Raw genomic sequence first — 121,896 nt, forward strand, 5'->3', positions numbered from 1 at the left:
TGGTGAGGCATGATTTCCCTTTACAAAATCCACATTGACTCTTCCCCAACGTATTGTGTCCATTACCTGTCTGATAATTCTGTTCTTTAGTATAGTTTCAACCAATTTTCCTGGTACTGAAAGTCAGGCTTATTGGCCTGTAACTGCCAGGATCACCTCTGGAGCCTTTGTTAAAAATCGGCATCACATTAGCTACCCTCTAGTCATCTGGTGCAGAGGCTGAGTTAAGCAATAGGACACATACCACAGTTACTAGTTCTGCAGTTTCATCTTTGAGTTCCTTCAGAACCCTTGGGTGACACCATCTGGGCCTGGTGACGTGTTACTGTCTAATTTATCTGTTTGTCCCAAAACTTCCTTTAGTGACACCTCAGTCTGGGACAGTTCCTAAAAAGAATGTCTCAGGTGTGTGAATCTCCCTCGTGTCCTAGATGAGGCTCCTCCAGGCTCTCACAGTAAAGCAGGTTTTCTAATCCTTTATTCATTCTCATGGTTCTTCTCTGAACCCCCTCCAATTTACCAACATCCTTCTGAACACCAGAGCTGGACACCAGTGGCATCACGCCAGTGCCAAATACAGAGGTAATACAAGCTTGTTCATGTTTCCCAGGATCGCATTAGCCCTTTTGGCCACAGCGTCGCACTGGGAGCCCACGTTCAGCTGATTATTCACTATGACCTCTGAGTCTTTTCCAGAGTCCCTGCTTCCCAGGATACGGTCCCCTGTCCTGTAAGTGTGGCCTGTGTTCTTTTTTTCGGCGAGATTTACATCTAGCTATATTGAAATGCATGTTGCTGATCTCTCTCTCTGTGACCTGTCCTCTTCCTTATTTACCATTCCTCCAATCTTTGTGTGACCTGCAAACTCTATCAGTGAGGATTTTATCCTCTAGGACATTGATACAAATATTAAATAGTGTAGGGCCAAGAACGAATCCCTGTGACTATGCCCTGTTCAACTACATTTAGTGCAACCGCTGCTGGAAGACTGTTAGGACTGGATGTTTGACTAATTGGTCAGATAGTGTCAAAAATGGTCAAATATTTTAAAGCGCTAATTATTAGAACAGTAACAAAACAGAGTAAGAATTTATGGTCTCCAATAAGTGAGACTTAGGGCTGGTCTACACTGCTGCTTAAGTCGATGTAACTTACGTCACTCAGGGGTGTGACAACGACACCCCCCTGAGCGATGTAACTTACATCGACTTAAAGCAGCGTCCGCATGCTGGCGGGAGCCGCTCTCCCGCCCACGTAGCGTCCGCCTCTCACGGAGATGGAGTTTGCCGATGGGAGAGCGCGTCTTCACCAGGAGCGGCGCAGCTGCATCGGGGCAGGTGTGCCAGTGTAGTGCGGCCACATAGACTTGCCCTTTGATACTTGCACCTAATTACAAAAACCAAGACTTTTCACTCAGAAAAATGTGAAACAGTGAAATGAAGCTTTAAAAATGAAAATAATTATCAGCTGTAGTTACAACAGAGGAATGAAATTAAACAGAAATAGAACACCCAGAACAACTGTAAAAGACTCTTCAAGCTACTTAATGGCTGTGCATCTGTTCTCTTTCTGTTGGGGGAGGAGGGTTAGTGCCTGTCACCCCTCCCCCACTCCCGTGGGAGTTAAGTTCCACGGGTTTGTCTAGTCAGGTTGACTGTAGACTCTTTGAGGCAGGGACTGTGTCTTTTTCCATATTTAATGTGCTTTGTAAACCACCGTGTACACTGATGGCCCGGTGTACAAATAAAGATACACGTAGGGTGTCTGCTCTAGAAGATTCCAACCAATCAAGATGCTCAACTTTCAATTAGTTCAACTTTTTTCCCAAAAAGGAGGCATTAGTATGTATTGAAGTGGGTGGTCAGGACATGGAAGTAGGCTTGCCAACAGCCAGCACCATGATGCAATGAAAAAAGGTAGGTCATCACCTTCATCGGGACATCCTTGCTGTAATATTTGACAGTATTTGGTCATGGTTAATAATAGGCAGTCAACTGACATTTCCTGACTAATCAATTGACTGGCTTGTCGAGCCGATACCGTGTCCAATTCGGGTGTCAACAATTCCAGAAGGATGTTGATAAAACTGGAGAGGGTTCGGAGAAGAGCCATGAGAATGATTGAGGGATTTGAAAACATGCCTGGTAGTGATAGACTCAAGGAGCTCGACCTATTTTAACAAAGAGAAGGTTCAGGAGTGGCTTGGTCACAGCCTATAAGTACCTACTTGGGGAACAAATATTTGGTAACGGGTTCTTCAGTCTGGCAGACAAAGCTATGACAAGAGCCAATGGCTGGAAGCTGAAACTGGCCAAATTCAGACTGGAAGAAGATATACATTATTGACAGTGAAGGTAATTAACCACTGGAACAACTTGCTCAGGGTCGTGGTGGATTCTCCATCGATGGAGATTTTTAAACAAGACTGGCTGTTTTGTTGATTTGCTCTAGTAGTTCAAACAGGAATTAATTCAGCTAGTCTGATCTCCTGTATAACACAGGCCACCGTCGGATTGCGCTGATCACCATGGTCCCTTTCATAGGTGCTGACTCTGTGGGTGCTTTGGGGCTGGAGCACCCACGGGGAAAAATGTCCCCCCCCCACTCCAGCTCACTTCCGCTCTGCCTCCACCTCCTCCCCTGAGCGCACCGCCGCGTCCTGATTCTCCCCACTCCCTCCCAGGGCTTGTGTCGTGAAACAGCTGTTTCGCGCAGCAAGTCTGGGAGGGAGGGGGGAGGAGGGGGAACCTGGCGCACTTGGGGGAGGAGGCGGGGCTGGGGTGGGGATTTGGGTAGGGGTCCAATAGGGTCAGGGAGGGGCAGAGTTAGGGTGGGGACTTTGGGGCAGGGGTGGAGTCAGGGTGGGGCCAGGGGTGCGAGCACCCACCGGCACAGAAAAAAGTTGGCACCTGTGGTCCCTTCTGCCCTTGAGACCCATCGGTTTGTCAGTCTTTGATCCATGTGGGCCAGGTTCATTTTGTATCGTTCTAGTTTTATGATCAATAGTCTCAGATTTTGCTGCAGCCATCTGCTCTGCATATGAACCTTCACATACTAACATGTCACTTCCCCCCACCACTGTCCCCGGTCCCCAGAGCTGGGCCACACCCAGGAAGAGGATCAGATCTTCTCCTTCCTGCCTCAGCAGATCGAGCAGGGGCCCAGCTGGGAGCCACTGAAGGACCAAGTGGCAGTGGAAGGCAGCAGTACCTGCCTCCAGTGGCACATTGAAGGTAACTTCCTATGGAAGCCTGCGAGGCTGCCCGCCCGCTCAATGCCTGAAGTCCTTGGAATGACCTTGGCACATGGCTCCTGGCAGGGTGCTCGCCCTCAGGGGCAGGCTCTGCGGGGCCTAAATCGCTTTTGTGCAACAGGAGAAGCCTTGTGCACGAATGGGACTGCACATCTGTTAATACAGTACCTCCCTGCCGTCTGTAGCCTGACAGCTGTGTGCTTTGAACTCTCACAAGCTAAGCAGTGTCGGTGCTTGGATGAGACTTTCGTGGGATACCTTGGTACTCTAGGAAAGGGGGCGTTGATGCACTAGGTGGTTCTCTTGTGCCGGATTAACACCTGGCGCCATGTCGCTGAATGTGTCTGTCCCTGGTAGAGGACACAGCAGTGCGGCACTGGTTGCAGGGTGGTTAGGGACCTGAGAGGCTGTGATGTGACACCCAACTTGGGAGACCCAGTAGGGTCAGATAAAAGTCCCAGAATTCTGGGGGTGGCCCGGTGGACCTTTGATCCATCACTGTGGCCTTCTTCCCTGGCAGGTTTTCCCCACCCAGAGGTGACATGGCTCTGGAACGATGCCCCTGTCCAGGAAAGTCCTCGGCTTCCCATAAACTACGAGGAGAATGGAAGCTGCTCCCTCGCCCTCGCGAGGCTCTCGGTGGAGGACACGGGGCACTGCGTGTGCAGTGCGGGAGGGGAGGCGGAATGCAGTGCCAGGCTGATGGTACAGAGAGGCAGCAACACACAGACGCCGAACGCAGAAGAGGGCCCTGGAACTGACCAGCAGTGAGAGCAGCAGGCCATGGGCTCTGTGCCCGGCATTGGCGGCATGGCCTACAGGGGGCACTCTGCTTCCAGCCCGGCTCTTTCCCTCATCCGTCCTTACGTTTAACTCCATCGCTGGGCTCCGGGAGTGAACCTTGCTGCTTCCCACTGGGCCGGGACATGGCAGGCAGCCGCAGCGTGGACAAGCTGGGCCCAATCCCGCAGTCCCCAAACATGCAAATCCCCAGTCAATCCATTTCACTGTGCAGGGAGTCTGGCCTGGGAGGATCGAGCCCGAAGTGCCTGGACCAGCCTCTCTGCTTCCACCTCCCCTCTGCCAGGCCGGGCACTCGTGGCCCAGCTACAGGACAGCACGGGATTGGGGAGGGTGGATCTCCCTTAACTCTGCAACCCCTCTGAGCCAGGGGCAAGGCTGGGCCCGCTGCCCCACCGAACACGGGGCAAAGTACAAGCCAAGGGGCAGGTTGCTCCCGCCCCCCAGTGATGGTAACAAACTCAGCTGCAAATCTCATTAAATCCCAATATCCTGGCGTCAGCCAGTGTACGACGTGTGGCGTCACTCAAGTATCAAGTGTTTTTGTTAGAATGGATCCAGCCTCCATGCCCACCGCTCCAGCTGGCTGAGGGACAGGGTTCGCCAGGGCAATGCCCTAGGGACTGGAGCTGGCTCCGGCTGGCGCGGGAGCAAAGGGTTCGCCAGGCTGACGCCTTAAGGGCCGGAGCTGGCTCTGGCTGGCGCAGGAGCGAAGGGTTCACCTGGCTGACGCCTTAGGGGCTGGAGCTGGCTCCGGCCAGTGCGGGAGCGAAGGGTTTGTTTGGCCAATGCCCTAAGGACTGGATCCGGCTCCGGCTGACGCAGGAGTGAAGGGGTCACCTGGCTGATATCCTAGGGACTGGAGCTGGCTCCAGCCAGTGTGGGAGCAAAGGGTTTGCCTAGCCGATGCCCTAGGGACTGGAGCTGGCTCCGGCCGGCGCGGGAGCGAGGGGTTCGCCTGGCTGATGCCTTAGGGGCTGGAGCTGGCTCCGGCCGGCGCAGGAATGAGGGGTTCGCTTGGCCAATGCCCTAGGGACTGGATCCGGCTCCAGCTGATGCAGGAGCGAAGGGGTCACCTGGCTGATATCCTAGGGACTGGAGCTGGCTCCAGCCAGTGCGGGAGCAAAGGGTTTGCCTAGCCGATGCCCTAGGGACTGGAGCTGGCTCCGGCCGGTGCGGGAGCGAGGGGTTCGCCTGGCCGACGCCCTGGGGACTGGATCCGGCTCCAGCTGGCGTGGGAGCGAAGGGTTCACCTGGCCAACGCCCTAGGGACCGGAGCTGAGCAGACCGCTGGCTCCAGCCCAGCTCGAGAGGACTGATGGTGGTTTGTGCGGTAGTAGTGCCCAGGACTGCAGTGCCTTCCATGCTGTACCGAGTCCCTGCCTCGGGGAGCTGCTAGGCCTGCCCCCAAACCCCCAGCTGAAACAGCTGATGCTCTGACGCGCTAGCTGGGCTCCCAGGCTCTGGGGCTCCCAGCACCGTTAGGCTATATTCACCTGCCAGGGAGACGAGAGAGTTGGCCAGGACGGCAGTGAAAAGGGCCGAGCCCTGGGGGCAGGGAGGGGGAGCCGGTAAGAGCCGGTTTGTTGGCGGGAGAGGGGCCATGTCTGTGTGGCTGGTTGGAGGGCTCTGGTATGAGTCTGTCTCCTTGGGCGGGGGGCTCGCTCACTGCTGCCCTCAGCCCCACACGGTGCCCTGGGGAGCAGGAACGGGGGAGGCAGCGGTTGTGGGCTCATGCTGCCTGCCTATGGAGGGTTGTGTCTCCCTTTGCAGTCTCAGAGTCCCAGGGTGGGCTCCAGGCACCAGGATCACCACAGCTCCTGCAGGTGGGGGTTGGGGACGCGCTGGTGCAGCAGGTCACGTGCCTCTGCCAGGGCGAGTCCCTGCTGCGAGGGGCTCAGCCAGGAGCGAGGGGGCGACAGGAGAGAAGAATCGCTCCGTCCCCCGCTCTCCCTGCAGCGCGTCGCTCTTGGCCCCAGGGGACAGGGGGTGCTGCGGGATCACTGTCCCCTCTCACAGCGCACGGCTCTGGCTGGGGGTCTCAGTGGGAGGCGCCCCCCCCCCCCCCGTAGGGAACGCTCGCCCCTTCCCCCCGGTCCCTTATTGCCAGCTCTGGGGGGGGACGGGGTGTTTCCCCCTCTCGCTGTCTGTCCCACAAGGCTCTCCTTCCCTTTGAAGAGTAGAGCTCCCCCTCCTGGCCTTTTCTCAGCCTCCTCACACCCTTTGGGGTGCGCCTCAGGGGACGCTTCTCCCCCAGCTGTCTCGGGGCGGGGAGGGGCAGCTCTCTCCCTGGCTGGATCTCTCAGGCTTAGCTGCTGTTTAAAGGGCAGTGCCCCCCCCCCCATCGCAGTGACGGGCCAGCTCCTCAGCCAGCTCCGTGGAAATCCAGGCCCGCTGGCTCCACACCCTTTTGCCTGATTTCCCCTTCAGCCCTGAGTCAGTCCCCTGCCCTCTGCCCCTCTCTGATGCTTGTCTCTGCATTCAGCAGCCTGGCTCGGTGCTCAGTGCAGAAAACGCTACCGCTACCCTAAGGCGGGACCCACTCAGTGCTTCACATGCTTATAGGAGCCGGCAGTGCCGCTGGAATCAGCAGTTATGGGCCCCAACAGAGGACAAGCCCTCGTCACCCTGGCCCACATCATGTGCCAAGGACCAACACGTCAAGTCTGGCTTGTTCCCAGCACCCCGCCTGTCACACCATTCATACCGGGGGAAGGGGAGTGCCCACCCGCGGCCCACGAGCTCGTAACCAGCGAGCGAGGCCTGCACCAGCGATAACGCTCGGCACCAGCGAGAACAGTCGTTCTGGGCCAGGGCTCCTTCCAGACAGCCTTGCACCCAAGCAGCCTGGCGGCGTCTGAAGCAGGGAGCGACAGGCTGTTCTATGGGAGTCATTAACCACACGCCCTGCCGCTGCCCTGCACGGAGCCCCTCAGGGCTTGCCAGGTCAGGTTAAGGAAGAGACGGTTTGGGGGTAACTTGGGCCCGGTCTGTAAGTACCTGCATGGAGAACAGATATTTAATAACGGGCTCTCCAGGTCTAGGAGAAAAAGTCTAACCCGATCCAGGGGCTGGAAGCTTCAGCTTGAGAAATTCAGACTGGAAATAAGATGAACATTTGTAACAGTCATTAACCACTGGAGCAGTTTCCCAAGGGTCGTGGTGGATTTGCCATCACGGACCGTTTTTAAATCCAGACTGGATGTTTTTCCTACCAGATCTGTTCTAGGGGCTTGTCACGGAGTCCCCGGGTGATGCTCTGGAACTGCTCCCCACAAAGCCAGGCAGGACTTTGGGGAGCCTCCTCTCCCTCGGAGCAGACTGTCCCCAGGGCAAGAAGCTCACACGGCTTCACCTCCTGGGTCTCTCCTTGGAGCATTCAGCATCCTCTGCCCCTCCGAGCGCTTCCCACAGCGAGCGGGGTCCTGGGGAAGCCACAGGGTCCTGCCCCCCCACTTCGCAGTCAGACGTGACTCTCAGCCAGCCAGTAACACAGAGGTTTATTAGATGACAGGAACAGGGTCTAAAACAGAGCTTGTAGGTACAGCGAACCGGACCCCTCGGCCGGGTCCATTCTGGGGGGCAGTGAGCCAGACCCCCACGGCTGCACTTCACTCCTCATCCCCAGCCAGCCCCAAACTGAAACCCCGTCCAGCCCCTCCTCCTCTGCTCAGCTCCTTTCCCGGGCCAGGAGGTCACCTGATTTCTTTGTCTCCAACACCTTCATTTGGCACCTTGCCGGGGAGGGGTCCAGGCCATCAGTTGCTAGGAGACAGAGTGTCAGGCATTCAGGTGCACTGGCCCTTTGCTCTGCAGCAATCACACACCCTGATCCACCACCTAGATACTTTAGAACTGCCTAGGGGACACTGAGGCACCAACACAGTATTCAGAGAAAACATTAAGAACAGTCCCATTTCCTCACATCTCTCCCCCTTTTGAGACCGAACTGAGCGAGGTCACTTCAGCCAGTGACCAGGGGAAGTTCGAACCCACCAACATTCCCAGGGATGCCCCAGCATCTCTCCCATTCCTTGGTGGGGGTTACACCAGGACAGTCCAGTTTCAGGTCCTCCTGTGGGTCTGTTGTGCTTGATGGCACTCGCAGGCTGCATGTGGGAAGGTTTATGCAGCCTGTGCCCTTTTGCCACCCCAATACCCCGGAGTTTTGAACTGGGATTGGGTCTTTTCCCAGCGCTCCAGTTTGGAGGGCTGCAATTTGGGCTCTCTTGGTTAAGAGCCCCCATCTTGGCCTTGGCCAGCTCTGGGCTTGGGCAGCCGCTCCCCACCTTGTGGCCCAGATACAACACCTCTGCCACCCCCACCTTGCACTTTCCAGCTTTTACCGTCAGTCCCACCTCCTTGAGGCAGCCCAGCCCCCGCTTCACCTGGGACACCTGTTCCTCCCAGGGCTGGCTAAAGACACACACGTTATCAGTGTCTGCCAGGGCCACGTTCTCCATCCCCCTCAGCTTGTCTAGAATCTCCCCAGGCCTAGGCATGGGGTCGGCATCGGACACTGTGATGACTTTAAGCTTCCAATAGTCCCCACTAAACCAGATCATCCCATCTCCCTTGGGGACCAGCCCCATGGGTCTGGTTACAGGCAGGCAGGTATCCTGATCCCAGCAGCCCCTCTCCCCTGCCAGCCAGGTCATTTGCATTTTCACTGACCATTTCCATCCTGCCCAATTGGTTCTCTGGATTTGAATTCAAACCCTCGGCCGTTACAGGAGCAGGGCCTGGATCCTGTCCCAAAGAGACACAGTCACCCCCCAACAGGGCCTCCCAGCCGATGTCCTGGAGGACCCCAACGACCAGCCAGCATGACCCCTCCTGGGTCTGCACAGGGATCCGGCCCATAGGCAGGGCGAGGGGCTTCACCCCGGGGACCTTCACCCAGGTCCCACAGCCCCTCAGCATCTGCAGCTGCACCACCCAGGGCCTGACAACAGTTCTCTCTGTCCCAGGGTTTCGCCAACCCAGGCAGGTCTCCCCACTGACCCCCACCTTCCACTCCCACTGGGGGTCCGAGGGGCCTGAGCCCAGGAGACTCCACGCAGATATACAGGCCCGGACCAGGAGTGGGAGCCTGTCCACCACCCCACCCATCTGGCTGACAGCGTCTATGGCCTTGGGACCCAGCAAGGCAGCTGGATACCGGGGCGTTTCCGCAGGGTCCCCCTGGGTCAAATCACCCGCCTGCTTGAAGGCAGTATGGTCGGCATCCACATCCCCTCCCTCCTTAACCAGGGGCAGCAATTTAGTGTCTAGGTTCCCTGCGGAACTGGCAGCCTGGGGTCTATCCCCACTCACCCCTGGGCAGCCCCCTATGTCTCTCCGCTCCACCATCGCCAGTCCAGGCTGCTGCTGCTTCTCCTGCAGCTTTTCCTCGGGCTCTTGCTCTCTCTCACGGTCCTCTCGCTCTCTCGGGCTCTGCTCCCATCCCATCCGTCTCCGATCCCCTGATGGGGAACCTGATCGTGAAGACCCTCGTCTGGTTGGGGACCAGACTCTCGGGGATGCCTGGCTGCTGCTCCAGCTGCTCCCAGATCCTCTCGTAGCCCCATCTGGGTCAGGAATCTGCTCCTCAGAGCGGTCCTCCTCCTCCAGCTGCACGATTAACTGGGCCTTGGTGAACTTCCCCATGTGTAACCCTCTCTGTGTGCACAGGATCACAATGTCCTTCTCAAGGAGATGGTGACAGGCCATCACTGCACCGTTCCCAAGTGGCTCTGGACTCACAGGCCTGTGTGCTCTTGGCTCCCCCATGGTTTCCAGGAAGAACCCCTGGTGTGCCAGCCCTTCTCGTGGTCACCACCTCTTTGCCAGGGTCGAGCTGCAGCCCCTGGCAATCCCCAGGGGAATCCTGCTACTGCAAAAATCCTTCTTTCTCCCAGGGTTGAGCGGCAAGCTTCTCCGCCCCTGAGACTGCTCCCTGCCGTCCTCAGGGGGACCCCGTTACTCCAACAGTCCTTCTCGCTGGTCACACACTCCCAGAGGTTAACTGCCCCCTGAAGCCATCCCTCTCTGAGCCTTCAGCACGCCTGGTCCCCATTTGTTTTACTGCTCCCCAGTCACTTACTGCAAGAAGCACCATTCACGGGGTGCAGTACATCCCACCGCTGCCACCAGTTGTCATGGAGTCCCCGGGTGATGCTCTGGAACTGCTCCCCACAAAGCCAGGCAGGACTCTGGGGAGCCTCCTCTCCCTTGGAGCAGACTGTCTTCAGGGCGAGAAGCTCACACGGCTTCACCTCCTGGATCTCTCCTTGGAGTATTCAGCATCCTCTGCCCCTCCGTGCGCTTCCCCCAGCGAGCCTGCCCCAGCGGGGTCCTGGGGAAGCCAGAGGGTCCTGCACCCCCACTGTGCAGTCAGACGTGACTCTCAGCCAGCCAGTAACACAGAGGTTTATTCGATGACAGGAACAGGGTCTAAAACAGAGCTTGTAGGTACCGCGAACGGGACCCCTCAGCCGGGTCCATTCTGGGGGGCAGTGAGCCAGACCCCCTCGTCTGCCCTCACTCCTCGTCCCCAGCCAGCTCCAGACTGAAACCCCCTCCAGCCCCTCCTCTCTGCTCAGCTCCTTTCCCGGGCCAGGAGGTCACCTGACCTCTTTGTCTCCAACACCTTCAGCTGGCACCTTTGCAGAGGGGGGGCCCAGGCCATCAGTTGCTAGGAGACAGAGTGTCAGGCATTTAGGTGCACTGGCCCTTTGCTCTGCAGCAATCACACACCCTGATCCACCACCTAGATACTTAAGAACTGCCTAGGGGACACTGAGGCACCAACACCGTATTCAGAGAAAACATTAAGAACAGTCCCACTTCCTCACAGGGCTGTTTCGGGGCAGGTCTCCGGCCCAGTCAGACTGGATGGTCCTAGTGGTTCCTTCTGGCCTTGGGGTCTATAACGTTACACCTCAAGGGCTCCATGGGCTGTTCACATGGCCTGTTGGTTTTGGTTTTTCTTTTGTTTAACATTTCTCAGGAATGTCTCAGTGTTTATTACAATTTTTTTTAAAGGGTGAAATTTGATGTAAAAATTAACATCACAGTTTGTTGGGTAAATCTCGGGGTTAATACTGGGGGATGGGAAAAGAGAAAAAAAAAGAATAACAAATAGAAAAAAGTACAAGTCCTTCTGTCCTGGCTCCCTGCTCCAGCTAGAAAGGTGGCGGCTGTGACACAGGCTCCTTGGCAGACGCTCCCCTGTTCTTTGCAAACAACTAACTCATCTCAGACTTGCCAAACTCACTACAACACATACAGCTTGCAGGGCATTTACCCCTGAGAGGCCTCATGTAAAGTGTCAACAGCCAGGGGCGGCTCTAGGGATTTTACCGTCCCAAGCACGGCAGGCAGGCAGCCTCCAGCGGTTTGCCTGCGGAGGGTCTGCTGGTCCGAAACCGCAGGACCAGTGGACCCTCCGCAGCCACGCCTGTGGGAGGTCCACCGAAGCCGGCAGAGTGCCCCCCGCGCCTTGCCGCCCCAAGCACGCGCTTGGCGGGCTGGGGCCTGGAGCCGCCCCGTCAACAGAAGATGGGCAGGATCAGCAAGGAATACTCCCTCTTAGGTGTCAGAAAGTGCAGGGAAAAGTGAGAACTGCCAGAAGTCAAGCAGAGCTGGGCCTTGCAAAGGGAATTAAAACCAACAGTAAAATGCTCTTTAGCCGTATAAATAAAAAGAAATCAAGGAAAGAAAATGGGGGGAGGCTAAGCACTGAGGTCGGGGTGGAGATTAAAGATAATCTAGGCCTGGCCCAACACCTCCACAACTACTTTGCCTCAGTTTTTAAGAAGGGGAATGAGGAGCTGAGGATTAGTAGGCGGGTGGCTAATGGAAACGAGGACGTGGCAGTAGAAATGACCACATGGGAGGTGGAAGTCAAACTCAAACCGCTTCATGAGACTCACTTTGGGGGCCCCAGATAATCGCCAACCAAAAATATTAACGGGCCTGGCACATGAAATTGCAAGCGCAACAGCAAGTGATTTTTAATGAATCTGTAAACTTGGGGGTCGTACCCTATGGCTGGAGAATTGCTAACATAGCTCCTATTCTTAGGAAAGGGAAAGGAGAAAAAGTGATCCAGGAGGCTTGTTAGTTTGACCGGAATTGTACGCAAGGCCCTGGAACACATTTTGAAAGAGAAAGTTGTTAAGGCCATAGAGGTAAACGGTGAGTGGGATAAAATAAAACAGGGTTTTACAAAAGGTGGATCGTGCCAGGCCAACCAGCTCTACTTCTTCGAGACGATAACTGATTTTTTAGACTGGAAACGCAGTGGATCTAATCTACCTTCATTTCAGGAAGGCGTTTGATACAGTTCCACAGGGGAAATTATTAATTAAATCGGACACGATGGGGATTAATATAAGAACTGAAAGGTGGACAAGGAACTGATTAAAGGGGAGACTACAGTGGGTCGTACTGACAGGTGAACTGTCAGGCTGGAAGGAGGTTACTAGTGGAGTTCCTCAGAAATCAGTCTTGGGACCAATCTTATTTAATCTTTTTATTAATGACCTTGGCACAAAAAGTGAGATAAAATTTACAGATGACACAAAGTTGAGAGGTACCGGCCAATATGGAGGCAGACCAGAATAACACACAAGAAGATTTGGATGAAAACTGGAGTAATAGAAATAGGATGATATTTAATTGTGCAAAGTTCAAGGTCATGCATTTAGGGACTAACAAGAAGCATTTTTGCTATAAACTGGGGACTTCTCAGCTGGAAGCAACAGAGGAGGAGAAAAGTGCACTGACTGATCGCAGGATGACTATGAGCCGTCAGTGTGATGCCACTGTGAAAAAGACTAACGCAGTCCTAGGATGCATCAGGCGAGGTATTCCCAGTAGCGATAAGGAGGTGTTAGTACCGTTATACAAGGCACTGGTGAGACCTCATCTGGAATACTGTGTGCAGTTCTGGTCTCCCATGTTTAAGGATGAATTCAAACTGGGACAGGTTCAGAGACGGGCTACTAGGATGATCCGAGGAATGGAAAACCTGCCTTAGGAGAGGAGACTCAGAGTGCTTGGCTTGGTTAGCCTAACCAACCAAAGGCTGAGGGGAGATCTGATCGCTCTCTATAAATACATCAGAGGGACAAATACCAGGAAGGGAGAGGAGTTAAGTTAAGGGCCAATGCGGCCACAAGAAGACATGGCTATAAACTGGCCATCAGGAAGCTTAGGTTTGAAACTAGGCGAAGGTTTCTAACCATCAGAGGAGTGAAGTTCGGGAGCAGCCTCCCAAGGGGAGTAGTGGGGGCAAAAAACCTAACTGGCTTCAAGACCGAGCTTGACAAGTTTATGGAGGGGCTGGGATGATGAGGCTGCTGACAATGGCCTGTGGCCCATCGGCGACTGCCAGTAACAAATATCTCCACCAGCCAGTGATGGGACACTAGCTGGGGAGGGCTCTGAGTTACTGCAGCAAATTATTTCCCAGGTGTATGGCTGCTGGGTCTTGTCCACATGCTCGGGGTCTAATCGATCACCATATTTGGGGTCGGGAAGGAATTTCCCTGCAGGTCAGATTGGCAGAGACCCTGGGGGGGTTTCACCTTCCTCTGCAGCATGGGGCACTTGTAGCTTTAAAGAAGTGTAAATGGTGGATTTGATGTGTAACCCTTCTGCCAGGCCGAGTTAATAGCAGATTGGGCCAGGTTCAGTACGCAGGGGTCTCCTCCCAACAATGTAACACAAAACCAGCTTGAGCCCCCACCCACTGACCTGGGAAAATCTTACACACACCCCTGGGCGCCTCCAAGAGGCAATACTTCCCCTCTCGCAAGCACAGTCTCGGTGTAGCAGAAAATCTGTAATAACATGAGGTAAACGACATCAGCGTTAAATTGGGAAAACACCACACTTAGGGTTCATAGACCAAACCATGAGCAAAGACCCACCCCAGCAAACTGGGCCGTGTCCTTTCCCTTTGGCTCTTGAGTCCAGCAATCCAAGAATCACCCAAAGTCCCCAAAGTCCAACACCCCCAAACTCTCTGTCCCTGGTCAGTGCAGCCCCAGAGTTCAAAAGTTTATCTGCAGAGTTTTACTCTCCCCAGCCTGGGTGGAAATGGAGGGGGGGAGCAGGGTGTTAAGGGGCACCTTACGTGGTCCAAGGCCGACTGCCCCGACTCTCCGTGGGGTTCTGCTGCAGCCTTCACCGCAAGCAGCTCCACTCCACCAGCCGCTCTGCTCCTCCAGCCCTCCCGCGAACTGCTCTGCCCTGCCAGCCGCTCCACCAGCCGTCCCGTGAGCCGCTCCAGCCGTCCCGTGAACTGCTCAGCTCCGCTCCACTTGCCGTCCCGTGAGCTGCTCCAGCCGTCCCACGAACTGCTCTGCCCTGCCAGCCACTCCACCAGCCATCCCGTGAGCCGCTCCAGCCATCCCGCAAACTGCTCCGCTCTGCCAGCCGCTTAGCGATATATCTTCAGGTCCCCCCACTAGTTAACACAGCTCCTAGTGATTTCAGCTCTCAGTGATTTCAGCTTGTAGTAGGGGAGCCCCAGTGCTGGTGCACCATCAGCCCAAAGTGTAACATGAAGTATTTAAACCATGATTTGAGGACGTCGGTAACTCAGCCAGAGGCCAGGGGTCTATTTCAGAAGTGGGTGGGTGAGGTTCTGTGGCCTGCGCTGTGCAGGAGGTCAGAATAGATGATCGCGATGGTCTCTTCTGGCCTTAAAGTCTATGAGACAGAAAGTTAGTAACATGTCAAGATTCATGATTAAGGATAAGATTTTGCCACAGAGGCCATGGAAGGCGCGAATTCCATGACTTTCAGAGACCTCTGTGACGTTGTCCCTTCAGCTTCAGCACCATGCATGGGGCAGCGGGACGGAGCTGTCAGCCAGCGAGGGCCTTGGAGCTCCGAGCTGCCATGGGCGGCAGGCACCCTGGAGCTCTGTGCTTCTGTGGGTGGCAGAGGCCCCAGATCACCGAGCTGCTGGGGCAGCGGTGAGTGCTCTCAGCTGGAGCCATCAGCTGACATGGCGGTGGGTGCTGGAGCCCCCCTCCTCCTGCAGTGAGGCTCAGACTCTCATACTCCCCCTTTCCCCCCCGCCCCGCAGGGCTCAGGCTTCAGTCATCCCCCGTCAGCTCTTCCCCCCACACACACATTATTTTTAGTAAAAGTCACAGACGGGTCGTGGGCTTCCACTAATTTTTGTTTATTGTCCATTGCCTGTGACCCGTCTGTGACATTTACTAAAAATAACGGTGATAAAATCTTAACCTTAGTCATGAGCACTGTGAGCTGTGTGTACGGGCAATAGCTGAGGAATAATGTCCCTATACGGAACGTGCTTTATGGATTTGGAGTAAAAGTTAGTCCCCAGGGGATGATCAGTCCTGGCGATGGCCCTTTCATGCAGGAGGGAGTGGTCACCCCTCCTTAGTTAGCCGGTGATGTAATGCAAGGCTCAATTGTCTAGTCTTCTTCCATCCCAACGCTTTCAATGGAAACCCATCAGAGACAACAGCGAACAATTGACACCACTTGGAGATAAAAAAGGAGCAGTACAACAGACAGGGGATCACCCAGCCTACAAACAGAGACAAAAACCTGTTTCTGTATAACAGGGTGGGGAGAGGCACTCTGGATACATTCACTGAGGAGCCATCTGGAGGGACAGGGATGTTCTTATGAAAACTTGGATCCTGGTGCCTGTGAAGCCAGCCTGCTCTGCACCAGACTGAACTTGGGGGCGGGGGGAGGAACTACTTTATTCGCTAGGAAAGGGAAGTATTCATGAGTGTAGCTGAGGTTTGCATTTTGTTTTGTATCGTAACCCTTTGTTTCCACCACACCCTCTTGTTTCTAGTGAACTCTCCAGTCTTTCTTAAATAAATACACCCCCTTCTGTTTTCCTAGAAGTGCTGTGTGTGACCCAGGGGGGGTTAAAGGGAAGCTGGTAAACAGGGCCCACTGCTCCTTTGGGAGCTGGGATTTCTGCAAGTAGCCAGTGTCAGGGGCTGGATACCACGGGGAACGATTCGAAGGGACTGGGGTGCGTTTCTTCTTAGCCTGCAAGGGGAGGACAGGGCTGGCCTAGCCCAGAGGAGGGTGCCTGGGTGGCTGACGGGCTGGTGGTGTTAGGGTGCTAACACCCAGGCCAGGCTCCCTCCCACCGGAGGAGCAAGCGGCTCAGGAACCTGGAGGGCCCAGTTCATGGAGCTGCCATCTCTCCTCCTGGAGCAGAAGAGATGGAGAAAGCGAGGGCGCCATCTCCTCACATGCCTCCTCCACCTCTTCTGCTTCTGGCCCCGCTCTGGAAGGAGACCTGGCGGCTCAGTTACCTGGGCTGCCACCTCTCCTTCCAGCGCGAGGAGCTGGGTGTGGGGGGAGGGTCCACCTGTGGTCTGCTCAGGTTCCTGAGCCACCATCTCCCCTTCCAGGGAGACCCCCCCGGCCCCGGCGTCCAGACCCAGCTCCCGCCTCTGGAAGGAGAGATGGCAGCTCGGTAACCAGATCTGCCTGGGTTCCTGGGCCACCAATTCTCCATCTGGAGCAAGGAGCCGGGTCCTGGGAGCTCCACAGCCCTTATTTGATGCCTCAAATATTGATGTACAGATACATGCACAACTTCCACTGTCCGCCTTCCACCTCACAGTTACACTGACTTATGAACATACACACCTCCAGCGAATGGGATGCATTGGATTTCCTCAGCAGTCACTATTTCCTATTAAATAAGTGATGGTCACATTAACACCACCCTATACCGAAAACCCACCGACCGCTATGCCTACCTTCATGCCTCCAGCTTCCATCCCGGGCACACCACAAGATCCATTGTCTACAGCCAAGCACTGAGGTACAACCGCATCTGCTCCAACCCCGCAGACAGAGACCAACACCTACAAAATCCCACCAAGCAGTCTCAAAACTACAGTACCCACACGAGGAAATAAGGAAACAGATCAACAGAGCCAGACGTGTACCCAGAAGCCTCCTACTGCAAGACAAACCCAAGAAAGAAACCAACAGGACTCCACTGGCCATCACATACAGTCCCCAGCTAAAACCCCTCCAACGCATCATCAGGGATCTACAACCCATCCTGGACAATGATCCCACACTTTCACAGGCCTTGGGTGGCAGGCCAGTCCTCGCCCACAGACAACCTGCCAACCTGAAGCATATTCTCACCAGTAACTGCACACCGCACCATAGTAACTCTAGCTCAGGAACCAATCCATGCAACAAACCTCGATGCCAACTCTGCCCACATATCTACACCAGCGACACCATCACAGGACCTAACCAGATCAGCCACACCATCACCGGTTCATTCACCTGCACGTCCACCAATGTAATATACGCCATCATATGCCAGCAATGCCCCTCTGCTATGTACATCGGCCAAACTGGACAGTCTCTAAGGAAAAGGATAAATGGACACAAATCAGATATTAGGAATGGCAATATACAAAAACCTGTAGGAGAACACTTCAACCTCCCTGGCCACACAATAGCAGATCTTAAGGTGGCCATCCTGCAGCAAAAAAACTTCAGGACCAGGCTTCAAAGAGAAACTGCTGGGCTTCAGTTCATCTGCAAATTTGACACCATCAGCTCAGGATTAAACAAAGACTGTGAATAGCTTGCCAACTACAGAACCAGTTTCTCCTCCCTTGGTTTTCACACCTCAACTGCTAGAACAGGGCCTCATCCTCCCTGATTGATCTAACCTCGTTATCTCTAGCTTGCTTCTTGCTTGCTTATATATACCTGCCCCTGGAAATGTCCACTACTTGCATCCGAAGAAGTGGGTATTCACCCACGAAAGCTCATGCTGCAAAACGTCTGTTAGTCTATAAGGTGCCACAGGATTCTTTGCTGCTTTTACAGATCCAGACTAACACGGCCACCCCTGTGATACTATTTTCATGTACTTGAGGGGACTGCAATTTGGGTGAAAATCCCCCCCCCAATAGCTTTTGTAAAATCTGGGAAATTTTCAATTAACAAATAAATCAGCAAAACCTGAAGCCGAAGGTCCCTGCCTGTTTCTTACTTCCAAACTTTCCACATACAAACACAGGCAGAAGAATTACCAGGCAGATTGACGTGTCCAGGGCAAACCCCTCCCTTTGCCAGCAGGACAGAAACCGTCCTTCTCTCAAACAGAGCGGGCCCGGGCACTTTGAACACTGGTTCAGCTGTGCCAAAGCGCAAGCTGTTCGGATCTGAGGTTCTGCTCTGGGGCCCATCCCTGCCATGGCAAAGATGGGAAGGAGCAAAGGAAAATGAGTCTGGGCCAGTCTCTCAGCAAAGCCAGTCTCCACCACCTCCATCCCGGTGTCTTTATTAGAAGGGAGAAGAACAAGACAAGCACGTTCAGTGACGAGGAAGAAGTTAGCAGACTTGCCCCAGGTTACTGACCCCTCTCGTCCTACCCTCCCTGCAAGCTGGGGAAGAAAATACTCACCCCCCTCTTCAGCTCAGTGGGAACGCCCCTTGCTTCCTTGGGGCGCTTGGAGGGTTAGTGGACAATTTTTGCAATGATAAGTTAAGGATGAGCCAAAATTCAGCGAAGTCTCTGGCCAAACCAGGCAGCCACATGCCAGGAGGCCATGGCCCCAGCACGTTTTACCGGCCGTCAGGGATGCAGGCAGGGCTCAGGGCAGGGGAGAAGGGGTGATGCAGGGCCACAGTTTGAGTTCAGTAGCACCCCCCTTTAAGAAGCTTTTGCTGCTCCTGCCAGGAACCACAGGTCTTGAATCCTCGGCCACAGGGCACGTAAGTACCAGTCAGCTCCAACCTGTTAACAGCCACGAGGGCGGCAGCTGAACCCCACCAGAGCACCCCACTCCTGGACCCTGACGGGCAGGATGCTGGGGGGCCTGACTGGCTCGCTGTAAACCCAGCACAGCATCAGGAAGTTGTCCTTGCAACTGGGATCCCCCCTGCTCCTGCTCTGATCTCTGGGTCGCCTGACCTGGCTGCCTCCTGGCTGACTTGTGGTTCCAATCTCCAGTTTGCTCCTGCCTCTGCCCCCCTGGTATCCCAAGCCCCCCGCCTGCTTTGAGAGCTGCTCCACTGCGACCCACACATACTCCCACTGCCTTTGTACTGGACAGGAGCGACCCGCAGCCCCCCCATGCACACGCGACTGCGTGGAAGGACCACCACAGCTGCTACCCCTCCCTTCGGCCTCCTGCACACAACGGCCCCCAACACTGTACTGCCACTTGCCCTCCGTCAAACCCCCAGACCTCACGCCTCTCCCACCGCACTGCTGACAAGCCCCACGGCAGGAAAAGCCCTGTGCCCCCCCCACACACACACAGCGCAGCTCTGAACAGGGGCACGCTGGCTCTCCTGAGGCACATGCACCCCTCTTTCTTTTGCTCACACACACAAGGTCAGGGAGAGGGGCACCCCCCACCTGGGCATGGCCCTTCCACATTGCCTCAGTTCACAATCACCGTTCAGCACAGCTACACCCAACCCAGTGAGTGCCACGAGCGGAGGCTTCCCAGCAGCTAGTGCCAGCCCCGGGGGCCACAGCTAAGGGTTAGCTTCACTCGAGTTCCTGGTTTGAATGTTTGAGTTTTGCTGAACTTGCCGGTCTGGGGAGGGCCGGCACCGGGCACCCGTGACACTGCGTGAATGACGCGTGTGGCCAGGGAATGTGTCCTTGGAGCTGGTGTGTTGTGACTCCCCGGACGCCGCCCTTCAGAGCCACGCACGCTGCTGTGCCCTTTTCCCAGGGTTTCCCTGCCCACACGCTGCTAAAGGGGGTGACGCCCTCTGGAAAGGCTCTGCCACCGCCGTTCGGCTCGTGCAGCCAGCCCAGACCCGCTGAGCAGAGACCGGCCCTGTGTATTACAACCAGAGCTGCCTGGCGCCAGCCTTCGGGGCTTGCTGAGCTGTTCACTGTCCACGGGCCCAGCAGGGGGCAGCAAGTCCTCACCGCACTGTCCTCTTGCCAGGGCTCTGGCCTGCGCGGTGCCAGCACCGGAGTCAGCCCGGCTCTGCCCGGGGTGGGCAGGAAGGGGGCGTGGAAGGAGTTGGGGGACAGAGGGTTGCAGCGTGGGCAGTGTGGCTCTTTTCTCCCACCGCAGGGCGAATAGCGCCAGGCGCTGAGCGCATTTACACAGCGGTCAGTACAGAGTCACTCAGTGGAGAGACTCCAGATTAACACCGGGTAAGCGAGAGCAGAATCTGACCCTGCTGGTCCAAGCACTTTACAAGGGCATTGCCGGGCTGAGCAGGGGTCCAGTGTCCTGTCTCTGCGAGCTGCCAGCACCTGCTGCTTCAGAGGAAGGGGCAAGAACCCCACATCCAGCACTTATGGGGGAGCCTCCCCCCAGGAAAGTCGCTTCCTCACCCTGCTCCCTAGTGCTCAGCTTGAGCCCTGGAGCAGGGGGGTTTCTGTCCCTTCCAAAGCTTTATATTGCAGGGTGGCCAAACTTACTGACCCTCTGAGCTGCATACGACAGTCTTCAGAAGTTCGACAGCCAGGCGCGTTTGCTGGGCTTGGGGGCTTCAGCCCTGTGGGGCGCGTTTGCTGGGCTTGGGGGCTTCAGCCCTGTGGGGCCCATTTGCTGGGGCTCAGGGCTTCAGCTAGGGTGATCGAGGTCCCAATTTTATAGGGACAGTCCTGGTATTTGGGGCTTTTTCTTATATAGGCTCCTATTACCCCCCACCCCCGTCCCGATTTTTCACATTTGCTGTCTGGTCACCGTAGCTTCAGCCCTTGTCCTGCTGAAGCCCTAAGCCCCAGCAGGTGCCTCCCGCAGGGCTGAAGCCATAAGCTCCTGCCACCCCAATCTGGTAGGTGGATTGGGGCGGGGGGGGGACTCTGCAAGCTGCACTTTACCTGTGAAAGAGCCGCCCGACTCACGAGCCGCAGTTTGGCCACCCCTGTTATGTTGCCTTCACTACGCATGGAAATGAGCCTCTGAGTGGCTGCAATGTGCCCCATTAAGGTGCAAACTAGGCCTGGCACTTGGCCTCCTGGTGCATTGCCCTTAGTCTGGCAAAGTGCAAGCCCAAAAGAGGCCCCCCTCTGTACTCCTGCCTCAGCAGAGGAAATCCTGCCTTTATCGTGGAGAAAGCAGCATCCTCGTCCACTGAAAATCACACAGGGAAGTTAGTGATTCCCCTACCCAAATCTGGGGCCTGCCTCACCATTGCCCTGCACTCTGTGCCACCCTCTGCACCAGTGCAAGCGCTGCCCAGGCTGAGCTGGTAGCAGGAGACACCCACGTTGCACTGGTGAGAATGCTACCAGAACCAGGCTTGTGGTGTTTTGGGGCCAGTGGGAATGGGGCTCTCGCTGGACACCCCGAAGTCCTCACTAGCCCCTTGCCGGTCCTGAATTCTCCTTGGTCCCATGCACAAGAGTTTCCTGTATCACTGCATCAGCCACCAGCTGACTCTCTAGATCTCCTGCCCCAGGGGAATGGTGCCCTAGGAAAACGTGTGATTGGGGGCGGAATGACGCAGCGTAGGGCAGAGAGGGGAGGGGAATGCAGCGAGGGCTTTCAAAATGCCCCTTGGCCTGAATCCTGAATGGCAGGAGGGCGGCTCCTGCGAACGCTGGGGGGGGGGGGGGGGGCATGCACCATGCCGAGCTAGTGACCTGCAAAGGAGTTGAAGCACACTGGCCTTGTGCCTCTTCGGGCTTTTTGATGATGGATAAAAAGAGGCTGAAAGGGGGCTGGTTGGTTGTTAAAGGGGGTTTTGAGTTATGATGATGGTTAATGAGGATCTATCTCAGGGGTAGGCAACCTATGGCACGGGTGCCGAAGGCGGCACGCAAGCCGATTTTCAGTGGCACTCACACTGCCTGGGTCCTGGCCACCGGTCTGGGGGTTCTGCATTTTAATTTAATTTTAAATGAAGCTTCTTAAACTTTTTAAAAACCTTATTTACTCTACATACAACAATAGTTTAGTTCTATATTATAGACTTAGAGAAAGAGACCTTCTAAGAACCTTAAAATGTATGACTGGCCCGCGAAACCCTAAATCAGAGTGAATAAAAGAAGACTCGGCCCAGCACTTCTGACAGGTCGCCGACCCCTGGTCTATTGCTTGGTGCCTGGCTCCAGTTGTGGCCCCAGATGCCCTAGGGCCAAACGCTGCACAGACCCAGAGCCAAAGGATGGTCCCTTCCCCAAGGAGCCTGCAGTCCTGCTGATTCTCTGACTGTAGCAATGTCAAGTCTTAGCTCCCCTGGCGTGACAAACTGGCCCCCAGAAATGCTGGGCCGGAGGCCTTGAGTTCTGGGCTGACCCAGCTCATGGGGTCTCAAGCTCGGCAGCCAAAAACCAAGACTCCCAAAATCAACGGCAGCTGTTGACTTGCCAGCCCCGGCCCCTGGGGTTGATTGCCCAGAGTCGTTACACTCGTACCCTGCTTTTGTGCTGCCTCAGCTCCTCCAGGGGGCGCCAGTGCTGCAGCCCCCTCACTGACAGTAATTGCTTGTGTCTTCATTAATTAGACGGGAGTAAAATTACTTGTGTGCCGGGCTCCAAGGCCCCATAGGACCTGAACTGTGGGCTAGTGGCCAGTGCACAAGGCTGGGAGTGAGACCTGGGTTCTAGTCCTGGCCCATGTCTGCTGGGGAACCTTGGGTAAGTCACCGCCCCCTTGCTGGGTCTCAGCTGCCCCATCCGAGACCTGGGGCTCATGGCACCGAGCACCTTTGAGAGCTACTGAGGAAACAGCTTCCTCTTGAAGAGCTAGCGACCATCAGGGCGGGGTGAGGAGTTAGGGGCACGGTGCCTGCCAGCCTGGAGGAGCTTTTCCATCCCACCCTGGGATCTGGAGCCATTCCACAGTGGAGGAAGGGAAGTGTAGTTACAACCAGCGTCCCTCTAATTTTTCCCACCGCTGTGCAGAATGAATGTTGTTATGTGCACCAGTGTGGCGGTGATGTGTGACACGACCCTGTGTGGCACCTCACCTTCATACGGCTACACCTCTGACACGTGACACCACGCAAGGCACTGCATTTAGCCGGAGGGAGTGGAAATCCAGCAACCTCTACCTGCCTCTGGAAATTTCCACTACTTGCACCCGACGAAGTGGGGATTCACCCACGAAAGCTCATGCTCCAAAACGTCTGTTAGTCTACAAGGTGCCACAGGACTCTGCTGCTTTTACAGATCCAGACTAACACGGCTCCCCTCTGATACTTGACACCTTCATACCGGTGCACGTAACAAAATTCATGTGGTGGGGGTGGGACCGAGGGGTCCGGAGTGTGGGAGGGGGCTCAGGCCTGGGACAGAGGGTTGGGGTTGGGGGGGGTGGGCCCTGGAGTGGGGCTGGGGCTGAGGGGTTCAGGGTGCAGGGAGGCGTGGGCTCGGGGTGGGGCTGAGGGGTTCAGGGTGCAGGAGGGGGCTCCGGCCTGGGACAGAGGGTTGGGGTGCGGGGGTGGGCTCTGGGGTGGGGCCAGGGATGAAGGGTCTGGGGTGCAGGAGGGGCTCAGGCCTGGGACAGAGGGTTGGGGTGCGGGGGTGGGCTCTGGAGTGGGGCTGGGGCTGAGGGGTTCGGGGTGCAGGAGGGGGCTCAGGCCTGGGACAGAGGGTTGGGGTTCGGGGGTGTGGGCCCTGGGGAGGGGCTGGGGATGAGGGGTTAAGGATGCAGGAGGGCTCAGGCCTGGGACAGAGGGTTGGGGTGCGGGGGGGTGGGCTCTGGAGTGGGGCCAGGGATGAGGGGTTCCGGGTGCAGGGGGTGTGGGCTCTGGGGTGGGGCGGGGGCTGAGGGGTTCAGGGTGCAGGAGGAGGCTCAGGCCTGGGACAGAGGGTTGGGGTGCGGGGGGTGGGCCCTGGGGTGGGGCTGGGGATGAGGGGTTCGGGGTGCAGGAGGGGGCTCAGGCCTGGGACAGAGGGTTGGGGTGTGGGGGTGTGGGCCCTGGGGTGGGGCTGGGGATGAGGGGTTCAGGGTGCAGGCTGCCCCAGGGCTGCAGTGGGGAGAGAGGACTCCCCCACATCCCTCTCTGGCCACAGCAGCTTGGGGCCAGGTGAGAGGCGTCTCTCCCCAGCTGTAGCAGCTCCGGTGGGCCTGGGCCCGGCTGGTGGGAGGTGCTTCTCTCCCGGGAAACTCTGGGGGGGCTGGGCTGGAGGAGGGGTGCCTCTCCCCACCTGCCTGTGCGGCCGCGCAGCTTACAAGGAACATCGGTTTATTATTTATAGGTTGCAAGCCCCTGACACCTGTTTGTGCTCCTCTCAGGGGCTGTGACCCCTGCCAGGCCGGGTTAGCCTGTTCCTGTCCCCTGGCTGCTGCGCCCTGCACATTTGCAGCCTGCCACTATAAGAAGTTGTGTTTCTAGAAGTGACTTTCCGACGGGGTTCACGGAACTCTTTGCAAACACCCATTAACCCTCCCTGGGGCAGGGGGAGTCGCCATCAGCCTGCACTTACCAATGGAGACACCTCTGTGCACCCAGGGGAAATGACCTGCTCAGTCTGACAGCACAATGGTGGGGAAGCCAGGAATAGAACCCAGGAGTCCCAGTCCCCTGCTCGAACCACTAGCAGACAGACACTCCCTCCCAGCGCTGAGCGCTCCGTTTCCCCTGCTCCCCGGCCCCTCCTGCAGAGGTTCTGGGTGCTCCCAGGCGCCAGGCTGCACAGCACTGCCTGGAAATGGCAGGCAATGGAAGGCAGCTAATAGCCTGTAAATGTCGGGGGGATGAAATAAAACATTCACTGCTTCTCCACTTGGGATCGCGGCCAGGTTCAGAAACCATCTCCGGCCACATGGCGAGGGAGATGGGCCGCGTGCGGAGACGCTGCACGAGATGGAAAGCTGGGTCGGCCCATGAGCCCAGAGAGGATGCAAGAAATGGCCTTCTTGGCTTCTCGCCCTCTGGGCTTGGCGGGAGGGAACTTCCCTTAGCTCACACATCCCCTGACCTCTGCTCAGCAGCCTGTGGCTGGCACCCCAGGGAGACTGCACTGCGCAGCGGCCACGCCCTCTGAGGCCACGCCGCCTCTGGGGCCACGCCGCTAGCCTGGCTGGAGCACTGGGCTCCCTGCCCCCCGTGCTCCATCAGCCCTAGCTGGAGCTTCGGCTTCAAAGCAGAGGCCTCTAGCACTGGAGCGAAAGGAATTGCTCCATTAGCTAGCGCCTGCCCTAGGGTGTCGGGCACGAGACTGGGCTACAGGAGACCTAACTGTGCTGGGTGACCTTGGGCAAGTCCCTTCCCTTCCCACTCTTCATCTCGTCTGTTCAGCTCTTTGAGGCAGGGACTGTCTCTCTGTGGGTTTGTATCGCGCCTGGCACAACAGGAACCCGATCTCTACGGGTGCCTCCAAGTACGTCTGTAATTATACAGGCGCTGGGAGCCTAACATTTTCCACGAGAAGAGATTCCTGCAATCTTCACCTGCGACGCTCTCATACCTGTGCTCTTTGCAGCAAACCTTTGAAATCAAGGAGGGAGAAAGCCCGGGGGTCTGAAAAGTGCCTTTTCTTTCTCCCCTGAAATTCTGCTCTGGGTTTGCTGAGATACATCCTGTTGAAATCATCACCCCCCTTCCAGCACTTGCATTTTCAGCCCAATGTTGGCAGGAGCTCCCCCAAGTTGAGGGAGGGAAGGAGAGAGAAAAAGTGACGCTCGGTTACCCCCAGAGCTGGCCAATGGCCCCAGCAACCCATCCCCAAGGTAACAGCTATTTCCTGCTGGTAGCTTGAGCAGTGCTGAAGGTTCGGGTTCAAACCCTGCTGCTGTCTGATGCGGGGATTGCATGTAACCCCATTTGCTTTGACATTTGTCTTTTTTACAAGAAAACCTACAGGATTAATACAAAGATATTTAACTAAAGGAATGTTCTTTAAATGGCAGAGGCAAGCGCCCCAAAGTCAGGAATTGCCAGCACTTGGGGTGCCCCCACCCTACCCCTTAGGTACCTCTCTGCCCCCTGCCAGTCTAACATGTTCACCCTTTCAGCACCCCTGGGAGACGGTACTTCCCAAGCAGCACCGCCTTACAGGTGGGGAACGGAGAGGCAGGGACTTGCCCAAGGATCCCCCGGCAGAGCAGGGACCGGAACGCCCATCTCCTGAGCGCCAGGTTAGCACCATAACCACTGGACCAGCCGTGTGCTGCAATCTTTCTGTTTTGCACCGGATCCTCCCTCGAGTGACAGCGCTCAGGGGAGTGAATGAGACTCTTTTTACAGTTCAGGGCAATGCACCCATATTCCCCCTCACGGGCCAGCCATGGCACCCACTGTAAAATCCCAGCTCCTCAGCCATCAGCTCTCTCAGGCAAAGACCCGACTGGGGTATTTCCAGACTGCCTGGCTCCCTGCCTACGTGGCTGGGCCGCCCACGCCGGCTGCTTTTCCTTTTCTCCTCAGAGACCGTAAATGGTGGAGTTGCCCCAGTTAAACTACCACCAGCCTTTCTAGGGAAGCCCATTTATTCTTAAGGTCAGAGATCCCAGAGAAACCAGATTCAAAACGAGAAAAGAACCTGCCCGCATGCTAAGCAGCTCACCAGGATCACCACACCCACAGGCTCAGCAGGAGTCAGTCCCTCAGAGCCCACCGAGGGGGTTTCTGGGGTTACACGTTCATAACAGCCCCAGCTCAGAACAAGCACCCTGAGTCTTGTGGGGCCTCGTAGGCCAGAGTTGTTCCAGCCTGTGCAAGGAAGGACTGGGGGCCCTAGGACAGAGGGTCCTGTCCGTTTGCTGGCTCAGGAAAACGGCCATTTAGCCAACAGTCCTTTCTGTGCCGGCTGGTCTCCGGCAGGACCAGCATTACTCACTGAAGTCCAGGGGTGGAGACTAAGGAGCGGGCCCCCACCCCGCTAAAGTCTGAGCTGCCTGGTGTCACCGCTCGCCCCCTGGGTGTTTGGGAACTCGGCCGTAGTGTGATTTTTTCCCTCTTTTAGAGATGAAATGACTGTCGTACCCACATTACATTACCCCAGGGACTCTGCAGACACGGTGTAACTTAGCTTCAGGGGGCCCCCTCTGGCAAGGGGCCCCGGCCAGCTGCCCTGCTTGTTACCCCCTAACGCCGGCCCTGGTCTCTGGAGAATCCAGTCTGACCCAGTAGATGCGAGAGTCTCTCCAGGGTGTGACACCTCTCCTGAGTGACTGGGCCTACCCCTCCCCCTCCCCCGCGCCCACACACACACACACACATACACACTCTTAGTTCCTAGGGGGCTGCGGTCCCCCTTCCCCATGAAATGACCTACAATCCCCAGCCCACATGGATACAGACGGGTAATTCAAGGAGCTTTGTCCAGGAAAGCTCTTTGCAGGATCCCTGCCTCACCAGCTGGAGAAGTTGGAAGGCGGGTGGAGGACAAGGCAGGGCCTGCAGGCAGAGGCAGGATAATGGTTTGCTTAAGGCAGGTGGTGCCAGGCAAGTCACGTAAGCCGCAGGGCCAGCAGCTGGACACTAACTGTGGTGCTTCATTTGAGACACTGTCTGTGGTGCACTGAGAGCCGCACCCCTGGAGCCTGGCTACCCACCCTGGAAATGCCTCTCGTGCCAGCGACCTGCCTGCTTGTTTCCTTCCCCCTTTTCCTGGAGACCGTCAGGCGGCGAAGGAAAGTTTGCCCGTGGGAAGCGAAGGTGAAAACGAGCGAGGGTCCCAGGCCACCCTACGCCGGGAGCTGACAATTCGCCGAGCAGAAGCAGGGGCCTCGCACTCGGACCTGGCTGCAATTCCCAGCAACTTCCTGCTGCTTGTGATCAACTGGAGCCCCTGGAATTAGCCCCTCCTGCCCCCCAGGCCTGGTGCCCTGAACCCAGGGAGCAGCCCCCCGATCCAGCAGGCTCAACGGGGGGCTGCGGGGGGGCTGAGGTTGTTTGGTCTCAGCTCCCTGAGCAGGGGGCTGGCGGGCGCTCACTGAGCTGCTGAAAGTGGCCCCCCAGCCCAGTGCGGAACCAGGCCACGCTCCTCCCGGGACTCAGGCGAGCGGCTGAATCCGGATTCGCCTTCGCTCCTCGGCTGGAAGCTGTGGGCTTTGGGACCCTGAAGCCCCCTCACTCCCGGTCCTCCGCTGCTCTCCTCCGAGAGCCCCTTCCAGCAGGTGCCTGGGCCCTGCCTCCCCCGGCCATGGCCCGGGCAGCGCCGGGCGCTCGGCTGCCGCCCCCCCGCTCCCCCTAGTCCCCTTGGGCCGCGGGGGGGCCATCGGGGGCGGGGGGGCAGAGACACCCGAAGTTACAAATAGCCGCGATATAAAAACACCAGCCCCGGCTGCAGCTTCGCTTCCTGCACAGCGCGCACCGCGGAACCGCAGCCGCTGCAGCTGCTGCTGCACCCTGACTTCCTCCCCCAGCCCGGCCCAGCCCGCGCCTGCTGCAGTCGCCGAGGGACGCGCCGAGCCGAGCCGAGCCGAGCCGGGCCAGGGCTGCCCGGGCCGATGGGACGCCGCAGGTTCGCCCCTCGGAGCCGCGTGGAGATGGAGCCCCGCGGGGGAGCCGCCGCGCCCGGCGCCCGGTGCTGATTGCGGGGGGACGCTGGGCGTGCGGAGAGCTCCTGGGACAGCCCCCCCTTGGGTGCAGGCGGGGGGCTCTGAGCTGGCCCCGCTGCCGCCCGGCCCCTCGCACTTGGGGAGGAAAGTTTCCTCCTTTCGGACCCTTCCTCCTCTCCGATCTGGATCTGGGAGCCTGGAAGCAGCTTTCCGGGCTGGGCAGGAGCTGCAGGATGGGCAACGCGGCCGGCAGCATGGACCAGGCTCCGGCGAAGGAGACGAAGACTCAGGCACCAGCCACAGCTCTGCCCGCCAAGCAGCCCGCGCCCCCGAAGCAGCCCATGCCCAGCGCTGGGGAGCTGGAGGAACGATTCACCCATGTGCTGGTAAGTCACCGCGCCCCCAGGACCGCCCGCCCCCCTCCATTCCCAGCAGCCCCAGTGGGTCTCTGGGGGAGCAACGTGCAGTGACAGCATCTGTTATTGAACTGCCAGAGGATGTCTGGGGCTGCAGCGCACCCGGGGGGGCCTGTAACCTTCCCCCTCTGGCTGGCCTGTGAGACAACTTTCTGGAATTGCCCCTTGGAGCAGGGAGGGGCTCAAGGCGGCAGGCCCCAGGGTGTCCAAGTCACCGGGGTGGTGGGGCCTGGCCCCCATTTCTGTCCAAGCGTGATGGTCCTGCGCCCAGCGAGAAGGTCACCAAGACCTGCTCCCTCTCGGAAGCTGGTGGGTGATGCTTCTTGGCCTCTCGCCCTTGGGGAGGAAATATCTGGCCTCCCGGAGAAGTTGTGTGTGAGAGAGCAAGAGAAAACCCGTCTGATATCGAGGCGTCTCTGAGGGGACCCCACTGCACGCCCACCCAGCCACGTGCCCGCCCTGCGCTATGTCGGCACCGTAACTTTTCACTCCTGTGTTCTTGCAACACGACCGTTATCTCGGCTGCCTGGCTAGCTGGGCCTGTGCCTGGGCCTGCAAACGGAAGCAGATCTCTCTCTGCTTTCAAAAAAGAGAGACTGGATGGTTCACAATGTCAGTTTAAAATGGACGGGTGTTGGCCAGGGGAACCCCCGGGCAGCAGCAGTGAGGTTCGGACACGTCACTTCCCTCGACTTTTGATTTGTAATTTGATTCAGTGCCTTGACCTTCGGGATTGTTGGGAGACAGACCTGGGGGGAAGGGGTTAAATTCTAACCCAGATATTTAGTGCTTGGCCCGCTCCTGGCACCGCCTAGAATTTAGATGTTTTGGAAACTGTCGTTTGCCAGATTGCATCATTGGTCCAGCTAATGCGCGATCCTGCCTTTGGCAGCAGCCAGTTCCTGATAGTCCAGTGAAAGCATGTGTGGGTGTAATGCACTCAGCCCCTGTGCAGTGCACCCCAGAGGAGGTGAACCGTTCCTTGCCGACCTCTGCAGCCGTCCGTTTGTGTCCTTCAGTTGTATGGCTTGTGCGTCTTTGGTATTTGGGGTCCATCCTTGTTTTAAATCTAGGCTCGGATTTGACTCTCTGCCCTCCTGCAGCAAGGAATTCCGCAAGTTGTTTATATGCTGCTTCAATTTGTTGTTCAATTGAGTGGCTTCACCCCCCCCCCCCCCAATCCAGTTATGGGACAGGCACAAACAGAAGGGAACAATCCAGCTTTCACAGTCACTAGAGCTCTTTGAAATCTTCAACACCTCAGTCAAATCCTCTCTAATGCTACTGGTTTCCATGCTAAACAATATTTGATTTTGAAATTCCTTGTTTTAGAGAAAACCCCCCCCCCCCTTCCATCCTGGTCACCAGCTTTGTTCTCCTTTTCCTAGGCCTTTCTCAGCCTCTGCTCTAGCTCAGCAGGAGCTAATGACTCCTGGGCACAGAGCTGCAGGTTGGGATCCACTCCTGGCTTACGTGAAGAGTCCGTAATTACACTATATCGTGAATTGCATTTTCCCCCCTTTATCCCATTCGAGGAGCCTATTTGTTTGTTTTCACCTGCTGCTCCTGATTCCTTCCCTGCCTCACTCAGTCCTAACTCAGCTCTCAGGGGCTCTCCCAAGATCAGTGTCCATCAGTTTGCCACTGCACGTGGCGTTTGATCAAGTTATAACAAGATTTGGGGTAACATTTTCAGAAGTGCATAAGGGAGGCTAAGCTCCTGAGTGCCTACGTCCCTTTTGAAAATGGGATTTCATAAGAACGGCCATACTGGGTCGGACCAAAGGTCCATCTAGCCCAGTATCCTGTCCTCTGACAGTGGCCAATGGCAGGTGCCCCAAAGGGAATGAACAGACAGGTTATCATCGAGTGATCCATCCCCTGTCACCCAATCCCAGCTTCTGGCAAACAGAGGCTAGGGACACCATCCCTGCCCATCCTGGCTAATAGCCATCGATGGACCTATTCTCCATGAATTTATCTAGCTTCCTTTTGAACCCTGTTATAGTCTTGGCCTTCACAACACCCTCTGGCAAGGAGTTCCACAGGTTGACAGAGCGTTGCGTGAAAAAATACTTCCTTGTGTTTGTTTTAAACCTGCTGCCTATTCATTTCATTTGGTGACCCCTAGTTCTTGTGTTATGAGAAGGAGTAAATAACGCTTCCTTGTTTACTTTCTCGACACCTGTCATGATTTTATAGACCTCTATCATGTGTCCCCCCCTCCCCCTACGTCATCTCTTTTCCAAGCTCCTCAGACTCTTGGTCTTGCCTGTACCGTTGCTGGGACTAAGGCGTGTTCTAAACCTGTTAAAGCGATAGTGCTTCTACTATGTAATCCCTGCACTGCACCTACTGCCGACACCTGGTGACAGGTACTTTAAACATTCCCCTAAACTGGCCCTTTCGCCTGCTGTCTTTCTGCCAAGTCCTTCAGTACGTTCACGGCCACTCGGCATCTCTCTCAATCTCCTCCATCATGGGGTTGGGTGCATGGTCTTGTGGTGAGGTCACGGGGCTGGGAAGAGGTAAACTGGGCTCTATTCCTGCATCTGCCACTGGCTTGCTGCGTGGCCCTGGGCAAGTCCTTTTCCCTTCCTGAGCCCCAGTTTCCCTATCTGTAGCATGGGGATGAGCTTCCTCCCAGCAGGGCTATGCGACTTCATTCAGCGATTGTTGTACAGTGCTTTGAGCTCCGAGCGAAGACCAGCCCCACTAGCCCACATGACTTTGTATCATCCTCGGTGCCCTCCATATACACAGCAAATTGTATCGTCCTCGGTGCCCTCCATATACACAGCAAATTGGATGGTCCAGTCCTGAGCTCCTGGTCACTTCCCTTGTTCTGCGGAGCAGCCGTTCAGCATGACCCTTCGTGTCCTGTCCGTTAACCAGAGCCTGCGAACGGGAGCTTTCCTCTTTGCTCTGCGAGCGTTTCCCTTAATAGCCTCTTCACAGTGTCATGGATTTGGGGGCCAGGTGGGGCCATTATGATCATCTCATCTGACCCCCTGCGCAGGTCAGCCAGGGAATCTTGCCCCGGGAGCCTAGAACTCCCGCTTCAGCTACAGCCTAGGAAGGCCCCTGGCGGGGTCGTGTTTTGAGCCGACTTTTAAAGAAGCCATGTCCGTGCACCTCCCAGCGGCTGGGGGAGGGGTTAGCCACGCAGTTCAGTGGGACCAGTAAACGTGGGCAGCTGGAGTTTACTGCTCTCTGTAAGCCTGGAAAGAGCCACTGCCTTGCTGCCCCTGGCGAGAGAAGGGGGCTCGGCTCTCAGGTCCTGCAGCTTTCGCTGTAATACTACAAAGTTCCCGGGTGTTACAGACACACAGCAAAGATTCCACACGAGGCCCCGGTGCCACCCAGGCAGTGCCCCATGGGATGTTCTTAGGATTGAGCCTAGCACAGCTGACAAGACTCTGGTCAGTTTTCACTATCGCTGTTCAGCACTGAGCAGTCCTTAAACTGACAAGGATCATATTGGTTTCACTCTGCTGCTGGCTAGGAAAGCTCAGGTCAAGGCTGATACATTCTTCTCAAGACTTTGCTGTCTCTTACCCGAATTGCAGGACGGGGTGGCACTGAAATTCCTGCCTTGCCTGGAACACAGGCTCTAACATCAGCAGTGTCCCCCTGTATCTGCTACATGTGCTCTAGATACATGGGTTCTATGCAGTTGTGTAGGTGGGTGGGTGGCGGAGGGGGGGGCTGGCCTGGGTTCGTTGTTCAAACTTTGCCTTCCATTGCAGGGGTGGTTGAATTTCTGTGGTTCTGTGTTTCTAGGTTATATACCACTTGGGGTGAGGCAGGGGCATCATGAGGATAGGATGATTCACATCTACAGGGTGCTCCCAGGCTGAGCATGGTCTGCTGGTTACAGCAGGCGACTGGGAGTCAGGATTTCTGGGTTCTGTTACTCCCTGGCTGGGCGGCCATGGGCAAGTCTGCCTCTGTTTCCCCATACGGAAGGTGGGGACATTGTCAGGCTGACTGAATGCAGGCGAAGCGGTTTAAGACCCTGGGCTGAAAGGCGACGAGAAGAGCAAAGTAGCATTATTAGAACAGCGCGTCTTAGTCCCATCCCACCTCCAGGACCCTAAGCCTAGCTCTGCAAGGGGGAGTTCGCAGCAGGGTGCCTGCCTGCAGTAACATGGGAACCCTGCCTCTTGTGAAACATTGCTGATGTCCCAATCTCTCTTCCTCCTTCCCATGGACTCCCCCATGCCAGTTACTCTCACTGAGCATGCTCCGAGCATAGGGGTGTTTTTTGCTAGGCATGCAGGAATTGGGGCCTGGTCTAAATCTGCTTGTGAACTTTCACTGCCCTCTCTAAACACTTCTCTGTACTGGCGAGTTGGTGGGTAAAACGTAACCCTCAGCATTGCAGGGGCCTGCATGCTGGTTAGATCAAAGTTTATTCACGAGAGTGCAGTGCAGTGCAGTGTGGGTGCAATGCATGTGCATCCCATCCCATGGCTCTCCCCCAGCTCCCGAGAGCTGTAGCTGCATCAGCAAAGCGAAAACGTTGGGGCTTGGCTGGGCTGTGCTTTGCAGGCAGCTGGGATGGCCCTGCAGCCCCAGGCAAGTTCCCATGGACTAGAACCAGCCAGGCCTTTGGTTGGACAGAGAGAGATTTTGCGGGGTGGGTCAAGCCTGTGGCTGTTTCAGCCGAATGCATTAGCCTTTCACCCCCAGAGACTTGGACTGCAACCGGGCTGAGGTTACCAGCGGGTGAGTTTCTGAATCCTTCTCATGCCATTGGACATCACTGAGGACAAAGCTCTGCCATCCCTGTCTATACTGGGCATCCTCTGTGGTGTTAAGTCCCTTCCTGGGGACTGCCCCTTGGCTGTCGCCCTGTGAGCTGTGCAGCAGGAGTTGTCATTTCTCAGAGTTGCAATGCTGAGGGTTATGATTTACCCATTCAGAGGGCTACAGGTCGAACGGTAGGGACCTGCCAAAAAGCAAAGCTCTGGCCCTCCAGGGCAGGGGATGAGGAACCGCCTGTCCCCACAGAACAGTCGCATCACAGACACCCAGCAAGGGACGAGGTCACAGTCACACAATGCGGCATGAATGGAAACCTGTGCTCAGGAGACGCCAGGCCTGGCAGTGACGGGGGTCCTGCCGGAGATGGCTGAGGGGCAGGCTGAACTGTGGTGAGGGGCTGAGGACGGGGGTAGCAGAGGATGACTGTAAGGCCGGAAGGAGGTACTTTGGCAGAGCTGGGGATGGGATAGCAGGAGGCTGCGGGTTGGGATTGACGGGCACTGGCTGAGCTGTGGGACGGGGAGAGCCCCGGGCTGGCATTGCAGGGGGATTCCTGGCTCCAGTCAGTGCTTTTTATCCTTGATTATTAAAGCCTTTTCCTGCTGGAATCGCTCTAGCAGAATAGTTGTTCCTCTAGAACTCCCCTGTGTGAACGGAATCAAGCTGGTCTAATCTGGAATAAAATCTCTTTTCTTTTGGAGAAGTGTCCACACAGAGTTACTCTGCTGCAGCGTTACCCATCAGCTTCTCCACGTGGACGTGCCCTCGGTCCAGATTTGGGAGGGATTCCCACTGGTGCAGCTTTTCCAGTGGCAGTTTGCTAGAATTCCCCAGTGCCCACGAGCCTGCAAGCCCAGGTGCTTTTCCACAGGCCCCGAGAGAGGCGGGGAGAGGCTCAGGAATAGATGGAGCTGGGAATTGAGGCCAAAGCTGGAGGGAGGTGAATGTGAGCAAGGGCTGCAGGCAGGCCCATCCAAAAATAGCTGAATGAATTTTCAGCTGGGCTGGTGAGGTCACATGACCCCTCCCTCGCAACAGCTCCATTCAGAATTCGGCTGTGTGGCTTGTGCACAGGCTGGGAAGGCCGAGGGGGGAGCTTATCACTGGTCCACCTCGTCTGGCCTCCTATGCCCACCACACTGGTCCAACCAGTGGCCCAGCTGGGCTCAAGTTCTCAAGAGTCCAGGGCGAGGTTTCCAAGTGCTCAGCACCCACATCTGGGGCCAGATTCTCCACAGAGCTCCGAGCCCACTGTGCTCTGCTCTTCTGAAAAACTGGCTCTTATTCTAGTACATGAAATGGGAGCTGAGCACTTTGGAAAAGCTGGCCCTGGGGGAGCTCTCTGGAAGACTCTGGCCGCAGTCTAACTAAAAAATGAGCACGGTACAAAATCGGTGCAGCACATGTTGAACGGATTAAAAGCTGGCAACTGATAGCTCTCAAAAAGGAATCATTAATGGGGAATCGTCATCCAGCAGGGGGTTTCCAGTGGGCACCCACAGGGATCTGTGCTTGGCCCATTGCTATTCACTGTCTGTATGGATGATCTGGAACAAACTGTAACCATTGCTGGTAAAGTCTGCAGCTGAGACACGCTGAGGGAGTGGTAAGCAATGCTGGGGACAGGTCACTTGTATAGAGTGATCTGGACGGCCTCACGCACATGTGTCTTAATGCAGGTAGGTGGAAGGTCAGACCCCCAGGAACAAAGAACGTAAATCACACTCACAAGACAGGGCAAAAAGTCCTTCCCCCAGGGTGGCTTATTCTTTCAGGGATCAGCCTAAGCCGTGTCTCCACTAGGACAAGCCCTTCCAGGTGCAGGCCAGGTCTAAGGGAGTGAATGCCGCAGCGTGTGGCATTGGGGTGACTGTTCCTGGCTGCTGTGTCCAGGGCTGGTGTCTGCCCTACAAAAGGGACGTTGACAAATTGCCGAGAAGAGACCTGCAGCCCGGCTTTAGGGAGAGAAACCGAGGAAGCTCAGTGTATTTAGTTACGGTTAAGAGGTGACAGAATCATGGTCTACAAGTCCCTAGGTGTGGAGAAGATTTCTGATAGCAGAGGGCTCTTTACTCTAGCAGACAAAAGCATAACGAGATCCAGAGGCGGGGAGCTGAAACTAGAGAAAATCCGATTAGAAATAAGGCAGAATTTGTTAATATTGGCAGTAAATAACCATTAGAACAACTGATGGAGGATTCTGGGGCCTGGAGCCTTTACATCATTGGGTGTGTCTGTCTCACAGACCCGCTCTGGCTCAACCAGACCTTGTGGGCTGGTGCAGAAATCCCTGGGTGAGGTTCTCTGGCCTGTGTTATGTGGGAGGCCAGACTCAGTGAGTGTGACGATCCCTTCTGGCATCACACGCAACGATTCTCTTCTCTGGCCCAGGCCGTGGCCCGTTCCTGCCATTCTCTGCAGCTGAGCAGTGTGAGCCACGCTGGGGCTGAGCTCTGCGGATCCCCCTCCTACCAAGCCCACAAGTTGTCGAACAGGTTAAAACTACCTGCTCCTCTGTACAATCCTGCTCTGGAGGGGGTTGGGGTGGAAAGAGCTCCTGCTGCTCGGCAGCCTTTCCCTGACCATACTCCCCAGCACCGGAATCTGCCTGGCGATGTCACTGCCCCTGCCTCCTCTGGCCTCCCCGTGCCGTAGAGCCGTGCGCCGCCACGCCCTGGCCTGCGGGCCGCACGCGCTCTCTGCCGGCTGCCTGGGCGGGCTCTCCATGGCCGGTGACGCAGCGACAGAGAGCGAGGGCCTGGAGCCGCTGGGGATGTGGGGGGTGAGTGGGAGGGTGTTTGAGAGGCTGGGACGCGAGGGTGGCTGAGCAACCAGATTTACTCCATGTGCAGAGGGAAGCTGCTGCTTGCTCTTAAAATAGAGCTGGGAGCAGCAGGCGGCTGCTCAGTCACAGCAATATGTTAAGCAGCCTCAAGTGCCTTAGCAACTCCTTGTGGAGCGTGAGTGACGGGTGCTTTTCTGGTCACGTTCTGGCATCAGGAGCCCAGGAGACCCCATAGCTGGTGCTGCGTGTGGGAGGGGGGGATGTTCCAAGCCTGGGGACCTGCTCGCTTCCAGCCCCTGGAGTCTCACCTTGCAGGGGATGGAGACCTGATCCAAGGAGCAGAGTCAGTGGCCTTGGCTTTTGGAAGCCTACGCTGGTCGGCCCGGCCTGGGCCAGGGGCTGCCTGGCTCTGCGTGACGTTACCACACAGTGGGGGCAGCTCTGAGCTGAACAACTCACTGAGTTGGAGCCACCTGGCGCTGCACTGAGGAGCTGGTCCTGAGGCCGGGAGGCAGGCGGGGCTCTGCTGCCGGGTGAGGCTGGTATCAACCCTGAGCCAATAGCACTGCTGCCCTGGGGCAAGGCGACCGGCCCTGCTCCTCAGACGGGGTCGGGGCACAGAGGCTGCTCAGCTAAGGCCTGGCTTTCCTTGCGCCCAGCCCTGTGGGGTGCTGGGCCCCCCAACCCAGCTGAGTGCCGTGAGAGCATGTGGGCCTCAGGAGTGGCTTGGCCAGTTGCGGGGGAGGGTGGATGCACTTTATTCTTTCTTGGGGGGAAAATGTGCTGACCAAATTCCAAGTTTGGGCGGGGAACTGGAGTCTGCTTCTGCCTCCCCCATTCTCCTGGGCAGGTGGGCGTATCCTGCCCCTCCCCCAGCAGGGCTGCAGGGTGGGGGGGTTCTATCCCAGTAGCACTGGAGACCCCCAGTGAGATCAGGGCCCGTGGTGCTGGGTGCTGCGGACAGCCACATCCGAGGTGTGGACCCTCAGGCCCAGCGAGGGCAGGGACTTGCCCAAGGTCACCCAGCAGCTCAGTGTCCGAGTCTGGAATAGAACCTAGGTCTCCCGATGCCCAATCCAGGGCCCTACCCACTAGGCCGTGGTGCCACCGTAGCTTGCAGGGGAGGGAAGATCTGGCTCTTGTACCTGCCATGTATTCTGAGTGGTCTGGTCCAGGTGGGCTCCAGGGGTCTGTGTCTCCACCATGGCAGCCCCCAGGCTGGGGAGTGCAGCAGTCGCTCCCCAGTGGCTTGTCTCCGTGGGGCCATTGCAAGTACATCTGTTGGGTGGGCCTGGGTGCAGGATCCCCGAGAGCAGGGGCCCAGCAGGGTGGGGTGAACAGGACGGGTTCCTGCCTGATCCTGGAGGGGGTCGAGAGACAACTGGAGCCTTCAGCCTACTTCAGGGAGGAGTGGGAGCCATTGGGGAGCCATTGCTCCAGCCATACTGCACTGACCCTGGGGGCCAGGACTCCTGAGTTCTGTTCCTCTCTGCCAGGCCTCTGTGTGACCATGGGCCGGTCACTGCCCCTCTCTGGGCCTGGCTCTCCCCTCTGTGCCATGGGGACAATCTCCCTCCATCCGGGTGGCTGTGAGGGCTGATCATGGGCAGGGATCTGAGAGCTTTTGATGGTGCCGCTAGTAGTGAGGGACAACGTGGCGCCACAAGCTGGGCTGGTGCTTATTTCTGCACCAGATCTGGGTGCGGTTCATGCGTCTCTCGCTCAGAGTGATAAGCGTCTTTCCTGCTTGTGTTCTGACTGGCTCCAGCTGAACCGCTCCTCCCCCCGAAGCTGGGGAGATGGACTCTGCGGGGCTGCCCTGCCCCTCACTTCCCAGGGCAGAGCCCCCTCCCATGGCACATGTCAACCCCTGCACTGATCATCAGGCTCACCTCAGGACCAGCCCCTGAGTTTTGGTGGGTCCGCCCCACATGCTGGGGTGGAGTGATGCTATTCTAAAAGCTCGAGCTGGAGATGCCTGTTGGCACATGGAGCCAACCCCTCCCCCCACTCCCCAAGCAGGAGTGTCCCCTCTTGTAATGTGCTAGTTTTAAATGCCCCAAGCAATGGCGGCTCCACCAGACATAATCCTCAGCTCTCTTCCCCTGCAGGATCTCTCCCTCAGCCCCAGTTCCCGCTGCCTCCCAGCGTGAGGCTCCAATCCCCGGATCTCCTGGGTGATATTCCCTGGACCCATTTGGCAGCAGTGACCCTGGCTCCATGCACTCGTCACTCAGCCTAAACTGTCCCTTTTAAATTCCTCCCCCATCACTTCTACCTGCACTGTCCCCGGCCCCCGACTGATCCCCCTGCCTCCGTGGTGGAATTCGCAGTCACTCAGCTCTGAGCAGTGGGTGCTGTTCAGAGCTGTCCCACGGCACATCCTCCCAATGCTCCCGCGAAGCCATCCTGCCCCACGCTGGGGTGTTAAGCAGCTGCCATGCTCGGCCCTCAGCAGTGGCTGCATTTCAGTGCTAGGGGCTGTGCTCAGTTTGCAGGGAAAGGCATTGTACAAATGGAAGTGCTTCGACAGCCGTTCCCCCCCAGAGGCACCGTTCACTGCTGGCCCCAGAAAGAAGCCGTCGTGCCCTGGGTGGGGCATCAGGTCCGGGAGGGTTAATATGGCACAGATGGCAGACGCCAGCAGTGATCAGCCTAGATGGATGAATAACCCCCAGTGATTAGCCAGTTAGGCCTGTCTCCTTGCTGGTCCCTGCCGTGCTGGGCGCAGAGTCTCCAGAGTGGGGCTGGTTCGTTTGGTTGCGGGTCAATGTACTGAAGCCGTCAGTTTGTCAGGCAGGCCCGACCCTCAGCTCCCACTTCCCCAGCCCCGGGGGGAGGGGATGAAGGCAGCCAGCCACACAGGACACGCCTAGTGCTCAGCCGAGTCTGTCCAGGTGCCACGGGTCCAGCTCTGCTTCCTTCCCATAAGCATCCCCAGAGTGGGGGGATCTGGAGACTCCCCCATGAGGAGTCTACACTGGGGCCGCTCCTGTCGGTGGCCTCTCCATCAGCATGAGATGGACTCTGGACACAGTCCCCTCCACTCCCACGACTCCCGCCCACGACCAGCCCCTGGCACCCTAGGGTGCTCCTGCATTCTGCCCCCACCCCAAGGCAGGGCAAGGTTCCTGCCTTGGGAGCTCCCCCACTCCCCAAGATGCCAGGAGCGCACGTGTCTCTTGGCAGGAAACCACAGGGAGGGGCCCAGCATTTTCTCGCTCTGCTTCTCATGCCACAACCCGCTGAAGCCACCCGTGATGGTAGCCAGGGATGCAGCAGGGCGGCTGCTTCCTGCCCCTCGCTGCCTGGCCGGCCTGGGGGGCACTGGGAAGAGGGAGGGAGGGGGATCCCCCACAGCCACCGCCTAGCTGGTCCCAGACAGGCTGCGGGTGCTGCTGCCAGGCCAGGCTGTGCTGGCGGGAGGTGATGACAGGAAACAGCCCATGTCATTGCGGAGAAAAGCCTGGGCAGTGCGATGCTCCTCGGGCGGCGCGGCTGCCTCTGGGGAAGGGCTGGTGTTGAGCTGTGGCTGCGTCTGCCCCACCCCGTGTGCCTGCTGTGTGTCCGCCCATGGGCGGCTTCCATGTGATGGGGCCTCTGGGGGTGGCCCGGGCGTGTGCCTGTCTCTGGGTGCCTGTGGGCATGTCCCTGTCTCTGGGTGTCCCCATGGGTGTGTCCCGGGCATGTGCCTGGCTCTGGGTGTCCCCATGGGTGTGTCCCAGGCATGTGCCTGGCTCTGGGTGTCCCCGTGGGTGTGTTCCCAGGGCATGTCCCTGTCTCTGGGTGCCCCTGGGGTGTGCCCCGGGCATGTCCCTGTCTCTGGGTGCCCCTGGGGGGTGCCCCGGGCATGTGGGCAGCCCCTGGCTCATGTTATAGTTTGTTTCCCTCCCGCTCGTCTGTTCTCATCGCTGAGCAGTCGGGTGGGATTAGCGCACTTGCCAGCTGGCTTGACGGGGCCAGGGCAGCCCCTGGCTGCATCCCTTCCCCCCACCCCCAGGGCCTGCTGCTTTGTCTCTGCATCATCCCTCGATCTACCTGCACGTTTTGTGCTGGCGCGAGGGGCCTGGCTGACATCCCTGGAGCCTCACCGCCATCCCGCCGCCAGCGAGGGAGAGACGGTGCAGGCTAGTGACTGTGGCCCTGCCTTGGGACTCAGAGACTTGGGTTCGGCTCCCGGCTCCCAGCTCCGTCCTGACCTGCTGGGTGATGGTGGCTGACTCCCTTCCCCCTTTGCACCTCAGTTTCCCCTCCCAGCCCTTGTCTGTTCAGGCTGGGGAGACCAGACAGCAAGTGTGAAACATTGGGACGGGGGTGGGGGGGGGGGAGAAGGGAGATAATAGGAGTCTATATAAGAAAAAGACCCCAAAAGCGGGACTGTCCCTATAAAATCAGGACCTCTGGTCCCCCTAGTTCAGGCTGTGAGCTGCTTGGGGCAGGGCCTGTCCCTCTGGGTGCCTTTGCACAGCAGCCCCCGGGCCTGGCTTGACACACCTGGGCTCGTGCTGCCACCCTGAAAATTGCTGGGTGGACGGTGCGGCTCGGGCTCCAAAGCCTGGGGCGTGGGGCTCGAGAGCCCGAGCTCCAGCCCAAGTCGTGGCTTCCAGGCGCTGGCTGCGCAGCTGTTCTTAGCCCGTCAGCCAGAGCCTGGCTCAGCCTGCGCTCAGAGGCCCACTGTTGCGGACTCTTGCAGGCTGCGTAGCTGTACCCGTGTGTCTGTTCCACGCCTGGCACCATGGGGCCCTGATCTCCATGGGGCCCTGATCTCCATGGGGCCACTGGGTGCTGCCAGCATGTCCAAGGCTGCCCTTCCGGCTCCCACCCTGCCCTGCCTTCCCTTGGGACAGTTTCTCTGGGCTGGGTCAGTGACTTTTGCCCTTGGCCAGGCAGGACCCGCTCTTGGCTAAAGGCGCTGGCATAACCCGACTGGAGAGGGTCCTCTGCTCCCGCTCAGCTAAACGCGCCAGCCCAAGTCTTCAGCCACCCCCAGCGGTGCCCCATTTCCTGAGGTTTCAAAACGTGTCCAAACCACTCTCTGTAGGACACGCAGCATCCTGCTGCTGCTATGGTAGGCAGTGTGCTCTGATGGGCAGGGCCCTGCAATGGGCATGAGGACTCCTGGGTTCCCAGCTCTGCCACTCACTGTGTGACCTGGGGCAAGTCATGGCCTCTCTCTGGGCCTTGGTTTTCCCCATCTGTAAAATGGGCTAATGATGCTGGTGACCAGAGATCAGTGGATGAGAGTGCTAGAGCAGTGCAGAGTATTCTGATCCTTAACAGGAAAGCTTATTTATACGAGTCCATGGGTGTCTGGCACAGGGCAGAGAGTAGTAAGATGGCAGCTCCCTGCCTGATGCAGTGAGGTGTGTGTGTTGGGGTGGGGCTGCCAGGGAAGCCTGAGCTGAGATTGGAACCCAGCTCTGATCACAAATGGCCCCTCCCTCCTGACCGGAGCTGAATTGCCTGGGCAGCTGAGGGAACACAGCTGGGAAGGAGCCAGCTGGCTTAGGTCGGTGTCCCCAGGTGCTCTGTGGGACCTCAGGTGACTGCATGCCAGTCGGATCAGCACAGAGCTCCTCAGGCGCTGGAGCCTGGATTTGGGGCAGAGTTCCTGGTGGTGGGATCTGGGGCTTTGGTGGCACAGCCCACTGCAGGACCCCTGCCACCCCATCACCACCCAATGGCCCTGCCTGTCTCAGGAGTGGCAGCAGGGTTCAGAGTTAAGATCATTGGGGAAGTGTATGCTTTTTGGAGATGTTGTTTCAGGCTCTCTGCAGACTCAGGCAGTCACATTCAGGTCACATTTTTCAAGCTTTTTCTTTACATCTGCAAAAGCTGGAAATGTGACAGCTGAGATCCTGGGGCCTAGCCACGGGCCCATAAGCCCCATGACTTAGTCCAGTCCTGGCTGCAAACTGTATTGAGTGTGCATATGGGAAAGAGACGCAGAGGAGCTGCTGGCTCTTACTCCTCTGCTCAAGCCATTACACCAGCATCTCCCTGCTGAGTCACCAATGTCCCTCTAACCAGGAAAAGTGGTGCACAATGGCCCATTTGTGGAATTGGTATAGCTGGGAATTGCAGTGGCTAACTGGCAACAAGAAGTACTTTTTCACACAACATACAACTAACCTGTGGAACTCATTGCCAGGGGATGTTGTAAAGGCCAAAAGTATAACTGGGTTTAAAAAAGAACTAGACAAGTTCCTGGAGGATCAGTCCATCGATGGGTATTAGCCAGGATGGGCAGGGATGCAACCCCGTGCTCGGGATGACTCTAAACCTCCAGCTGCCAGATGCTGGGAGTGGAAGACAGGGGTGGATCACTCCAGAATTGCCTTGTTCTGTACGGTCCCCCTTGAAGCTCTGGCACTGGCCACTGTCAGGGACAGGATACTGGGCTAGATGGACCATTGGTCTGACCCCACGTGGCAACTCTTATGCTCTTATATTTCTATTGCAGTGGTGCCCAGAGCAACCAGCTGAGCTAAGGGTCCTACTGTGTTCACTGGTAACAGAGGGACCATGCGGCATAAAGACTCCAGGGGGACCTGGGAGTCTGGACCCCTAGGCTGGGGGAAGCCACAAAGGCTTGTGTCCCGGAGCTATTGAATGTCCAGACAGCGCGACATTAACGAACGCGTTAATTGGCAGTCAGTTCACTGGAGTTTAAAAACTCCTATGGAGGCAATTGCCTCCGTTGCAGCTCCTTGTTTGTAGTAATAATACGGACCTACGTTTATAGAGCCCCTTTTATCCCAACCCACTGTGCCAGCTGTGGGGAGGAATTGCTTCACCCAGCACTGAAATGCAGCCACCTCTGGGGTGGAATGGGCAGCTGCTTAATAGCGCACAATAATGCAACACATTAGTCTAGGACAGGAAGTGAAGAAGGATTCCTTATGCAACTGAAATTGCTGGGAAGAGCTAGGGGAGGCAGGAAGTAATCAGCCAGACTGGAGCTTGGCCCGGACACCAGGGTTCACTTGACCCTTCTTGCAGGGTGCCGTGCCGTGGGATTTTTAGTGATCACAAATGGTCAGAGCCTTGGGGCTATGTCCCATCCAGCAGCGCCAGCCCCACCTGGGGGACACCCTTCCGAGTACTGACTGGAGCGGAGCCCACACAGCTGTTGAGATCTGATGAGGGGGCTGGCAAGCTTGGAGGATTCAGTCTGTTCACTGAACTCTGCCTGAGGAAGCTTTCCCCTGGCCCTGTTGTCACTCCACGTGCCTGGGCAGGGACAGCCAGAGCATGGTGCTGGGCCCTGTTCCCAGGGGAGGATTGTAATGGTGTGCTGGCGTGGGCGGGGTGCACAGCTGGGGGCATGTAGATGTGCTGACTGCTCCCTGCAGGATGGAAACTCCAGACCAGGGAGGAATCCAGGACCTCAGGAGGTATCTAGTCCAACCCCCTGCTCAAAGCAGGACCAATCCCTAGCCAGATTTTTACCCCAGTTCCCTAAGTGGCTCCCTCAAGGATTGAACTCACACCCCTGGGTTTCGCAGGCCAATGCTCAAACCACTGAGCTATCCCTCCCCCCGCCGTGCTGAGGAGGCTCCTGAGGTGATGGGCTGGGGAATGTCAGGACAAGGCACCTCGTGGCGATGCCAGTGCGGCATCTCGTTCGCTGAGGGCTTTAAGTCCCTGCGTAGCCCAGGCAGCCGAGTCTGGGCCAGGGGCCAGCGAGAGCTGGGAGCTCTGGGAGCACAGACGGTTGTTTTCCCTGGGGCGAGCCAAGTGGGGGGGCAGGCTCCACTTTATTAACCGTGGCGCTTTGGAAGCGCGTGAGCTGCCCCCAGCAGTTGTGCTGAGCAAAGCCCTGGAGGATCTCTAGCCGATCCCTTCGAGGGAGGGCAGCTCTGTGCCTGGGCTGGGAGAACGCCGACCTGTGAGCCCAGCTGGGCTCTTACAGCCTTAATGGAGCCCCCAGATGAACTGGAAATGGGGAGGAGGCCAGAGGGGGCTCCCTGAATGGTTGGGAGTTAGGGATCCTGGCCCCAGCAGAGTGGGGTGGGGGGCTGGGCACGAAGCCAGGGCAGGAATTAGGACAATTGGGAAGATGGCTCTCTTGGGACAGGAACCAGGTGCCCAGGTTCAGAGCTGCCCCGTGTCCGTGAGGCCCTCACGTTGGTTTAAGGGCCTATTGACCTGCCTTCCCTGGTACTGGTGAAACGGCAGGGGTCTGCCCAGCTGCATTAGCCACCGCTGGGGGGTAGCACCCAGCATCTCTCCTTGGTCGGGATGTTAACGAGAGAGGGCACGATGGGCGGGTGGCATTGCTGTCTCTCTGCTGGAGCGAAAGCCCCACCCCTGCCAGCCCCTCCCATGCCAGACTCTCCCAGCCTGGGCTGTGATGTGTAAATCTCCCCCATCAGGGTATCTGCTGTACAGAGAGGGAGAGGAAGTGACTCGTTGGAGACAGGAGTTCTGGCCCCCAGCCCTGTGCTTTAGCCCCAAGATCGTCCTGCCAGGGCTGCTCCACGCTGGGAAACGGCCCGTTGTCCATGAGCGCCTGGGCCGTTCAACGCGGCGCGTAGGTGAGGGCGGTTGTGTGTGATGTCCGGGGGAGCCGAAGGCGGCCCTGCCGACCCGGAGAGCTCTGTGCTGTTAGTTAACAGACCATCTGACATGCTGCACTTCCCTTGTGCCCAGTGGTTCCTGGGCACCAGGTGGCACCGTGCCCCAGAACCCACATCACCTCTGGCAGTGGGTGCCGTGGCAACGGGGCCTGTTCCTGGGAGAACACCCAGCGCAGGTGCAGCTTGGCTCGCAGCCGGCTGCTCGCAATAGGAGCACGATCCTGCTCGGCGCCCAGGCACCGAGGCTGTTGATTGTCTCCGTGGCTATTTCTGTTTCTAGCCTCGCAGCCTAATTTTAGCCTCCCGCTCAGCTCAGCTCGGCTCTGCATGGCTGCGGGAGGGAGGAGGGCCCCCGCCACATGCTCACCCCAGTGTTTCCAAAGCGAAGGGACCGAATGAGCCCGCACAGATGGGAGTGAGCTGGATCCAGTGGGACCCGGCTGAACCCAGCTGTGCCTGGAGCAAGGTTCTCCCCAGGCCCTGGGATGCCTTTCTGCCGTGGGTTTCCCCGCTGCTGGAGAATCCCTGAGCCCTCTCCTGAGGTGGCTCCGTGTCCTTGGCAGAATCTCGTCTCCTCTCAATCGCCTCTGACAGCCTCATTCATCCCGAATGCACCACAAGGGCACTGAAGTGCAGTTAGCGGGTGGTGAGATTTCCGCTCCATGAGTGCATCTGGCTTGGCAGGTCTCCTCCTGGACGCGCTCCTCTCAAGTGAGCCAAGGCTCTTTCGCTTTATTCTCGAGCAGTTTTGGTTTTGAGCCCAAATCCCTCTGGGAACATGTTTCCTCTCTTGTTTCTCATTATCTGGGCTCCTAGGATGTTCTGCCCATGTTGCCCAGGCTTTGCAGCCTGGTAGCCTGATGGCTCAAGCTCATTTGTGTGAAATGCCATGAGTGTTGGCTGCCCTCCACTTTTAGCACTGTGAGAAATCTACAGGCACCTCACAGCTGTCACTGTCACCACTCAGAGTCATTGCATTGGTTGGGCTAGTACTCAGATCCTCCTGCTTGCAAAGCACAAGCCTTGAGCCTTTGGGCTAAAGGAGAATCCCTGTTAGCAGTGTAGGGTCTATGACCCTCAGTGGAGCAGTTCTCAGCCCATCCAGTAGAGGGCACTGGTTTACATAAACACCTGCCAGCTCATCACATGATGGAGGTGCATCCCATGAGCACCATTTGTCATTGTTCCTGCCTTCAATGGGCAATGGAGCTTTTCCTCCCAGCTGACAGCTGCCCCTCCCTGGGCCTTAGCTCCCGGCTCCTTGCTTTTTTTGGGGAAAAGTGACGATTTTCTTTAGAACCAGGAAAATAACCCACACTCTGCATTCAGTGTCTGTGGGGAACTGCTGGGCTTCATCTCTCGAGCAGGATCAGGCCCCTGTCCCCGTTTAGTGCCCCTCGGGGCTCCTTTCATGGCTGCAGCCCCATTGCCACCCCTGAGTCCTGGCAGGCTGCCCCGGGAGCTCCAGAAATCCCAGGGCAGGCAGGTCTGTGTGCTTGGGCTCCATCTTGGAGGCCAGGGTGGAGCATGGCCTGCTGGGAGCTGTAGGCTCAATGGGGCCCTGTGCTGGAAGGGAGAGGACTTTGGCCTGGTGGCTTCCTCGCTGGGTCCCGGCACCAGCACTCAGTGAGCGAGCTGCGACTCGTGTAACTGCGTCAGGCCCGAGCCCTCCCCCAGCACAGCCGAGCAGAAGGAGAAGTGAAGTCCCCTGTGCTACCTGTTTGGAAAGGGGAAGTGACGTCACGTCCTGTTGCTGCACACGCGACGCGAGGGCAGCCTCTGGAGAAGCCAACCGTTTGTGCCCACACGAGGGGCCCGATCCCTAGGGTGACCAGACAGCAAATGTGAAAAATCGGGACGGGGGGGGGGCTATATAAGAAAAAGACCCCAAAATCGGGACTGTGCCTATAAAATCGGGACATCTGGTCACCCTACCGATCCCGGGACAGGCTGAGCTGCCCAGGGCTCTCGCTGGCTCCCCATCTCTCCAGATCGGGCCCAAACCGACTGCCATGGGATGGGGAAGCAGGAAGGAGCTTGAGCAACATCAGTGCTGGGAACACCACAGCGCACAACATCCTGCCGCTGAGCTCATGCCTCTAAACAGACACTGATTTCATGGGCTGAGACCCATCACGCGGCTGCACACGGCTCCCACGTGGTCTCTCGGAGGGAGAGCGGTAACCGCATTTAATGCAGCTGGGGGCTGGGAGCCAGGACTCCTGGGTTCTACACCCCACTCAGTCGCTCCCTGTGTGGACTTGGGCAAATCACATCGCCCATCCGTGCCTCAGTTTCCCCGTTCCTAAAATGGGAGATAATTATACTGACCCACCAGGCAGGGCCAAGCTGTGAGGCGTGAGTAGCTGATTCTAAAGCATCCGGAGGCCCCCAGTTAAAACACGCCGTCAGAGGGAGTCTGGGCTTGTCAACTGGTGATGAGGAGCTTAAATCATTGCACTGAAACTCAACTTGGCTTTATTGATCCTTGTGTGCTGCACAGGCATCACCGCAGCACTGAGCAAGTTCCTGGGGTTCTGCCCTGTCGTCCCCCCCCAGCACCAAGTGCAGTGCAAATCCCGAGGTGGGGGGGGGGAAGCTCCTGGGTTGGTGGTGAGGAGCACTGGAGTGGGGAGTCCTCAGGACACTATAGGCTGAAGCCTCTCGTTCTGCAGCCAGACACTAGAGTGGATGTTGGAGGTCTCCACCTGTCCAGGACAGACTGTCTGTGTCTGTGCCAGGGTTGTGCTGAGCTGGGAGTCTGTCTCTCTGAGACCTGACCAGTCCTGGCAGCTCTGGTTGGTGACGGAGCAACCCGACCACTTCCTGACATGGAGCTGGAGCTCAGGGGCTCCGTCCTTGGAGGTGGAAGGGTGGGCTGGGGGGGCGGGGATGCAATGCTGGTAGGAGGGTGGAGACCTGAGCCCAGCCCCTTGGGTCCAGGGCACTGGAGGAAGATGGGGTGACATCACCCAGATACCTGGGGTGCAAGGGACCCTGCATTGTCCAGGTTGGGCCTAAACAGACGGATGGATAGGGCTCAGCCCTCCCGACCCGGGGGCTCTGCTTCCCTCATGGTCATGGCAGCTGGGATGTAACCCACTCCTGTCTCATCCCCGTCTGTCTCCCCTGCAGGATTCCATGAACTTGCCGCCCGACAAGATGAAGCTGCTTAGCCAGTACGACAGCGAGAAGAAGTGGGAGCTGATCTGTGACCAGGTGAGACTGAGGTGCCCAATCCAGGGAAGTCGCCAGGAGCTGCGGGCACCCAGGCGCCACCCCCCATGGCCACCCTAGCACCTGCTGCAAGAGATTCAGCGCCCTCCATTACCCATTGCTACACAACACTCATGGCAGGAAACTCACACCCAGACACTTCCCCCTGGCCCCTTCCTGTATTGCTCAGGTTGGTACCTGATCACAGGCTTTCAGTCTGATGCTTTGCAGCATGACTCACGGCAGCGGGGCCAGAGCGGGGAGAAGTCACGCTCATTGCTTCAGCCCACCGATGTTGCGAGTGGCCCGGCAGCCTCTGCTCCCAGCTGGGGTGGTCCGAGGGCCGGCTCCCTGCCAGCCCTTTGCTGTCACTGGAGGTGCCTGCAGAGGAATCTGATGGGCTGAATCCTCTGAAGCCAAGGAGGCTAATCCCAGCATTTCCTCCATGAGTCATTTCTCTCCCCTTCTGTCATCTCTGCACCCACACTCAGTCAGTTCCTTATCAACAGATTCACTTCACTGCAGGGATGGGCTTTCTGCCAGAGGCCTCTGCCCGGGCTCAAGTAGCCTTTTCCTGGTGAGCTGCAAAGAAAGCCTCTCGCTCGGCATTGGTGCTGGGAGGCCTTCAGGAGGGAGCAGGGACTGGGCATGTGGGTGCACTAGCACTTATCCAGCTCAGAGAGGGGTGGGGGGCCTGCCGGATCGGGCCCTTAATGCCTGCCAAGCGCTTTGAGGCTGCAGACGCCGTGGAAGTGCTGAGTATTATTAGAAACTGGTGAAAGATCAAATGCCTCAGAAAACCCTGTAATTGATGCATCTCACTGGAGCGACTGCCTCCCTGGGGAAGGGGGAGGGGCTGGTAGTTTTTGCTAGGGGCTGGATATTTTAACCAGTCAGCCTCTGCACTTGCTTGTTAGTTCAGGGGTTCAGGTGACTCCAGATTTTGCTTTTGGGGGTCCGTGTTGAGTGAAACCCTCAGGGTTGGGGCTCGGGGGTGGGGGGGGATGCTGAGCTTTTGAGCAGCAAGGCCGCAGGCTGACTCAGGTTGGCAGTGGCCGCTGGGCATTGCCGTCCCAGGGCTGCCTTGTTGGTCCTGATGAGCAGTTAATGTGGCTCCTGCTCCCGGGGGACATGGAGGGAATGACAAAGCAGCTTTGGCTGATGACAGGCCCAGAGGAGAGGCCACAGGCTGGGTGGGCCATGGAGACTCGAGTCCGTGCACTCTGGATCAATGGGGGCCATGGGCTAGGGGCTCACCCAGCACAGGCATCCCTGGCCCTAGCCCAGAGCTCTGCTCCGGGGTCCCAGGGCTGCACAGGGGCAATGAGTGTCATCCCCCCTCTAGCCTGCCTGTGGTCCGGGGGCCTGAGTCTGACCGGAGCTTGCTGGGCCAGCCGGGCCGTGCGCTCCCTGAGGAGATGGGGCCAGCTGGGCACACTGCGCAGAGCAGGCTCTTCTTGGCTTGTTCCATGGCCAGAGCCTCAGGGCCCTGATTCTGGCTCTGACTGGGCACAGGCATCTCCCGCCCATCAGTGGAGCCCTGCGAGGCTGCCAGGAGTCCAGCATCTCGGAGGGGGCTTGTGCATTCCTAATCCCAAAGCCGGAAGGGACCATCCAGTCTGATCCCCTGGATCGCACAGGCCAGACACCTGCCCCACAGTGATCCTCAGGGCAGGTCTGTTAGAAAAACGTCCCAACTTGATTTAACAATTGTCAGGGCTGGAGAATCCACCTTGCAAAGTTGTTCCAACGATTAGTTACCCTCGCTGCTAAAAATTGATACCTTATTTCCAGTGTAAATTTGTCTGGCTTCAACTTCCCGCCATTGGATCGTGTTACACCTGCCTCTGCTGGATTGAAGAGCCTGTTTTCAAACCTCCGTCTGCAGCCTCTGTCCCCAGGACTGTCCTGCTCTGCTACAATCACTTCCCTTCCCTTTGCCTCAGTTACCCCATCGATGTACCAGGAAGGAGAAGTCCTGAGGCATTTGGATGAAAGGGGATCTCGATGCCTAACCCAGGCCAGCGCAGTGTGGCTCATGCAGTAGCGGCTCATGCTTTTAAATCCAGTGGTCCCCTTTCAAGCCCCATAGATGGATCATCATTAGAGAAACATACGTCTCTGTTACGAAGGGTGGTAGTGCTGCAGTGTCGACAGTAACGGGAGGGGCTCTCCCGTCAGGCCTGGTCTACATAGAATATCAGGGTTGGAAGGGACCTCAGGAGGTATCTAGTCCAACCCCCTGCTCAAAGCAGGACCAAACCCAACTAAATCATCCCAGCCAGGGCTTTGTCAAGCCTGACCTTAAAAACCTCTAAGGAAGGAGATTCCACCACCTCCCTAGGGAACCCATTCCAGTGCTTCACCACCCTGCTAGTGAAATAGTGTTTGCTAATATCCAACCTAGACCTTGTTATGTAGACAAAACTACACAGGATCGTTTCAGGGGGCAAGACAAAGATGCCACATTTATTATGATAACACAATTTGATTTATGACCAATAACTAATATCTAATACCTACACACACACACACACATCCACACATGCACATTTACACATCAGATGTTCTGCAGCTGCTGCATAGTCACCAGTCCTGGACATAGCTTGAGTTCGTGGCTTGATTTCGCAGCTTGGGTTCGTAGCTCATGGCGGCTAACTGGCCAGGAAAGCCGGGCACAAGGAAGGGCTGGGTCTGCTCTCCCATGTTGGCAGCAGAATGTTACCCTCCAAAGTCTTCCATCTCACCCATCATTTTGTAGGCTTCAGTTTGAATCCAGAGTCTATAGGTCTTGCTGTGTCACGCTGCCTCTGGGTTTGGTGATTGATCACCTGTCAATTGCAGACGGGACTTTCAGCCTCGGACCTGGCTTTGATCTTCCTTCTATTGTACCTTTTTAGGGTGGACTCTTCACACTTTTGTTAGGGCTCTTGTCTGAATCTTCAGCCGTTGGTGTTTGAACTTTATTTCATCAGGACAGGCTGGTGCCGGAATTCCATCATTCATACATACCTCAGTCACACATCTAAACTAAACTAATAAGATTATAGCCGAGTTTTGCAAAACTGAAGGTTGCAGCAAGCTTTTACAAAATGGAGTGAGCGTTTTAAAATGGAGTTTGAGTTACAGTGTAGACAAGTGTAGTGAATGGCAAACAGTGAGCAGAAGTTACAATACTGAAACAGTGCAAGTCTTAGTGATTTAAGCAGGAACTGGATTGACCGTGAAACTTACAACGGCAACTGTCTGAACGGCTATGGCTCTTAACAAGCATCTTAATAGTCAATTAGCCAGTTACTGGGGAAACCGGTTTTATGAATGAATGTTGTTTCATTCATACAACTTTACTTATGAAGTTACATTAATAAAGTGAACAATTAAAAACAATTTCATTCATCAGTTCTACAACCTCCCCCACTGCAACTTGAGACCATTGCTCCTTGTTCTGTCATCTGCCACCACTGAGAACAGCCAAGCTCCATCCTCTTTGGAACCCCCCTTCAGGTAGATGAAGGCTGCTATCAAATCCTCACTCTTCTCTTCTGCAGACTAAACAATCCCAGTTCCCTGGTCCTCTCCTCATAAGTCATGTGCCCCAGCCCCCTAATCATTTTTGTTGCCCTTCGCTGGACTCTTTCCAATTTGTCCACATCCTTTCTGTAGTGGGGAGACCAAAACTGGACTCAATACTCCTGATGTGGCCTCACCAGTGTTGAATAGAGGGGAATAATCACTTCCCTCGATCTACTAATACAGCCCAATATGCCGTTAGCTGTCTTGGCAACGAGGGCACACTGCTGACTCATATCCAGCTTCTCGTCCACTGTAACCCCCAGGTCTTTTTCTGCAGAGCTGCTGCCTAGGCACATGGTTAGGATGACGTAAGCTGCCTTGCGTCAACCTAACCGTGGAAGCGTCTTCGCTTAACTGTGGGTCCTGCTGATGTAAGTGCTTCTCTACGCCGGTTTAGTAACACCACTTCCCCGAGCGGTGGAGCGTCACGGCTGCTGTACTTAGGTGGACACAGTGTCAGTGCAGACTCTGTTGCTTACACGGACAGGTGCCGGCTTTCAGGAGCTGTCCCATAATGCCCCACAGTGATGTCCAAGCGCTACTGGGGAGGTTGTGCACCCAAGGAGCCAAGTGTGCACGCACAAGCAATTTACTAACCGCAGTGGCTGGATGCCGATGTAATTTTGTGGTGTCAACATGGCCTGACTGTAGTTAATCCACCTCCCCGAGGGAGGGGCGGTAGCTAGGTACGTGGAAGAACCCCTCTGTGGACCTAGCGCGGTCTGCTCCGGGGATAGGTCGCCATAGTGATCTCGCTCAGTAGTGTGGATTTGTCACGCCCCAGAGGCAGAACTAGGCCCCTGTATGTTTTCAGTGTAGACCGGCCCTAGGACAAGCAGCTTCTTCAAATGAGTTAACATCTGTGTGCCCAGTATCTGCAGTGACACTGATAGCGGCGGATTGATGGGCCCTCTGCTCACCAGCTGGTGTCAGGCAACAGTCCCTCTTGCACAATCTTCTACTGTGGGTGGAGGCAGGCCCAGCGCTGTGTGGGGGTGGGGGGAGGCAGGCCCAGCACTGTGCCTGGGGTGGGGGCAGGGGTGGAGGCAGGCCCAGCGCTGTGCCTGGAGCGGGAGGGGAGGCAGGCCCAGCACCGTGCCCTTGGGGGGGTGTGGGGAGGCAGGCCCAGCACTGTGCCCAGGGGAGGAGGAAGGCCCAGTGCTGGGCCATACGGGGGAGGCAGGCCCAGCGCTGTGCCCCGGGGAGGAGGAAGGCCCAGAGCTGGGCCATACGGGGGAGGCAGGCCCAGCGCTGTGCCCCGGGGAGGAGGAAGGCCCAGAGCTGGGCCATACGGGGGAGGAAGGCCCAGTGCTGGGCCATAGGGAGGAGGAAGGCAGCCTGGTGCTATATCATGGGATGAGGAAGCTGCTCTGTGGTTATGCACAGGACTGGACATCAGGAGATACGGGTTCTAATCCCACCGCTGACACAAACTTGTCCTTCGGCAAGTCCTTTAGTTTCTCTACTTTGTAAAATAGGGATAATATTCACCTAGCTCATGGTCAGGGCTTGTGCAGCTTAGTGGAGGAGGGTGTGTGTGACGAACTGGGACTGCTCTTACTGTGGTCTGTGAATGCTGAGGGGGGACAATCTGCATTGGGGGATGGGAGACTGGCTGTAGAGAGGATACCTGAGCATGTAACGTGAGAACCCAGGAAGGGGGAGAGGCCAGGTGACACCTCTGCCCGGGAAGCTGGACAAAGGCTGGGGAGTGAGAGGAGTTTCAGGAGCTGGCTGGGGAGTGGAGGGAAGCCCAGACAGGGCTCTGACCCCCCAAGGGGGCTGTGGTGCTCCTGGGACCCCCAGATGGACCTAACTGGGGAGGCTCCTGTTATCTGTGCCTGCAAAACCTGTGTTCCTGTTGTCTAAATAACCCTTCTGCTTTCCTGTCCTGGTGAATCGCAGGAGGCCGGGGGTGCAGGGCCCCGACTCCCCCACACTCCGTGACAGCGTGTAAAGAGCTTTGAGCCCCTGGGTTGGAGGGGAATAGGAAGGTGTGGGGCTCTATAATAGGCGTGGCCGGGGGGGTTACAGAGCATCCAGCTCTGGGCACTGCTCGTCCTTGGCTGGGCAGGACTGACAGTTGGAGGTGGCGAGACAGGAGACTGGACTAGAGAGTGCGGTGGTGTGGTCTGGGGCAGGGGACTGCAGGGCTGTCACAGGCAGCTGATGTAGCATCCGAGCTGGGGAGGGTCCCTGTGGCACTCCCCCACCCCCATGCCCACAGCACTGCGTGATGACCGGTGTCTGTCTGAGCCCGGCGTGGTGCCCTAAAGAAGGGGGCTGGCTGTGAGTTCTGAGCCAGGCCGCTTCACTCGCTCCCACTCAGCATGGAAATCCTGCCGGATCCTGGCAAACGTCCTTTCTCTGTAAAGCCACCAACTCCCCGTCTGGCTAGTTCCCGGGGGCAGGCGACCTGGGCAGCAGGTCCCTTCCGAAGAGCGAGTCTCTCTCCCTGCCCCATGCAGCTGTATCTCATGCACAGCTCAGACCCCTGCAGTCTCCTCCGCGTCCCGCTCTCGTGTGGGTGCTCGCCCGGGTGCACACACATTGCGCCAGCGCTCAGGGCTGCGTGTTCCCCTCCAGCGTCTGAGGAAGCTCCCTTCTCCCCCCTCCTCGCAGGAACGGTTCCAGGTCAAGAACCCCCCCTCTGCCTACATCCAGAAACTGAAGAGCTACGTGGATACGGGCGGAGTCAGCAGAAAGGTGACCTCCGATTGGCTGATTGCCATGGCGGTATTATCCTCCCCCTTTTATTCTCCCCTCTCCTTTGCTGCCCCTTAGCTTTTGTGCCACGGTCGAGCGCTGAGGTCCCCGAACGGGGGTACGTGCACCCCCAGGGCACAGGAGCTGTCGGAAGTGGTGCCCGGTAGCAGGGGGGTCTGTCCTCTGTAGGGGGGAGGGGAGCCTGGACCAGACAACCCCTCTTCATGCCATGAGCCCTTCGAGGACACTGGTATTCAGGGGGCAGCGGACTAGCTGGAGGTTGGGTCAGGTGTCCAGCTCCTGGCTGGCTGGCTCCCGGGAGGAGAGGGAGAGCAGAATTACAGGGGCGCAGCAGCCCAGGAGAGAGGTTCCCTGGGCTGGGACCCGGAAGAGAGACTGGGGAGCCTGCCTGAGTCACAGCACAGCCCCCAAGGCTCAGTGGGGGAGCAAAGGAGGCTCCCTGGAGCGGGGCTGGCAGCTGGATACTGGTGGGCTGAGTCACAGCACAGCCCTTAGGAGAAAGGCTGTGGAATCCCTTGGCTGCGAGGAAGGAGTTTAGTCCAGGGACCAGGGCAGAGGAAATGGGCAGGGTGAATCGGAGCTGGAGCTGCCTGATGCCAGGTGAGGCCCCCTCATTTCCAGCCAAGGCTCCCCCAGCTCCCTGTCCGTCCCTGCCCTTTACGTGCCCACTCCCTCACGCCCCCCCAGCGCCCCTCCCCGCAGCCTAACCTCCTTACAGCTGGCGGGAAGCGGGATTCCCAGCTCACACCACTTTTCCTGAATTCAAGAACGTTCCTGTTCTGCATCGAGATGAAACTGCAACTTTTTGAAGTTTTTTGTGTGGAAAAACCTCAGAGAGACACCCCCCCCCCCGTCCATCCCAGAATAACCTGAGGTCAGGGCACTCCCCTGGGATGTGACAGCCCCAGGCTCCAGGCCCCAGGGCCTGTTCTGAGTCAGGCTGTTCCAGAGTGGGGCTGCGTCTCTCTCATTTTGACTCAAAATTCCATCCTGGGCCTGAGGAACCTTCCTTACAGAAGTTTAATGGAAACTAGGACGTTCCTGTGAAAAGTTTGGGATTTAACAGATCGGCATTTAAACCATTGAGTCACAAAATGTCCAACCCCCTCTCAACCTCACGTCCCGTAGCCCTCCCCCAGGCACCCCCAGCCAAAATGCCTTGTCTTCTAGTTTCCCCCAGGCAGATCTCCACCAGCCACATTTGAAACTTATTTCACTTTGACTCTGTAAATACTTAAGTCTGTTAAGGCCTAAAATAACTGTGCGCAGAAAGGAGATGCTGGCCTGAGGGAAGGCAAGCAGCTGGTCTCCAAGGGTGGTCCGTGGACCAGTAACGTTGGGAATCGCTGCTCTGGAGGTTATCTGGAGTTAACACAGGTGGTAAACGAGAAATGAGGCTGCGGCCTGGCCAGTGATGTTGCAGATCTGTCTAACGCCCCTTTGCTTTTTGAAACGCAGTTTAAGAGGCGAGTGCAGGAGTCCACACAGGTGCTCCGAGAGCTGGAGATCTCGCTGAGGACCAACTATATCCGGTGAGTATCTATGGATCACGTGCTAACGTCCAGGGTTCGTGCAGATGACTGTCTCCCTCTAGTGGCCGCTCCCAGCCTGCAAGTGACTCAACTCTGGTGATAGGGCTTGTGCTTTGGGGGCTGCAGGTCTGCGTTTTAATGGGCGGCTGTGCCGACTGGGTGTGCAGACAAGGGGTGTTACACTCTTGCCTGCTAACCACTGCAGGCCTGCAAGGAGGCAAGGAGGAGGAGCTGCTATCAATGCTAGCCGGAGGTCTGCTTTGACTCCAGCAGCAGAGGTGCTGTTTTTTTGAGTACAAAGGTCCCTGGTTCAAGACCCGTTAGTGATGCATTCCTGCCATGTGCCATGTGCTGCTCTCCTCTGCTTGGCTTTCAGATGCCATAATGGTCATGCCGTGTCTGGGAGGGGTGAGCACGGTGGCGAACTAGGGATGGCCCCACTGAGTTTGCCTCAGTGCCACCATCCCACTGTGACAATCTCATGACTTCGGTGGTGAGGCTTTTGTGGGCCCCTGGCTGTTTACCAGCCACACCTGGATCATGGAAGATCCAGAACAGGCGGAAATCTGGGTGGAGATGGGACCTTCACTCCTCTGCTGGTTAGAAAGCGTTGCCTCATTTCAAACCTAACCTTGTTGATGGGCAGTTTATATCCCTTTGTTCTTGTGTCCACACTGGCACTTCTGTGGCCCCACGCTTTGTGCAGAAGCCTCTCTGACGTTACCTGGAGTGCAGCGTGTGACGGGCTCTCAGGACCAGACCCAGGCTGGGTGGGAATGGGCACTGAGGCCTGGCCGGCCCAGTGGCTGCGCTGCCAGGGTGACCTGGAGTATGTCTAATGCTAAATCTACCCCCGTGTGCTGGGCAGAGGAGCATGGATGGGGTGGGGGTGACGGCAGCCAAGCAAGAGACAAGCGGAGGGGTTTCTGGGAGAGCAGGAAGGTGGGTCTGGGGGTTCAGACATTGGGCTCTGAGACTTAGGAAACCTGAGGGCCATTCCCAGCCTTGCCTCAGGCACCCTGCCTGGCCTTGGGCAAGTCCCCGCACAGCTCTAGGAAGGGAGCAGATTACTTAATCCCAGGGCTGTGGCTAGTGTGTGAGGGGGGCAGAGCCAGCGTGCGTCCAGCCCACTCTGCCCCTGCCCACTGGCTCGTGCAGAGCTGCCCCTGGGCTCCCCGTTACAGCTGGGTTCAGTCTGAGCAGGGGTAGCCACAGGGCTGGGCCGCTCCGGCCCGACGGGAGGGGAGAGACGCTCTAGCAAGGAAGCAAAGGGAAGAAAAGAGAAACAGGCGTGAGGATGGGGGTGCAGCTGGGCCGTCCCTGCCTGATCTCCCTGGCTAACGCACCTCCTCTCGCCCAGCTGGGTGCAGGAGTTCCTGAACGAGGAAAACAAGGGGCTGGACGTTCTGCTGGAATACCTCGCCTTCGCCCAGTGCGCCCTCACGTAAGTTGCTGCTGAGCCCTGTGCCCCGCCGGGGAGGGGAGGGCGCTGGGACGGGTTGGCCCCGCGTCAGACCAGCGCCGCTGTGCCGAGCTGTAAGCACGCGAGTCGGGCCTGTGACTAATGTGGGAGACCTGCCCGAGCGCCATGCTCATGAGATCCCTGCTCCTGCGTTAACAGGCCCTGGCTCTGAACCTCGGCCACTTGGCTAGACGGCCTCTGCATCCCTCACTAGCAGCTTGTGAGCGGGGGGAGGCAGCCCCTTGGCTTTCTTTACGGCTCGTTGGGAACGAGTCCCTGAAAGCAGCCTCCCCGGAGGGCAGGGCCAAGAGCCACAGTCTGGGGCCGCCCATACCTGCTAGTGTACCAGTCTGTGCCCCCTGGCAGCAAGGAGCGCCAGCCCCTAGCAGCCGCGGGCAGCTCCCAGGCGGGGGGCAGCACACTGGCTAGCCCACAGGTGCCAGACTGGGGCCCACCGGCGTGCTGGTGGCTCCGCCCTGTCGCCTTTCATTAAAAGAAGCTTGATCTCCACGTGCCCTTCCCGGAAGCGACTTTCCCACACACACGACAGCTGTAGCTGCCTGTCCTGGCCTGGGCATGGGAGGGGAGGGGCCACACGAGCCTGGCCCCTGCGACATCAGGGCTCGGGCCCCAGCTCTCCATGGGAGGCCAGCGGGATCTGGGGTGTGCGAGCGGGGCTCCCTCGGCTCCGTTTGACCAGGAGCAGGTTTCTGAGAGCAGAGGAGCCAGGCAGAATGAGACCCAAGGGCTGGGAGCTGAAGCCGATTAGAAAGGAGGTGCCAGTTGCTCACAGGGAGGGTGATTGACCAGCCTCCCTAGGGACAGGGTAAATTCTCCATCCCGGGGAGTGTTTAGATCAAGACTGGCCGTCTCCCGACAGCTCTGCTCAAGCCATTGGGGGTGGCCAGGCACCTTGGTACCATCTAAAGCAGAGTCTCATCCCCCTCCCCTCACACCCCCCGAGCCTTCAGGGTCACGTGTGCCGTGCCCGCCTCTGGGAACATGCCCAGCTCACAGAGCCGCTGGGCTAGACGGCACCGCATGGGCCAGCCCCCTGCCGAGATGCAGGGTGGGCTGAGCCTGGCTGGCACTGAGATCGTTCTGTGGTACACGCTGAGGGGGGCTGCACAGATTTTGGCTTCACAGACGGGGTTGCCAACCGGCAAAGGCTGAGAAACATGCTCCAGCTCAGACGTGCTGGCACCCCTGGGGGAGGGTCTGTGGCCTGTGCTAGGCGGGAGGACAGACTTAGATGATTCTATCTGGCCTTAAAATCTATGAAAACCCTTAACAAATGTCGCCCCTCCCCATCCCCTTGTCCGTCCCTGTCCCGGGTGCTGAAATTTCTGCCGCTTGCCGAGATCTCCCTAAAAGCCCGTCCGTCTCCACTCCCTCAACCTGCTGCCTCAGGGCCGGCCCTGGCGCCCAGGGCTGGTTGCTGTTCCGTGATTAACCCACCGGGGACGGATGGTTAAACCTCCCTGACCTCAGACCCCTGGGCCCGCATGGTCTGCGTGCGGGGTGACAGGGCACCTCCTCCGCGGAACCATCCGTGGGGGCGTCGCTGGTCCCTGGGGGCACGTGTGGGCCATGCAGGGCCGTGGTGGCAGCAGTACCTGCCCTGAGGCGTGTGTGGCTAAGTGTGGCTCTGGCCGGCTGAGTGGTAGCGTTGGGCTGGAGGCCGGCTGGGGAGCAAGCTGGTGTGGGCCAGTCTCTGCAGTCCCAGGGGAGTGAGAGCTGGGCTGGGCTGGGCAGTCTCACCACCCCACCCCCCCCGGCTCGAGTTGTGGGGGTCTCTGCTGAGGAGCCGCGAGATCCCTATGCGGGGGGACCTCCTCTCACTGTGCTCTGTCGCTGGGTCTGCCCTTCCCCACCACTGGCCGGGATCCTGCGGCCTCTTACGAGGCCTCGCTATATTCTGCTGACTCACACGTCTGTCTTCACGTGTGTGGCTCCAGGTACAATATGGAGAGCGCAGATAACGGGAGCCCGGGCTCTGACAAGGGCAAGTCCCCGGACAGATCCATGGAGGACCTCAGCAAGAGCAACTCCTCGTCCCCCACACAGGGCTCCTCCAAAGCGAGGAACCTGACTATCAGGTAACACACGCAGTCAGCACTCCCGCCCTGCTCAGAGGTACCGGCGGAGAGGCCATTGCCAGTGGGCAGCTCCGGTCTGGGTTCTTCTGGCCAAGCAAACAGGCTGCAGCTCGTGGGCCTGATTCTGCCCTGGGCCAGGAGGGAGGCGCCCAGCTACATCCCTGCACCCAACAGAACATCAGCCCCCCTTGTGGGAGCGCCCGTGGCACCATTGCACTGGGGCCTCTTACGACTCGGGACACACACAGCTTTGTCTCAGTTGCTCTGGCACTGACACGCTGCCCCTCTGGAGTCAGTACAGCCTGGAGTTGCTGGGCTGAGAAACCCGCCCCTCTCCCCACCACCTTTCCTTTTTTCCATACCATATATTTAACTCGGGGCACTCCATGCTGCAGGATATTACTGAGGCTAATGGCTTGGTGAGGGTCAGGGAATAATGGAGCCGTTTGAAAATTTTCACAATTAAAATAAAAATAAATTTAAGAAAAACCACCACCGCCAAGAAATAACTGCCCAGCCCCATTCCTCGAGTTCTGAGTGTGTTGGCTGTGGCTGAGTGATGCTTGCACAGCAGGGTCAGGGCTGTAGCCACTAGAGGACCACCAGAAACTGCACTGATCTGATGTTGGCCAGAAGGCCAAGTTTGTGTAAATGATAATCTGGGGGGGTCTCTAATAACTTTCCCCTAAACTGATAAACATGGAGCTTGGTGACCCAGAGAACAGCTGTACCTGAATTACACCCCAGCCCCGGCCCCAGGAAGCACGGGCCGTCTAATGCAGGGGACCTAGTGCCAGGAATCCAGGTTCTGTCCCTGAGAAATTATCTTAACTACTTATCTGTTACCACTGGCCTCTTCTAACATATTTCTCCTCAGCACCCCCAGGTGACAGGGAAGTGCCATTGTCCCCATTTCACCCAGCTCAGGCACAGCGAGACTAAGCGATTTGCCCAAGGTCACACACAAGGTCTGTAGCAGAGCAGGGAATTTAACTTGGTGCCCTGACCACGAAAACATCCCTCCTCCCCGACTCTGCTCCTGACTCACCATGTGACCTGTGCCTCAGTTTCCCCATCAGGATGCTAGCACAGGGTAGGGTTGGGAGGCCTAAAAGGACAATAGGTCAAAACCTTGTGGATCTGAAAACAAGGTGAAATGTTAAAAGTGGACGTTGAGGAGCTGGACCCACCCACGCCCACGCTGAATCTGCCTGGTTCTGATCCAGTTCTAGTTCAAAGCCCGCTCACCTCATGCGGCTCTGTGCACGCCCGTTCCCCTCCCACATTCTAACCACAGGCTTCTTTTGCACGCTTCCCTCGGGCCGTGTCTCACGGTAGGTAACCAGAGCTCACTCTCGGAGATGGTGGAGGTACGGCGCTGCCATCTGCCCCAGTGTTCCTGGTGCTTGGGGTCAGGCTCTGGCATCGCTTCCCAGTTCTATTTCTAGTCATGTATAAGGTCGTCCTACGGTGCTGCTTCACGCTCCTGTGTGTGCAGTCAGACCTACTGTCACTCCTGTGACCCCGTGGGCCAGCCCAGTCCCGGGGGTGGGGTGGGTCTGACCCCATTGGCCCCGCGGGACCAGCCCAGCCACGGGTGGCAGGGGAGAGCCAGAGTCTGACCCCAGTAGCGCTGCGGGACCTGTCTAGCCAGGGGGAGGAGCCTTTTGTGCATGCGTAGAATTGCCCCTGTGGGCAGGTGGTGCCGAGGGCCTATTTTGGCCTGCGGGCCTTGGCCGCTCGTGGTGATGTGCAAGGAGGAAAGAACCTGGCCTCCCCCCACCCCACCCCGCCGGGTGTGTTTGCAAGGCTGGCAGCTAGGTAATCACCTCACCACAGCACGCTGGGCATGGAAACCAGAGAGACGATAGCCATGGCACCCCGGGCACTTTGCCAGCTGATTTCCAGAGCAGAAATACCCCTTAAGAATCAATAGGGACTTACTGAGTTCCCGGCTCACCCGGCTGCTACCTGCAGTGACTGCGCAGGAACCCAACCCAGAATTCCTGGCTTCAAGCCTGTACATGGTCCCCTGGAGGCTGCGGGGGTGTCAGCCTGTGCCATCCGCTCTGCGGGGCAGAGATGCGAGGGAGCAGCCGTTGGTGCAGTGACAAAGCAGGGACCCTCCTTAGGGACTGGATAGTTTGAAATGTGACCATGGACAGGCCAAGGGAGTTCCCTGCATGCGAAGATCGGAGGTGTGATGGGCAGGGCCTGGTGGTAAAGTCAAGGAAGATCCAGGCCCTGGGCCCTCTAGCGGCCTGTAAGAGGAGCGTGGTGCTGAGTGCACGGCCTGGCCTTGCTCCGCTGCTGCGTGCTGGGCACTCAGGCCTCCTGGCCGCCTGCCTGTGCCCCGGAGAGGCCGCCAAGCCCCCGCCGGTCCATTCTGCCATGTGCCTCCAAGGAGGGCGCGTCCCCATCGAGTCCTGTTTCTCCCTCCTGTCCTGCAGGCTGTAATCCTCCTTCAGCTGCTGCCACTTGAACCAGCAGATCCACACATTCTTTCAACATCCCTCCAGCGCCCCTTGGAGCGATCAGGAGAGTAACCCCAGGCCACCTATGAACTCCTATGCGCCCCGGTGAGCCTCCCGCAGCCATCTGAGATCAGCGACTCACTAGGGTGCAGACTGGGCCGGGCCAACGCCCTTCGCGCTCCCCGGCCAGCCTCAAGGCGGAGCCCAGCCCACTCAGTCGTCGGCCTGTCTGCCAAGACAGCCCGTGGGGTGGGGTGTCTGGGGCTGCAGACTGGGGACGGATCAGAGGGGACCCCGTTCCCAGTCGGAGCCAGCCAGGCCCCCAGCCGGTGCTTTCTGTAGCTGTGCTGCCTGCCGAGTCTTTCCCCGGCGTCACCCGCTCTCTCCCTTTGGCCCAGACTCAACCCGGTGCACAGCAGGAAGGCGCTGCGGAACTCGCGCATCATCAGCCAGAAGGACGACGTCCACCTCTGCATCATGTGCCTGCGCGCCATCATGAACTACCAGGTGGGGGCAAGGCCATGGCTCGCCAGAAAGGCAATTCCCTGGGGGGTGGGAGAGGGGGGCCTGGGGCCTGCTCCGTGCGGCTGTGCAGGCACCGCAGAGCAGAGCCCCACCACTCGGGGGCAGGGAGCCCCTCGCCCTTCCCAGCAGCCAGGCGGGGAGAGACGTGTCTGGTGTTGTGATCTCCCTGCTTAGCTGTGAGCCACCCCCGGGGCCTCGCTGTCCCCAGCTGTTCCTGAGTGCTGCCCCTCCGGGACAGTCTCAGGGAAATCACCCCACCCAGCGTTGGCCTGGACTCTGCCAGCCAGCTGGGGCTCGGGAGAATGGCACAGTGCCAGCGGCCTCCTCCATTTAATCTGTGGGGTTCCAGCAGGAGAGAGTCCCGGGAGCTCGGGTGGTGCTGGGGGCTTCTCGCCTGCCCCTTGGGCAGTGAGCTGTTTGATTCGTCCCCAGCCCAGGCCAGTGACCTCCCAGTCTGAGGGTTGGGGCTGAGGGCAGGTTCCACCCAGCACCCCAGGGTGGTGCTTCCAGGGTGGGCTGTGCTGACCAGAGGGTCAGTCCCACCGGGTGGGGGCCTGAAACGTGAACGTGACTGAACAGCCACATTCCTGCTCTCCCCTGCCTCCCTCTCTCCAGCAACCCCCCTTCCTTCCCTTCCCCCTTTCTCCCCTCCCCTCCGGTTGTGTCCTCCCTCCTGCCCCCAGCTGTCATCCCTGCGGCCCCTCCTGATGTCCCTGTGGCGCTGAGCCCAGGGGCCTGGTCCACAATGGAGACCCCTGAGTGCTACGGACTCTCTCCTCTCTCTCCATGGCATCAGCTGCTCCTCACTGGGGTCCTTGTAACTGGCCTGGCTCAGCTTGGCGTGTTGGGTCCTGTGGGGGCCGGCGGGGCAGCAGAGCAGCTGGCCGGGGGCTTGCCAGCACCTTGGGTGGGATGGGCCTGCGATCTGTGCCCCTCTGTGCATCCGCCCCAAACCTGCTAACACCTGCCTCTCCCCCTAGTCTGGATTCAGCCTGGTCATGAACCATCCAGCCTGTGTCAACGAGATCACCTTGAGCCTGAACAACAAGAACCCAAGGTATGCTCCCCTGCGGTCCCTGCTGCGCCAGGAGCTGTACAAACAGAACAAAAAGCCAGGCCCTGCCCCAGAGAGTTGACAGCTGCAGACAGACAGATCAGGGAGCACCAGGAAGCAGCGAGCAGGGCTGGTCAGCATTGGCCTGGCTGTGGAATCGCGGCAAAGGAGGGGTTTAAGGAGGGTCAGGCGGCAGCTTTGCTGATGTTTCGGGGAGCTCCCCGCAGTGCGCAGGGCAGCGCGGGACATGTCGTTTGAGAGGTTAGCACATGGGCGGTGGAGGCTGGCAGGGGGCTGACAGCCCTCGGAGTGCACGGGAGCCCCTAGGGAGGGGGCATAGGCCATGGAGGGGCTTCTGAGTGAAGACGAGCAGCTTGTGGCTGGTGCCGCAGAGAAGGAGTCAGACCCTGTGTTCTCCCTGTAGGACCAAAGCCCTCGTCCTGGAGCTGCTGGCCGCCGTGTGCCTGGTCCGAGGAGGGCACGATATCATCCTCGCTGCCTTCGACAACTTCAAAGAGGTGGGTCCCCCAGCGATCGCGTCCGAGCCGGCGGGGCCCAGGAGACAGCTGGCCCTGGGGGATCTCGGAGCCCCTGCTGTGGAGGATGGGGGTGGGGCCTGGCCGAGGGGTGGGAGCCAGGAAATCCTGCCTCCTAGTCCCAGTTCTGACAGCAACGCTCAGTGCAGCTCGGATAAATCCCTGCCCTTCCCAGGGCCTGTTTCCTCGTCTGATCCCCAGCTGGGTGAGGTCTGAGGAGAGGAGAGGAGAGGAGACAGGCCAGGTACTAATGAACGTGGCCGCGAGTGGCAGCCAGCGGAATTGATGCTCCATGATTGAGCAGCCTGGTTCTGGCCCCTCGGTGCCGCCTTGCTGTGTCTGTGCATCCGGAGCTGGGAAAGCCCTGCTCAGTCACCTCCCTCCCCTGCCTCCTGCGCAGGGCTGCGCCCCACAGCCCATCTCTGGGGCTCTGGCCAGTCAGATCGCTGCTGTGGGCAGGGCCGAGCTACCCCTCCCCTCCCACGTTGCGCCCTAGGCATCGGGACATGGGTGCTGCACCTGGCCGGCCCTCCCTGGGCCAGAGCTGAGCCGAGCATGGCGGTGGGCCCGGGAGGGGTCTCTGGGAGCATCATGGAGCACGGCTCTCTCTGAGGAGCCCCTACCTCACACCTTGTGGGCTGGGCCCATGAGGGGCTCTCCTTGGCAATGAGGGGCTCCCCTCTCCCCTCTGCAATCCCACATTCCTTCACAGCCCCGCTCCCTGGAGCCAGTCCCCCCCCGCCCCCAGCATACACAGACATTTCCCCATGCCCAGCGGGCACCCGCACACCAGCCAGCCCTCCCCAGCTCTGTGTGTTTTGCCTCACGCTCGCCTCCATGCCCTCCCGTTCGCAGCATGCCCTGGCTGCAGACAGAGTGGGGGGCAAGGATGGGCAGAGGAGGGCATGTCTCTGCTGCCAGTGCCAGGGCAAGAACCAACCCTCCTGCCATTGCTGCCTCCTGGGAGCCCCCAGCACCGGCTGCGGCTTATCTGCAGGTGCGGGCGTTCGGAATGGGGTCAGAACGTGACCTCTGCCCTCCGTGGCTCCCTGCCCAGGGCTGCCAGCTGGCAAGCGGGGGCGTCGGATGGACGCCGTACTGAAGGTTTCCCGTCTCTTCCTCTCTGCGCCGGCCCTGAGGGGTAGCAAGGAACAATCCGGCGCCCTTCTCTAGCCAACGATCTCAAGGTGTTTTCCAGACACTGATGTATTGACTCTTGTAAACCCCATGGGGGGTGGCCATGGTTACCCATCCCGCTACACATGGGGAAACCGAGGCACGGAGTGGGGAAAGGACTCAGCCAAGGCTCCATGGTGAGTCAGTGGCAGAGCCAGGAATGGCCCTCAGGTCTCCTACTCCCTGGCCCTGGCTCTGACCATAGGGCCTTGCCTGGAAAGCAGGTGATACAGTGTAACGCCGACAGACCCTGGTCATGGGCCGGCAGGATTGAAGCGGGGGCCTCTGGAGCTTAGTGCACGAGTCTCTACAGCAGGAGCTAAAGCCAACTGGCTCTTCGCTAAGGCTGGAGCAGACTCATTCACCTCTCTCGCCACGCGGTCTTGGTGCTGCTAGATGGGGCAGCCCCACCCCCAGGAGGTGTGTGGGTTACACCAGCATGGTATCTCCACCCATGACCAGTCTAGCCCTGCCCCCATACAGCCAGGAAGGGGAAGTCTTTTAGAAGTTCCTAGGGGAGTTAGGCGCACAGTCCCATTGGCTATCAATGGGAGTCAGGCTCCTAACTCCCTTAAACATTTCTGAAAATCTCCCCCAAATGACCTTGGAGCCAGCCCACAATCCTTCCCTCCCACTCACATTTAGCCGCCCCCCGCCTGCCGTCCCTGGTCTGGGCTCCTGAAACGTCCCTCTTGCTGTTGGGGTTTGTAAACTCCCGCGCCCCGTGGCGGCGCAGCTCTGAAGGAAGGGGATGTCGTCCCTTTGAAACGGCACAACGTCCCGCCCGTGCCCCCGCGGAGGGGAATGCCCAGCTCCTCCGCCAGGCTCTCCGTGCCGGTCTGCGCTGCCAGCCGGGAAGTTCTCGCAGGCGTGGCTAGTGCCCGGGTGCCGCAGGCGCCTCCCGCTGGGCTGACTCAGGGAGGCTCTAATGCAGCAGGGGATGGGACGGGGGCACTTCACGCAGCTGTGGAGATTCGCCTCTCGGGGGGGAGGCCAAGCTCCCTCCTCATCTCCCCGCCCAGAGGGCTCTGCGCACTGAGGGGAGGGCTCCTGAGTGTGGTGCTGCTCGTGGTGGAGAGCGATGGGCAGGGGCTGTGCCGGAGTCCTGGGTACAGTGTGTGAGCCCTGCCAGCGCCCCCCGTCCTGCCCGGCAGCCCCAGGCCGCTTCTAGCCGGCCCCCCAGCCTAGCCCTGCCCCCCAGCCTGGCCCTGCCCCCCAGCCTAGCCCTGCCAGTGTCCCTCTGTCCTGCCCGGCAGCCCCCGGGGCCGTGTCCTGCGATTGCCCTTTGCTGCTCTCCCTTCTCCCCGGGGGACAGAACCAACGCGCCGAGGGCCGCGCGCTGCGGCTGCTGGGGCGAGTGGCGGCTGTTCCGCGCGGGGAGCGTCCGCGATCCGGTGCTCAGGCAGGGCCGGCAGTGCCTGGCAATGAGCTGCCCCAGCTGTCGCTCTGTTGCTGCCGTAACCCTACAAGGGGGCTCTGTCAAAGAGGCCGATTGGGTGACATGGGCTGCAGGCTGGATTGAATTCCCGGGCGCAGCAGCAGGGAGCTGGGTGGGAGCCGGGAAACCAGGCTGACATCCGAGCGATGAATGGAGGGGAGCTGACCTGATCCCTCACGCTGGAGACAGGCCAGCGAGCCGGAGCACGGTCTGCAGTAGTGGGGGCTGTGACGGGGGGCGGCGTTGGCTCAGTGACTTGGGTTTCAGTTCGCTAGCATGGCCGTTTCAGCAGCTACCGGTGCTGTCTTGCTCCTATCACTGCATCCCAGCCATGGCTGCGCTTGGAGCCAGGACACCTGGGTTCTATTCCTGGCTCTGCTGCTAGCATGCTGGGTGACCAGTCCCAACTCCGTGCCTCAGTTTCCCCATCTGCATAACGGGAATAATAAAACTACCCCATCTCAAAGGGGGCGTGAGGCTCCAGTGCCTAGAGAGTGAGGTTCAGCTGGAAGGTGCGATCCGAGGGGAGTTGGTATTAATTAATGTGTTGATTGAGTTCTGCGAGCCCCTGCTGGTACTGCAGGATGGGCCATGGGGGGCTCACATCCCTGCAGGGAACAGTAGAGAAATGAGAGCCAGGGAGCAGCTGGAGGAAGGTGATTGTTCACAACCCCCCAATTCTCTCCCCTCGTCAGCTGGCTCTGGCCAGGGCTGGACTGCCAGGGCCCAGGTCCTGTGGTGTCCGTGGCCTGGGCACTGCCCCTGCACTGCACAGGGGTAGGATGGCGCAGGCATCGCGAACCAGAGAAGTCCTGCCCAGCGCAAGGCCGTGCCCGGGCGTTCGGCGAAGGACCGAGCGCTGGAGCTGGACCCAAAGGCCCCAACCTTCACGGGGCCCGGTTCTGAGCCGCAGCCTCTCTCCTGGTGGGGAAGGGGCCTGGGCAGGACCGTGGTGAACCAAGGAGGCTGCTGGACTCAGACGCACCCTGCGGTTCTCTCTGGCTCTAGCTCCCAGCCCACCCCCCCTCACGTCCCCATCCTGGCTCTTCCCAGGGCCTGGCCCGGCCTCCACCGGGCTCATGGAAGGGGCTGCCCAGGGGTAGCTGAACTGGACTGAACGTTTCCATCCCTCTACAGCTGGGATTCCAGGAATCGCCCTGTGGCTGCCTGCTGGTGTGCCCTGGCCATGGCCACGGGCAGGGCTCCCTCTCCCCCTCTGGGTCGCTGCCACGGGGCAGCAACGCATCGGCTTTATTGAGCCGTCTGGTCAGCTGGGCCTGGCCCTAGTGGCAGAGCGATGCCAGTTATTGGCATTCCATCCCGGGCCGAGTTGTTATCCAGGATTTGTACTGCAGCGTCTGTCGGCCTGGTCAGAGAGCAGGCCCCATGTGCTGGGCACCGCATGGTCCCTTACCTTGGGGAGGCTTTGACCTACTGGAGTAACGTAGCGGGGGGAGGAGCTGGAGATCCCTTGGGGAATCTACCCCCCTTTTTGCCCCAGCTGCCTTTGGCTTCATTTCTAGGAGTGCAGGAAAATCTCAGTCCCGCAAGCCCTGGAACAGAAGACGGGCTGCCGAGGGCTCCGAGCCGTGTGTGCTGCGCTCTGAGCTGAAACAGGCTGTGGTGAGGGGTGGGGTTACACTGGGACGAGGCCAGTGGAGCGGGGTGTCTGCTCTGGCACACTCAGTCGTGCACATGCACCCTCTCACGTACACTCGCGTCCCACTCACGCACGTTCCGGGCACGGCAACGCTCCCACTCCCCTTTTGGACTGTGCCTGGCAGCGGGGCAGACACCGTACTGCTCTCTAGGGCAGCAGGATGGCACCGTCTGGGCCCGGCTCCCTCGCTGGGTGGCTTCTCTGCAGGGCAGGGAGCAGCCCATGGCACAGAACCCGCCCATGCTGAGTGGACTCTGCTCCTGCCCACAGGTCTGCGGAGAGAAGAATCGCTTTGAGAAGCTGATGGAGTATTTCCGAAATGAGGACAGTAACATTGACTTCATGGTGAGCATTTGGGGTGAGGTGGGGGGAAGTGACGTCGGGGGCCAGGCAGCCCCCTCACCTGCCCCATTCCCCAAACCATCCATAACGTGCTGCTGCTGCCTGACTTTGGGGCTCATGTGATGTGAAGACTTGGCTGGTTTTTCCATCTGCTTAGTGCAGGAAAGAGCTGTTTGCAGCGCCCCTTCCTTCCGCCTGTCACCCCACTGCCCCTGGGGTGGATCCAGGGCTCCACACACGGCTATCGACCCTCTGTTAAACCACACGTGTGTGACGCTGAGGAAAGAACCTCTAATCTCACTCCCAGGCCTCTCCCACCTGAACTGCGGGTGAATCCCATTTGGTGTCAGTAGTAATAGGGCTTTTAGTGTGCATAGGCATCAAACCACTAGAGGGCAGTAGTTTATATATTGCACTCTAAGCCCCTTCAAGTCTGGAGGGTCTCTCTCAGAGCTAGCAGGGGGCCGTTCCAATGCCATGAGCCCCACTGACTGGGTCTTTGAGGCTTGATTTTCCCTGTGTCCAGCAGCTGTGTTGGCTCTGGGCTTCCCTCCTCTCCTCCCACTAAGCCTGGCTGTGTTCAGGGTACAGCTGGGTGACACTTTTTTGGCAAATAGTAAATTCACCATAAAATTCCTTTTTCGGGGCACGGAATTCGGGCCAAACACGGCGAATAGTTTCAGGCACAAAAAAGCCTGAAAGCAAGAAAGGTTTAGCAAATGTCTAAACAAACCGGGTTGCCGTTTGTGTTTCAAGTCGGCATTCCGAATGTTGCATTCAGCGCTAGTGACATCGTTGTGGTGGGTTTTGTTTCACTGAGAAAAAAATGAAAAAAACCCACTTTGGTTTGAAACAAAATGAGTTATTTATTTATTTATTTTGGGTTTAGCCACCAAACAAAACCAATCAGTGATTTCTTCGGCTCTGATTAAGGGAGACAGCGTTCTGGAGCGGGTGGCAGGACGCCGGGGTTCTCTTCTCTGCGCTGACTTGCTTGACCGTGGTCCCGTAAAGCACTCTGCAGCCGCGTTAGTGGGCTAGCAATGGGAAACGCCGTCTCATGCGTGTGCACGCTGGGTTATGTGCCTAGCATGAGACCCTCTAGCGGCAAGGTCACAAGACTGGGCGGCCAGGCGGCTGCTTCTGGCGCTGCTCACTGATGGTTGTAGTGTCTCTGCTTGTATCTCACTGCTTCCCGCCCGCCGCTTCCCCGGTGGAAGGAGAGGCTCTGGTGCTAACCCTGGGGCTCCCCGGCAGGTGGCCTGCATGCAGTTTATCAACATCGTGGTGCACTCGGTGGAGAACATGAACTTCCGCGTCTTCCTGCAATACGAGTTCACTCACCTGGGGCTGGATGAGTATCTGGAGGTGAGGCCGCTCTGACCACTGAGTTCTGAGGGAGGGGAGAGAGGGCTGGTCTGTATGCCCCCATCACTGGAGGTGTGAGCCACTGTCTTCTCAACGAGGGACATCCTCTGTCTACAGCCATCTCCTTTAATGGGCCTCGTCCGCACGCACAGGGGCGGCTCCGGGCCCCAGCACGCCAAGCGCGTGCTTGGGGCGGCAAGCCACGGGGGGCGCTCTGCTGGTGGCCGCGAGGGCGGCAGGCAGGCTGCCTTCGGCGGCTTGCCGGCAGAGGGTCCGCTGGTCCCGCGGCTTTGGCGGACCTCCCGCAGGCAAGCCGCCTTGCTTGGGGCGGCCAAATGCCTAGAGCCGCCCCTGCACACGCACCACGTGTGACATCCCAGCCTGGGCTATCGGCCACGCAGCCTGGAAATGCTGGGACAGAGAAGGGCTGGGCTAGGACTGGGGTCCTCTGGCTCCCTCTTCCCCAGAGCCACATTCCAGAGGAGGAGCAGGGTGTTTCCGGAGGCTGCGTGGAGACCCCAGAAGAGGAGGTGTGGGCGGCTGCGCATTCAGCTGAACTCCCCGGTAGGGTTAAGGGCTGGGCTGGGCCTGGCTTTGAATGGGGATCCTTGCTATCTTGTGACAGAGGCTGCGTTACACGGAGAGTGACAAGCTGCAGGTGCAGATCCAGGCGTACCTGGATAACATCTTCGACGTGGGCGCCCTGCTGGAGGACACAGAGACCAAGAATGCTGTGCTGGAGCACATGGAGGACCTCCAGGAGCAAGTGGGGCAGGTGAGGACCCTGGGGCACCAGGCAGGGAGCGAGGAGCCATTCCTGCTAAGGGCGTCTGCAGGAGCTGATCTGCGTATGGGCAGGAAAACGCTGCCATGTGCTCAGCGTGTCTCTGTGACCTGACAGCGGGGAGGGATTCCAGGGCTGCTCCTCCATGCCCCTAGCGCCGCCCAGCTCTGGGACAGGAGGGCTGGTTGCTTTGGTCCCTGCTGTTCCAGTTTTTGGCCAATGTGAGGTGCCAGGGAACGAGGCCTCCATGCTGCCTGCAGCTCTATCAGCCCGGGAGCTTTGACCCTGGCACTGAGTGCGCTGACCCCATGGCCTGGGCTTGCTGCTGGAGGGGGGACACTGGGACTTTTCTCTTGGGCAGGGGGCTCCCAGCATGGTAGAGGGGAGGTGGTCTGCTGCACACGCCTGCTCCTGGCATCGGGGCTGTGTCATCTGCAACTCCCCTCCTCCCTCCACATGCTGGGAGCCTGTGCCCTGGCCCACCCCACGGCCCCGCTCGTGGGGGACTGGCTGAACGCTGGCTCCTCTCGCAGCTCACAGAGAAGCTCCAGGATGCGGAGAACGAGTCAATGGCCAAGATCGCGGAGCTGGAGAAACAGCTGAGCCAGACGCGCCGTGAAGTAGAGACACTCCGGGTGAGACCAGCGGGGAAGGGAGTGGGGGCACCGAGGCTAGGGGCGGGGGGCGGCCAAGTGGGAAGGTGCAGAGGGCAGTGAGAGAGGTGTCGGGCGGGGTGGGGGAGGTCTGGGAGCAAGGAGACGGGGAGAGGCTGGTTCTGGAGAATGGTGGGTGTTCCAGTGGGGAGATGTTCCCACACAGAGATCTCACAATGCTGCTGCCAGCCTCCCCGAGCGGCTCCTCTCCCGGCGCGGCGCTGCCAGGACTGGGGCTTCCTGCTGCAGGTGGGCTCCCGGCACCGAGCTGCCAGTGCCGGAGATGGGGGGGGCAAGGTGGTGCCTCTCTGTTCGTGGATGATCCCCCCACCCCTCTCTGGATCTCTCAGGCAGGCTCGTCCCTGCTGGCTCCTGCGCGAGGCACAGGGGATCGGGTCCCTCTGCCGGGGAGGGGGGATGGCACTGATGCCCGCTGTGCTGTGTGTGTCTGCCCAGGAGCGGCTCAGCGAATCCAGCAGCCAAGCCAGCTCCCCCCCGCAGCAGCAGCAGCAGCAGAGGCTGGCGGATGCCCGGCCCTCGGCCTTGGAGCAGAAGCTGGAGGAGCTGGAGGAGAAAGGGTTAGTCCGGATCCTGCGTGGGCCAGAGGGAGCCGTTGCCATCGAGATTGTCCCTGTTGTCATGGAAACCACAGCAGTCCCCACGGTTACTGTAGAAGCCTCCGCCTCTACCAGCCCAGGTACCTTCAGTGGGCAGCGTAGCTGGGGGCTGCAGGGGTTAATAGGATGGGACCCCTGCATTGGGAGTGAGGCTCTGAACACTGGGTTACCATGTCCCAGCCCCATGCTCCTCCCCTCTGGCCTGTCCCGGCTGGGGCTGCAAACCCCAGAGCCCCCAAAGGGCCGGATCCCCACAGCAAGAGCCTCATGCAGGTGCTGTCCTGCTGCCCACGGGCTGCCTGTGTTCTTCCCATGGTGCACACGGGCCGCTTCCTGGGACCGGGGCCCCGTGCCAGGTGCTGCACGGATATGTCCCAAAGCACTCTGTCTGCCCCTCCCCGCGGAGCATCTGAAAGCCCTTTACAGAGGAGGGTCAGCATCATACACCAATGGTACAAATGGGGAAACCGAGGCACAGAGCGGGACGGTGACTCAGCAGGTCAGTGGCTGGGGACAGATGCCTCTTGCTGAGCCTAGTCACTCCATGGCTGGCAGGGTGGATGGGTGACATTTCTCTCTCTTACTTTGCAGATTTCACATCTCCTTCCATTTGCTCCCCACTGCCGCCCCCTGCTGCTGCCCAGACGATTCCTCCGCCTCCCCCACTGCCCCACACCGAAGACACTGACTCTGCCAACCTGCCTTCTCAGCAGCAAGCCCAACCTTCTGCACCCCCTCCAGCTCCACCCCTTCCTGGGAGCGACACCCCTCCGCCTGCCCCGCCCCTTCCCGGGGTCGAAATCCCACCACCTCCTCCCCTCTCGGTGGAGGGTGGCCCAGCCCCTCCTCCCCCTCCACCCCCGCCTCTGGGAATGCCAGCTGGAGAGGTCAGCGGCCCAACCCCAGCAGCCAGTTCAGGTGAGTCCAGTTTCCGGGACGTGATGGTGTCCATGTGGGATGGTGTGTGCAGGGTGAGAGCCAGAGCGCAGCGCTGGGCAGAGGGGCCGGGGGTGCCCTGGGGAGACGGGTCCCCTGGTTATCCACAGAGCAGGCGTAGCTTGGCCAGCATCAGTTACACCACAAAAGGGACGGTTAGTCCCCTGGTCCTGACAGCCCTTAACCTCCGCTGGGCCAGCCAGGGGAATGGGTTTGGGTGTGATGTGGAGATTGATCTCACCCATCACTTCACAGCCATCCCCAAACAGCCTTCAGCTGAAAATGACCTGGGGCCGATCTGACCCCCTGACCTAGCAGTGAAACCCCCTTGCCAGCCTGTATTAGACCATGGGTCCGTCTAACTCAGTATCACACCCGTGGCCGCTTAGCCTGGTCCCTGCCCTTCTGCCGACTGGATCGGAACATGGGTCCATCTGACGCCTTGCCTCTGGCGGCAGAGCCGGGCTCCAGGGAAAGGAGATTGCCCACAAGGCACTAGCTCTCATGGAGGCGTGAAAACCCTTCTGCAAGCTTTGTGATGGTGTTGGAGGAGCTGTGCGGTCCCGGTTGTCCTGGCGCCGCAGGCTGGTTCTGTGGGCGCTCCTGGCACGCTTTCCAGCCCACTCCTCTCCCTCCCTCTCCCCGCTAGCTGTCAAGATCAAGAAGCCGATTCAAACCAAGTTCAGGATGCCCATCTTCAACTGGGTGGCTCTGAAACCCACCCAGATCAACGGGACCATCTTCAACGAGCTCAACGACGAGAAGGTCCTGCAGGTGAGGCTGCCTTGCCCTGGGTGAGGGGCGGAGCAGGCTGTGAGCTGTGCTGCGTGGACACTGCCCGAACGGCCTGCAGGCCAGACCGGCAGCCCGGTGCCGCGAAACTGGGGCACCCAGCCCTGGCCCAGCCCAGCCACCTCTCCCAGCCCAGAGAGGGGAGATGCGGCAGCGGAGGGAAGTGCTGGGAGAGGTGGCTGGAGGAGGCTCTTCAGCACCCTGGAGAGGGGCTCTCTGGCGCTGGGACAGTTTCATGGATGTCACCAGTAGGAAGCCGGCCCAGCCCTAGAGGAACGGGCTCCCCCCCTCCCTTGCACTCCCCCCCCCCACATTGTGCTGGCGCTCCCCCTCCCTCTCTCCATCTCTGTGCTGCTGCATTCAGCCCCTCCGCCCCCCTCCCCGCAGGAACTGGACATGAACGACTTCGAGGAGCAGTTCAAGACGAAGGCTCAGGGGCCCAGCTTAGACATCAGCACCCTGAAGGTGAAGGCTGCTCAGAAGGCCCCTAGCAAGGTGACGCTGATCGAGTCCAACCGAGCCAAGAACCTGGCCATCACGCTCCGCAAGGGCGGCCTCAGCATCGACAGCATCTGCAAGGCCATCCAGACGTGAGTCCCCCGGGGCTGGCAGGAGACGGGGGAGCTAGTGAGGAGCACACGGCTTGGACACAGAGCCAGGGCCTGGGGGAGGAGACGCCCAGGTGATGGTCTGGGATGGGGAGATGGAACCCAAAGCTCAGCTGAGCTGAAGTTGCTGGCTGGACGTCCAGGAGCTGACGTTGGGAGGCTGAGCTGAGGTGTAGGGCTGCGGGAACGGGGGCCGGGCTAGGCGGGTCTGGGCATCACTAAGGCTGGCATTGGAAGCCTGGCTTGGAGGTGAGGGCCTAGTGAGAGGAGCAGGGGATGCCCACAGAGAGGACAGGGGGGCCCAGCGAACGGGGTACTGCAGGGACAGCGGGAGAGGGCTGGGATGAGAGCGGAGGGAGGACGGGATTGGAAGCAGGGAGCTGTCGCTGGCGTCGAGGAGGAAGAGGATAGAGAGGAGCCCTGGCTTTTGGCTGGGAAGAGGCTGTTAGACTTTGGCGAGGCTGATTTGCAGGGCTGCCCAAAGGGGGGGGCAAGTGGGGCCCCGGAAAACTCTAGCGGGGCCCGGGCCCCCGGAGCTTCTTCTGCTCCCGGTCTTCGCCGGCGGGGGGTCCTTCTGCTCCAGGGCAGAAGGACACACACCCCCCCGCCGCCGAATTACCGCCGAAGCGGGACCTGCCGCCGAAGTGCCCCGAAGACCCACGGCAGGGGCCCCCCGCCGCCGAATTACCGCTGGAGACCCGGCTGCTCTTCGGCGGTGGGTCCCACTTCGGCGGTAATTCAGCGGCAGGGGGCCCCCGCCGCGGGTCTTCGGGGCACTTCAGCGGCAGGTCCTGGAGCGGAAGGACCCCCCCCCCCCGCCTCCAAATTACCACCAAAGCGGGGGCCCCCTGCCACTGAAGACCCCAGGCCCCCGGAATCCTCTGGGCGGCCCTGCTGATTTGATGGCGTACGAGGGGCGAGAGATGGCCTGGAGCGGGTCTAAGGGCTTGTCTACATGGGGAAACTTGCCGGGTAATTGTAGCGCGGGTAGCTGTGCTGGTGAATTCCCTGCGATGGGACGAGAACGGCAGCCAGCCTTGGCAGACACCGCCTTCAAGGCACTCGAGAGGAGACGGTCGCTGGAGAGGCAGGGGAGTCAAGGTGGCTTGTGGGGGTGGACAGAGCGTGTGGTGGGAGAGGAGCAGAGACATCAAGGGTGGAGGACACTGAAGCACGGCGAGAATCAGCCGCTGGCCAATGGGGAGCAGGGAGGGGAGGGGCTGAGACACAGATGGGCCAGGTGACAGGGCCTGGGGGAGGGGAGCTCAGGGCGAGCCGGGCATGGGGAAGGCAGCTCGCGGGCGGGACAGGGTTGATCCAGAGCCGCAGGCCGAACGGGGCGGGAAGGGCGAGGAGATGAGCGGCGAAGGCTGTTCCCGGCTAGCGATGCTGTAGCTGCGTGTGCGATGCTGCCCCCCTCCCCCAGGTACGACTTGCAGAGCCTGAGCCTGGATTTCCTGGAGCTGCTGCAGCGCTTCCTGCCCACCGAATACGAGCTAACGCTGATCCGCAAGTACGAGAAGGAGCAGCGGCCGCTGGAGGAGCTGTCGGACGAGGACGTCTTCATGATCAAATTCAGCCGAATCCCTCGCCTCGCCGAGCGCATGAACATCATGACGTTCCTGGGCAACTTCAGCGACACCGCCCAGCTCCTGATGCCGGTATGGGCCAGAGCAGGCGGCCGCCTGGCCTGCACCTGCGGTGACCCGGGTGGGGGCTCTGCCGGGGGCCAGGGGTATTGAGGTCAGAACGCTCCCGCCTGGGCCTCCTCCGGGACTCGATGAGATCAGCGAGCAGGGGTTTGGGGACGCTGAGAAGCACTGCAGGCCTCCAAAGAAAGGCTGGGGGATCACCGGCAGAAAGGCTGGGGGATCAGGGAACTGCCTTGGTACATCTCAAGCTAGTTCAGAGCTGCCCCGTGCACTGGGGGACGTCTGCATGGGCACCTTGCCCCCAGGGCTGGGATAGTGAGGAGGGCAACCCGCCAGGACGGTGGTGCCTCAACTGAGCCATGGGGTGGGAGAGCCCAGGGCCGGGGCGGCCGGGAGGAACTGGGAATGTTCTTGACGTGGTCTGTGAATGCTGAGTGGGGAGTGTTGGCCTGGGAAGGTTGCAGGGGAGTTTGGCTGGGACTGGCTGCATTGGGGATGGGAGATTGGCCTTGAGGGCGGAGACCTAAGCACGTAACATGAGAACCAGGAGTGGGGGTGGAAGCCAGGTGACACCTCTTCCCGGGGAATCTGGACAAAGGCTGGGGGAGGAGCCGGGGGGAGGCTGAGTGAGAGGCTGGGGGGAGTTTCAGTTTGGAGCTGGCTGGGAAATGGAGGGGAGCCCAGATGGGGCTCTGGTTTTCCAATGCGGCTCTGCCCTCCCTGGCCCCCAAGATGGACCTAACTGGGGGGGATCCTGTTGTCTGTGCCTGCAAGACCTGTCTTGGACTGTGTTCCTGTCGTCTAAATAAACCTTCTGCTTTCCCGGCTGGCTGAGAGTCCCGGTGAATCGCAGGAGGCCGGGGGTGCAGGGCCCCGACTCCCCCGCACTCCGTGACAGCGGCCAAGCCAGGGGAGCCCAGGGCTGGGGTGGCAGGGGCTGGAGGTCAGGACCCAGGGCCAGGGCCTTGGGGTGAGTGGGTCCAGAGCCCAGGCCGAGTGGTGGTGGCTGTCTGGAAGCACTGGGGCCCGTGTGACGGTGCGTTCAGGGTGGGTGGGATCCTTGTTTGGGGCAGGGCTCGGCGCCCAGCTCTGGGTACTGTTGGGGGCTCCCTGGTGGGGATGCCTGGGGAGACTCCTGCGTGGGGGGGGGGCTTGTGCTGATGGGGGAGGGGTGGTTTGTGCTGAGCAGGAAGCAGTCTCTGCAGGCGCTTTGGAGCCAGGCTGTGCCTTGCTGGCCCCTCTCACCTGCCTCTCCCTCTGCCGGCAGCAACTCAACGCCATCATCGCCGCCTCCATGTCCCTCAAGTCCTCGACCAAGCTCCGCAACATCCTGGAGGTGAGGGGCTGGGGCCGACTGGAGCAGCCCCAGCGGGGAGGGGGGTTGCAGTGCCTGGGCTGGGCTTGTTCAGAAGCTCCTGCGGGGCAGGGGGGCTGCTCTTTAGGGGCAGGGGCTGGGCTGGGCTCCTGTCTTGGCTGCGGGGCAGGGGCTGGGTTGGGGGAAGGGTCCAGGCTAGGCTGGGGGGGAGGGGCTGGGTGCAAAGACTCCCCCAGGCATCCTGCAGCCAGTTGGCTGGTGTCCTGAGCTGCCAGGCTGGGTATCTGGGATGAGTTTCGGTGCCTTCCTGCCCCGTGCCCAGGCCACTTCCCCACTCCAGGGGGGTGCCCCACTGGCTGGCTAACAGGGATGGGCGCCCTGGGCCCTGGCTGCCCATGGGAGCCACAGCCTGGCAGAGCTGCCCGGCGCTGCCCCTGCCTGGTGATTGTTAGCAGCCATCTCTCTGCAGATCGTCCTGGCCTTCGGGAACTACATGAACAGCAGCAAGCGTGGAGCGGCCTACGGCTTCCGGCTGCAGAGCCTCGATGCGGTAGGTTGTTGGGGAGAAGGGCCCCCCTCGGCCCACAGATCCTTGGGGACAGGAGTCCTGATAGTCCCCAGGCAGCACCTGCTGTGACCGGACAAGGGGGGCGGGGGTCAAGCAGCAGGTCTCGCGCTGGGGGAGTGGGGAGCTGGCATCTGGGGGTTCCTGACTCTGTCAGCCAGGTCTGCCCCCGGTGAGGAAATCCAGCACTAGATCAGAGGGTCTGCAGAGTCTGCTTTCACTGCCAGGGAGGGGTGGGCACTGGGGGCACTAGCAGGAGGTGGACAGTGGCAGCTGGGAACTGAAGGGAGCAGAAGGTTGGTAGAGGGTGAGCGGTGCTGGCTGGATGTAGGCTCTCGGGGGTTGGCAGGGTGGGTGGTGGCGGCTGGGTATGGGCACTGGGGGGGGGTGGCTGGGTATGGATGTTGGTGGGTGGCAGGGAGCGGAGGGTGGGTATGAGGCAGGAGGTGGAGGGTGGGGGCTGGGTATGAGGCGGGGGGACGCTACGGGGCAGACGGTGGCAGCTGGGTACGGGCACGTGGGGGCGGCATGGGGCTGGCGGCTGGGTGCCGGTTCTGGGGGTGGCCACCTGGGCACGGCCCCAGCCTGACTCTGCCGTCCCCCAGCTGCTGGAGATGAAGTCAACGAACCGGAAGCAGACGCTGCTGCACTACATCGTGCGGGTGATCATGGAGAAGTACCCGGAGCTGACGGGCTTCCACACCGAGCTGCACTTCCTGGACAAGGCGGGCTCAGGTAGCGGGCATGGCGGGGGCTCAGGGTGCCCGCAGGCGGGGCCAGGCCCGAGCCCTGGGGAGTGGAGCTGGAGGGCCGAGTCCCTGCTCCGGACAGGGCTGCGTGAAGCCTGTCGGAGGAGCCGGGCCCTGAAGGGAGGGCTGGGAGCTCAGGGCAGCCCTGACGCGCCGTTCTCCTCTCCCGCCCAGTGTCCCTGGACAGCGTGTTGCAGGACATGAGGGCCCTGCAGCGGGGCATGGAGCTGACCCGCAAGGAGTTCATGCGGCAGGACGACAGCCAGGTGCTCAAGGACTTCCTCAAGGCCAACACGGAGGTGATGGAGAAGCTGCAGACTGACAGCAAGACCGCCCAGGTAGGTGGGTCGCCCCAGGCCGGGGGGGCCGATGCTCTGGCGAGGGAGCTGGACCGAGTCTGCCTAGTGGGGTGGGCGGGGGGCTGATGCTCTGGTGTGGGGGCCGAGCGAAGGGGACCTGGTTGGAAGGCCGGGGCCTGTTGGCGGTGCAGGGGGAGGGCTCAGGTGGGGTTGCTGGGGGGGGCTCTGCCTCTGGAGCAGGCTTCCAATGGGGTCGGGGGGACGCTGAGGGGGCTTGGGAAGCAGGCAGCGTTCCTGCGTAGTGCCGTGCACCCCTAGACAGAGCAGGATGCCAGCCTGGGAGCAGGGAGATGGGAGTGGGGCCTCCAGGACCCCGGCCCGGGAATCTACCTGGGGGTGGCTGCGCTAACGGGTCCCCCCCTGCCGGCAGGAGGCCTATGAGTCAGCTGTGGAGTACTTCGGCGAGAACCCCAAGACCAGCCCCCCCACCATGTTCTTCCCCATCTTTGTGCGCTTCGTCAAGGCCTATAAGGTAAAGGGGCCTGGGGCCGGGGGGAGAGGCCACGCTGCCCTGCAGCCCGGGGGGCGACCATGGCAAGAGGACGGCAGCAGCCCTGGGAATCGGCTTTGGCCTACGCCAGCAAGGACCCAGTGGGCCCCACTGATGCAGGGCGTGTTAGCTGGGCAGACGAGGGATGGGCACAGAGCCCCACGGCACTCAGAGGCCATGTGCCGCTGGAACCCTGTGGGGCTCGAGCAGGGTCTGCCCAAAGACTGGCCCCGGGCCCTGCATGCAGGGCCAATTCCAGCCAGGCTTTGCAAGCTCCTCTGCTGCGATCCCTGGCAGGCAGGAGGCGGGGCGGTGGGGTGGAGAGCCCCAGCCCCTCTGACCAGTGCCCACACCGTTCTCCTCCCAAGAAAGTGGAGCACGACATCGAGCTGTGGAGGAAAGAGGAAGCAGCTGCCAAAGAAGTGGAGTCCAATTCCCCCAGCAAGCCGGAGCCAAAGGTACGAGCCAAGCTGCAACCCCCAGAGCTGGGCACCGCTGCACCCCACAGCCATGACACCAGGCACCTGTCCCACGTGCTTGTTCCGGAGCCTGGGGTGCCTTTCCCAGGAGGGGGGGTGTCAGAGCCAGCCTCGTGCCAGCTCCCACGTTCTGCCTCCCTAAAACCTCCCCTGGCCATTGGATTCTTCTTCACTTCCTCTCATAAGCCAGAGTGTAGCATTGCCATGTGCTGGTACACGGCTGCCGTGCTCCACCCCAGAGGTGGCTGCAGTTCTGTGGTGGGTGAAGTGCTTTGGGGTCTCCTCCTATCGAAGAAGGAGACCCTGTCTGTGAGGGGCCAGGTGGCTGAGGGCACTAACTTCTCTCCTTTCCACGGTGGCTACCGCAGTCTCCTGTCCCCAAGGCCAAGCGCCAGCAGATGGACATGATCGCTGAGCTGAAGAAGAAGCAGCTGGTGAAGGAGCCCCTCATTTACGAGGGAGGAGATGGCGCCATTGAGGATATTATTTCAGGTAAGACCAGCGGGGTCTCCCAGGCGTGAACCCACAGGCTGACGCCCAAGGGAACTAACCGTAGCCACTGGTGCAGGTGGGTACCAGAAAGAGCCCACTGCTCTGTGATGAGTTTTCTTTGGTCACATGACCACTAACTCCCACCCCCATTCCCACATCTCGCCATGTGGCACACACCATTGCTGCAGCCAGCTGCCAATCACAGGGCCGTGCTCCGGCCTCGCTCCCCAAGGCACCATCCCCTGCTGTCCCCTCCCCTGGGGCTCGGGGTGGTGGAGACCTGGGAGGTACCAGTGGGCTGCCGTAGCTGGAGCAGGGAGCAGCTGTCAGGACTCCCAGGCTCTGTTCCTGCCGTGCTTGGGGCGAGCTGCATCCTCTCTGGGGATGGGTCCCCCCATCTGTGCAGCGGGCTGGTGCTAGGCACTGGTAGCTGGCAGTGCATGAGTGTGTGCAAAGAGCTGCCAGGGCCGGGACTGAGTCTCTCTGCCTGGGGGCTCCCTGCTGCCTTTCTGTAACGCCCCTGGATCTCCAGCCCCCCAAATCTCCCTGGACTGTGCCAACAGTGGAGCCATCCCCTGGGCTTGGGCTGAACTGAGCTGCCCAGCAGCTGAGGGGGCAGGCTCAAGTCATCCACCCCGTGGGGGGCTCGACGCAGCGATGCAGCGGCTGCTGGGCAGGGCTGAGCTCTCTCCATGCACCTCGGTCTGTCTCTCACATCCTTGGCCTCACCTGCTGCTGCTGCTCTCTCCTGCTCTCTCTCTCTCTGCCCCCCCCTTCTGCTGCCTCTGGCGGATCGCTCTGCTCAGCGCTGAAGACAGTTCCTTTCACAGCCCGGACAGGCAAGCGCTCGTCCCGGCTCTTGTGCGAGGCCAGCGTCAGTGAGGAGAGCCCCCTGTAGCGCTAGGTAACGCCTGCCTGGGGAGCTGGGTGCCTGGGCCTGCCTTGGCTGGGGGAGCAGATTCCTGTGCACGCACCTGCTGGGAATTCAGCCTGTTCCCACTGAGCTGGGGGCGCTTCAGGCAGGACAACGCTTTTCGGCTGCCCCAATCCCCTGCCAGCATGCGAGTCGGCCGGGGGCTCACGTCCGCCTGGCCGTCACTTCCCTGCCCACGCTGCTTTGATCTTGTTTGTGCTCACGCTCAGCAGGGTTGGGCCTGGTCCGTGTGGGGACGGCAGAGGCTTAGACAAGCTGCGGGTGCCTCACCAATCGTGCAGGAGGCAGCGTGCTTCCCTTGGCACCAGCACAGAACGGGGAGGCCCTGCGGGCTGGGCAAGCGTTGCAGTGGGAGGCCATGTCCCCGGCTCCTGGCGCTCTGCTTCCTTCCGTGCCGGCTGGATGGGAAAGGCCCCTCCCACCCCACAGCCAGCAGCGGCTGCACGGCATCTGCTGGGGGTGACAGGCACCAGTGAGGGGAGTTGCTCTCACCCCCTCAGGGCAGGTGCAAAGGGCTGCGTGGTTCCCCCTTGCTGGCCAGGCTCCAACCAGGCTCTGTTTTCTCTGGGCACAGGTCTGCGGAACCAGCCGTACAGGCGCGGTGACACCGGCCGGACCAGCGCCAAGAAACGACCCGCTGGCCAGACCCTCCAGGTGACCTCTGACATCTCGCTGTGACCAGCCCGCCTACAGCGAGGCCCTGCCTAGAGGAGGCCAGCCAGCAGTGCCGCTCTGCCCCGCCAGGGGAGACGGGGTGGATGTGACCCACGGGGACTGGGCCACCATGGCCACTGGCCTGAACCAAGGACTCTCACACCAATGGGAGAATCCCTGCTCGCAGCTTCAAGCCGCTTAACTGCTCCGAGTGCCAGCTGGAGCCATGCACACCCTTCCCCCCCAAATCAGCCCTGCACCCTGAACGTCTGGCACAGGGCTCTCCCCCCGGCCAGGCAGCCGCCAAGTCACTGGCTGGGGTGGGAGGGGGATGTTGTGCGTGTGGCAGCTGTGCGTTGTGGTCTGTTCTAGCCCTGCCTTCCTGGGGCCTGGCAGCCACTGTCTGGCTTGGGGGGTACAGCCCATGGGCTGCATCTTGTCCTGTGACCTCCCCTCCCCTGGCCTGACTGGCCGCCTCCTGCTGCGGGGGAGCTGACCCCGACCCCAACCCCAACCCCAGCCCCCGACTAGGCCTTGACACTGCTTTGCTCCCTGCCCCCCTGCCCTGTTCTGTGCTGTAGTGAGGACAGAGCGCCCAGGGGGACCTACAGGGCAGGAGAGCACAGACCCTCTTGGCTGGCAGGTGGGAGGAGGTTGACCAGCCGTCCTGCTCCGCGGGGCTTTGTCTTACATATGCACCTCTGTCCCGAAGAGTCTCACGTGCTCGCTGGTCACCTGCCGGGGGAAGGGTATTGTAGGATGGCTTGTAAATGTCTTCCTTGGCTTTCTCTTTATGCTGCGCTGTGGGGAGGAGGGAGAGGGGGAGGGAACGCCCCTGTTCTGCCCTGGGCTCAGGATGGATCATGGGAGCAGCCCCTCTCTCATCCCCAGGAACCAGGGAGGCTCAATCAACAGGGGCAGAGCAGCCCTATTCCTCATGTCACCACAAGGTGTCGCCCTTTCCCCATAACAGCTGGTGCCGCAGCTCAGACCTTGTGCCCGCAATGTCCGGGGCCGGGCCGGAGCCCCTTGTACGGCTAAGCCCTGCCCAGGCAATGAGTGACAATCCGACCAACTGGCCTGGGCACGTCTAGCCAAGCCCTAAGTGCACACAGCTGGCCGCACGGGTGCCCCTATTGCCAGCTGTGCCAGCCTGGCTGCAGCGCAGGCACGTGGCCCTGGCCAGCTGCAGCAACCCCGGGCGCAGCGTGTAACCCGCAGCCAGCTCCAGCGAGGCCTGGGTGCTGCAGCTCCCCCGCCCCCCCCCCGCGGCTCATGCCTCAGCCCCAGTCGCTGTTGGCCTGGCGCAGGCCCCTGCTTGCTGGAGGAGAGGCGCCTGCTGGCACAGCAGAGCTCTTCGTCCCAAGGGGCGTTTACCACTGTGCTAGCCCCCTTCCCGCGCCCTGGCTCAGGGCTCACAGCTGCCGTGGCTCGTGCCCGGCCAGAGCTGGGGGCGCTTCCTGCTGTAATTAAGAGGCAAAATGCCAACTGCTTGGTATCACTCCCAGCCGCTCATCACAACGCGGGGGGGAGGGGGGAAATGAATGTGTAACTTATACTATGCCTTGAAGAACCAGGACCTGCTCCTTTGTAGACATTATTTTTATATCCTGGCTGGGAGGCCTGGTTTAATCCAGCGCCGAACTGCTAATAAACCCACTACGGCGCCAGTGCCTGGCTGCTCCCGTGCGGCCTCCTCGGCCAGCGTGTGAAACGGCGCCACCGTCCCTTGGTGCGTGCAGGGCTGGGGTAGGAGGTTGGGCCCATGGGGGTGGGGGGGTAGAGACAAGTGTTTGAGCTGACAGCCTGGAGCTCTGCGCACTGAAACCCATCCGTCACCCCCGCCGCTGGGCCAGCAGAGAAGATATCCTCCCCCCCCACCCCCCCGTCTCTCCAGGGAGTGAAACAGCAGCAGGGAGAAGCTACAGTCCCGAGCATGGAGCTTAAGGCAAAGCCTGGGGCAGTGCAGGGAGAGCATCACTCGCTCGGCGCTGAGCAGTACCGCGGCGCCACCTTCCCACAGAAGTGATTCCTGCAGTTAACAGTGGGAGCTGAGACCTCCCGGCTGGAGGGGAGCTGCTGGCATGTTGGGAGCAGTTTGAGAACCCAGCAATTTACCCGCCTCAGCTGCTCCATAGCCTTAGCGAGTGCTGGGCACCACCCCTCCAGCGGTCAGTCTTGCCCCAAACCACCAAGAGCAAGGAGGGAAGACGTGCCCTGCCTCAGGTCACCAGCATGGCCAGTGTTCAGCCCCAGGCCTCCTGCTGCCCAGCCCAGTGCCCTGCTGGCACAGTCTATTTGTAGGTGTCCCAGACACTAGGGCCCTCACACCTGGGCAGCTCCTGTCCTGATCCTTAGGCCATTGTTTCCCTTCTCTTCAGTTCAGCTAAGTTACAGGCCAGTGCCAATTTCACGTCTTCGGTGTGATTACAACCTTCCCCTGCGGGGCAGTTATGCTCCTACCACTGCTCTTCTGTATTACAAACACAGCCGCCCTGCAGCTCCCACCAGCAGACCCCGGGGTGCCAGGTATGCACCAGCGGGTTTGCACCCATCAAAGGTCTGTACGTCCTGAACCTGGTTACTTAGCTCATGGAGTTTGACGCTTGGAATTCGGCACCTGCTGGCCCCAGCGCTAAGCAAGAGCACTTGAGTCAACGCAAAAGTCTAGCACGACTTCAGAGGTGGTTTCTCTTCTACGTTGCCTTTCTCTATCAAAATTTAACAGAAATCCTTTGGTTAGCCTTGCATGCATCCAAAGGACTCAGCCCCCAGCCATTAGCTTTTCCCTTGAGCGGGTACATTCTGTGCGTAAAAGCTCAGGCTTCTCAACTGAAGATGGAGCTTGGTGAGCTTGTGACAGTTGCTTGCAATAGGGATCTACGCACAGTGATCCAGGAGGTCCCTTCTAGTCCTAGGTCCCAGTTTCTCCTGGTGCAGCAGAGCCTCCTCTCCAGCCCCCCAGAAGGAACCGTGTTACCCCCTCAGCTGTGCCATAAGGGCCGATGGCCACGTGTAGGACAAACAGAGGCCTGAATTTGTACGCGGCTGCAGGAGAGGTGCTCAGTTTATTGTTCAAACAGCATAACCCTGGGGGGACTCACCCTGCACTCCTCAGAGGAAGACGTGAAACCTCTTTCCACTGCACAATGACTTGGTTTCGGCTGAAGGTTGTGGCCTAGGCACTGTCGCAGCTATGCCCACCCCTCACTCATGGGCCAGGCACTGCAGTTAACCTGCTTTCACTGCAGAGCCAGGCCCATATTAGATATTTCCATTGGAAGCTGGTAGAAGGCAGGATGCTGACTGCTCCACTAAGCATCTACCGTCCACCATCCCAGCCATCTAGCAGGAGGAGTTAAAGGACATTAAATAAAAAAATAAAAGACACCAAACCTCTGGTTTAGGCTACAACCAAAGTGTTTAGAAAATCTACACTACTAGTAGGAAATGCCAGCATGGCTGTAGCCTCCACCCATGGGCATATAGAATCATATCATAGAATCTCAGGGTTGGACGGGACCTCAGGAGATCATCTAGTCCCACCCCCTGCTCAAAGCAGGACCAATCCCCTGACTTTTTTTTTTTACCCTAGTTCCCTAAGTGGCCCCCTCAAGGACTGAACTCACACCCCTGGGTTTCGCAGGCCGATGCTCAAACCACTGAGCTCTCCCTCCCATGCCCAATGGAGGTGAAAAGCAGCTTCCAGGGAACTGGACCACTGGATAGATCGGGGTGGGGAAACTAGAGCCCAAGGGCCACATCCAGCCCTTCAGACATTTTAATCCAGCTCTCGAGGCCCTGCCAAGCAGGGTCCAGGGCTTGCCCCACTTCGGCCCTCCAGTCCTGCTCCATGCGGCTCCTGGAAGCAGCAGTAGCAGCAGCACGGCCCCACTGGCTCCTACATGTAGAGGCAGCCAAGGGGCTCTGCATGCTGCCCCCAGCCCAAGTGCCACCCCTGCAGCTCCTATTGGCCGGGACCAACGGCCAATGGGAGCTGCAGGGGCGGTGCCTACGGACAGGGTAGCATGCAGAGCTGCCTGGCCACACCTCCACGTTCCAGAGGGGAGCTATGCCATTGCTTCTGGGAGTTGCTTGAGGTAAGTGCCATCTGGCACCTGACCCCCTCCCCTACCCCAGCCCTGATCCCCCTCCTGCCATCTGAACCCCACACCCTCATCCCCAGCCCCACCGCAGAGCCCTCACTCCCCCCCTGCACCAGCTCTGAGCCCCTTCCTGCACCCTGAACTACTCGTTTCTGGACCCACCACAGCGCCTGTGCCCCCTCCCACATCCAAACCCTCAATTTTGTGAGGATTCATAGCCCATCGTACAATTCCCTTACCCAGATGTGGCCCTTGGGCCAAAAAGTTTGCCCACCCCTGGGGCAGATGCATGGGATGGGCACCATCTCTGTGCTGCGTTCTAGATCACTAGGTGCCTTTAACCTGACACTTAAATACCATCAGCTCCACAGGGCCTGTGTTCAGCCCCACTTAGAGCTTTTCTAGAGCAGGGGACCTTGCTGCCAGGCTGTGGCTCTTACGAGAAACCATGTAACGATGCTGGGGTAGAACCTGCGTTTTCAACACACCAATTCCAGCCTCACGTACAGCTGAGCACATGCCATGCCCAGTGGCAGGTACTAGGAAATAGCCTCTTCAGGCTTCCTCTGCTGGCCTGAGCAAGGAACACAACATGCTCCTAGCCCAGGCCTGCACAACTCGTAAAGCGGCCAGGGCCACATTCCTCCAAAGAAAACAGCCCAGGGCCAAAACCTCCCGGCCCCGCAGACACAGCCCCGCCCCAGGGCCGTCCAGCCCGGCGGAAACAAACCCTCCTTCCCCAGCGCCGCCCAGCTCCACAGAAACACCCCCCCCCCACAGCACCTCCCGGCCCCGCAGAAACACCCCGCCCCAGGGCCGCCCAGCCCGGCGGAAACAAACCCTCCTTCCCCAGCACTGCCCAGCTCCGCAGAAACACGCCCCCTTCAGCACCTCCCGGCCCCGCAGAAACACGCCCCCTCCAGCACCTCCCAGCCCCGCAGAAACACCCCGCCCCAGCACTGCCCAGCCCTGCGGAAACAAACCCTCCTTCCCCAGCGCCGCCCAGCCCGGAAACACCCCAGCACCTCCCGGCCCCGCAGACACAGCCCCGCCCCAGGGCCGTCCAGCCCTGCGGAAACAAACCCTCCCCAGCGCCGCCCAGCTCCACAGAAACACGCCCCCTCCAGCACCTCCCGGCCCCGCAGACACAGCCCCGCCCCAGGGCCGCCCAGCCCTGCGGAAACACCCCGCCCCAGGGCCGCCCAGCCCCGCGGAAACACACCCTCCTTCCCCAGCGCCGCCCAGCTCCACAGAAACACCCCCCCCCCGCACCTCCCGGCCCCGCAGAAACACCCCGCCCCAGCACCTCCCGGCCCTGCGGAAACAAACCCTCCTTCCCCAGCGCCGCCCAGCTCCACAGAAACACCCCCCCCCAGCACCTCCCGGCCCCGCAGACACAGCCCCGCCCCAGCACCTCCCGGCCCCGCAGAAACACCCCGCCCCAGGGCCGGCCAGCCCAGCGGAAACAAACCCTCCTTCCCCAGCGCCGCCCAGCTCCACAGAAACACACCGCCCCCAGCACCGCCCGGCCCTGCGGAAACAAACCCTCCTTCCCCAGCGCCGCCCAGCTCCGCAGAAACACACACCCCCCCCAGCACCGCCCGGCCCCGCAGAAACACCCCGCCCCAGCACCGCCCAGCCCTGCAGAAACAACCCCTCCTTCCCCAGCGCTGCCCAGCTCCGCAGAACCCCACCCCCAGCACCTCCCGGCCCCGCAGAAACACCCCGCCCCAGCACCGCCCGGCCCTGCGGAAACAAACCCTCCTTCCCCAGCGCCGCCCAGCTCCACAGAAACACACCGCCCCCAGCACCGCCCGGCCCTGCGGAAACAAACCCTCCTTCCCCAGCGCTGCCCCACCAAAACAGCTGTGGGCCAAAAAGGAAGATTGGGGGTGGGGAGGTGATATTTTATTTTAAATCAACCAGGGGCTCCCAGCTAAAGAGGTGGCTGGGAGCCCTCAGGGGCAAATTAAAGGGCTCGGGGCTCCAGCAGCTGGGGGAACCCAGCAGGGCCGGCTCTAGGGTTTTTGCTGCCCCAAGCAAAAAAAAATTGGCTGCCCCGTCACAGCCCTGGGCTCCCCCCTGTACCCTCCTGCTGCCCCAGTCCTGGGCTCTCCCCCCACCCACACCTCCTGCTGCCCCAGCCTTGGGCTCCCCCCAACGAGGGCCCCCCCCCCACCTCCTGCCGCCCCAGCTCTGGGTCACTGGTAACTCGCTCTCAGGGCAGGTCATTCATCAGGAATTTTGGATGTGCACAGAACACAGACAGGATTGGTTCCCATATGGTTACAGAGCTGCAGTAAAGTGGAACAATTTTCAGCTTGTGTGATTGGAGGATATCTGGATGCATATTATAAGACTGTCCTCCATAAATGAGGAAAAGTTGAGGAGCCTTTATTATTCTTTTGTTCCACTCTTTCTTTCTATGGGGAATTTGCCAATGCAATAGCACTGTCTTCCTTTTAAACAAACAAAAAGGCAATGGCTGTTGAAAATAGCAATTCCAGTCCTAATAAGCATTTCTTGCTCAATTTTATCCTGCTTTTTCTACAGCAAGTTACAGTGGATCAGTATATTTGATTTGGGAGAAATGAAGTAACAGCTGCCCAAACTGAGCTTGAGCACTCCTGAATTGTGAGGTGTTCAAATCTGGAAGGCAGGTGCTGGGCAGGTGGGCCTGTGGGCTCCACGGGGGAGCATGGCAGCAACATGTCTGGAGCTGCATGGAGCCAGACACGCTGGTCTGAGTGGCACGGTAAGGGGGCTGGGGGTGGGAGAAGGGGTAGGGGGTTCCAGAGGGCAGTCAAGGTACAGGGAGGGTTAGATGGGGCAGAGGTTCAGGGGGGCAGTCAGGGGACAGGCAGCAACTGGATAGGCATGGGAGTCTCAGGGGTTCATCAGGGGACAGGTGGGGGTGAGGTTGTGAGGGGAAGTTGGGGACAAGGAGAAGGGAGGCTTAGATAGGGGCAGGGGATCTCAGGAGGGGGCAATCAGGGGACAAGGAGCAGTGGCATTTAGATAGGGCAGGGGTCCGTGGAGGGGGCAATCAGCACTGCGGGCCGGGATTCAAAGGGCTCTGGGCTGCCCTCCGCTGCGAGCAGCCCAGAGCTCTCTGACTCCCGGCCGCGGCTGGGATTCAAAGGGCTCTGGGCTGCCCGCAGAGCACCGTGTGCGGGGGATTCAGAATCCCCCTGCGGGCCACGCAGTGAGGCTCCGCGGGCCGCATGTTGTGCAGGCCTGTCCTAGATGCACAATCAGCGAGCAATCAACAGGCAGAACCAGTGGACTGAACCAGCAGGTTGTTGACTGCTCAGAGCTAACTTTGAACGCAATCCAGATTGTTTAGGGATTAGCGTGTGCGCTGACTGGAAGTGGTCTCAGTCTGCTGCTCAGGTTGGTAGGAGCAACCCCTTTTCCTTTTATCTCAGCCATTGATCAAAGTGGTTACTTACCTGTGCAGTATCCGTTCTTTGAGCAGTGTTGGGCACATCTGTGCTCCCCCAGAGGGGGTCTATGCACCCAAAGTGCTCGACAGTAGCAGGTGCACATACAGTGCACTGCAGGAGTCTATGTTACACGCTCACTTAAAGGAGAATTGGCCTCACAGGTTGCTTAGTTGGACAGGTCGTCTATGAGCCTAGTGTTCAATGCCTGGAAGTTGCTTTCAGTGCTGCCTGGTCACAGCCAATTTACGCCCTGAAGTGATTTATAAACCCTTACAGAGGCAACTTCACTTTCGACCAGCCTGACACCTCCCCTAGCTGGAGGCTGACACTGCTCCCTCCATGATCCTGTGATACAAACGGGCAGTGAAGTTCTCAGCTGACACTGCACATAGGCGCTTTAAGGGAAGTCTGCACCGTAATCAGGAGGTGGGATTGCAGAACTGGTGCGGTGCCACCTGCCAGCCTGCTGCAGAATATTGTGCACTGCTGACACACCTTCACCCCCCAGGGGTGTGTCTACACTGCAAGCAGGAAGTGGGAGCGGAGCATGTACAGACATACCCAAGTCAGCTTTGACCCAGTGAGCTCAAGTAACAATAGCACTTAAGCCCTGGCAACAGGGGCAGGCCCCACCAGCCCAGGACCCTGCACATGTATTCACACAGCTGCTGCAGCTTCATCATGATCATTAACCCACTAGCTCAAAGCTAATGTGTGTAAGTCCATCTATACACCGTGCACTCCCCCAATCACACTGCAGTGGTGATGCTGTCAACATTACCGGCCATTCTACAGCAGCTGGAGTTATGGCACCAGGAGAGTTATTCTGGGAGAACACAGTTGAGGGGAAGGTGGGAAAATCTCTATCAGGAGCTCCTGCAAACATTCCTGCTCCTGCCCCATTCACGCCCTGTGCAGATATCCCAGACGGAGGTAATATTCAAACAGCCCAGGCTATCCCTGTATATTTTAAAAAGCCTCATACGCTGATGGTTGGAGTCTTTGCTTTGGTGTCCAGCAGCCTAGAACATGGCCCCTGGAGCAGAATGAATAACCTGGGTTTCAAGGGGTGGCTCTGGGCAGGGAGGAGGCTCCACATGATGCAGATTCTCAACCCTGGGAAGGCTTCTGCAGGTGTGACAGAATGAGAAGCCCTCCTGTGGCTCACCTTGCCACACCCTGGCAGAGGACTGTCCCCACAGTCTGGGTACCAGGGTCTCGTCCAGCCTACGTTCAGACATCTCAAGCACAGGGCTTTCCCCAATTCCACAGCTAAACTCCACCTCCCTGCCAGAGCATTTTTCAAGATCCCCAGCCTAGTGATCCTCCTCACATCACTCCCCTCCACTCACCCAGGAACACTAGAATGCTTGACTAGCCTGCAATCGAGGCTAGAGCTGCAGCAATGACCCAACAGGTGCTAGGGACTTGGGCTAGGTTTAAGCTTAGGCCACTTTCCCCCTCCCAAGAACTTCCCTTTCTGAAACTGATGAGCACGTCCCTGGTGGGATGGGAAGGGGGTGGAGCTGTTTGCAAGCCACTTTTCTGTAAGCAGATCAGGTGATGTCCTGCAGGAACCCACTGACAGTGCAGCAGCAGAGCAAAGGAACCCGACAAATCCAGTTACACAGGCCACCAGAACAAAGAGCTTTATTCTTTTCATTGACAGGTCAACCTGCATCTGAATTTATATATTTTAAAAAACTCAGTTTTGTAAAGTGTCTCCATGTACAACAAACAGTTCAACCCTATGGAAAAACAGGGCAGCTTCCACCCCTCCAAGTAGACGCTGTTAGGGTGCTGGGTGCTTCTTGTTTTGTTTTCAGTGGCATAGTTTTGCCTAGACCCTTTCAGGAGGGAGCGGTATGTGCCACTGCTCTCACTTTTCCTTCATCCTCTATTCCCTAAGCTGTGGTTCTTCACTGGACAGTGACAGGTAATACCAAGCAGCACCTGCTTACTCAGGCAACTGCATGCATCAGTCAGATCCGCTGATTCCAGCGACAAAAGCTTTCCCCCACCTTGTACTCCTATTAGCGCTGCAGAGCCATCCAGCCACAGGGGGAGGGATCTGGAATCTCACCTGGCTCAAGCAGCAACAGAACATTTAACCAAGCTGCACCAGCAGATTGTCATTGGCAACAAGAGTTGAGTCTGAGCTGGAAAGCCGAGTCTGAGCTGGAAAGCCGAGTCTGAGCTGGAAAGCCGAGTCTGAGCTGGAAAGCCGAGTCTGAGCTGGAAAGCCGAGTCTGAGCTGGAAAGCCGTCTCTTACTTGTGAGGCAAACTTGATCTGGAATCGTTGAGACAAACATGGTGCCCTCAGGCACCTTATGAAGTCAGTTTACAGAGCAGATCCACACTCCAAGGACAGTAAGGAAGGCGGGTGGCTGGTGGTACCAGTAATGAAAGTCCACAGTCAGCTGGAGATTAGAGGGCTGCACAGCTGACAAATGGGAATCTGTCACACGGAAGTTGGGTGCAAGTGATACGAGGCTACAGTGAGGAGAACAATGTCAGATTTAAGGTGGACGAGATACGTGGGACAGAGATACTGGCTAATGCTGGTCTGCCAAAGCGCAGCAGGATATACACATCCTGCCTACCTGGATTCATAAGGGTTTACACTTTTACTCATCGTTCAGATAAGTTCCTAGCATAAAAAGAGCAGCATTAATGCTATAAGTAAAATGTAGAGCTCACTAGCTCTTCAAACATTGAGGGCTGCTGCATTTTGCTCTAGTGTTTAGCAGAGTTTGACACCAACAGGTTAAAAAGAGGTGGAAGTTACTAAGGAGAAACTGGCAAAATTCTGTAGTGTCCCCTCTTATATACCAGAATGAGAATCTTTAAGGGCTTGTCTACATTACCCGCTGGAGACGGGCAGCGATCAATCCAGTGGGGGTTAATTTATCACTTCTAGACTAGACGCAATAATCGACCACCGAGCGCTCTGCTGGTGACTCCAGTACTCCACCAGAGCGAGAGGCGTGGGTGGAGTCGACAGGACAGCATCAGCTGTCGACTTACCACAGTGAAGACACCACGGTAAGTAGATTAAGTACATAGACTTCAGCCACGTTATTCACGTAGCTGAAGTTGCTTAACTTAGATCAATCCCCCCCTCAAGTGTAGACCAGGGCTAAGTGACAGAACAGTGGGCGTGAGTAAGGGTACAGCTGAGTCACGGATATTTTTAGTAAAAGCCATGGACAGGTCATAGGCAATAAACAAAAATTCAGGCCCGTGGCCTGTCCATGACTTTTACTATATACCCCTGACTACAATGGGGGTGAGTGGAGGGAAGCACGGCTCGGCTCAGGAGGGCACTGCAGGTGGGCTCCCTACCCAGCTCCTGGCTCCATGTGCTGCCTCCGCTCCACCCCAAGCCCTGGGTTCTACAGCTCCCATTGGCCTGCAGGTGGAGGCAGCATGTGGAGATAGAAGCGGACGGAGGGGAGTTGCTGTTGCCTTTCCAGGGAGCCCCCCCCACACCCGAACTCCTGCTGCTGGGGGACAGGGGGGCCTGAGACTGCCCCAGCAGCAGCCACTGTGCCTGGTCCAGGGGCTACCCAAGCTGCTCAGGTGGCCCCCAGGCCAGGCGCACCAGCCATTGCAGAAGTCACAGAATCAGTCACTTTCGTGACAAACACGGAGCCTTAGGCATGAGCAACCTTTGGGGTGACAGGCAATACAGCAGGTCCCTGGTTTACGTCGGGGCTGCGTTCTTAAAAAGGGCAACAGAAGTGTAATGGAACGCAAGTCTCCCCTCTCCGTGGGAATGCCCTGTGTTATTTGCTAGCCAGTTACTGCTAGATGCCAGAGCTGGCAGCATTTCAGCTACAACAGATATATACTCTCTCTAGTTTAAGTATTTTGGGATGAAACAAGTATAGAAATATCACTACACTGAGCACCAGTGTAGTGATACAAAAGTTCCACTCATCTTGGAATTCACATTTTCAAGAGCTTTGATTTTCTGATTCAGGATTTTTGATCATGTAACAGCCAGAAACGTTAATCATGCAAGAGACCACTGGAGATTAGAGGCTTAATGTGCTTGCAGCTTCTAATAAAGGCGCAGGAGAGCTGTACTTTAGCCCAGCATTACTTGCAAGTTTCACTACAATTTGCAACATGGTCTGTGGACAAAGCACTGGCTGAGTCAGGAATGTCTAGTCCCAGCTCTGCCATACATTCAGAGTGTGGTTTTGGCCAAGTCACTGCTTTGCTCTTGCCTCAGATTTCTGATCTGTAAAATGGGGATAATGATAGACTTACTTCCTTACAGTACTTAGCCATGGCTCTTACAGAGGACTTATGCAGTACCTGTCATTCACTGATGTTGATGTGCTCCATAGGGGTTAAATTTAGCCGCTATTCCTCCCACCCATATTCTATCCAGCGTATGGACAAACTGACTCTCAAAAAGGTTAGTCAAGGCACAGCACATCAATGGCAAAGCTGGGAACAGAACCCAGGAGTTCAACTCTCAAGCCTCCAGACCATGTATTCCCTTCCTTGATACATATTGTTTACAATAATGAAAGAGTGGGATAATGCAAGGTCTCTGTGGACCAGAACTACAGAGGAGATGTTGCAATCAGAGGTGAATGGAAAGCCCTTTCTGGAAAGCAGCCCTACTCCTTTTCTGATTAGAAGCTGCAACCTCAAAGAACAGAGTGCTGCTGGGACGGGAAACCGGAAACACAATGATTTGATTACAACCCTTAAACCAGCCAGTTACAGCTTCTACTTTCCTCCACTGCTCTAATCTTAAGGCAGTGATGCTATTCAAAACTGAGAGACAGAACTTTTTCCCCACCAAGAAAGGAGCTTGCCACCTCCTCACCCACCATACTACTACACTCACGATCCCTAGCTTCCTTCCTCTAGCGAGTGCAACATCGACTGACTTCATGGCGGAGTTGTGAGCAATTGCTGTGTCCAGCCCACTCCCCAGCACTCTCCTGGACAGTGCTGATGCACAGTGGCACAGCCCTGTTCCTCTGCTGCATTCAATCGCAGCATGTACACAGCCCTCACTCTAGACAGCGCCTGCCTAGAGACTGAATCCAGACCAAGCAGCCAGGCGTTGATGCACTAAAGCAGGGAGTAGCTGAACCCTGGATCCTAGTTCAGTAGGAAACAGCAATAGCTACATTTGACGCTTATCAGGCAAAGCTGGTTGTGGGCTTCTGTAATTCCATGCTTCAACATGAGGAAGTGACCTCCACGACCAAGAGCCTCATGGTCTATTCTCCAGCTGGCCATGCTTGACTCTCCAGGTCCAACCGGAACTGCAGTCAGGAGCAAGGGTGCACTGCAGCTCTACACCAGCGTCAGGAACCTCCATGTCATAGCGAACAGGCTGACCTTCCTTTGTAACAAGGCTGAACGCCGAGGCTGGTACCTGTGAACCAGAGCAAACAAAGCTGAGTGGCACTTGGCAATCCAAGTCTCATTCAGTGCAGGAGAGCAATGCTCTAGCTGGCTAACAGCGTTCTGATTAAAGGAAAGTGCAAGGAGAAAGGGGTTCATGCTTGGCAGGGATCATGTCCTAATTCTCCCCCGGTGATAGACCATTTCAGAAGCCAAATATAGTTGGTATTTATCCTGCAGCTGGATTTCCACACACAGTTTAGTGCCTACTGCTAGCTAGTGATCAACTGGAGTGGCTGGGTTAGTTTTGACTCCTATGGCCTTTTCCTCTTTAGCTGCACCTCTTTGCTTTGTGATCCTTAAGGGAACGGCTTATCCCAAATGGGTACACCGCCAACAGTACAAATCCTTTACACTTCTACAGCCCCTTTATGCTGAGAAGGTCACAGCGTTTTAAGATCAACAGCCTCACAATCCTGTGACATTGGTACCTGCCTTCCCTCACACCTTGCAGTCTCCAGCTGAGGCAGCCCAGTATTTACCCTGGAAGTTGACAACACTCCCTCAGGGCAATTATAAACCTATGTGCAGCCATTTTCTCTAGCTGACATTCACTACGTGCCTCTTCCATGCGAGCAGGATTCTAATTTCCCTAGAAAACCAGTAACGTTTCCAGTCGGAGAGAAAGAGCCCCAGAAGTCAGAACAACTGAACCCTCTCTCAGAGCTGTCTATCTAAGAGCACTACACCTAAGTCAAGAGGGTGTGTAAGTGGCCTAGCTCATTAACCCCCAAGCCACCGCTAGCTGCCCTCCAGCATGCGATGGCCCAGTAGCCCCCGTCTGAATCACAGCCTTCTGCCCGCTCCTCACCTGGCTGCTTATCCCAGTAGCAATGTCTCCCACCTTGGTCCTGTGGAACTCTCGGATATGAAGATTTTCTCCACTTAGCAACTGGATCTGGATTTTCACTCCTGAAACAGAGAGTCATTTACTTCTACTGCAGGCTTGGAACACGAGACTAACTCCACCAATGTACGAGTTGTTCTAAAGGAGATCAGTCAGCGTCCAATGCCCTGGTAGGAGCCTGAGGTACGGGTTTTTGCCACTAAGTATCTCATGCGCCCAGTCCAAGAGCCCAGAGGCACTGAAAACGCGTCAGAGGCACAGACCCGCACCCCTTGAAGCCAGGCATTCAGCAGGTTTTTCCTCTGGCTGCCTCGGTCGTCAAGGGCCGGGGCACCCCATGAACTCACCAGGAGCTGTGGGCACAGCCTCTCTGACGCTCATGTGCTTTTTACCAGATGAAATGTCACAGGCTTAGCAAGACCCTCTCCCACCTCCCAGGGATGGTTCCTTTGTTCCAACGGGGAGAGAAAACTTGGAAAAAAACTGCTACTCATGCACAGTGGCTACTGAATCACCCCCTCCCCATCTAGATATGGGGTAGCTGTGTCCAGCCCATTTACATCGAGATTTGGAGACCCAAAAATAGACTCACCATTGAAATAGCTGGGGGTGTCTGTGTGCCGACTGCGATACAGCAGGTTGTTCCAGCTGAAGCTCTGTCCATCGGTCTGGCTGTTCCAGGAGTGAACCCCAGAGCTCATGGTGTCCCTCAGGCTCTGAGAGGCCTTCAGAGAGTTCTGAAAAAGTAACCGCACACACAGCTCACTTCCCTGATGCTGCATATATAAGGGCCATGCAATTTGCCAGTACAGCACCGTAGGATTGTTACTATTAAACCACAGTGCGAGCATGCTGAAGAACATTTCACCAGCACCCACCTTCCTGTGTCCAAAGAAGGGAGAATCCCCTCCACAGAACAGGCCCTAGGCCACCCACAGATTGACCCAGAGGTAACAGTAAAGGCAGCACATCTGCCAGGGGCCGTACAGCTACACCTCCACTGCTGGAGACACTGTACCTCCTGTTTTACATCAGAAGGCGGATGCCTCTCATAGATCCCAGCAGTGGTGCTGTGTGGTTGTTTATTCACCTTCTCGCTGGCATCAGACATGAGCGGGCTGTCAATGCTGAGACACGAGAGCATTTGCTCCTGCTCCTCCAGAGAGTACGGCTGCGACAGACTGTTCAAAAACAACTCTAAAAGCAAAAGGGAGAGGAAATGGAGAGAGATTTGCAATTGTTCTGATCCCACACCTCCCCGACCCCTCTCCCTTTTGCTGTAACTAATACTTTAAACCCTGAAGGAAGGGTACTAAAGAAACACAAGCTCTTTACAAATATCACATTACATTACCCTCAACTTCCCTGGGAGGTAGGTACTATTGTGCCCACTGTAAAGGGGGTGGAAACTTAGGCACAGAGCAGGGAAGTGACTTACACATCACTTGCCAAGCCAAGAGCCAGGAATGGCACCTAGCAGTCCAGCTCAGTACTCTGATCACAAGACACCCACCCTGGATCCTCCTGCTTGTGTCTAGAGAACTCGTAGCCAAGCTGGAATTCAAGACAGGTCCTAGTCCAGGCAAGGGATTACAGGGAAGTATCCAGCGCTCATAAGGCTGCAGGAATACTGGGCTAATGATCTGAGCACAGGGCCCCACAAATGCTAATCCCCACTTTGTGGTATCAAGCAAATCTCAAACAGAATTTCCTTATCTACTAGAGAGGAGCATTGTGCAGTAATAGTGCCCTACTGCATCTGACAGGAACTTGCCAAGATTGTGTTATATTTAAGGACTTCAGATTATTCAAATACTATTCCTGCAGCTTTCCAGCTCATTCATTAAGTGAAAGAAGATGCCTGTCTACATCAGGAGAGAGCATATTAGTGTTATTCTGGGCAATGGAAAGGACAAACTTGACAAGTGCTCCTGCTGAACTTTCCGAGACACTGGAAATCAAGCTACTTGGCTGCTGGACACAGGCGATGTACTTCCCACATTTACTTCTCCAGGAAGTTCACCAGTGTACCAGACAGATCTTGGCTGCACTAGTCAGTTTTTCCACAGTTCCCATCAATTATGCTTCATCCAACATAAGAATGGGGTTTGATGCAGCCAGAAGGTCTCCACAAGTTAGAGCCCACACTCTATCTGGGGCATGTGCAAATTTTCAGTAGAGGTTAGGCTCTGCAACTGAACGGGGCTGAGAAGCGGCAAGGAGGCCAGGGAACCTAGAAGCATCAGTCTCAGAATCCCACAACACCGGTTCTGATGCACATTAGTGACTGAGAACCACTCATCTTGATAATTTTGGAGGTGTAACAAATGGAGTTTTCCCTGTTCTTGGAAAAGGGCCATTTCTGGGCACCAAAGAGAGCGACTCTAACGAAAGCCAGAAAACAGAAGCAGCAGCATCACACACCAAGCTCTGTTAACAGTAGAGAGCCAGTCTCCAGGTTACCTATTTCCAGCTGCTGAAGCTCCTGTTCCGAGATAGTTGTTGCCCGTTCCGTGGAGCTGCTGCTCTTGGTGGGGACAGGAGCCAGGGAGGAGAGGGAAAGTGGCTCACAGGCCCTAGGTAACTCCTTGCACAGATTCCAAGGGGTTACCCCAGTCTTCTCGGTCAGCTCCAGAGATGGTGGCTGCAGGCTTTGGGATAGGCAAGGAGCTGATCCAGGGCTAGCCAGAGTCTCAGAAATCAGGCTGACTGTTGGGGACAGGGAGGTGTGCGGATTGTTTTCTTCATCCAAAGATGAGCATCTAGGTTCTCTGTATTCTCTCCAGGGGTTCTTCACATCTCCCACTACAAAATAAAGGCACATACAGGACTGTTCTAGAGAAATGCAGCACGCTTCTAAAGCAGGCAGCACTGTATCTTGCTGTGGAATACCCAAGGGCTTCAAAAGATGAAGCCTGTAACTTTCCTGTAAATCAGTTCCTGGCAGATTACAAACTCTCCAGGGGATCGATGAGAGTCTCAAAGAAGGAACATTAGCATATGGACAGGTTTTATTTAGGGATGTGACAAACACTATTTTCAGATTTGCTATATACCAAACACCAGCTGTTTGCTGTTGGACAGTGGGAGACACATGGGGCTCTCGGTTTGCCTACCACAGCCCTGGCTCATGCTAACATTAGCCTCACAGAGAACCCAACATCTGCTTCCAACAATGAAGAGGGATGCAAGAGCGCATGCTGGTGCTCAAAATAGTGCTATCATGGCTCCTTTCTTGGTGAGTTATACAAACAGGATAATCTAGAGGCCCCCGTCCAACCCCATGGGACGGGAGTGTTTTGCGCATACACGAGGAGCAGCAAGGCAGCACCAACAGGAGTCATTCTGTACATTACTTGCACGTGGGAAGGCTTTGCATCGCAAGCAGCATGTTCCAGGAGTGGCTGGTTTCTTACCCGTTGTACTTAGTAATGAACGAGCATCATAGGCGGCAGGTTTGTATAATTTTTGGTAGTGCCCAAAATGGTGGTGCCCCCCCGCTCCTGCCCTGTAAGCTGATATAAAATGAAGCTACAACGCATCGGCACCACAAGATTACAAGGGTCAATTAAAAGTGGAAAGTCAGAAGCAGCACTTGCCTGCTTCAATATACGGTATTATATTTTGTAGCACCTGTTGTGACAAAGTGGGAATGTTCTTAATGTTTTCTCTGAATATTGTGTGGGTGCCTCAGTTTCCCCTGCAAGGTGCCAACTGAAGGTGTTGGGGACAAAGATCAGGTGGCCTTGTCCAGAAGAGACACAAAGGCCAGAGGAGGAAGTGTCAGTTTGGAGCTGGCTGGGGAAATAGGGAGAGACCCAGAACTTGGGTCTGGGCTCCCCACCCCCGAAGATGGACCTGACTGAGGGGTCCTGTTTTCTGTACCTGCAAGCTCTGTTTTAGACTGTGTTCCTGTCGTCTAATAAACCTTCTGTTTTACTGGCTGGCTGAGAGTCACGTCTGACTGCAGAGTTGGGGTGCAGGGACCTCTGGCTGCCCCAGGATCTGCCTGGGCAGACTCGCTGTGGGAAGCGCACGGAGGGGCAGAGGATGCTGAATGCTCCGAGGTCAGACCCAGGAGGGTGTGAGCTTCTTGCCCTGGAGACAGTCTGCTCAGAGAGAGGAGGCTCCTCCAGAGTCCTGACTGGCTTTGTATGGAGTAGTTCCAAAGAATCCCAGCATCCCCTTCCACACCATGTGCTTCCCGGAAGTCCGCACAGGCACTGACACTCCCTCCTCTGGCCTGTGTCTCTTTTCCAGGCATTAGGAGGCCACCTGATCTCTTTGTTCTCCAACATCTTCAGTTGGCACCTTGCAGGAGAGCAGCCCAAGCCATCAGTTGGGTGAGTCAGGGTTTCGGTCATTCTCTGTGCAGACGGCATCACACCCCCTTATCCCACCATCTAGATCCTTGAGAAATGCATAGGGGAAACTGAGGCACCCAGCCAGTATTCAGAGAAAACTGTAAGAACATTCCCACTTCGTAACACCTGTATACGACTAGTTATATACTTTAAAGGGTGTAAAATAATCAAGTATTATGCTAAACACAATGATACTCCAAACTGACCACCAAATTTAAGTTGCATGTTTTTCCCCTCAGGTGAGGGCTCTGGGGTGGGGTGGGGCTGAGGGGTTCACAGTGCAGGAGGGTGCTCAGGGTTGGAGTGCTGGGGGCTGCCCCAGGGCTAGGGCCAGAGAGGACTCCGCCCCCACCCCCGGCAGCAGCAAGCTCCAGGGGAGGAACCCCTCCTTTTCCCCCGCCCAGCAGCACACTCTGCACCACGGTCACTGCACATGCTCCTAGAACCTCTCAGGTCCAGAAAGCCCACTCACCTCTCCTATGGTGGGTACCGGGGGGAGGGGTTGCCATCACATGTGGCCTCCCCTGCTGCTGCCCCTCACCCTAGCCTCACTGGGCATGGGGTTGCCCCTTGCCCAGCGTGGGGCAGGAGTGGGGGCTGCGGGGGGGAGGGGTGGATCACAGGGTCAAACCTCACCAAAGCCCCAGCAGCTGCTCAGGTGAGTGAGGTCCACTCCAGATGTCCATCTCCTGGCCGGAAGTCCCCCTGGCGTCTCCTCCAGGTGGGTGCTGGGGGACGGGAGAGGGGGCTCCCAAGCACATGCGTGCCTCCTCCCCCCTCCTCTCTCCCTCCCCTTCCTGAGGTGCTCCAGCAGTCTGCCCCGCTGCTCTTTATAGCCTTGGGCAGAAGCGGCGGCAGCACAAGCAAGGGAGGGACAGGGGCTGGGTTTTTTCAGGCAGGGAAACTCTGAGGCAGGGGGGCAGGGCCAGAGGAGAAACCCAGCTCCGAATATTGGTGGAGCACAGCCCCCAGCCTTGAATATTCCTGGTGCTCGGGCACCACGAGCCCATATAACCAGCCGCCCCGACGAGCATGACCTTAGAAGCAGGACGTTCTTACCCTCCTGCAGAGCTATGTCAGCCTTAGTCTTCAACTCAGCCGCAGAAGCTCTTTTAAGTGGCTCCTTCTCTAGCCCTGCTTTAATGATCTCGACAGTGGAACGGTTACAGGAAGGTGGGATTTCCCTCAACGGAGGCGGCTCTTTGACTATCTGTATCGCACAAAGCAGCAAGGGAAAGAGGTTAAACTGAATGAACGTGCATTCCAGTCTGCTTCCAAAAGAGACAAGTTCTCCCCTAAGCTGGCCACATCCACCACTTATCTGTGTCTCTTGATGCCATGGCTTAAAAAGCACGGAATCAGGATCAGAGGCCTGGTAACAATTCATTCGACAAATAGTTAAGAACGTGCAGCTCAATGATGAGCACAGGAGAAACAGGAAGAAGCTAGTTGGCCCTATTTTGTTCCTGCACACAAGTAACATAAGTAAGCGGTTCCTAAATTAAGACCACCACCACCACCACCCCAGTCCCCTATTCGCACCTTTCAGGCTTTATCCCTGTAGCTCACTCCAGCTTGCTAGATATAAATCAGAGTTTGTTCGTCACTCTGGATTTCTGGCACAGCATACGTTGGTCACTCACCTTTAAGCAAAGAGGGTGGTTGTAATACCGGGTCCAAGGATGACACCCATTGAGCATGTGCAGCATCATGCAGCAGCTGCTCCAGACATCCACCTTTGAGTCACAGCGTTTTCCCATTACTACCTCTGGAGCCATGTGAGTCTCTGTGCCAGGCATGTAGCACCCTAGGGACACAAGTCAAACTCAGAGATTGCCATCAGACCTGCTGTGTGCACTAAGAAGTCATCAAAATGTGATCCAGGAGCCAAACGCAGCCCACAGGTGCCCAAAACTTTCATACAGAGCTACGGCTTACAAAGCAATTTGTCTCCCAACGGGGCAATAGAGAACCATGGCAGAACCTTACCCGTCACCAAGCACTTCCCCAAGCCATCGGGATGAAGGCGAGCAGAGTGGCCGAAGTCGCAGAGGAGAGCCCGGCTTCCATCACTGGATAAGAGCACGTTGTCCGCTGCCAGTGAAAAGGCGTAAAATCAATTTCCTAGTCATTGAGGTCAGCCCTATGAAAGGCTAGTGCACTAACCCACTGAGCCACCCAGCAGCCATCTGGAATTAGGAGGAGCCTGTTGTCAGATGTTAAGAGGAAGAGGAGTAATAGGGGGCTTTACAGGGAACCCTACCTTTGACATCTCCATGCAGAATGTGGTGAGCATGAAGATACTCCAGACCCTCTAATGCTTGACCCAGGTAACGGAGGGCTTGATCCTCTGGCAAGTAGCCACTTTGTTTAATCAGCTGGCCTAGCGAGCCGCCTATGAGAGAATTCAGAGTGCACACATTTCAGTCTTGTATCTGTCCAGTATTCCTCAGAAGCTTCAACACTCCTCCCTTTCTGCTAGGGCCAGAGAAAGCCGTAAGATCAGAGGGGTGACAGTTGTCTCCCACGAATGGGAAAGTTCCTGTTATTTATTCCTAGAGTTCTTGCTGTCCAAGGTAACCTCAATTTTTCAAGTTCCTTACTTTGGTCTCACATAACTCAGTGGCCTCATAGCACCAATCATCAATCTGACAGGACCAACCCCATCCAGTCCCCTCTGGTCATCAACTGAGCCCTGAAGAGGCTGTGCTTTCTGTGGCCCCTTGTAGAGAAGAGGAGCCGTGTGCAAGGGAAGTATAAGGTTCAACACATACTCCCTGCTCCATACCAGTGTATTACATGAGATCAGAGAGATTCACTTCACAGCTTTGGTCTCAGTAGCAAACACTGTAGCATCAAAGCAGACAGGTGCTTGCTTTAGTTATAGGCTTGGAGGAATTCTGTTGGCTTTCTAGTTTTAGAACTATAACTCCAGAAGTGAGAGAGGATGATCACTCAAAATAGATGTTCATTTCTATGTACTAGTGGTGTTGACCTGCCACCACTGCCAGCCCCCCTCCCTCAAGAAATTAACTCCAGAGAAAATCCAGAATGCCACCGAAGGGATAAAAACATCTAAAATTATGGCGGTGGGGGGGGAGAAGAGAGGAGGCACAACGAGAACATCAATGCCCACTTCGTTTGATGGTTACAAGGGTGCTTCCATCTTCCTTACCCTCCATTAGCTCCATGAAGATAGTAACCCAAGGACCTTCCTTCACGGCTCCATACAAAGGGACAACTTTGGGACTTGTTACTCCAGCACATGTCGTCAACTCTTCTGCACGAAAGTGTTCGACTTGCACCTGGAGAACCGCAGAAGAAAAACTGGAGAGTCAAGATGTTGGATTCCAACAGCTCAGCTAGGTTTGTACCAATACCCTCCCCTCTTCCCGCCACACATGGGACAGCACCACTCAAAATTCTGGCCAAATGCACTCTCTCTGTGCACTAGAACGGATTACGGTACCTTTCTGTTCCACAGCCAGGGCCAACTGGACTTTAGCGACAGAGTAAAGAGACAGTACTAGGTGTTTTGAGGCAGACACTTTTGAACAAGAAAAATGCACTACAAGAATCCCTAGCACTCAAAGCTACACAGCATTTTAAAAATGGCCAGAACACACAGCTCAGGCTTCAGTGCCCTCTCCCCAGAATGCCTCCTCTCCAGATTGTGGCAGAGAATAACATTTAGGAAGGAAGATAAAAATCAGCTCTAGTTGTATCTTGTTTAAAAGGGAAACTGGTAACTTCACACACACACTTCAGTCTGAACGTTTATCTAGTCCATCACATTGCTCAAACTAGAGGAAAATTTCCTGTCAATCTCACTTGTCAGTTTGCTCTGTACATTTGATAGCACCCACTGTAGTCAGTGTCCCTGTTTGTGCTGGTCTTTCATACAACAGGCAGAAAACATTTTTATAAATGCCAGGAAAATGTGATTGTAAGCCACAAAGGAAAGGAAAAACCAGGGGAGGTGTAGCACCTAGAATAACTTGTAAGTAATTTTTTGAAACACACTTGATTTCAAGTTCTCTTTCTATGCCCATGTACAGTAATCTGCCCTATTTATCACCATCTCTTTAGGCAGCAGCTATGCTACACAAGAAAAACTAAGTAGAAAGTTGATTCACATCAGTAGGCCAAACAAAACAAAACTAGACACTGCTGAAGACAAGAAGGAAGCCATGACTCATTTGGAGACTGGTGGGAAAAGGATGCATCATGTTTCATTGTTGTCAGTGGTCCCAGCCATAGCTAGTTTGGCTCAATCTCAAGAATTTAAAAGCCAGCTGCCAAATCAAGTTTGGTAAGACATGGGTAGGTACCTCAAGTCCCGTAAAAACAGAGGTGGCGTTAATTTCAGGCAAGCCAGGCATTGCACCTCATTTCCACACAGGGCCAGCTCCAGCTTTTTTGCCACCCCAAGTGTGTGTGTGTGGGGCCCGCCCGCAATCGGTGGCAGCTCTACTGCGCCGCTTCATTCTTTGGCAGCAATTCAGCGGCAGGTCCTTCGCTCCAAGAGGGACCCGCCACTGAAGACCCAGACGTGCCACCCCTTTCCATTGGCCGCCCCAAGCACCTGCTTCCTTTGCTGGTGCCTGGAGCCAGCCCTGTTTCCACATTAGTGACTTTAAAGTATCATAACTTGGATCTTCATATTTCTTAATTGCTGGTTAAAATCCAGCTATTTTTGCCTATGAAGACATGCGTCCGTCAGAAATTTATTCCTTCATCTACACAGCTACCTTCTGAAGCTTATGGGTAACGTTTTCAAACACTTAAGTCCCATTTTCAAAAGTGACCGGCATTTTTGAAAATTTTACCCTGTAGCAACTAGGACAGGGGAGGGCAAACTTTTTGGGCCGAGGGCCACATCTGGTGGGGAAATAGTATGCAGGGCCAGGGCAGGGGATTGGGGTGCGGGAGGGAGTGTGGTGTGCAGGAAGGAGCTCAGAGCAAGGGATTGGAGCAGAGGAGGGGTGGGGTGCAGCAGGAGGCTCAGGGCAGGGGGTTGGGGGGTGGAGTACAGGAGGGGTTCTGGCTCCGGCCCCCGCTTACCTCAAGTGGCTCCAGGGTGGCAGCAGCACGCACTGGGGCCAGGGCAGGCTCCCTGCATGCCTGCCCTGTCCCCAGCCCCACGCCGCTCCAGGAAGCGCTATGGCCCCTGGGGGAGGGGGGCGCAGAGGGCTCTGCATGTGCTACCCTTGCTATGCCTCCAGATACCTCCCCCAAAGCTCCCATTGGCCACGGTTCCATTCCCAGCCAATGGGAGCTGTGGGGGGCGGTGCCTGGAGGCAAGGGCAATGCATGGAGCCCTCTGCCCCTCGCAGGGACATGGTGCTGGCAGTGCTGCGGGCCAGGTGCAAAGTCCTGAGGGGCCAGATCTGGCCCATGGGCCATAGTTTGCCCACCCCTGAACTAGGACAATAATCCTGTAGCAAAATTATCTGAGTGCATGTGTTTGCCAGGTAGATAATTAATTCAAATGAAGCGATTTTGTATGTTATGACACTGGCATAACTTGCTCATGTAATGGCCATAAGTCATTGTGTGTGTCTATTTTTTAGATGTACTAGGTATCACTGCAAATTTTAGTATTGCAACATTTTCTGGTTCGTATTAACTCTCTCTCTCCTGCACAGCTCACAAGTGAAACATATGAGAAGAGATCAGATGTATTATTTTTTCAACTTGGTTAATATATTTATGCTCGTTTGTTTCCACCAGGTAATCAGTCAAGTTGAGATTTATTTATTTATAGCATAGAAAAACAGTTTTTAAAAAAAGTGAAAATACATACTCCAAAGGATTCTGAACCCAAACACCTTTCTAAAAAAAAAAGTCAGTTACCTCCCACACTCTTGACTAGAGTAATATAGGGAGAAAAAGTATTTTTAACAGCCACCAGAAAGCACATGCACTCTGATATCTAGAGGACTATGTAGTGAGATGATGAGAGAATGCAACTTGTATTAATATACCTACCTACAAAAGTGGGGGCATAACTAAGACAAATCTTCAAAGAAACTCCCAAGTTCTATATGCATCAAGCAACATTTCATGAAAACATCTGACTTTTACTATACAATATCTAAAACATGCTGGACCATGTAGGATCCTGGACAAGTATAGTTCCTTTGCAGAGCCTATAATACAAATTCACTACACTTTACAGGCACTGTTTAAACATAATATGTAAATGATAATGCCAAGAAAATGCTTTAAAAATGAACACCCTTTTAGGGTACAGGCAGCCATACATTTCTCCAGGATACACTCATCCAGTATAGGAAGGAGCATCTAACCTTTCGCTCTTTGCTTTTGGACACACTAAGAATACAGTTAGATTCATGCAGCAGCTAAAAACATACTTCTGATCTTTAAGATTACCCAGAGTGCACATAGCTTCTCTCAGCTCACACAGTAACAATGGCACCTCACAGAGCGCTGTGAAGGTCGACAGGCGACTGTATCTGACACTGAAATACAGGCTCCCTCACCTTATCACAGACAAAAGTTCACATACAAATGCTTTGCAGTTTGCCCTTGGATGCACAGCTTCAATAGCACTGACTCTCATAAGAGAGAGACACCTGGAGTTCTTGGGAGTTGAAATGAAAACAGACCCAGCTTTTACTTTCTTTGGGCCTTCTTTTATTGGGCATATCAAGCTTTCCTTTCTGTTTTCTTAAGTTACCTTTTTGGCAGCACACTGAAATCCCGTCTGTTTGTCCTCTATTTTGTAGACTTCCCCAAAAGAGCCAACACCCAGAGAGTCCTGGCACTTGGTCCAGTGAACCTCTTCCCGGTATTCATAGTCCACTGGCTTTAGTTTCTAAGGATTAGAAGTAAAGACAAGATGAAGCAAGCATGCAGGAACATGGCTGCCAATCTGCTGTGTCAAGTCTAAGAAGGAGAGCAAAGAGCTGGGATTTTCAAAATAAACTAGAAGAGTTAAGGGTCCCAGAATCACTCAGAAGTACCTCTGAGAGGGGATTGTCAATTATTGCCTTCAACAAGCCCTCCCCTCTCTCTAGATTTCTTGGGTCACTGGTTGGGTGTCTGGGATCAAAATGACTATCCCTCCATCCCAACGAGAAAATGAGCCATCCCCTGGAGACCTAAAGATTTCTAAACAACAACTAGTCCATCTTTTAAAGGCTGTCCTGTCCACAGGCTGAGCAATGCAACTGGACACTGCTGTACTGCTAGTGCAACAAGATCCAGAAGTTGAAGGTGGTGGATATTTTGTGCCTGCACGATTTACGTGTGCTTCTATTGTCCCAGGAAGCCCTGCCTATGCAATGGGTATTTAGCTGTGTAATCACCCAGCTTGCTGGTACATGGAACAAGAGTGGGGTTTGCAGGCGCAAGGGAAAAAAAATCTTGCAGGTGCAGCTTATCAACCCTCTGACTACTGGATTCAAAATAAACTGCAAATTGCCTATGGCAAATAAAAGCTTATGACCCATTCACCCATGTGGCCCTTTTACCATTGAAAAATTAAAAGAAATCTTTGAAGACTGGCTATGTGCCAAACTTCTTCCTACTATAAACACCCACTATACTGAGCTCTTGATGGCTCTCAGAGACATTTTAAGCTACATGGAACTATGAAGGACATTGCAGATTGCAAGAGTTAGAGTATTGATGTAAATTCTCCTACAGAGTGTGTGTGTGAATTTAAGCACTACAGATATGACAATCTCTGAGTTAACTCTACTGGAGTCTTTTCTCTGCATCACTAAGAGGCATTTAGATGTGTAAATTCACAGTCCTATTAAATAGAGACGGGCGCACTGCCTGCCACCATGTCGGCCCAAGTACTAGCCCAAAAGTATCACCTCAGTAAGCAGCACCCCCTCATTGTCATCTGTCTCTTGAAACTGCTCCTTCAAATCCAGACTGCCTCCTCTCCACGTCTTGGCCAGGCTGGCTAAGTTCTGCGGCTCACCGAGACTCACGCTCCCCTTGAGAGCATCCACCAAATATTCTTCCACAGAAAGTTTGTCCAAGTTGGTTTCCAGGGACGGGCTGACACATTTTGGGAAACTGCATTCTAAGCTTAGGCCAGAAAAGTGACGCTCACCATTCACACAGGCCCGATCATCGAGGAGATTAATCTCCAGAGGATTATGTTTCATGGCACAAAGAGGACTGTAAGGGAAGGGATGGAGGGTCTCTGGCTGAGGCACAAAATCACCCTGACAGTGTAGCTTCCAAACATGGTTCAGGCACTGTACTGGGCTTATCAACTTGTGCAGTTCTGGTCTGTGCAGGTTCCTTAGCGAATGGAGTTTGCCTGTGAGTAGAACTTTTCTAGGTTTCTCAAATGGTATCTGATCACAAATTGAGTCCTTGCAAGGTTCTGAAAAACAGGAGCTGCTACTGAAGAGAGTGTTTTGGTGAGTTTCATCCTCCTGGAACACAAGAGGAAGAGAGTTAGGCAGGAACTCTAATTATATTAATCCTAGGATTTCCCTTCCCAACCCATGAGGCTGAGCTTGTCTCTCTCACCTGGACTGGGATCGGTGTACAACTTTCCTGTTCTGGAGTTCTGGGCCCTTGCTTAGCAGAGGCCAGTGTTTGTATTCTGACCCTGGATCTTTTCTTGCGACGTTTCTTCTTGCCTTTACCGCGATGCCTTGCCCTCCAGCAGGCTGGTGCCATTTTCCCTTCGGTAGCATGGGCCACATTGTTCGGGATTTGATCAAGACTGTCTGACCGGCTACCAACAAGAAAAGCAAAGGACACATTTTAATGAGACAAAACAACAGGAGCACATCTTCCCTGGCTGACCACTGCCAATGAAACCAAACGAGACAGGCATGGACATTACCAATAACTGCTTTCTCAGTAGGGACGTTACAAATGCAGGAGCATATTTAGCATTACACAGGAAAAAGACATCGTGAAAGACGGTAGACAGCACTGGGCCCACTAGAAGACACTGTCAGTGTATTTAGCAAGGCCCTGGAGGGGAGACTACTGGAGCCACTGGCAGTAAAAATCATTGCCAAGTTGCTTTATTGGCACAGACCAACTGTGTATTGCATGTATGTTTAATTATTAAGTTCATAATCTTAATTAAAAGAAATCTGTAAGTGTGCTTAGAACAAAGACCTTTAAATTTGCTTTTTAAAATGTAAGAGTTAAAGAAAGGATCTGGACCAATTGTTTCACAACAGAGTAGTCAAAATTTAAGCCAAAAACCTCTAGTCTGTGATGACTGCTACAGTAAAACTAAGATAGCTATGCTTTCCTAGTAAAACTATGCAAACCAGCACCACCCAGAGATTTATCTTTCAGAAGACAAATATTTACTTTATTAGTCATTCATTAGTCACCGGCCATCAGAAGTGGTTTGTTTTCATCTAACAGGTCTGTGTCCTGTTCCCTGGAAACAGCAGTGGCAGGAGAAGAAGTGAGACTGCTTCTCACATGAAAAATTTCCAATTTTAGGCAAGTATCATGTATTGGTCCAAGCACTGTAGCCATCTGCCCTTATTACTCTTTATGCAGTACCTGTAGAGTTTTTCACAGCTTTTTCAATCATTCCCAGAAATCTCTATCACTGCACTTTTAGCTGATTTAGCAGCTGGGTTGTGAGTGCTAAGCTCATGACAAGATGGTAGCACTAAGCACTGTGCATGTTTCATTGTACTTCTTACACACTTAAGGGATTAAATGATGTGACAGCACAATTTGCACTTTTTCAAAAGTTGCTGGCATAGAGGAAAACCATCTACTGTACCAGTGGAAGGTAAAGCAGCAGTGGGTATAAAACAGAAGTGTCAAGCTTACAGCCCCGTGAATCAGATCCACTCCCCTGGAAGCTTTCATCTGGTCTGTGGTGCCCTTAAACCTATATCAAAGCAATCCAGACTGGAACTTGTTCTGCAGGGCTAGGAGAAAGCTGGGCACTTGCTGAAAATCTGAGCTCTGCTTCCAAACTCCCCATTAAGCCGCTGCTGTTCCTCATCCCAGCCATGCTGAAAATGAATCCCTCTCTCTGGATTCCTGGCACTGCTACTGAGTCCTGCAACACCAGACTTATAGGTGTGGGTCCTTCTCCTCCCACCTTGCTCTTCCCGCTGCTGTTTCTAGGGAACAGGATGCAGACCCGCTCCTGCTGCCATCATTGCCCCCACCAGTCAATCCAGCCTCCCACAGCTTTCCAGAGAAAGACGTGGGGAAGGATGCATGAACCTGGCTGAAGAGACATTCTTCAGTCAGAGAAGACTGAAAGATGTCCCTTACCATGAACTTTGTTCCTCCAACACATGGACCTAAACTGAAAGGGTCTTTCAGCTCCCACCTCAGGGTGATTGTGGTGTAAATGTTCACTGGGAAAGAATCAAGGTTCTAGGGACGAACAAGGATGACTGCAAGATAGCAAAATACACATCCCTCAACGTGCTTTGTGGGGCAGCATGTCACAGGACAGGATGTGATGCAAACATAAAGAGGTTGGGAAACTTACCTGGGTAAAAAAGTGTTGCAAGTTCCCCACACTCCTTAGGAAAAAAGAGTTAATCAATTCTAAACAGAGTTTCTTTAAATAAACTGTAGCAGTATATAAAGGGGCACCACTGAAGTAGAGTGATGTGAGACCAGTAAATACTACATGGATATATAAAACTTTATTTTAAAGGCCTCTCACCTGTAACGTTTACTATCAGCTATGAAAGGCCTCTCTGAAAAGGTGGGGCTGAACTCCTGGCTGTTCTCACCTGTATGAGAGAAAACAAGATCACCATAAAGCTTAAATACCAGACAGTCTCCACTGATGGCAGAAAGTGTCGGAACAAGGAGATGGTGGTAACATCTTGCTGAACCAAACAGTAATCCAGGAAAATAAGCCACCATATTGGTCATGACCAGGGATCTTAGCAATCAGTTTACCACAGAAAAATACAGAATTTGCTTTTTTTTTTTCCCCCCAGAAAATCTTTCGTTTTTACATTTTCTGAAAAATAAATACAAACATCTATAGTAGAACCCTGCACCATCAGCATGCACACAGGAATATGGGCAATTAGCGCTGACAGCCCTGGGCATCAGGGTTCCTGCTGACAGATTTCATTTTAACCGTAAGGGAAAAAAAACCAACCACCCCCCCACTCACACAGATTTGTATGTTTTTTAATTGGAGAAGGGGGGAGGGGGAGAGAGAAGGGGGGGGTCATCATGGAACACTAGGATCCTTGGTTATGACAGTATTTTTTCTGACATCAAAACACTCCCCCAAACACTGGGAATCTTCCCTCCAGTTCTTTCCTCCCCTTACATCTCCTGGAATTTTCTCAAGAAATTCAGGACTTTCTGCCATAGAATGTTCATTGCTGGTCTTAAAATCAGGGACCAATGGCCCTGGCTTGGGACTATAGTGTGAGTAGGTGCTGCTGTAGGAGCAACCTTTTGCAGCTCTGAGAATACCCCTTAGTCATGGCCTGTAACAACCCTGCTATTCCATTACTTGGCCTTTATTCAGCAGAGACTGTCACAATAGTCAAAGGTTTGGTGATCTGGCTAAATGGGAACTGGAAAGTGATCACCAAATTCACCCTGCCTGCAATCACAAAGACAGATTTGAACCCAGCTCTCCAGAGATGCAAAGCTGGTGAAATGCCCCACTGTACTACCTACTCCCCTCAACAAAAAGCATCACACTGTGCAACTTACATTCAGCCTGGGCGATGATGGAAATGGATGCAGAACCCCCTTCTGTCTCTTCTTTTGCTGTTCCTTTGGTGATCACATCTTTCAGGATTTTCCATTGACTGTGGAAGGCAACTTTCTCTGAATCTTCTACTTTGCAAACACTGCTCTGCTTCTCACTCACTGTTTCACCCAGCCCTTTAGTAGCAGAAAGCTCCTTTTGGTGCCCGATGGTGGGGTCAGGAGCTCCTTGGCATGCAATCTCCATCACGGCCATTTCATAGGTTCACAAAGACACTGCATAAAAACAACCCTTGTTATAATATTTTATCCTTCTGTAGATTCTTTCACTCAAGAGTCTCAAACAATTAAGTTTGAACATCCACATGGAGCAAGGGATAACTTAAATTTTGGTGGCACCATATGTTCCCCCAGGTCTCACAGAACAACCTGGGAGCAGTGAATAGGACTCCGGCATCCTGGGTCCCAGTCCCCTGCTCTTATCACTAGATCAGATCTAAATAACGAACATTATTTCGGGTACTAAAAAGAAAGAGAAGAGACTAATCTAGGTTAAGACTGAAGATTTTTCCTTCATTTCATATTCATGTGGCCTAACTACAAACAGTAATCAAGCATTACTTTCCGCTGCGAACGGTTTTGGGTCCGATTTTATTCAATCTATTTATCGCTGACCTCGGAACCAAAAGTAGGAGTGGGCTGATAAAGTTTGCGGATGACACCAAGTTGGGAGGTATTGCCAATTCGGAAAAGGAAAGGGATATCCTCCAGGGATATTTGGATGACCTTGTAAACTGGAGTATTAGTAACAGGATGAAATACAATAGCGAGAAGTGTAAGGTTATGCATTTAGGGATGACTAACAAGAATTTTAGTTATAAGCTGGGGACGCACCAGTTGGAAGTAACGGAGGAGGAGAAGGACCTCAGAGTCCTGGTTGATTGTAGGATGACTATGAGTAGGCAATGTGATGTGGCCGCTAAAAAAGCTAATGCGGTCTTGGGATGCATTAGGCGAGGTATTTCTAGTAGAGATAAGGAGGTGCTAGTCCCGTTATATAAGGCGTTGGTGAGACCTCATTTGGAGTATTGTGTGCAGTTTTGGTCTCCCATGTTTAAGAAGGATGAATTCAAACTGGAACGGGTACAAAGAAGGGCCACTAGAATGATCCGAGGAATGGAAAGCCTGTCGTATGAAAGGAGACTTGAGGAGCTCGGTTTGTTTTCCTTAACCAAAAGAAGGATAAGAGGAGATATGATTGCACTCTTTAAATATATCAGAGGGATAAATACCAGGGAAGGAGAGGAATTATTTCAGCTCAGTGCTAATGTGGACACGAGGACAAACCGATATAAATTGCCAGTCAGGAAATTTAGGCTTGAAATTAGACGAAGGTTTCTAACCATCAGAGGAGTGCAATTCTGGAACAGCCTACCGAGGGAAACAGTGGGGGCGAAGGACCTCCTTATTAAGCTAGATAAGTTTATGGAGGGGATGGTATGATAGGATAACGGGTTTAGTCAATAAGTCAATAACGTGCCACAATGGTAATTAGTACAAAGGGTCAATGTTGGGATATTGTTAGCCTTTTCCAGAGGGTCTGGCTGGAGAGTCTTGCCCACATGCTCGGGGTTCAGCTGATCGCCATATTTGGGGTCGGGAAGGAATTTTCCTCCAGGGTAGATTGGCAGTGGCCCTGGAGGTTTTTCGCCTTCCTCCGAAGCATGGGGCAGGGGTTGCTTGCTGGTGGATTATCTGCTACTAGAAGTCTTTAAATCATGATTTGGAGCATTCAACAGCAGAGTCAAGGGAGAGAATTATTTCAGGAGTGGGTGGATCGGCTTATGTGGCCTGCATCTTGCAGGAGGTCAGACTAGATGATCATAACGGTCCCTTCTGATCTTGAATTCTATGATTATCATTTAAAAGCCACATCCTTTTAAAGAAGGAATGGTCACTCATCTCCACTGTTTCCTGAATGATTTATCAGGTGGATCTGCAGCTTCCATATTCTCTGCACATCCCCTTACAACCTGTATCTTTGAAATGGTCAATATTCCTGGCTGTTCTCTCCCCTGCACTCCCTACCATCTTTGAATTTTTCCTCTTACAGTTTTTGTGTTAAGGGTGGTTGGCTTGTTTTGGAGGGGGAGGGAGTTTTAGTTTGTTGGGTTTTGTATATTAAAGAGGAAAGTATGTTCTAGCTATTCCTTGCCTGTCATGAGTCATTTCCTCATTCCAATTCCTCCACCAGTAAAAGCAAGATCTTAAAGCAAATGCTTCTTTTATTAAACAGCTTGTGAAAATTCAGATTCCTACAGTAAGTGTAGACAGATGAATATAAGTCCCATGCCCCCCACAAAATGTAAGACAGGGAAAGGTGATGTTTGAAATAAAACCAGTAAAAGCAGAAACACAGGACTATTCCAAGTGCATGCTCATCAGCTTATTGGGTATCACACAGAGCTCAGACTCTGCTTCTGCTGGTCACTGCCTGGGGTAACAGAACTTAATCCAAACTTGCCCCTGGTGACTGCAGGTATGATCCTCAAACGAGCACTAAGGGTGCTTGGGACCTCTCAGGATCCGTGCCTAAAGGGCCACCTTAGGAAAGAAACGAATCGTTTGGACCCAAGTGCACATACTTTTGTGTGGTTAGCAAATAAGCCACCTAACAGCCTGGCAGATATATAAGATAAGTCAACAACGACCACATTCAGAGGCTAATTGAACACAGAACAGCTGCTGTGAGAAAGATGTCCTGGTGACAGAATCCTTCTCACTACACTAACTCCCCTCTGCGTCTTTATAAATAATGTCAAGTCCAAGTGCTGTGAACTAATTTCCCGGAGCAGAGAGTCAGCCTGCCAAACAACTGACTCAAGCCACCAGTGACTTAGTAGACAAGTTCAGAGCTATTCTCGAATTCACATTCTCCTAATTTGCAATAAGCTTACTTCGGACTCTCCCCTTACCTTCCCCTCACCCTCCCAAGACCCAGGGATATATCTGAATCCTATCCCCCAAAAACCACAAGCTAAAACATCAGTATCATTCCAAAAACTGCACCTCAGTTTTGTTAAATACGTTTAGGGAGACTGAACCATCACATCAACTCCTGGTTCCCTTGAAATGGAAGGGAATCACACAGATATACTGACACTTAAAGTCAGTGCAAGGAAGACTTATTTTGTGTGTAAATTAAAAAGGAGGAATACCAGTCTTAACAATAGGAATCCCAGGTAGCTAGTATAAACAAGGCTCTTTATTAAATTCACTGTAGAGTCAACAAGTGAATTAAGTCAATGGGGCTGTGAAAGAGTAAAAAATAAATTTGGATGAGTTTACCTGTTACCTCAAATTATACTGTAATGCTCATTTCAGTTTCCAATTAAGGACAACTAAATTGTGGGAATTCTCACAGGTACAGAGTTGGAAATGGGAGATTGAATAAAAAGGACTGGCCATCATGATTATAACCACAACATTCTCTGGAACCACAGGTTCCAATCCCCGCAGAGGAGATTCTGCCCTTCCCACATATGTAAACTCTGTTCCACACACAATTGGAGGTGTTAATCCCAAAAGGTGCCAAGTATCCACAACTCTTACTGATTTGGTTGCAGGCATTTACCACCTCTTGGCATACAGCTTTTTTCAGTTAGAGTTTACAGAAAAGGTATTTTGGCACCTAACTAATTGAAATCAATGGGAGTTAGGTGCCTAAATACCTTTGAGGATCTGGGCCAAGGTCAGGCTCTGAACAGACATTAAAGATTTCATAGCACTATTCATAAGAAGTTTGTTCCATTATGAGGCTGCATTGCTAGTTATCCATCAGGCTGACACCCTACCACTGCAGCAGCAATCACATTCTCATGAGGCGGTCAATACATACTCTAGCTGGTGAAAAAGAAAAATGATACAGAAATGCAACCTTTATTATGACTATATTTTGCAGTTAAGCCAGGGGTTCCCAGTTTCATTAATGAAATTGCTTCTTTAATTTCAAACCTCAAGGATTAAGCTAAATTTAAATACTTCCAGATTTCTTCCCTGCCTAACCAAGAAGACTTGCTCTGAAAAAACAGGTCCATGAAAAAGAAGAAACCAGAGGGGGGCCAGCCACAGAGCAGCAGAACTAGGAGAGGCAAACGCTATACCACCTACCTGCAGCTGACCTCACTTAGCTCCACTGTAGTTAAAAAACTAACTGCACCTTGTCTCCATTAAGATCTTACAGCGAGATAACTGATGCATGTTAGCTATCTCACTGTAAAAAGCCACACCTTTTTTGGCAGCAAAGACATAGCCATAGCCTACCTTCCCTCACAGGAGCAGCAAACTGAAAATTACCGTACAGCACTACTGAAGACGTACAGCCATTGGTCTGATGGCTTCAGGGACTCTTTCCCCAAATAACCTCACACACAGAGCCTAAAGGAATTAGGCACCCAAATGCCACTGAAGTTCAAAGGGAACAAAGTGCTCAAATCCCTTCAGCTCCATTAAAACCCCAGCCTTGATCACTTTGCTTTTTTGATGCACCACTCATCCACTCCAGTTCTTTGTCTGAACATTGTCTACTTTGATTGGAAGCTCTTTGGGGCAGGGACTTTGTCTCTTCAGACAAGCACACTTTCACTGTGATTTTAAATAAAAACTTTATACAAGAGCTAGATTTATAGCTGGACAAGGGTGAAGCAGATCAGAGCATTTCAAAGTCTGAAAGTCTATAGCACATTATACCTGCTCCTAATCAGTTGCTGTTAAGACCAAATTTCCCCTGCCAATTGCTATTTTGGAAGGGTTCTAGTCAGCATTTTGTCAGGGCAATCAGGCAACTTATATTTTGCCATTTGGGAGTTCTGCCTTAAGTCAATTTATACATTTAAGAGGGCTACTTTAAAAAAATCTAAGGCTATTAGAATAAATGTATAGCTACAATGTTCAACAACTGTTTCAGACTGACATTGTTTGAAATAAATAGCTGCCTCTGGGACATGAGTTTTATGAGAATGCATTTAACTCAGGTCACCCATAAGCTGCTTTTGGTTTATTAGAACATGCAATTAAAGTCTTAGCAATATTACTTTGCTGACCTATACCTGGCTACCAAAAATGAAGCTTCACAACTGCAGGATGGAGCCAGGAATTTACACATCACACCAACAGGGAATGCTACGTTCCCATCCCCTAGACTGAGGGTTTTTTGGGACTGCTAATTCCCAACAAGTGCACTCCCACCACAGGCAGCAACTGAGGAAGCAAAGAGTAGTCCAACTCTCAAATGTCTGAGAAGTTAGACAACATGATGGTAAAAAAAGATACTTGAGCCTGTGTGATCTCTTACCTACATCATAGCTTCCACAAGGAGTACAGCACTTGTGGAAAGTTATAGGCCAGTTATAGGCCCAGAGAAAAACCTTAGAGCAGTCTATATTCTGTGAAGCTGAGAATTCGTACAGAACTACGAGATGCCAATTCCATCATGTAAAATGTGCATTATCAACTCTGACAGTTCTTAAAAGTTTATTATGCCTTCTTTAAAGCTTAGAAATGTTTTTCTGCCACCTTTTCCTTCCTCCATTTGGCTGGTATACATAGACCTCCTCCACTGCCCATGTTTCAATGAAATTGAAATTAAGATAGTTCTATTTTTTCCTTGTCAGTTCAAGCCATATTATGGCAGCATAGCTCTGGGGTTGTTTGTTAACTAGCAGAGTCAGCATGAGGAAGTTTCAGTTTTTCCCAGAATTGATGAAGGAAATATTTAGAACACAAAGAACATTCCCTCCACAATTTATCGCAATTTTAAGGTATCCGCAAAAAGATGATTTCTGGAAATCTTGGGTACCTGATGGAGTTAAATGTAGGCTTTGTGCAGAGACTTGGTGTTTGATGACTGAAAGCAGCGTGGGTTAAATGACTTGTTATCCTTCCACAGAAGGGTTCCCCCACTTCTTGCACTACACTTCTCCTTCCACAGACAAGAATATCTATAAGCACCAGAGAAGGTTAATTGGTCCATAATGGATTGGCAAGTGCTCCTATGCAAAACAGTGTATTCTAATGAATTATCATCAGGCTAGAAGAGTCATATTAAAAACAGCTTTCCTCATGTTAATATCTTCAATTAAGCCCCAAAAGTTTTCAAAATGTAAGTTTGTGTCATTTATACTGCTTACTTTTTACACTTCAGAGTGACTAATGAACTAGAATAGTAACAGTAATTAGAAACAGTAGGGTCATGCACCACTACAATGCTGCAGGGAAATATTTGTTGGGATTTAAAACTTCAGTGAATTTTTAAAAATGCTTTAAAAATTCTATCTTTAATTCCCCCCCCACACACACTTATGTCTAGGGCCCAAACTACCTCCGAATGACATTCTTTCCATATTATTGAAATAGCTTTTGCTAATCTCATCCTATTCGCCCAAATGTGACATACCTTCATGTTTACCCATTTCATTCAAGTTAGTTGAGTTAATATTTACAAAATGCTTTGCAAACAACTCACAGAAGCTGCAAGTATTAATTTAGTAAGCAATGTAGACAAGGTTTTATTTTCAATGACGTTTAGTTGTTTGTACATCTCCATCAATCTTCGTGATCCAGTAGTCCAACACAGCATCCTGACCTCATTTTTTAAAAAGTCATTTCTTAGGCAAGCTTATTTGCTAATATTCTAGCCCCAGCTTAAAATCAGATGGTATTTAAAAGGGACATTCCCATCTAGGTCCTATCTACACTACAAAAAAACTGCAGTATTACAATAATTCAATGTTTTCTGTGTAGACAGGACAAAAGTGTCACCAAATATTATAAATATTGTAAAATCCAATGCCAGAAGACACACTAAAATGGTTTGGTCCCATCTACACCAACCATGCTACTTCTCCCAGACCCTTACATGACATATTTTGTAATATCACAGGAAATCAGCTTTCACTTACATGATTTTACTAAGCTTAGTAGAGATCAAACCATTTCCATATAAACGTCATTTAAATATTCCCCTTTAATCTTGTGAACCCAAACACAACATCATAATGGTGAATGAGACCCAGAAAGTCAAACTGACTCATTTAGTTTCACTGTCCAATCTGAGAAAAATACTATTAGTCAAACAGATATATTGAAAAGATGTATAGTATCTACAATTTCAACTTTTAGACTGAGAGCCATTTACATAGCTGTTGCTACTAAAAAGGTTAAAGTAACAGTATACTATTCAGAGAGACTGGGCTTCTTGTGACAGCTGTCACTTAGTAGCTCAATTTTTTTGAATGAGCTGTCAGTTATAATTACACAGCCATTAGATTTAAGAGAGTTAAATGTTAATATAAAAATTTATAGCACTTTTGATACTCAGATTAATTTGAAATTAGGATTTGGAGACATCCATATGCAGACTCACACTGTGCATAGACAAAGAGGAAATATCACTTGTATGAGGGCTCAGAAATCGGGTTTAAAAAGCAATTTGCAAGTTGTTTATGGACACCAATTTCATGCTGCCACTTTCAATTCGTGCATGGTAGCGCATGTATGTTTCCAGCTTAACTGATATTAAGATGAAGCAGACAGGAAGCATCTGAAATCAACCGCAGCAGTGACTTATTAATCAGCAAAGTAGTATCTTAACCTTTTGTCAAAAAAAGTTGTTTTAAAGAGAAGTGATATGGTCAGATAATGAGTGGTGAGTAAACAGACAGTTAAACTGAACTTCAGTTCTTATTCACTTGTATATTTTGATTGGCTGATCTCAAGGTCTCTGCCTCATTCTCTCCTCCCCATTGTAAAGGATAGCTTTTGTAGAGCTGCACCTAGCAACTCCCAATCAAAACAGCAAAGTCTGCAATTTAATCTCCTAATTTATTAGGAGTGTGTTTCTTTGCTGTGAAAAGCAGAGAGCAGGCAGGAAGCAAGGTATTTCAAAAATCAAAAGGGAAAGTCTGCTCACTAGTAGAAAAATGCCATCTAAGCTAAAAATGTCTCTTTCGACCTCATCTGAAGCTCTCACCAGAACACATGGAAAAGAAAGAGCAGGTTCAACTGAATTCAAGGCTCCAGTATTTGTAGAATGAAAATACATATTAGTCAATAATGAGATCACTTAGGAATACTATGCTTCCCCCCCCCAAAGAATGTTTCATGAAACAATTGTTAATTTGCTAAAAATATTTCACATAAAGTTGATAATAAATGTGAAGGTGTTTGGGTTGGACAACACAGGGGTGGATTCCAAAGGAACAGAACAACATTCAGCTATATATACCTTGACTAAATAAATACATACACACAAATTTCAGAGCTATTAGGTATCTGCCACTCTTTCAGCACTCCACTGAATGAAGCTGATGTTTTGCTATTACTCTCAAAACATTCTGGATATCAGAGATCCCTGGCAAAGCCACTCATGTCAAATTGTAACAGACTAAAATAAGAGAGAGTTTAATTTAACAAGTTCAAACAAACAGCCTTTGCTGAGGCTTCCCGACCGAGGGTTCAAACTGAGGAAGTCAGTTTATTACAGGAAACAGCTCGGATTTCTGGTATAGGAACTTTTTTTTTTTTTATACAAGCGAGTTACTTTAACTGTTTAGCATATTTAACAGACTGAACTCAGTATTCTAAGGCTGGGAGCCTGACACAGGGGCGCTACGGTTCCTTGCCTTGGTCTCCAGCCGGCGGTGCTCTGGCGCGGTAACTCGACGCCCGCCCTTGCGGGGAGCCCTGCCCCAAGCCCCCCATTTCACAGCCCGGCCACCCGCATGGCCCCCCCGCCAGGGCCCCACAAGCCGCGTGGGGAACCAGCGCCCCCTGCAGGCGCCGGCCGGCCAGCGGGCGGACTTCCCGACGGCAGCGTGCGCTCGCCCGCCCGCCCGGCGGGGAGGAACCGCTCGGGAAGCTGCGCGGCCCCGGGGCCCCTCACGCCAGCCAGGCGGTGCCCCCGCCCCCGCGGGCAGCGAGCGCTGGGCTCCCCGAGGCGGGGCGGGGCGCGGCGCAGGGCCCGAGGGAAGCGCCCCGCCTGGGCAGGACCTGGCCGCCTGGCGGGGCCCGGCCCGGCCGCTGGGTGGTGAGGGGGGAGCGGCGGGGCCCGCGCCCGCCCGGCCGGGGAGTCACGGGGCCGCGCAGCAGGGGAGGGCCCGGCGGCCGGCACGCTCCGCGCTCACCTACCGCTCCGGTCCGTGCGGCGGCCTCGAGCGCGGCGCGGCGCGGCGCGGCCCCTCAGGCTCCCTCCACGGCGCCTGAGAAGTTCGGGGCTGGGGGCCGTATCTGCCACGGCACCTGCCTGGCCACGCCCCCAGGCCTGCCGCCCAATAGCCGCGGACTATAGCCTGCTGCCAAGTGATGCGGCCCCGCCCCGCCGCCCGGCCCCGCCTCCTAGTCACGCCCCCTCCAGCCCAGGAACCAATCAGCGCGCCCACTTCTTCTAGCCCCACTCCGCCGGTTCGGAAGCGATGACCGCTCCCGCCCCCTGGCGCTTACGAGACCCAGCTCTCGGCTTTCATTGGGCGGATGGGGCCTGTGGTTTCCCAGAAGTGGGCGGGGCTTCTTGCAAACCATTTCCCTTCCCCCTCTGGGCGCGGCAGGAATCGTCCAATAGCGCGTGCGCAGCCAGCCGAGCGCGTGGGAGGAGGGAATGTCTGCGTCTTGGTGTGCGGATGCGGGCGCATGCGCAGGTTGAGGCCGGCCGGCTGTTTAT

At 56.0% G+C, this 121,896-nt stretch overlaps 3 protein-coding genes across 11 annotated transcripts in view; 2 read left to right on the top strand and 1 right to left on the bottom strand.

Annotated features, from left to right (window-relative positions):
• The window catches only part of LOC120385119 (myosin light chain kinase, smooth muscle-like), a 23,140-nt gene extending 18,503 nt beyond the window's left edge, over positions 1-4,637 (top strand). Inside the window, exons 10-11 of the mRNA XM_039504233.1 lie at positions 3,096-3,233; positions 3,774-4,637. Of these exons, the coding sequence (XP_039360167.1) occupies positions 3,096-3,233; positions 3,774-4,024 (389 nt within the window). The 3' untranslated portion in view covers positions 4,025-4,637. The remainder of the gene's footprint in view (positions 1-3,095; positions 3,234-3,773) is intronic.
• A 23,525-nt stretch (positions 4,638-28,162) lies between these two features.
• On the top strand, positions 28,163-84,008 carry FMNL1 (formin like 1). 5 transcript variants are annotated; one of them, XM_039504199.1, is made up of 26 exons: positions 28,167-28,862; positions 48,165-48,248; positions 54,441-54,554; positions 56,004-56,077; positions 57,438-57,521; positions 59,498-59,638; positions 62,511-62,619; positions 63,618-63,694; positions 64,116-64,209; positions 68,772-68,846; positions 70,101-70,211; positions 70,837-70,986; positions 71,529-71,630; positions 72,105-72,345; positions 72,857-73,183; positions 73,851-73,975; positions 74,381-74,583; positions 76,028-76,262; positions 77,521-77,589; positions 78,038-78,118; positions 78,739-78,868; positions 79,057-79,220; positions 79,612-79,713; positions 80,100-80,189; positions 80,579-80,702; positions 82,211-84,008. In XM_039504199.1, exons 1-26 carry the CDS (start codon positions 28,710-28,712, stop codon positions 82,312-82,314), a joined length of 3,363 nt encoding a protein of 1,120 aa, XP_039360133.1. In that variant the 5' UTR covers positions 28,167-28,709; the 3' UTR covers positions 82,315-84,008. The 5 variants fall into 5 exon arrangements, with proteins under 5 accessions (XP_039360136.1, XP_039360138.1, XP_039360133.1 ...); XM_039504201.1 differs by having other exon boundaries at positions 28,169-28,862; positions 54,441-54,524; XM_039504203.1 differs by lacking the exon at positions 28,167-28,862 and adding an exon at positions 44,860-44,987.
• Positions 84,009-91,476: 7,468 nt separating this feature from the next.
• MAP3K14 (mitogen-activated protein kinase kinase kinase 14) lies at positions 91,477-121,452 on the bottom strand. 5 transcript variants are annotated; one of them, XR_005589282.1, is made up of 17 exons: positions 118,039-118,180; positions 112,185-112,457; positions 111,163-111,232; positions 109,017-109,227; positions 108,344-108,919; positions 107,197-107,334; positions 103,669-103,798; positions 102,757-102,888; positions 102,483-102,587; positions 102,137-102,300; positions 101,553-101,703; positions 98,593-98,934; positions 97,220-97,326; positions 96,722-96,866; positions 96,094-96,194; positions 95,036-95,253; positions 91,477-94,891 (listed from the first exon to the last, which is right to left on the bottom strand). XR_005589282.1 is itself a non-coding variant. In XM_039504239.1 (16 exons), exons 2-16 carry the CDS (start codon positions 112,435-112,437, stop codon positions 95,089-95,091), a joined length of 2,790 nt encoding a protein of 929 aa, XP_039360173.1. In that variant the 5' UTR covers positions 112,438-112,457; positions 121,368-121,452; the 3' UTR covers positions 91,477-95,088. The 5 variants fall into 5 exon arrangements, 3 of the variants coding, with proteins under 3 accessions (XP_039360173.1, XP_039360174.1, XP_039360172.1); XR_005589283.1 differs by having other exon boundaries at positions 91,477-92,336; positions 95,003-95,253; XM_039504239.1 differs by lacking the exon at positions 118,039-118,180 and adding an exon at positions 121,368-121,452 and having other exon boundaries at positions 91,477-95,253.
• Between the last annotated feature and the right edge of the window lie 444 nt (positions 121,453-121,896).

The sequence above is a fragment of the Mauremys reevesii genome, linkage group 17 (assembly GCF_016161935.1).
Source record: "Mauremys reevesii isolate NIE-2019 linkage group 17, ASM1616193v1, whole genome shotgun sequence".
NCBI classification, from domain to species: domain Eukaryota; kingdom Metazoa; phylum Chordata; order Testudines; family Geoemydidae; genus Mauremys; species Mauremys reevesii.

What these genes read in the sequence shown, in the direction of transcription:
- FMNL1 (XM_039504199.1), top strand. Translation starts at nt 28,710, where the DNA reads ATGGGCAACGCGGCCGGCAGCATGGACCAGGCTCCGGCGAAGGAGACG. An exon ending in AACGATTCACCCATGTGCTG is followed by an intron (nt 28,863 to 48,164) that starts GTAAGTCACCGC and finishes TCTCCCCTGCAG; the next exon opens with GATTCCATGAACTTGCCGCC. An exon ending in CCTGGACAAGGCGGGCTCAG is followed by an intron (nt 78,869 to 79,056) that starts GTAGCGGGCATG and finishes TCTCCCGCCCAG; the next exon opens with TGTCCCTGGACAGCGTGTTG.
- MAP3K14 (XM_039504239.1), bottom strand. Translation starts at nt 112,437, where the DNA reads ATGGCCGTGATGGAGATTGCATGCCAAGGAGCTCCTGACCCCACCATC. An exon ending in GGGGAAGTGCTTGGTGACGG is followed by an intron (nt 102,301 to 102,482) that starts GTAAGGTTCTGC and finishes TTGTGTCCCTAG; the next exon opens with GGTGCTACATGCCTGGCACA. An exon ending in GCTTCAGCAGCTGGAAATAG is followed by an intron (nt 97,327 to 98,592) that starts GTAACCTGGAGA and finishes TTTTGCTTTTAG; the next exon opens with AGTTGTTTTTGAACAGTCTG.